The following is a 144,179-nucleotide window of genomic DNA, read 5'->3' as shown; positions in this document are numbered from 1 at the left end:
ACTACCCAGAAGCAGAGGGCCTCCTTTCATCCTGTAAAGAAGAGATTGAGGGACCTTAGCCTGATTTACAGCATGCTCTACCCTGCCAAATTGAGGGTGGTGGATAATGGGAAAGCATATTTCTTTAATAACCCTACTGAGGCCTCGGAGTGGTTGGATACACGTGGTCGCCAACGAAATAGAGTTTCTTCCAGCCGGCCATGAGTGAGTCTTATGGAGACACCACAGGATTGGGGGGCCCACAGAAGAAATGTCAGAACTTTTGATTTGGTTTTTTCCTTTTTTTTAATTTTTTTTTTTTTTTGCTTGTTTCCTCTGAGACCAATAGGGGTGCAACGGATCGTCACCGATCCGTGATCCGAACGGGCCAGGCTGTTCGGATCGGCACACCTGCGATCCGTGGTGTGCTCCGCGGCCTCGGGTTTTAGGAAAGGCCGCGGCTTCGGCCTAGCTCTGGAGCCGCAGCCATCTTGGTATACCCGGCGGCGCTCAGCTGCGTGCCCTCAACTCATGGGTCCGGCGGCTGGCTTGGCGGCTTCTCTTAACACTAAGGTAAGACTAACAGCACTGTAATGTATACAGTGGGGGGTCTGTGGATATTACATTGAGGACATGTGGACTAGCTATATTACAGTGGGGGACATGTGGCTATATTACAGTGGGGGACATGTGGACTGGCTATATTACAGTGGGGGACATGTGGCTATATTACAGTGGGGGACATGTGGCTATATTACAGTGGGGGACATGTGGCTGTATTACAGTGGGGGACATGTGGCTGTATTACAGTGGGGGACATGTGGCTATATTACAGTGGGGGACATGTGGCTGTATTACAGTGGGGGACATGTGGCTGTATTACAGTGGGGGACATGTGGCTGTATTACAGTGGGGGACATGTGGACTGGCTATATTACAGTGGGGGACATGTGGCTGTATCACAGTGGGGGACATGTGGCTGTATTACAGTGGGGGACATGTGGCTATATTACAGTGGGGGACGTTAAATGTGAAAATCAGAGGTGTTCTGTCACATTAGCAACCATGTAAGGTCAGCAGGTTTGCTGTTGCTTTTAAAATCTAACATCTAAACAGTCTGTCTGATCTACAAATACTGTATTTATGCATATAAGCTCGTTTTTGTGTTGAAAATAGCTTTTAAATCTAAAACTCCGGTGGTTGTAACAAGATTTGTGTGTTTTTTTTTTTTTTTTTGTTTTTTTTTTTGCTGATCCGAAAATGATCCGATCCGTGACTCTGATCCGAGGATCGATCTGATCCGTGAGTTTTTTGATCCGTTGCACCCCTAGAGACCAATCTACAATGATGTTCTGGTTTCTCCTACAAACCGTTTTGCATACATTGGAGGAAGGCGAAGTGCATTTGCAGTAGTTTGAGATAAAAAAAAAAAAAAAAAAAAATGTTTTTTTTGGTTTGTTTGTTCCATGCCTTATTTTCTCAGGGATGACATTGTGATGAGTTGTGCTTGATAATGCACAGTTATGGAAGATGCACTTACTTTGGCACGGATATACCAGTTTGATGATCCTCCCATGGGACACACAACCTGGGGAACTGAACGATTTTTTGTTTTATTTAATTTTCTACCATTATCTCTTAGTATTATTTTTTTTTTTGCTGATATTGGGACTGTTTATGTCAATTGCCAGCAATATATGCTAAGTCTGCAAGATGCTCTAGGCACTACATTTACCTATTATTGAACTTTGTCTATTGCTTTTACCTCTTTGTACAATAACAGGTGAACAGTTATTGAAATATACGGTTAGAGCCGGCCGCCCTTTTGGCGACTGGTCTCATGTGACAGTTTTTTGAGTCGCACCTCTGTTACCTACTCAAATTCAGGTTATGGGAATAAAGTGCTTGGCAAGTTGGGGCTGGGTGCGGGGAGGGGGGTGGGGTAAGTTGGGATGTTCTTTGGGGCAAGGGTTTTATGTTAGTGTACGGATGGGATTGTCTTTGGCTCTTTGGTTTTTGAGTATATTAAAAAATACAAACCTCACCTGATACTCCTCCAAGAGACTCATCTGCAGGGCTCCAGGCTTCTTTCCTTAAAACGGGCTCACATTGCTGGGGCTTATCATTCCAGCTATTCCTCGTATGCGAGGGGAGTCTCTACTTTGGTCACCAAGGCCATGCCCATATCCATTCAAACAGTACGAACAGATGTTAAAGGGTGGTATGTTATACTTGTTTTGAAAGTGATGAATAGGACATTAACATTCGTGAATCTGTATGTTCCTCCTCCCTTTGCGCTAACTCATCTGGATGATATGATGAAGGATACATATGAGGTAGCGGAGGGGAGGTATCTTCATATTGGGGGATTTTAATTCAGTCTCTGATTCAGTGTTGGACAGGTTGGGAGGGACGGTTGGAGCACCTGCCCCCTTGGCGGGGTGGATGTCTGCTCATGGTTTCAGAGATGTCTGGCATTTTCACCATCCTGATACTAGGGAATACTCCTGCTACTCGGAAACGCACAAGACGCTCTCCAGAATAGACGCTATCCTAACCGAGGGGGAGGGAATGACATTAGTTCAGAAGGTGTCTTACCTACCCAGAGCTCTCTCTGATCACTCCCCTATGCTGCTGGAGCTTAATCCGGGACCGAGGCCTGGGTTGCGACTCTGGCGGATGGAGGCTAGCTGGCTTCAGGAAGAATATGTTACAATTAAGTGCACAGAGGCTATGAAACATTACTGGGCTGACAATGCCGGTTCCGGGTCCTTTCTGCTTCAATGGGAAGCCTTTAAAGCCACGTTGAGGGGGGTGTTCATGGCGGAAGTAAAGGGATTTAAGAAACAGTTAGCTTCCACATTGCAGCATAAGGAAACAGAAGTATCTCTGGCGGAGGCAGAATATGTTAAGGATCCCACTGAGGATAGGCTGCTGACATTGCGGATGGCAACAAGGGAGTACAAGACAGCACTAACAGACCATACTACGAAGCTTGGCCTGGCTCAACGTAGGCGTCTGTTTGAATGTGGCGACAAGAATGGCAGATTGCTGGCATACTTGGCGAGGCCGGATTATGTTCTGGTCCATATCAAATCGGTTTTTGATGACTGTAAGCTGGAGGTCTATGACTCGGCGGATATTTTGAATACTTTTGTCATTTTTTATAAAGAATTATATAAGTCTTGTGCTCCGCTGGGGTCAGAAGCAGTGGAAACCTATGTAGCCGACATTGATCTCCCTAGATTGGCGGAGGATGACAGCACCGCTTTGGAGGCTGGCATTATGGTAGAGGAGGTGGAGGAGGCGATTGCCTCCTTCCCCCCTAGAAAATCCCCTGGGTTAGATGGTTTTCCATCAGAGTGGTATTGCACCTTTCGCTATGGATTAGCTCCCCGCTTGCTTAGAGTGTTTAATGCGGCCAGGGTGGACGGTGGGTTGCCCCCTTCTATAAGGGAAGCTTTGGTGGTCCTGATACCTAAGGGGGGGGAAGGATCCTCGGGAATGTGACTCTTACCGCCTGATCTCGCTGATGAATGTTGATACAAAGATATTGGCCAAAATAATTGCAGGTAGGCTGCAGTCAGTCATCCCTAAACTGGTGGATGCAGACCAAACAGTATTTATCCAGGGTAGGTGCACTCAAATGAATATCAGGAGGCTTTTTCTGAATCTTCAGACTGTTCGTGACAACTCCGGGATACAAAGAAGGCCTTGACTCGGTAGAGTGGCCGTATTTGTTTCAGTTGCTGAAGTCCTATGGCTTTGGCCCGGTATTCATTTCCTGGGTGCGGTTGCTGTATGCAGATCCACTGATCAGAATACGGGTCAATGGCATTATATCAGATCCCTTTCCTATATTTCGGGGCACCAGGCAGGGGTGCCCACTTTCACCCCTCCTGTTTGCCCTGGCTATAGAGCCTTTAGCGGTACAGCTGAGGTCTAGTTCACAGTTGACTGGTTTGAGGATAGGGGAATTCGAGGAGCGAGTGTCACTCTATGCAGATGACATGTTGCTCTATCTGCAGGACCCTGGACCCTCGCTCCTGGAGGCTTTCCGACTCATACAGAAGTTTGGAGATTACTCTGGATTCCGTATAAATTGGAAAAAATCTTCCCTTTTCTCTATTGATGAGGGGGTGGATGTCCCACTGGGGTCCCCCATTCCACTGTCTACATCTTTTAGATATTTGGGAATTGAGATTCAACTTCCCATTTCTAAGTTCCTAGAGGCCAATTTGTCGCCGATTGTGGGGAAGTTTCGGGAAAAAGTTCAAAGGTGGCAGAATTTGCCGATCACCTTGATGGGAAGGATAAATCTGTTTAAGATGATTTTCCTGCCAAAGTTTCTATATATCCTCTCAAACTCCCCGGTTTTTGTGACATTGCAGGTCTTTTGTAGGTTTCTTGTGGGGATCCAAAGCTCCCAGGGTCTCTTTAACGATCTTGAAACTACCAGTTACGTTGGGAGGGCTCGCCCTTCCGGATTTGCGCTCCTATTTTTTGGCACAGCTCTCTTTTTTGCACTGGCGGCTGTCTCCACAGACACCCAATGCCACTATCTTGTTGGAGGCCGCAATTGCCACTTCACAGGAGACCCTTCAGAATGTGTTATATAGAAGGGGGATTCCGGGGGAGGAAGGTGGGTTCGGTAATGGCGTTAAAGTGGAAGGTTTTTCACCTGTGTTCTCAACGACGGGGGGATGACCCCTTGTGGCTATCTCCTAACAGTCCTTTATGGTACAACCGCTCATTGGGGGAGTTTATGAAACTTTCTGATGGTCCAAAGACATGGGCAAAATATGGTATTAAATATCTACATCAAATTTGCAGGGATGGCCGTTTGTGTATGTTTACCCAGTTGCGTGAGCAATTTGGAGTGCCGAGGTCTTGGCTCTTCCGATATGCAAAACTGAGGCATGCAGCATACATTCAGTTTGGAGGGTCAGAGATTCGGGTACAGAACACAGACCTAGAAAGGGTTCTGATTGACCCGGATGTATCAAAAAGGATCTCCAGATATTACGGGGCGGTGGGCCCGGGGCAGGTAACTTTGACCTCTAGAGCTAGGGGGAGATGGGAGATGATTGTCCCGGAGTTGTCGGAGGAACTGTGGCAGGAGGTATTGGACACATTTTTGGTGTCTGTTATTTCCTCCACGGACAGAATGATTCAGTATCGATATCTGCACCAACAGTATTATACACAGACCAGATTACATCGAATGCATGGGAGGGATTCTGCTACTTGCCATAAATGTGGGAAAAAGGAGGGCACTTTTGTGGGAATGTATAAAGGTGAGACCGCTATGGTCTCAGGTCACTGAATTTATATCAGATAAGTTTGCTTTACCAAATATTTGCTCTCCTATGCGGCGTTTGCTTGGGATTTTTGATCAAGAGGAGTTAAATGCCCACACTAAATTGTTCCTAAGGATCCTGTACTTTGGTGTAAAAAAGCTCATAGCAAGGAGATGGATACATGAGGAACAATTGACGCTGGGGATGTGGATTAAAATAATAAACGCAGATTTGATGATGTATAAAATGACTTACGAGGCTAGGGGGGCTACCAAGAAGTTTAGGAAGGTTTGGTTCCGGTGAATAGACTCTGAGAATACTCTGGATGAGGGAGAGCCCTAGTCTGTTGCATGAGTGGTAAATAAAACTCTGGAGAGCTAGATATTGATTGCTTTGCTTCTTTCTCCTAGATGGGCCAGGTATGTTAGTTTTGAGACTGGGCAGTAATACTGAAATGTTGACATCCCAGGGGAAGAGGGTGGGAGGGGAGGGGGGTTGGGAGGTTTACTGTTATTTGTTTTTTTTGTTTTTTTAAATGCACGTGTATGCTAACATGAGAAAGAATCGATGATGGGAATGGCATATTCTAAGCCTGCAATATGATTGTTATGTTTATGGAATTTGTATACTGATGGAACATATGTAATATGTGTAATATGTGCGGTATGTATACTTTTGTTGTGCATAATAAAAAACTTTTTCAAAAAAAAAAAAGAAATGAACAATATATCATTACAGAGATATCTTGCACGTGTACACGCTTGCTCCTGATGAGTGACATCAAGTCACGAAACGCGTTGAGCTAACAGATGTCATGTTCAAATCGCATACTTCATCCTACCACGTCATTGTGGACTCTGTTCATGCATTATGTATTTGACTATATTCCAATCATGTGCTATCCAATTTGGGCTTTTCTATATGTATTATGTGCCATCCATTTTTTGGATTATTTATGTATTATGTATTGCTGTATGAAATAAAGTCTTTCATTTAATATCTTACTCCATACAGGTATTTAATTATATGTGTAGTATATCAATTTTCTATCGAATATGAATTATGAGACAAATGTCCAATTCCTTTACATATATTATAGATATGTCAATTATAATGCCACACAACATTTGACACTCCGCGTACTTCTTTTAAAGTCCCGCCCCCCTGTTCTATTTTGTACATTAAGATAAAAAACCTTCTGCCTTTACAACCCCTTTATGCATGGTAGCTCATAGTAAAAAAAATACAAAATTCCCTGGCACACTTACCAGCTAGCCAGCAAAATAAAACAAGTCTAAACTGTTTCAACAATTTGTATTAGGTTTACATTGTATGTATATTTGCAAATATATGTAAAGCCACACTGCCACGTCAAGGCCCCTCTGCAAAGTGCAGTCCCTAACTCTACTCTAATGTCATTTCCAAATTGAGACATTTATAGCAATAAATACATTTAGCAGCTAAACTAGTGCAAAAATGTTGATACAACAGAGGTTTTTGTTGCATATATTTGCAAACATATGTGAACGTACACAGCTTTCCCACAGCAGAGCGCGTGGATCTACTTTATGGCTTGTACTTGATCACAGTGAGATCTCGCATAATCTATTCTAAGCCTTGGGTGCTTGTAGTGATACAACGGATGGTGTTAATAAAGTTTGGAAAGTCACTAGCACTTGAAAGGATTATTTTTACCATTTATTGTGAGAGTAACGTTATAATATTCCAGTCAATATATTATTGCTGGTTTGCACACATCTAGTGCCAAATGGCAAAAAGAAAAAAAAATACTGGCCTCCAACCTCCCCTTATAGCCAGTCAACACATGCCTAAAAAAAGTACCGTCCTCCAACCTCCCCCTATAGCTGGCCCATTAAGTGCTTGAAAAAAAGTACCAACCTCTAACCTCTCCTTTTAGCTGGTCCAACACACATCTAAAAAAACACTAGCCTCCGACCTCCCCTTATACTGGCCTCCAACCTCCCCTTATAGCCAGTCCAACATACGCCTAAAAAAAGTACTGTCCTCCAACCTCCCCCTATAGCTGGCCCATTAAATGCTTTAAAAAAAGTACCAACCTCTAACCTCTCCTTTTAGCTGGTCCAACACACATCTGAAAAAAACACTAGCCTCCGACCTCCCCTTATACTGGCCTCCAACCTCCCCTTATAGCCAGTCCAACACACGCCTAAAAAAAGTACTGTCCTCCAACCTCTCCCTATAGCTGGTCCAAAACACGCCTGCAAAAAATATTACCTGTCTCCAACCTTCCTAGTTTAGCTGATCCAACACACGTTTGAAAAGAAAAAACTGGCCTTCGGCCTCCCCTATAGGTTGGTACTTTTTTTCAAGCATTTAATGGGCCAGCTATAGGGGGAGGTTGGAGGACAGCAGAGGCGGCTCTCTAATTAGGCGAAACAGGCGGTAGCCTCAGGCCTCACAGTCACAGGGGCCTCGCACAGATTGCTAGTTTACCTAATTATAGAGCCGCCTCTTCCAGCAGCAGAGATCTCCGCCATCACACAGTCCCGAGTCCCCTCGCTCTGCTACAGGGAGAGATACAGGCTGCGAGTGAGACGTGTGATCGGAGCTCACGTACATCTCCGGATCACAGACAGGGAGAGCCGCTCAGTAGAGCCTGCTCTGACAGATCTCCCCCCTCCCCCTGCTGCCAGCACAGCCAGACAGAAGAGGAGAGAGAGCTTCTGCTCCTCCTCCTCCCGCCCTCTCCTCCTGTGTCTGCCCCGCCCACTCTCCTCGGCAGTGTTCTCTGTTCTGCCTCAGAGAAGGGGATGTGTGGGCAAGAAGATTCAAGCTGAAGCCCAGCAAACAGAAAAGGACAAGGGGAGTCTGATCCATCTATCCAGTCCCTCCTGCCTCCCAGTGAGTACACTGATGTAGGGGATGCTCTTCCTTCCCTTCCTCCTCCACCCCCTAGCTTTCTTTCTATCTTTCCATTCTTTCTCTTTCTCCTTCCTTCCTTCTTTCTTTCTTTTTTTTTCCTTTCATCTCTCCTTTCTTCTTTCTTTCCTTCCTTCTTTCTCCATCCCCCTCTCTTTCTTTTCTTTCTTTTCTTTCTTTTTTCCTTTCATCTCTCCTTTCTTCTTTCTTTCCTTCCTTCTTTCTCCATCCCCCTCTCTTTCTTTTCTTTCTTTTCTCTTTCTTTTTTTCCTTTCATCTCTCCTTTCTTCTTTCTTTCCTTCCTTCTTTCTCCATCCCCCTCTCTTTCTTTCTTTTCTTTCTTTTCTCTTTCTTTTCTTCCTTCCTTCTTTCTCCATCCCCCTCTCTTTCTTTTCTTCCTTCTTTCTCCACCCCCTCTCTTTCTTTTCTTTTTCTCTTTCTTTTCTTCCTTCCTTCTTTCTCCATCCCCCTCTCTTTCTTTTCTTTCTTTTCTCTTTCTTTTCTTCCTTCCTTCTTTCTCCATCCACCTCTCTTTCTTTTCTTTCTTTTCTCTTTCTTTTCTTCCTTCCTTCTTTCTCCACCCCCCTCTCTTTCTTTTCTTCCTTCCTTCCTTTCCAGAGAAAACAGAATAAGTGTAGCACTAAAACAATCTTAAATGTCCAATATAGAGACAATGTAGTCCAAGAGATGGTGAAAACATCTTAAGTGAGACTTAGAAGAAAGTCCTCCATGTTTATAAGACGCATAATAACTGATAGTCCATAGAAATTACGTGACTTTTTGTGAGGAACAAATCAATAAGTGCGTGACATCTGGAGTGAAGACAAAAGAAGCACACAACCGACAATAAGAAGCCTTACCGGATCTATTGGACCCAAAGAGACATACGCCCAATTGGTTCAAACAGGTTTGGGTGGTGGGTGGTTGTAGGTAATCCAGAGGGGTTTGTGAAGATGGAGGTCCTGGAATGAACCGTGGACTGGTGTGTCCCTCAGGATGATGTTAGGAAGCAGATGGTAATAGTATAAGGTGGAGAGGAAAAAAGGAAGGCCACATAGTGTAAATCCATAAAACAAGTATCAAATTTATTAAAAATGAGAGATACACTCACATGTAAATCTTTCAAAATCAGCGCTGTAAATGTGTGGCGGCAGTGGGGTCCTACCCGACGCGTTTCGTCCTCTTAGACGTTGACCCCCCAGACAACGTCTAAGAGGACGAAACGAGGACTTGTTTTATGGATTTACACTATGTGGCCTTCCTTTTTTCCTCTCCACCTTATACTATTACCATCTGTTTCCTAACATCATCCTGAGGGACACACCAGTCCACGGTTCATTCCAGGATCTCCATCTTCACAAACCCCTCTGGATTACCTACAACCACCCACCACCCAAGCCTGTTTTGACCCAATTGGGCGTATGTCTCTTTGGGTCCAATAGTAAGCCTTTTTATTGTCGGTGGTGGTGTGCTTCTTTTGTCTTCACTCCAGATGTCACACACTTATTGATTTGTTCCTCACATAAAGTCACGTAATTTCTATGGACTATCAGTTATTATGCGTCTTATAAACATGGAGGACTTTCTTCTAAGTCTCACTTAAGATGTTTTCACCATCTCTTGGACTACATTGTCTCTATGTTGGACATTTAAGATTGTTTTAGCGCTACACTTATTCTGTTTTCTTTCCATATGCATATATCCTATTGGCCGTGTTAGCTGTTTATTCGTTTTGTTTTTCTAGGCAGCGCAGAATTATTTGGCATATTTCCTTCCTTTCCATTCTTTTTGTCTTTCTTTCTCCATCCCCCTCTCTTTCTTTTCTTCCTTTATTCCTTTCCATTCTTTTTCTCTTTCTTTCTTTCTCCATCCCCCTTTCTTTCTTTTCTTCCTTCCTTCATTACCATTCTTTTTGTCGTTCTTTATTTCTCCATCCCCTTCTCTTTCTTTCCTTCTTTCTTTCTTTCTTGTCTTTGCAAAATCAGCGCTGTAAATGTGTGGCGGCAGTGGGGTCCTACATGACGTGTTTCGTCCTCTTAGACGTTGGCCCCCCAGACGACGTCTAAGAGGATGAAACGCGTCGGATAGGACCCCACTGCCGCCACACATTTACAGCGCTGATTTCCTTTCTTCCTTTCTTCCTATAAAAATCTACGTTGGAGCTGATGGCACCTATGGTCTTTGTATTTCTCCCCATCTGCTGCTGGTGAAAGAGAACCCATAATAAAGCTCTTGGTCCTCTTCTGATACTTCAGCATCCAGTTCTTCTTCGTTTTCCTCAATCATCAGCTCTGTGATCTGGTCCTGTGAAGAGAAGAAACATTATTACTGAAGAATATGTACAATGATAGCCTTTCTATTTGAAATGGCTATGCACACTCAGGTGCTGGGAGAATATAGAAGGACCAATGTGTGGTTTATATACTTACTGTCTCCATGTCGAATGGTGGGCTTACTTTCCCAGCCTTCAGTTTCTCCCAGTCTACGCCGCTAAAAAATGGGTGGCTTTGTAGATCTTTAACATGCATCTCTCTTGCGTTTGGACATTTGCATAGAAGCTGTAATAATATAAAAAAAAAACAAAGGTTAACATTGGTACAAAGGCAATAACTATGCCATTCTTCTTTAATAAATATTAATAAAATAGACATTTTCTGGCTGGCTACAGATGGTGTTTACTTACTTTGTCCGCTATGAGGTCCTTGAGATCTGTGTTGAAATCCTCAGGGAAACTTGGAAAATCGTTGCAGATTGAGTCTTTGAGCACCTGATCGATGTCTGAGTCAGTGCCCAAGTCGGTGGCCCAGTCGCTGTCCGAGTCGTTGTCTGAACTGGTCTCTGAGCAGGTGTCTGAAACGGTATCTGAGTTGGAGTAGGCGAATGGATATTTTCCAGTCGCCATCTCATAGACCATAACTCCCAGGGAGAAATAGTCAGCAGCAAATCCGTGTGGCATTTTCAAATGGACCTGTAGAAATATCAAAAAAGAGTAGAATAGTCATTACTGGTTGCTTTACTGACAAGAAGAAGGGAAAAGCAAAATGATCCAATACTCACTTCTGGTGCCATGTAGAACGGAGTGCCGACATAGGACGTCAGGGCCTGGGAGGAATGCACATCCGTTTCTGATACGCCAAAATCAGCGATTCTGACATGTCCACTGCTATCCAGCAGAATGTTTTCTGGTTTGATATCCTGATGTACAATTCCCTGGTTATGAAAGGACTGCAGGCCACAAATGATCTCGGCGGTGAGGAATCTAATGGAGAGATAGAAAAGGTTTATTTATTTATTTCAGGTACTTATATAGCGCCGTCAATTTACGCAGGGCTTTACATATATATTATACATTCACATCAGTCCCTATACCCTCAAGGAGCTTACAATCTAAGGTCCCTAACTCACATTCATACCTATACTAGGGCCAATTTAGACAGAATCCAATTAACCTACCAGCATGTCTTTGGAGTGTGGGAGGAAACCGGAGTACCCGGAGGAAACCCACGCAGACACAGGGAGAACATGCAAACTCCAGGCAGGTAGTGTCGTGGTCAGGATTCGAACCAGCGACCCTTCTTACTGCTAGGTTGATATAAAGCATTTTTTTTATGGTAACTTAAGCCAGAAAATAGGAAATCATTGATTCTAACGATCCAATTATCAGGCATAGTCATGCATACTTGCAATAACTAAATTGTGTTGAAAGAAAATATTATGATACTGGCCAGTGGCAGCTGGTGGGAAGGCGGCGATCCCCCACACGTGGGAGATGGATATGCAGGTGGAGATCCCCCCCACAGTAGGCAGACGGGAAGGTGGTGATCAACCTCCCCCTCCGTGGTAGACGGATGGGAAGGAGGTGATCAGAGGCCTCCTTACCTTAGGAGGCAGATGAGGAGGATTCAGGGTAGGGCTGCTGTTCCTCGCTCCGGGGCCATTGTTTCTCCTCCCGGGCCGAACAGGAAGTGGGTCCTAAGACCCCCTATATGTATATAAAGAAGTAGGTGCCCTATATCTATACTATCCCTAAAAAGTAAATCACACTACTCTTTAGTGTGCTGAGTGTAGATGACAAAGTGAGAAAAATGTGTATAGGTGTATATCAAGGCGAAAATCAAGCTACTGTAGGTATTCAAAAAAACGCATCATAAACAAAACTCTATAGATGCAGTGTGCAATCAACATAAATAAAAAATTAAGTGTACCACACCTATTTGTGCACTGCAAGTGCAAATTAGTTCAAGTGTAAACCAATGTAATATGATAATGAACCTTGAATTATATATAGTGAAAACTTCAAAGTCCTTAAATGATTAAAACGTGCTAATGCTAAGTGTCCTTGTATGCAATATTCCAAAAGTGACTTGTGCAGATATCCAAAGTGACTGGTGCATACACTTTATCACAACTCCTGTGCAGAAAGTGAGGTGACACTCGTGCTCCCCTTCGGGTCCACGCTAACCAGATCTCTGCACCCCTGCAGGGTAAAGCACATGTAGTCAGGTCTGTTTTTGGTCTCGATATCCTGGTGGTCACATCCTCCGTGGTGTGTCAGAACGTGGGATATCCACATATGGACAATAAGAACAGGCACTCATATTGTGAATCCGAATGGGTAAATGTATTTAAAACGAATGCTAAAAACAGTGCATTCCATATGCTCAGTTAAAAATGTATGGGACCTATGGACTTGGTCCCATACATTTTTAACTGAGCATATGGAGTGCTCTGTTTTAAGCACTTGCAGTGCACCAATAGGTGTGGTACATATTAGTCATTGGGATTTTTTTGCACTTTATTTTTTATTTCTATTTATGTTGCTTGCACACTGCATCTATAGAATTTGGTTTATGATGCGGTTTTTTGAAGATCTATCTTGATTTTTGCCTTGATGCACCTATACACATTTTTTTTACTTTGTCATCTACACTCAGCACACTAAAGAGTAGTTTGATTCACTTTTTTAGGTCGGTTTAGATATAGGGCAGCGCCAACTACGTCTTTATATACATACTACTACATACTTCACTTTGTGGGGTTTTTTAGGGGAGGCAGCAGCCCTTTTCACTCCTAAGCGCAGAATCTTAACCAATTATATACTCCTAAGACCCCCTGGCCAATTGGGTCTCAGGACCAGCTTCCTGATTGGCCAGGTGGAGAATCAGGAAGACAATAGCGAATATTCATTTGCTATTGTCACACAAATGGGTGGGCTCAGGGCGCAGTGCTCTGGACCCCGAGCCCACCCTTTTTGAAGCCAATTAGAGCCTCGGGCTCTAATCAGGTGCTTAAAAAATAAATAAATAAAAACCCACATTGAAATCCATGCGTCCGGCGCCCTGCATGTAAATTAGGGGCTGAGCACATGGATTGGGGGGATGGCGCCCTGCACCCCGTATGGATGGACCGCCACTGATAATGGCAGAATTTAGCACGATACATAGAAGTGTTTTATAGGGATATTTGACATCGCTGTAAATATTTAACAAATATGCTTTGTGAAATCTCATGAATTTTTTTTTTTTTAGGATAGTAAAAGTGTTCAGATATGATTGAATGAAACTGTACAGGCTTTCCTAAAGTGTATGTAAGGCCTAAACAGAAAGCATTAAAAAAGCTTCCACGTTCCATCCAAAACTACAAAAAAAGTTTTACATTTACAAACTAACTTTATTGTCCGGAATCAGTCTCACTAGATGCTTGCTATATGTCTGGTGCCTGGGACGTCTGCTCAGTGTGTGATTGTACATGTATGGACAGAGCTTTGGTAGGACAGATGTACTGAAAATCAGACCTTCCTGCCACAATCTCGTATCTAAGACAAGCCTACACTTTAATGTCATCTATGTACAGTACTATGTTCTACCTCCATCCCTATTATGATGGTACACTATTGTCTTATCTATCTCATATCTAGAACAAGGCTACACATTGATGTGCTCTATATACAGCACTATGTTATACCCCCATTCCTATTATTTTAGTACCCCACTGCCTTACCTTATCATCTCAATAGTTAATGGTGCCCTTTTCTTTAAGAAGTTCTCCAGGTCTCCACCACTCAGGTATTCCATGACGAAGAATAAGAGATCCTGTGCAGAGGAAAGAAAGATCCAGGTTATAGAAATGATTCGCTATTTTAATCACTATGCAGCTTTGGGTAGATTGTGAGAAAGGTAGGTGTCACAGTTGTATTCTGAGAGGATAACCATTTAACAACAACCTCTTTCACAAAATAAATATAAGGTAGTCACTTACCTTTGTCTGGAAGGTACCGTATGCACGAACGCAGAATGGACTGGTACAAACTTCCTTCAGTATGCGGCTCTCCTTGAGGACTTCTTCGTAGTCTTCCCTGTTCTTAATCAGGATTTTGACAGCCAGCGGTTCATCAGTGGAGGTGTGTGATGCCAAAACCACCTGGAGGAAACAGAAGGAGAGAAATTATAGCTGACAATTAGAGATATTCATTGCCATTTAATACTTTATTTATGGGTCCACAATAATGGTAGAATTATTATAATGGCATTTTTATCATCACAGGGTCTACAATGGTGAAACAGCTGAAATTATGGGACATTCTCTCACTCCTGGCTGGAGATAAGTCAATGAAGAATCCACCAAGAAAGGTGAGATCGTCTCATTTCACTACAACTCATTCCTTCGTGAAGAAGTTGTTCTTGAAACTAAGTTTCAACACCCTGATTCCTTCTCTATGCTTAATTAAACATTGAGATGAAATCAGCTAAATACACTACAGATGCATCAAAACAAAATATGTTTAATATAAGTCTTACAATTTGTTTTAATTAAAAAGCAGCAGCAGCAACCTGAATGGAATAGAAAAGCCTGCCCCCTGTCCCCCTAAAGCAGTGACCTCTCTACAGAACTTTGGCACGTCTTTCTAAAGCAGAACCCAAAGCTCTCCAATCCGCTTGGAATGTGAGCTTTGATGATTGGAGAGCTCTAGCGCTGACTCATCAGGGGCCATGCTGAACCACTGTAGAGAGACCACTGCTTTCCAAGAGGCTCTGCTCTGTAAAATGCTGGCAAACAACAGGCTTTTATACTTAGCTGCTAAAGAAAAAAATAACTATAAACACATTTTATGTTAATGCACCTGGAATGGAATTATTTGAATAAAATGAAAGGTTTATTTTGGGCTTTAAAGTGTATGTCCAGCTCTGCAACAGCCACACAGACAGAAATAAAAATATTTTCTTTAGTAGAGTAGAGGGAGGGGATAGCTGTCTGTGTCCTTGTTGCAGATTTTCCATCACTTCCAGCCTGGTGAAACCATTGTCAGCAGGTCAGGAAGTGAGGGGAAATCCTTTCACACTATATCTGAACATTTTAAATCAGAGAAAATATCTGACCACTTACCTTTCCATAACTCCCCTTTCCGAGAAGGCTAAAAAATCTGAAGCCATCCAATGACATTGGTATTATCTCCTTAGTGCTATGGCACTGACTGTCACTTTTTGTTGGCGTCTCAATGTGAATATCACTTTTAGGTGGAGCCTCAATGTGAACTTCACATGTTGGTGGAGTCTCCATGTGGACTTCACGTGTTGGTGGAGTCTCAACGTGGACTTCACATGTTGGTGGAGTCTCAGCGTGGACTTCACATGTTGGTGGAGTCTCAGCGTGGACTTCACATGTTGGTGGAGTCTCAGCGTGGACTTCACATGTTGGTGGAGTCTCAACGTGGACTTCACATGTTGGTGGAGTCTTAGCGTGGACTTCACATGTTGGTGGAGTCTCAGCGTGGACTTCACATGTTGGTGGAGTCTCAGCGTGGACTTCACATGTTGGTGGAGTCTCAGCGTGGACTTCACATGTTGGTGGAGTCTCAGCACGGTCTTCACATGTTGGTGGAGTCTCAGCGTGGTCTTCACATGTTGGTGGAGTCTCAGCGTGGTCTTCACATGTTGGTGGAGTCTCAGCGTGGTCTTCACATGTTGGTGGAGTCTCAGCGTGGTCTTCACATGTTGGTGGAGTCTCAGCGTGGACTTCACATGTTGGTCTTTGTATTTCTCCCCATCTGCTGCTGGTGAAAGAGAATCCACAATAAAGCTCCTGGTCCTCTTCTGATACTTCAGCATCCAGTTCTTCGTTTTCCTCAATCGTCAGCTCTGTGATCTGGTTCTGTGAAGAGAAGAAACATTATTACTGAAGAATATGTACAATGATAGCCTTTCTATTTGAAATGGTTATGCACACTCAGGTGCTGGGAGAATATAGAAGGACCAATGTGTGGTTTGTATACTTACTGTCTCCATGACGAATGGTGGGCTTACTTCCCCAGCCTTCAGTTTCACCCAGTCTACGCCGCTAAAAAATGGGTGGCTTTGTAGATCCTTAACATGCATCTCTCTTACGTTTGGACATTTGCATAGAAGCTGTAATAATATAAAAAAAACAAAGGTTAACATTGGTACAAAGGCAATAACTATGCCATTCTTCTTTAATAAATATTAATAAAATAGACATTTTCTGGCTGGCTACAGATGGTGTTTACTTACTTTGTCCGCTATGAGGTCCTTGAGATCTGTGTTGAAATCCTCAGGGAAACTTGGAAAATCGTTGCAGATTGAGTCTTTGAGCACCTGATCGATGTCTGAGTCAGTGCCCAAGTCGGTGGCCCAGTCGCTGTCCGAGTCGTTGTCTGAACCGGTCTCTGAGCTGGTGTCCGAAACGGTGTCTGAGTTGGAGTAGGCGAATGGATATTTTCCAGTCGCCATCTCATAGACCATAACTCCCAGGGAGAAATAGTCAGCAGCAAATCCGTGTGGCATTTCCAAATGGACCTGTAGAAATATCAAAAAAGAGTAGAATAGTCATTACTGGTTGCTTTACTGACAAGAAGAAGGGAATAGCAAAATGATCCAATACTCACTTCTGGTGCCATGTAGAATGGAGTGCCGACATAGGACGTCAGGGCCTGGGAGGAATGCACATCCGTTTCTGACACGCCAAAATCAGCGATTCTAACATGTCCACTGCTTTCCAGCAGAATGTTTTCTGGTTTGATATCCCGATGTACAATTCCCTGGTTATGAAAGGACTGCAGGCCACAAATGATCTCGGCGGTGAGGAATCTAATGGAGAGATAGAAAAGGTTGATATAAAGCATTATTTTTATGGTAACTTAAGCCAGAAAATAGGAAATCATTGATTCTAACGATCCAATTATCAGGCATAGTCATGCATACTTGCAATAACTAAATTGTGTTGAAAGAAAATATTATGATACTGGCCAGTGGCGGCTGGTGGTCAAAATTTTGAAGGGGGCAGCAAACCAACACCACCATCCCCCCTCCCCGGCGGGAGATGGATAGGAAGGCGGCGATCCCCCACACGTGGGAGACGGATATGCAGGTGGAGATCCCCCCACAGTAGGCGGACGGGAAGACGGCGATCAACCTCCCCCTCCACGGGAGACAGATGGGAAGGAGGTGATCAGAGGCCTCATTACCTTAGGAGGCAGATGAGGAGGATTCGGGGTAGGGCTGCTGTTCCTCGCTCCGGGGCCATTGTTTCTCCTCCCGGGCCAAACAGGAAGTGGGTCCTAAGACCCCCGTATGTATATAAAGAAGTAGGTGGCGCTGCCCTATACCTATACCGTCCCTAAAAAGTGAATCACACTACTCTTTAGTGTGCTGAGTGTGGATGACAAAGTGAGAAAAATGTGTATAGGTGTATATCAAGGCGAAAATCAAGCTAGGTCTTCAAAAAAACGCATCATAAACAAAACTCTATAGATGCAGTGTGCAATCAACATAAATAAAAATAATAAAAAAATAAAGCGTACCACACCTATTTGTGCACTGCAAGTGCAAATTAGTTCAAGTGTAAATCAATGTAATATGATAATGAACCTTGAATTATATATAGTGAAAACTTAAAAGTCCTTAAATTAGTAAAACGTGCTAGTGCAAAGTGTCCTTGTATGCAATATTCCAAAAGTGACTTGTGCAGATATCCAAAGTGACTGGTGCATACACTTTATCACAACTCCTGTGCAGAAAGTGAGGTGACACTCGTGCTCCCCTTCAGGTCCACGCTAACCAGATCTCTGCACCCCTGCAGGGGTAAAGCACATGTAGTCAGGTCTGTCTTTGGTCTCGATATCGTGGTGTTCAAAGTGGTCACATCCTCCGTGGTGTGTCAGAACATGGGATATCCACATATGGACAATAAGAACAGGCACTCATAGTGTGAATCCGAATGGGTAAATGTATTTAAAACGAATGCTAAAAACAGTGCATTCCATATGCTCAGTTAAAAATGTATGGGACCTATGGACTTGGTCCCATACATTTTTAACTGAGCATATGGAGTGCTCTGTTTTAAGCACTTGCAGTGCACCAATAGGTGTGGTACATATTAGTCATTGGGATTTTTTGCACTTTATTTTTTATTTCTATTTATGTTGATTGCACACTGCATCTACAGAATTTGGTTTATGATGCGGTTTTTTGAAGATCTATCTTGATTTTCGCCTTGATGCACCTATACACATTTTTTTTACTTTGTCATCTACACTCAGCACACTAAAGAGTGTGATTCACTTTTTTGGGTCGGTTTAGATATAGGGCAGGGCCACCTACCTCTTTATATACATATAAAGGGGAGGCAGCAGCCCTTTTCACTCCAAAGCGCAGAATCTTAACAAATTATATACTCCTAAGACCCCCTGGCCAATTGGGTCTCAGGACCAGCTTCCTGATTGGCCAGGAGGAGAATCAGGAAGATAATAGCGAATATTAATTTGCTATTGTCATACAACTGGGTGGGCTCAGGGTGCAGTGCTCTGGACCCCGAGCCCACCCTTTTTGAAGCCAATTAGAGCCTCGGGCTCTAATCAGGTGCTTAAAAAAAACAAAAAACCCCACATTAAAATCCATGCGTCCGGCGCCCTGCATGTAAATTAGGGGTTGAGCGCATGGATTGGGGGGACGGCGCCCTGTGCCCTGTATGGATGGACCGCCACTGGTAATGGCAGAATTTAGCACGATACATAGAAGTGTTTTATAGGGATATTTGACATCGCTGATAAATATTTAACAAATATGCTTTGTGAAATCTCATGAATTTTTTTTTTTATGATAGTAAAAGTGTTCAGATATGATTGAATGAAATTGTACAGTCTTTCCTAAAGTGTATGTAAGGCCTAAACAAAAAGCATTAAAAAAGCTTCCACGTTCCATCCAAAACTACAAAAAAAGTTTTACATTTACAAACTAACTTTATTGTCTGGAATCAGTCTCACTAGATGCTTGCTATGATATGTCTGGTGCCTGGGACGTCTGCTGAGTGTGTGATTGTACATGTATGGACAGAGCTTTGGTAGGACAGATGTACTGAAAATCAGACCTTCCTGCCACAATCTCGTATCTAAGACAAGCCTACACTTTAATGTCATCTATGTACAGTACTATGTTCTACCTCCATCCCTATTATGATGGTACACTATTGTCTTATCTATCTCATATCTAGAACAAGGCTACACATTGATGTGCTCTATATACAGCACTATGTTATACCCCCATTCCTATTATTTTAGTACCCCACTGCCTTACCTTATCATCTCAATAGTTAATGGTGCCCTTTTCTTTAAGAAGTTCTCCAGGTCTCCACCACTCAGGTATTCCATGACGAAGAATAAGAGATCCTGTGCAGAGGAAAGAAAGATCCAGGTTATAGAAATGATTCGCTATTTTAATCACTATGCAGCTTTGGGTAGATTGTGAGAAAGGTAGGTGTCACAGTTGTATTCTGAGAGGATAACCATTTAACAACAACCTCTTTCACAAAATAAATATAAGGTAGTCACTTACCTTTGTCTGGAAGGTACCGTATGCACGAACGCAGAATGGACTGGTACAAACTTCCTTCAGTATGCGGCTCTCCTTGAGGACTTCTTCGTAGTCTTCCCTGTTCTTAATCAGGATTTTGACAGCCAGCGGTTCATCAGTGGAGGTGTGTGATGCCAAAACCACCTGGAGGAAACAGAAGGAGAGAAATTATAGCTGACAATTAGAGATATTCATTGCCATTTAATACTTTATTTATGGGTCCACAATAATGGTAGAATTATTATAATGGCATTTTTATCATCACAGGGTCTACAATGGTGAAACAGCTGAAATTATGGGACATTCTCTCACTCCTGGCTGGAGATAAGTCAATGAAGAATCCACCAAGAAAGGTGAGATCGTCTCATTTCACTACAACTCATTCCTTCGTGAAGAAGTTGTTCTTGAAACTAAGTTTCACCACCCTGATTCCTTCTCTACGTCTAATTAAACATTGAGATGAAATCAGCTAAATACACTACAGATGCATCAAAACAAAATATGTTTAATATAAGTCTTACAATTTGTTTTAATTAAAAAGCAGCAGCAGCAACCTGGATAGAATAGAAAGCCTGCCCCCTGTCCCCCTGAAGCAGTGATCTCTCTACAGAACTTTGGCACGTCTTTCTGAAGCAGAACCCAGAGCTCTCCAATCCGCTTGGAATGTGAGCTTTGATGATTGGAGAGCTCTAGCGCTGACTCATCAGGGGCTATGCTGAACCACTGTAGAGAGACCACTGCTTTCCAAGAGGCTCTGCTCTGTAAAATGCTGGCAAACAACAGGCTTTTATACTTAGCTGCTAAAGAAAAAAATAACTATAAACACATTTTATGTTAATGCACCTGGAATGGAATTATCTGAATAAAATGAAAGGTTTATTTTGGGCTTTAAAGTGTATGCCCAGCTCTGCAACAGCCACACAGACAGAAATAAAAATATTTTCTTTAGTAGAGTAGAGGGAGGCGATAGCTGTCTGTGTCCTTGTTGCAGTTTTCCATCACTTCCAGCCTGGTGAAATCATTGTCAGCAGGTCAGGAAGTGAGGGGAAATCCTTTCACACTATATCTGAACATTTTAAACCAGAGAAAATATCTGACCACTTACCTTTCCATAACTCCCCTTTCCGAGAAGGCTAAAGAATCTGAAGCCATCCAATGACATTGGGATTATCTCCTTAGTGCTGGGGCACTGACTGTCACTTTTTGTTGGCGTCTCAATGTGAATATCACTTTTAGGTGGAGCCTCAATGTGAACTTCACATGTTGGTGGAGTCTCCATGTGGACTTCACATGTTGGTGGAGTCTCCATGTGGACTTCACATGGTGGAGTCTCCATGTGGACTTCACATGTTGGTGGAGTCTCAACGTGGACATCACATGTTGGTGGAGTCTCAGCGTGGACTTCACTTGTTGGTGGAGTCTCAGCGTGGACTTCACTTGGTGGAGTCTCAGCGTGGACTTCACATGTTGGTGGAGTCTCAGCGTGGACTTCACATGTTGGTGGAGTCTCAGCATGGACTTCACATGTTGGTGGAGTCTCAACGTGGACTTCACGTGGTGGAGCCTCAATGTGGACTTCACATGTTGGTGGAGCCTCAATGTGGACTTCACATGTTGGTGGAGTCTCAACGTGGACTTCACATGTTGGTGGAGTCTCAGCGTGGACTTCACATGTTGGTGGAGTCTCAGCGTGGACTTCACATGTTGGTGGAGTCTCAGCGTGGACTTCACATGTTGGTGGAGTCTCAGCGTGGACTTCACATGTTGGTGGAGTCTCAGCGTGGACTTCACATGTTGGTGGAGTCTCAATGTGAACTTCACATGTTGGTGGAGTCTCCATGTGGACTTCACATGGTGGAGTCTCCATGTGGACTTCACATGTTGGTGGAGTCTCAATGTGGACTTCACATGTTGGTGGAGTCTCAACGTGGACTTCACATGTTGGTGGAGTCTCAGCGTGGACTTCACACATTGGTGGAGTCTCAGCGTGGACTTCACTTGTTGGTGGAGTCTCAGCATGGACTTCACATGTTGGTGGAGTCTCAGCGTGGACTTCACATGTTGGTGGAGCCTCAACGTGGTCTTCACATGTTGGTGGAGTCTCAATGTGGACTTCACTTGTTGGTGGCATCTCGATGTGGATTTCACGTTGGGTCTCGCTCACTAAGGCAGGCCTGCCGTGTGAGCTGCATCTGCGGTAAATACCGCGTACATCTGCAATAAAAAAAAATTGGATTTAAAACCTTCATCTACATTTGATACAGTTTTCTTTGTAGAACATACAATTATAGGAAGTAAAGGTCAAAACTCAATTGCCAGGGACAATTAATAAACCCACCATGACAGGGACTACTATTTTTCTTCTTCTTATAAAAATGCCGGTTGGCAAGTATCCCGGCCCACTAGATGTTATACTTTCTACAAGTCAGTGAGTCAAGAAGCCGCCAACAAGTATTTTGAGTGATGTGATAATTTAGAGTTAAATTAGAAGGCAGGTCACAAATGAAGTTGCGAAGCTGCATCAGGAAGTAGTTGTGTCACCTGCCTGGCTGTGCATTGTGGCAGGGGTTGGTAAATCATCGGACCAGCTATGAAAAATGACAAATGTGTTTTAAAAGAAAAGGAAAGGCTTTGTTAACTGATAATATTGCTCAGAAAGTGTGCATGTTATCCCTAAGATCAGACAGGAGATGGGTCACAGTAACTGTTTAAATACAGTGTGATGTGGAGTTTGGCTTCAATGTGTTGGTGTATCTAAATCTGAAAGTATATCTAACACTCCCCTCCCCCTAGACTGACAGTGCTGCTGTCTGCTGTGCCCCTGTGCTCCTTTTATCAGACTGGAGGCACTCTAGTACAGGAGATATATTACTGGCCAGATCACCATGTAAAAACAGTAGGAAGAAGGCTAAAAAAACGAATGCAGCTGCATTACATCACATTATTGGTTATGGGTGTAATACCGCTTTAATTATTTTTAAACATTGCATTGTATGTGGGGTTTCTTTCATGTCCAAGTTGCATGTTACTGGTGGCTGGTTGGCACCACCATCTTGTTGGTTGGCACTGAGGTCTTCAGCCCACCCCGTAGTAAGGGGCATGCAATGCTTGTTAAAAAATAAAGAGAGAGGTGGGGGTGAGTGGAGGGATTGAGACTTGGCTCCCTGTATACAGCTCTGATCGATGATACCCGGGACTCCAATGACACCCAACATCAGGAATTGAGTGTAATTCTCAGTGCCATATCAGACTGTCATCAGTGAGGATATAGAAATCATGGAAGACACAAATATCCACCAATGAGAGTCCAGTTATTGAGCCACCTAACTGACACCCCCCCTCCCCCACTGACAGTGACTGTTGATGTTCCGTGGTAGAGGCTTTCATTGTTAGAAATGAACAGAGACATCATTCTACAGTCCAAGGAGACCGGAGAGCTGCTAACAGTTCTAAACCTGTCCAAATGAAAAGGGCATGCTCTCATTGACTTCAATGTTTAAAAAAAGTGTTAAAAAGCTTAATATTTTAAAAAGTATAAATAGTAGAAAAAAAGTTGAAGAAGTCCCATGATAAGATGAAAGCGCTGAACATTTTAAAAGTTGAATGGTTTTAATAGCTGAAAGTATGCAGAAGTTACGCAGAGCCAAAAAACATACGGAATAAAATTAAAATGAAAAAAATGAATAAATAAAAACAAATAACAATAGTGGGACTGCTGAAGCATTCCCACTAATGATCAGTAAGCTGCAATATAATACATTTTTGGATTTGCGTTTAATACTCATTTAAATGGATAGATTTCATCCTTTTTGTTTGAAAAAGTGGCAGTTTATTGTTAGCTGAGGCCACTGAGATTTGAAAAATAACTGCCACTTGTGCTCCAGCTTGGTGCAGTGCGCCTAATATGTGTTCATTTATAATCAGAGATTTGTGTATATAGGGGGGACTCTAATCCAGGTATAAAGCGCTGATCCCAGTATGTGTATAGGAATGACAGCACCCTTATATTATATATACACTATTGATCATTATGATTTCCTGATGGGTCTTCTGTTGCTTTTTCAACCACCATTTTGGGTTTGAAAAACCTGATGTTGCGCCCAGCTGCCCTAATACCCCGCAAAATGCTGCTACCAATACCCCTTTGCCGGGCAGCTACATTGGGCTGTGTATCATGTTGTAAAGCAGGCTGGAGATCCTCGGGGGAGGAATTCCTTTTCTGCTCTGTAGATTCCTCTTTTATGACCAGAGGATGTATCTTATTTTGCTTACGAAATCACTTCATTATAATCTAATATTAAACGCTACAAATCGCAAGAGCTTCACAACTCGCTTCCTCTTTGTTCAAGAGTCAGTAGAGTTTTTTTAGGCGTTTTTCAGGCGCTTTAGCGTTAAAAAAAAGCGCCTGTAAAGCGCCTGAAAAGAAGCCTCATCTGTAATCGCAATGTGAAAGCCCGAGTGCTTTCACACTGAGACCCCTTTCACACTGGGGCATTTTTCAGGCGCTTTAGCGTTAAAAAAAGTGCCTGTAATGCTCCTGAAAGAGGCCTCATCTGCAATCCCAATTTGAAAGCCCGAGTGCTTTCACACTGGGGCGCTGCGCTGCGCTGGCAGGGCGTCAAAAAAAGTCCTGCAAGCAGCTTCTTTGCAGCGCTTTCCTGTTTTTGCCACCGGGCTGGGTGTGCCGATGGCCCGAGCCCTTTCACACTGCCAGCGCCCGAAATACGCCTGAAAAACGCCCCAGTGTGAAAAGGGTCTCAAGCGGCGCTTTACCAGCGTTTTTCAGGCGCTGGCAGTGTGAAAGGGCTCGGGCTTTCACATTGGGATTGCAGATGAGGCTTCTTTCAGGAGCTTTACAGGCGCTTTTTTTAATGCTAAAGCGCCTGAAAAACGCCCCAGTGTGAAAGGGGTCATGTAGTGCAGCTGGAGACATCACAGGGAAAAATGGTCGCCTAGCAACTGACCACCCAGGTGCAGCTGCACTGAGTGATGGTCACCTAGCAACTGACCACCCAGGTGCAGCTGCACTGAGTGATGGTCACCTAGCAACTGACCACCCAGGTGCAGCTGCCCTCTTTCAAGCGCAATTGTTTGGAAAATACACACTTTACTGAATTTAAAAAAAAAACTAAACAATAAAGTTAGCCCAATTTTTATGTATATTGTGAAAGATGATGTTGCGCAGAGTAAATAGATAGACAGAGCCATAGAGAACCTGCTGATCATCATAATGACCATGAGCACACAATGGGGAGTGTGGGGACTGAGCCTCGGCCTGTGTGATGTGTGATATATCAGTGTGGAGGGGGATTGCTTGTCTGTGGACCAGCGTCGGGATTACTCTCAGTGTCTCCTTCAGGCTGCAGCACGTCCCTTACTGAGGGAAGGGAGCCGCATTACAATTGAATCCATCCGCCGAGGAAAGCATACAATGAGTACAAAGTCCCCTCACTGATACAGAGCAGGGATTGTATGCTTCCACCCAAAAATGGAGAAAAAGTCCCTCTTCTGCTCGCACCTCCTGGGCCCCCGTCAAGAAACACTGTACCCATTTGAAATTTTTACATTTCTTTCACACAAATAGCGCTTTCTTTTGGTGGTATTTAATCCACATTGCCCAACATTACCCAGCATGCACCTCCAGATCTCGCACATGCTCAGAGCAGCACGAGCAGTGTAATAGGTTGTAGGTTGGGTTTCCATAGCAACGGCAGTGTCAGAGGTCACCCCTTAGCTATGGAAACCTCTCCTCCCCCTCCAGAGACCAGGAAGTTTATCTACATTTACAAAGATTATAAATCTAGAAATATAAAAAGCTCCTGCAAAAGGTAATTACTTTTTTAAAAGATAATATTTGTAAATGGTATCCCTTGTTTTGTGCAGATTTTATATATAAGACAGGGAGCCCACCTTGACATTGCTCCCGCTGAAACCAGGACTAAAGAGAAGGCAGTAACCCACACGAAGTTTATATATATATATATATATATATATATATATATATATATATATATATATATATATATATATATAAAATCTCTTGTTATGTGTGTGTATATATCGTGGCAAAATCGCAGCAAAAAAGAGAGGGGGAATTGCCTTAATGGGGGTACATACAGCAATGAAAATTGACAGGGGCTCTAATCCCTTTCCACTCAATCCAAAACTAAAAAAAAAAAAAAGTGTTGCGTTTAGTTATAATTTAATTAAAAAAAAAATTTGCAGATTGGTGTTTACAAGACACAACACAGCAACTCTAATGTGGACCAGGCTTGTCTTCTTCCCACCCCACCATGTGATTTACTCCCCACACTGCTTGTTCCAATGCATGTCTATCTAGGATTATGTGTGCCAATCACTGTGCCCTGTCCATGGCCATCCCTATACATATATACACATGGGAATGTCACCTGTCATCAATGGGGAAAAGTAGAAAATGAATCTATCAATATTTACAGTACTCACCATTCCAATCCTTGATCTCCTGGGTTGGGCCATAGACTTTATAGCCGAGACCAAAGCATCCAGCTGCGGCTCTAAAGCAGCCGCGCATAAAATCTCGTGCCCGCTTCATTTTTGCGGGCTTCTTCATTGGGGTATCTGCAAGCTGTTCAATGATACCTCCTTCCATAGGTGGTCTTCCAGTGGTCTGTTTATCGTTGGTGTTAATATGATAAACAGCTTTTTTACACTGAAAAAATTTCATTCTGAAGAATAATCCAAGCACGCTCTAAGCGCGGGAGAATGAAATTAAAATACAATAGAATCAAACGAAATCAGTAGAATGAAATCGCAAGCAAAAGGTCGCCAGAAACAAAACAGCACGTCTGCACCGTTCAGCAATCACTCTGGGACTGGCAGGATCCTGCTGAGAGCTGTGTTATATGTTGGCAGTTGATGACATCATCATCCCTGGCACTGAGCCAAGACTAACTGACGTTCTATTTTTAGATCTCTGGCACTGAGCCAGGAATAACTGACGTTTCTCCTGGTGTGGTAGCTTTGTGAATTCAGCCTCTAGGCTCAGTATACAGATCTCACATACCAAATGATTATTTTTTTAAATTAAAGTGACAGCTATTTTGTTCGATATTTAAAATTTACAGTCCCATTTTTCTCTGTTAAAAAAAAAATTTACAGTCCCATGGCTTAAATAAAGATCTTTATTCCTATGTTAGCACTGTGCATTGAGTCTTATCACTTCATATAAAAGCTTTCCTGTAGGTCAGATATTTTAATTTCTGTCCTGCTTTTATTTATTTAATTTTTTAAAATCATCTTTTAACCCTTTCATGCCTAAACCTTTTTCTGACATTTGTTGTTTACACGTTAAAATCAGTATTCTTTGCTAAAAACTTACTTAGAACCCTCAAACATTATATATATTTTTTAAGCAAAGACTCTGGAGAATAAAATGGTGGTAGTTGCAATATTTCATGTCACATGGTATTTGCGCAGCCCTCTTTCAAGCGCAATTGTTTGGAAAATAATACACTTTACTGAATTTAAAAAAAAAACTAAACAATAAAGTTAGCCCAATTTTTTTTTCGTATATTGTGAAAGAAGATGTTGCGCAGAGTAAATAGATACCTAACATGTCATGCTTTAAAATTGCATGCACTCGTGGAATGGCGACAAACTACGGTACTTAAACATCTCCATAGGCGATGTTTTAAAAAAATGTAACAGTTACCTGTTTAGAGTTACAGAGGAGGTCTTTTGCTAGAATTATTGCTCTTGCTCTCTCACATGTGTGATTTTACAACTGTTTACATTTGTGGGCGTGACCTATGTATGCGTTTTCTTTGGCACATGAGCCCGCGTGGATGAGGGCGCTTTAAAAAAAATTACATTTTCTTTTTTTTTTTTTCTTTTTTTTTTTTCTTTTACACTGTCCCTTAAAAAAAAATTCTGATCACTATTATCGCTGTCACAAGGGATCTAAACATCCCTTGTGACAGTAATAGGCAGTGACAGGTACTCTTTATGAAGGGATCTGGGGTCTAAAAGACTCCAAATCTTTCTCTGCAATTCGCTGTTTTTAAATAATCATTTTTTTTTTTAAATTGGCGCCGTTGGCTGCAGAGTAAATTGGAAGTGACGTTGTGACATTGCTTCCGGGTTACTACCCTGTTTCCCCGAAAATAAGACCTAGCATGATTGTCGGTGATGACTGTAATATAAGCCCTACCCCCCAAATAAGCTCTAGTTAGAGTCCTTGTAGGTCTGATTTTCAGGGTAGGGCTTATTTGGGGGGGTAGGGCTTATATTGCAGCCATCACTGACAATCACGCTAGGTCTTATTTTCGGGGAAACAGGGTATATCGGAGACCCCATCAAAGCCAATTCCGGCTTTGTTCGGGTCTCCGGCCAGCTGGTGGACACGCCTGCTAGTCGCTCGGGTCTCCCGGTGGGACGGGAGACACGGGCAGAGCGGTGGAATGCAGTGGCCGGGGGGAACGCCCCCTCCCACTGCTTGTGATAAAGGCCAAAAGGCTATTTAGCTGCATCAGTTGTTATCACAATTTATCATTATTACCAAAAATAAATTGTTTTTTTTCCTAATCCTTCCAGTAGTTCTTTAGTAGTCTCAAAACCCCGCCTCCTGACATCAGTCTGAGCTCTTTTTGAACTCTGTTAGCAGTCTAGGCCTACATTCGCACTGCGAAAACTAAACAATAAAGTTAGCCCAATTTTTATGTATATTGTGAAAAATGATGTTGCGCAGAGTAAATAGATAGACAGAGCCATAGAGAACCTGCTGATCATCATAATGACCGTGAGCACACAATGGGGAGTGTGGGGACTGAGCCCCGGCCTGTGTGATATATCAGTGTATAGGGGGATTGCTTGTCTGTGGACCAACGTCGGGATTACTCTCAGTGTCTCCTTCAGGCTGCAGCACGTCCCTTACTGAGGGAAGGGAGCCGCATTACAATTGAATCCATCCGCCGAGGAAAGCATACAGTGAGCACAAAGTCCCCTCACTGATACAGAGCAGGGATTGTATGCTTCCACCCAAAAATGGAGAAAAAGTCCCTCTTCTGCTCGCACCTCCTGGGCCCCTCTATTAACCTGATGGGCCCAGGAAGGTACTATATACTTTGCCAATCAAGTAGGTGCAGGTTAATAAAGTTCTTTAGCTAATTTGTTTGTTTTTTAGCTAGAAATCTGCTCACCCCCCCCCCCCCCCCCGGTGGCTGGGCCCGGTACAACAGGGCTGGCTGTACTGCCCTATCAGCGGCCCAGAGTCCCGCTGCTTGTGATAAAGGCCGAAAGGCTTTTTAGCTGCATCAGTTGTTATCACAATTTATCATTATTACCCAAAATAAATTGTTTTTTTTCTAATCCTTCCAGTAGTTCTTTAGTAGTCTCAAAACCCTGCCTCCTGACATCAGTCTGAGCTCTTTTTGAACTCTGTTAGCAGTCTAGGCCTACATTCACACTGCTCTGTAGCAACATTGTGTTTGTGCCACATTTCCAGTGCTTTTTTTGGTTGACTGCATCTATGAAAAATGGACATGTAACTCATGAAATGCACCAAAAATGCAAACGCAGTGCATTTTTAGTGCTTTTTTGCAGCAGTTTTCATTCAATTCAGTGGGAAGCTGCGGTTTTGAAAGCTGCACCAAAGATGCAGCATGCAGGACTTTTCAAAATGCACCGCACCCAGTGGTGTGAAGAGTCCCAAAGGGTTTAAAAGGAACCATTTTTATTGCGTTTTTCTTGCAAGGTAGAAATGCAGGAAATTTCATCAGTGTGAAAGGGCCCTAAACTTCAAACAAACCTGCAATAATTAACCAACAGTGTCTGTAATATGACACTATCAGAGCTGCAGACAGGAAAGGCTGATGATTTAATGTTGTATGAATAATTTTTCAATTTACAATTGCGCGGTCAAGAAACACTGTACCCATTTGTAATTTTTATATTTTTTTCACACAAATAGCGCTTTCTTTTGGTGGTATTTAATCCACATTGCCCAACATGGTGCACCTTGGACAGAGTCCTAGTGATGGATCAATCACCTTTTACCTCTATATCATGTCTGGTTTCAACATGACAGTAGATCCTTGCAATTTTTTTCTAGCGCCCACTGGGAGTGGTCACACCATCCCTTGTTATGGTAGCAGCTGTAGGTGGTGCCTGGGAGGTAACCACACTATTTCCACCTTCTCTGGTTGAAGGTTATCCTTCCAGCATTGAGCTTAAAGCGGAGTTCCGCCTGCAAATAAAACATTAAAAGTCAGCAGGTACAAATACTGCAGCTGCTGACTTTTAAAATAAGGACACCTATCTGTCCAGGGCGCCCGCAATGTCCTCACCCGAATCCGACCCGTCCCTCGGCTCTGGGTGGAGGCACCGGCATCTTAAGTAAGGGAATCAGGAAGTGAAGCCTTGCGGCTTCACAGCCTGTTTCCCTACTGTGCATACGCGAGTCGCTCTGCACGTTCTGACTGGTCCCTGTGTGTCTCCCAGGAGACAGCGGGTGGGACGGAGGAGGGGCCAGACATGGCGTAGATCGCAGCGGATTCTGCTGCGATCTTTCGCTGGAATTGGGAACAAATACCTGTATTAGACAGGTATCTGCTCCCCCCCCCCCCTGAAGGGGTGCCAAATGTGACACCGGAGGGGTGGGGAGGAATGTACAAGGCTCTCTGGGGAGGATGGGCCCCTATGTACAAGGCCTGGGCCATCTTAATAGCATCATGGGCCCCTGGGCAAATGAATGCTCTGGGGCCACTACAATGGAGACATGGCAAGTAAACAGACATCAAGTAGGTAGGAGGCAGACAAGCGGAGCTTCCCCTTTTGGGTGGAGCTCCGCATTAACTACATGAACAATCATTCTGTACAGCAAAGAAACAGTGGGGAAATACTACATACATAAAGTAACAAAGCTGTCCTGTACATATAATATATCTGCTAAATTGATGCCTCCCCAGCACTATGGCCCCTCTACACCCTAAATATTCCCCCTGCACTCTGACCCCTCTACACCCCAGATATCCCCCTGCACTCTGACCCCTCTACACCCCAGATATCCCCCCCAGCACTGTGACCCCTCTACACCCCAGATATCCCCCCCACCACTGTGACCCCTCTACACCACAGAAATCCCCCCCCCACTCTCTGACCCCTCTACACCCCAGATATCCCCTCAACACTGTGACCCCTCTACACCCCAGATATCCCCCCACCACTGTGACCCCTCTACACCACAGAAACCCCCCCCTACTCTCTGACCCCTCTACACCCCAGATATCCCCTCAACACTGTGACCCCTCTACACCCCAGATATCCCCCCAACACTGTGACCCCTCTACACCACAGAACCCCCCCCCCCACTCTCTGACCCCTCTACACCCCAGATATCCCCCTAGCACTCTGACCCCTCTACACCCCAGATATCCCCCTAGCATTCTGACCCCTCTACATCCCAGATATCCCCCTAGCACTCTGACCCCTCTACACCCCAGATATCCCCCCAGCACTGTGACCCCTCTACACCCCAGAAATCCCCCCCCACTCTCTGACCCCTCTACATCCCAGATATCCCCCCAGCACTCTGACCCCTTTTTACACCCCAGATATCCCCCCAACACTGTGACCACTCTACACCACAGATATCCCCCCAACACTCTGACCCCTCTAAATCCCAGATAACTCCCCAGCACTCTGACCCCTCTATATCCCAGAAATCCCCCCAGCACTCTGACCCCTCTTCACCCCAGATATCCCCCCAGCACTCTGACCCCTCTACACCCCAGATATCCCCCCAGCACTCTGACCCCTCTACACCCCAGATATCCCCCCAGCACTCTGACCCCTCTACACACCAGATATCCCCCCCCCAGCACTCTGACCCCTCTACACCCTAGATATTTGCCCAGCACTGTTACCATATACCATAAGATACCCCTTGTATTGTGACCCCACTACATCCCTGATACCCCCTACACTGTGGCCTCTCTACATCCCTGATACCTCTAGCACTATATCCACCCAAGCTACCCCAAACACTGCTACCCCCTATACACCCCAGATCCGCCCTCAGCATTTTTTTCCCCCATACACCCTTGATATCCCCCAGCACCATTATTCCATCCATGTAGTACCCCCTTTTCCAGTGGAGATACAGTGCATGTAAACTTTTGGCTATGTGCCAACCTCCAGCACTGGACTCACCTATGCCAATCAAGCAGGCAGAAGGAGGGGCGGAGGAGGGAGCATCCCTCCGGGCATTCCAAGCCCTTCGGTGAAAACAGTGCTGGACAGCTGGGCTCCCCATGACACCATCCACAATGCTACTTTGGCAGGTGGGCTCTCAGTGCTGCTGACTCAGCAGCTCCCACTCCAGCTTCTACCCCGCGGCCTCCAAGTCCCGAGCATTCAAGCTGCATGGGGTGGGGTCAGAGCATCACTGGCGCTCCGGCCCTGCTGGCTGTGAAATAATAGGTATCGTTTTGCACAGCACAGTGCACTGTTGCCAGCCTGCCCCCCCAGGTATCCATCACTCTCAGTGCCATCATGGGGCCCCCAATTTTGGGGCAGCGTGGGCTCAAGGACCAGCTGCTTTGGGGAAAGTGCAGGGGCCTCTATGCAGCTGGGGCCCCTGGGCAGTGCCCAGGTCTGCCCACTTAAAACAGCCCTGTACAAGGCTCTCTGGGGAGGACAGGTCCCTATGTACCGGACTCTCTGGGGAGGACAGGTCCCTATGTACAGGACTCTCTGGGAGGACAAGACCATATGTACAAGACTCTCTGGGAGGACAAGTCCATATGTACAAAGCTTTCTAGGGAGGACAAGTTCCTTATGTACAGGACTCTCTGGGGGGGCAGGTCCCTATGTACAGGACTCTCTCAGTGGGCAGGTCCTTATGTACAGGATTTATACAGGACAGGTCCCTATTTACAAGGCTTTCTGGGGAGGACAGATTCCTGTGTACAAGGCTTTCTGGGGAGGACAGGCCCCTATGTACAGCCATGGCCAAAAGTTTTGAGAATGACACAAATATTAATTTTCACAAAGTCTGCTGTTTCAGTGTTTTTAGATCTTTTTGTTAGATCTTACTATGGTATACTAAGGTATAATTACAAGCATTTCATAATGGATTTTTTTGACAATTACATTAAGTTTATGCAAAGAGTCAATATTTGCAGTGTTGACCCTTCTTTTTCAAGACCTCTGCAATTCTTCCTGGCATGCGGTCAATCAACTTCTGGGCCACATCCTGACTGATGGCAGCCCATTCTTGTATAATCAACGCTTGGAGTTTGTCACAATTTGTGGAGTTTTTTTGTTCACCTGCCTCTTGAGGATTGACCACAAGTTCTCAATGGGATTAAGGGGATTACGTTTCCTGGCCATGGACCCAAAATTTTGATGTTTTGTTCCCCAGGCCACTTAGTTATCACTTTTGCCTTATGGCAAGGACAAGGTTTTTTCTGGATGCCCCAAACAATCGGAAACGGGATTCATCAGAGAAAATGACTTTACTCCAGTCCTCAGCAGTCCAATCCCTGTACCTTTTGCAGAATATCAGTCTGTCCTCCCTGTTTTTCCTGGAGAGAAGTGGCTTCTTTGCTGCCCTCCTTGATATCAGGCCATCCTCCAAAAGTCTTCTCCTCACTCTGCGTGCAGATGTACTCACACCTGCCTGCTGCCATTCCTGAGCAAGCTCTGCACTGGTGGTTCCCCCAATCCGGCAGCTGAATCAACTGTAAGAGACGGTCCTGGTGCTTACTGGACTTTTTTGGGTGGCCTGAAGCCTTCGCAAATGCAGTGTAATTTTTTTTTTTTTTTACGGGATTAAGTTCATTTTCATGGCAAAGAGGGACTTTGCAATTAATTGCAATTTATCTGATCGCTCTTTATAACATTCTGGAGCATATGCAAATTGCATCATAAAAAAACTGAGGCAGCAGACTTTGTGAAAATTACTATTTGTGTCATTCTCAAAATGTTTGGCCATGGTTGTACAAGACTCAATAGGGAGGACATGTCCCTATATACAATGCTCTCTGGGGAGGACATGTCCCTATGTACAGGACTCTCTGAAGAGGACAGGTCCCTATGTACAGGACTCTCTGGGAAGAACATGTCCCTATATACAAGGCTGTCTGGGGAGGACAGGTCCCTATGTACAGGACTCTCCGGGCAGGACATGTCCCTATGTACAATGCTGTCTGGGGAGGACAGGTCCCTATGTACAGGACTCTCTGGGGTGGACATGTCCCTATGTACAAGGTTCTCTGGGGAGGACAGGTCCCTATGTACAAGGCTCTCTGGGGAGGACAGGTCCCTATGAACAAGGCTTTCTGGGGAGGACAGGTCCCTATGTACAGGGCCCTCTGGGGAGGAAAGGTCCCTATGTACAGGACTCTCTGGGGAGGACAGGTCTCTATGTACAGGGCCCTCTGGGGAGGACCGGTCCCTATGTACAGGACTCTCTGGGGAGGAAAGGTCCCTATGTACAGGACTCTCTGGGGAGGACAGGTCTCTATGTACAGGGCCCTCTGGGGAGGATCGGTCCCTATGTACAGGACTCTCTGGGGAGGACCGGTCCCTATGTACAGGACTCTCTGGGGAGGAAAGGTCCCTATGTACAAGACTCTCTAAGGAGGACAGGTTCTCATGTACAAGGCCCTCTGGGGAGGAAAGGTCCCTATGTACAGGACTCTCTAGGGAGGACAGGTTCCTATGTACAGGGCCCTCTGGGGAGGAAAGGTCCCTATGTATGAATGTATTTAATACAGTTGCCTTCTCCCTGTCAGTTGTTACCAACTTCCCATGATCATCTTTTATGGGGCCAATATGTTCTGACCTTACCATTTTACCATTAATATATTTAAAAAACTTTTGGTGATTTGTTTTACTCTCCTCCACAATGTGTGTTTTTATCATCTATTTTAGCTGCCCTGATGGCGCTCTTGCGTTTCTTATTGCGTTTTTTGTAGTTTTAGAATGCTGATGTTCACCCTTCAGTCTTATATTTTTAAAGGGAATTTTTTTCTCATTTACAATGATTTCTCGGTTCTTGAACGCTTCTGTTCACGAACAATATATATATATATATATATATATATATATATATATATATATATATATATATATATATATATATATGTTCAGAACGGATTAACCTGATGTACATTGATCCCTTTGGGAAAATTTGCTTCGGTTCACAACCAATTCGGCTTGTGACCAGAGTCGTTTCATAAAGTAAGTTCGTGAACCGAGGTACCACTGTATGTGCCTTTTTACGTTCATATTTTGCCACCCAGGTTTGACTTTTGTTCTTTTAAATTTGTTTCCAAATGTAATGCACTGACAAATGTCACCATTTAATATGTCCTTAAAGAACTCTCACTTCTCTTCAGTGTTCTTTGTTTCAAGAATTTGATCCCATTTGATGTGATGTAGTATAGAGCACAGCTTAGTAAAGTTCACTCTTTTGAAATTTAGTGTTCTTTTTCTTCCCCGTGTCTCCCTTTCATAGAATTGATAACAAATGTATTTACTCGGTGATCACTGTTTTCTAAGTTATCCCTACTTCCACATTTGTAATCTGCTCTGTTTTGCTCCAGCAGAGGATTATTTTTAGTTGTGGCTTTCACCGTTTGACTTGTTAAATTGTCTTGCGTCATGTTCGAGAAAAAAATTTGCCTTAGATGAGTTTTCAGTTCCATCTGCCCAATCAATATTGAGATCAATATCGGGATAACTGATAAGTCCCCTATGATTATAACATTGCCCTGCCTCCCTGCTGACTCTAACTGTTAAAGGAGATGAGTCTCATCCTCATCCTGAAGGTTAGGGGTCCTATAGCATACCCCCACAATTAGTTTTCCATTTGTCCCTTTTAAGTTCAAACCACAAGGACTCCATATCAACACCTGCCTACAATTCTGATCTACTGGCTTCAATACTTTGAATACCTCACTCAACCAAGTATGCAGATCAGGAGTACAGTTTTCATTCTGATTATACTTGCTACAAACTTGTCAAGGCCAGCGACAAGTAGGAGTAAAATAAGTCTCATTGATGGTTTCAGTGGGAGTAAAATAAGCCGCCCCCCCCCCCCCCCCCCCCCCGCCCGGTGTTGACAGTGTGCAGGAGACCTGCATGGCATTAACAATCTCCTGATCGCTGGTACAATGCTTTACATGCTCCTGATATAAAAAATAATAAATTCAAATTTTTTTACCTGTAAAAAGATGTGCATTTATTATTTTTTGTACAAATGTGAATTTATCCTTTAATCCCTATGTTTGCATTGTTCTTTAGTGCTTGTAAGGGTTAGGTGCCACCCTACTCCAGATTGGCTGGTTGGGGTGCCAATTAGAGGGAGAAGGTCTAGCATATAAGGGGGAATCTTTAAAAAGTGCCAGAAGGCTATATTAAAGTGGAGTTCCACCCAAAAGGGGAAACTCTGCTTGTCTGCCTCCTCCCCCTCTGCTGTCACAATTGGCACCTTTCGGGGGGATTGGGTATCTTTCGGGGGGAGAAGCGTGTGGCTCCTATGTACCTCTCACTCAGGAATGTTGCTGTAACAGAGATTCCCCTAGTATGGGCGATGCTTGAATACAAGGCCTCCATATTAATGGAGGCCAAAATTGTATTCATGGGGACCGATAGTCCCTCCAAGATAGTAAGTAGATGAATTGTATCTTTGAGATATGTCGAAAGGCTCTCCACGTGTGGTCGTAGATAATCAATGAGGGATTTGGCTTTGTATGTTAAACAGCCAATGCCTGAAATTATGGGTCTCTCGGTTGAATCTGAAAGGGATTTGTGGGTTTTTAGTAGGCCATAGAACATGGGGGTTACTGGGTGATTTACTTTTAAAAATCCTCTGGTATTTTTGGTAATAGAGTAAATAAAGTAAGCCCTGTCTATGATATTGAAAAATTCCTTTCGATAGTCTACAATTGTGGAAGCTGGTATTTTCTGGTACCATGATGGATTTTTTTTAAATTCTGTGACACATTGTCATACAGCCATCAATTGTGTGTGACAAGGTTGCCACCCTTATCTGACGGTTTTATAATTATGTCTTGCCTGGCTTTCAATTGATTGAAGGCTACTCTTTGTGTGTGTGTTTAGTTATTTTGTGTTGCATGTACTTTCTGGATATCTTGGGTTACTCTTTCCACAAATAGTTTTACATTGGAGTTGGAGAAGGAAAGAAATTTACTTGATTTGTTTTTATATTGGGGGGGGGTAAAATCAGACTCAGTTACATCCTCTGATTCAGTGAGGACTCAAAACATTTCTTGGGGGTTTTTCCAACTGATCTAGAATAGCAGTGGCCCCAAACTGTGGCCTGATGGACAGATGTGGCCCTTTGCTAGCCTTTATCCGACCGTTGGGGTACTATTCCTCCCACTGATATGGAGCACTATTCCTCCCACTGACACCAACAGGGAGGCACTATTTCTTCCACTGATACCAATGACTATACTATACAGTATAATACTATTCCTCATACTAATAGGGGCACTACTCCTCCTCCTACTGACCACGAACCCTATGGCCATAAACTTGCTGTGGGGGCACCTGAGCCGAGTCACAGCTCCATGTGTCCATTCAGACATGGAGACCCACCCCAGCCTGGACCCTCTCTCTCCTGATTGGCTAGCTGACTTTGATTGACAGCAGTGGCAGCCAATGTCTCAGCCAATCAGGGAGCGAGAATCTCGGATGGCTGAGACACTCGTGGACATCGCTGGACAGAGAGGAACCTCAGGTAAGTATTAGGGGGGTTGCTGCACACAGAAGACTTTTTATCGTAATGCATAGAATGCATTCTAACCATCATGTTCCTGCTTTGTAATTATTTCATGCTGTATTTATATTTTTTATTCTTTTTTTATGATACCATCATTTAAAAAATTTATGGCCCTTTATATACACCAAAAACAATTTTTTAATCCCCCTTTCCCCTATAGGATCCTTCAGGGTTGTGTGTGCTTGGTGGCGGTCTTGATGTGGTCTATGCTGTCCCTGTTTTGGTTTTCCTCTGATCCGGGAGCTGCGACGCGCACTGCGGGCGTTCCCTCCCTGTCTTCCTGCAGGGGGGGGGTGCACGCGTACTGCGTGTCGACATCACACTTTCTACGCCGGCATCAGTTTCTGTGGCGCTGCATTTGCCGACGATTATTCTACCTACGAGCGCTATGGGACCCGGTTTGGTGTCAAACCACCAGGCAGCTCTTCCGCATTGGTGATGGCGTCTCCCCTTCCCTTTGCTCGCATATGTGTGACGTTGATGGGACTTTCGCGGCGATGCCCCACTAGGCGCCATCTTTGGATGGTTCTAGCATTTGGCTTCTGCTTCTTCCTTTAGACACTATACACAGCCTACCTCCCTTTTTGGTTGGTAGGCTACCTTTCCCCCATATCATTCCTTCTGCATCCCACTTTTCACTTTCTGGTCCTGTTAGTCCACTTTTGTGGGTGCTCTTTTACCTCTCGCACACTCCCCTGCTTTTTATCACCCTTCTCTCTTTTTTGTGAAATTGCATGACCCTCATGCGATTTTTCACCTTTCTATTTTTTTTCCCTGTATGGTGTGTTTTCTTTCTCTTTGAACTCACCACCCCCTTTACTTTTCCAGGCAACAATTAGTGCTGGTTTCCTATCCATGATTATATATGGGAGGAGCCCAGGGAGTGTTGGGTGTTACTTATACCCCCACTGGGCAGTGGCATCTCTAGCTTTCATATTTAGGGGGGGGCACATGGGGGGACAAGGACAAAAGTAGGGGGGCCAACCATAAAAACGCAAATATATATATACACATATACACACATTTTTATTAAAAAATAAATTCAAGAATAGAATGCACCCCAGCAGAAATCACAGGAGGCCATGATGTGCAAGATAGTTGAGGTCAGGTGTATGGGGGGGAGATCGATCCTGTGGGGGGGTGTCTGTCAGGGTCTCCCACCTTGTTCGGCAGACTCAGAGCTCAGCACTGTCAGCAGGACAGGACGGGTCCTCCTCTCTCTTCCACCTTCTCCTTCCTCCTTGCATTGCTGCTTCCTCCAGTCGTGGCTCGTGGGGGTCGGTCATGGTCAGTGATGTTGCTCCTGGCTAGGGTCTCCACTCCACTCCACAGTACTCTTTACTGCAGCCACCAGGCGCGCCCAGGCCAGCCACGTGATGTGGTGTCCAGGCAATATCTGACCGCGATGAGAGTTGTTGTAGCACGCAGGCTCAGGCGGGCTGCGCTGCTCTCCTCTCCTTAGACTGACTCCACCCCCCCGGGAGCAGGAGCAGGGAGCTTGAGCACACAGCCACCGCCTCGCAGCGGACTACACTACAACTCCCATAAACAACAGCAGCGGACAGAGGCTGTCGTGCGGCGTCACCTGGGCTAATAGCTAGCCCCGCTTACTGGCTCAGAGACTGACAGCCATACTAGTGAGTCATTCAAGCGGGCGGACTGTGTGCACTCGGACAGCCGCAGGCGGCTATTCGGTTATTATGGTAACTGACATTCAGACAGTACTTAACTTGGGGGAGGAACATGGGGGGGGACACAGTAAAATTGGGGGAGTCATGGCCTCCTCAGGCCCCACCCTGGTGACGCCCATGGAGCTTGCTCAGGAATGGCAGCAGGCAGGTATGATTAGATCTACAAGCACAGTGAGGAGAAGGCTTTGAGGATGGCCTGGTGTCAAGGACAGCAAAGAAGCCGGTTTTCTCCAGGAAAAACATCAGGGACAAACTGATATTCTGTAAAAGCTACAGAGGTTGGGTTACAAATAAAACATATTGTTCGATTTTCCATGACTTTGGATATAAGACTATGTATTTTTGTATACACCATGGAAGCTTCTTTTGTTTGTTATATATGTTAAACAAAATGTAAAAGCTGTATGTACAATCGCCTCAATAAAAACTTTTATGGAAAAAAAAAAAAAAACTAGGACTGCTGAGGACTGGGGTAAAGAAATTTTCTCTGATGAATCCCCTTTCCGATTGTTTGGGGCATCCAGAAAAAACCTTGTTCGGAGAAGAAAAGGTGAGCGCTACCATCAGTCCTGTGTCATGCCAACAGTAGGGCATCCTGAGACCATTCATGTGTGAGGTTGCTTCTCAGCCAAGGGAGTGGGCTCACTCACCATTTTGTCTAAGAACACAGCCATGAATAAAAAATTGTACAAAAACATCCTCCGAAAGCAACTTCTCCCAACCATACAAGAACAGTTTGGTGATGAACAATGCCTTTTCCAGCATGATGGAGCAGCTTGCCATAAGGCAAAAGTGATAACCATGTGGCTTGGGGAACAAAACATTGACATTTTGGGTCCATGGCCAGGAAACTCCCCAGACCTTAATCCCATTGAGAACTTGTGGCCAATCTTTAAGAGGTAGATGAACAAAAAAAACAAATTCTGACAAACTTCAAGCATTGATTATACAAGAATAGGCTGCCATAAGTCAGGATGTGGCCCAGAAGTTGATTGACAACATGTCTAGGAGAATTGCAGAGGTCTTGAAAGAGATGGGTCAACACTGCAAATATTGACTCTTTGCATAAACCCTTACAGACCACTTTGACCTACAGGTAAGCCTAGATTAAGGGTTACCTGTAGGTCCAAGAAATATCTCCTAAACCTACACGGTTTAGGAGATATTTGCAAAAAGACAGGCACCGCTGTCTACGGCGCATGCGCCGTAGACAGCAGCGCGCAGGCGCACTGAGCTTGCCGCTGCTGACGGCGATATGCCGTTAGTGGCGGCTCCCGTGCGTATGCGCGGGAGTGACGTCATCGCGGCTCCGGCCAATCACAGCGCCGGAGCCACGATACCCAGAAAGAAGATGGACGCTCCGTAGCAGAGGGGACAGCGGTGACATTGCAGGCTCCTGTGTCAGGTAAGTGACACTTAATGGGCTACTATGCGATGCATAGTAGCCCATTATGCTTTACCTTTGCAGGGAAACAAAGAGGAAGTAAAGCCATCAGGGGTTTACTTCCTCTTTAATGTCATTGTCAATAAAGGCCTGACATTTATGAAATGTTTGTAATTATATTTTAGTATACCATAATAACATCTGACAAGAAGATCTTAAAACACCAAAGCAGCAGGCTTTGTGAAAAATAATATCTGTGTCATTCTCAAATCTTATGGCCACGGCTATACATATGTCCCCCCCCCCCCCCCCCTTCTTCACATATATCAAATTAAATTTTCGCTAAAAACACACTAAAATCATTATTAGTAGACACAAACACAACAAAACTCCAGCAAAAGCTCTGTATGTGAATGAGGTCTTGGGGCTGGTGCTGTGGCCTGTACAATGTGAGTCAATGTTTTTTTATGTGGCTGGAGCTGTGTGCAGGCAGCTTTTGTTACCCTATGGGGATGCAGTAGCTGTATGAACACAGCCGCAGGTCCTAATTTGACAGGTGTGTGTGTGTGTGCGGCTGTATAATCCCCAACACAGTGTGCATTCAGGGCCACCCCCACACCTGCCACCTGCTATGGTTGAGCTGCACGCACCAACCGCTACCCCCTTTAGCAACAGAGGCAGTGGCTTTGCAGCCATGGCAGAAATGATAGAGCGCAAAGGATATGTTAACGAGTCCCTAATTTTTTTTTTTATTATTTTTTAGAATTTAAATTTAAATTTTTTTTTTTTTTAGAATTTAAGTTTTTTTTTATTTGTTTATTTTACATTTTTGTAACTGCCTTGTTAGTGGGGGGTTGGCAGCAGGGGGATGGGGGCACAAATTCTAGAACTGATCCCCTTGCTGTGCAGCCAGAGGGAGAAAGAAGAAGATGATCCGGCAGCACTAATGGGGGAGGTACAAGAGGATCAGTGTCTGCAATAAGGCAGTACAGCCGGCCCTCCCACTCATAAGGTGCCTGGGTCCCCCTTTTGAACTGCTGGGGCATGGGCCTGGTACAGGAGGGCTGGCTGTACTGCCTTGTCAGCAGCCCTGCCCTTTTACCCCAACACTCTTCACCCCCTGCAACCCAAATACACCAACACTCTGCACCCCCACCTCTCTGCACCCCCAATAACCCACCTCTCTGCATCCCCAATACCCCACCTCTCTGCACCCCCAATACTTCAACATACTGCACCCCTCTGCAACCCCACCTCTCTGCACCCCCAATACTTCAACATACTGCACCCTCTGCACCCCCACCTCTCTGCATCCCCAATACCCCACCTCTCTGCACCCCCAATACTTCAACATACTGCACCCTCTGCACCCCCACCTCTCTGCACCCCCAATACTTCAACATACTGCACCCTCTGCACCCCCACCTCTCTGCATCCCCAATACCCCACCTCTCTGCATCCCCAATACTCCAACATACTGCACCCTCTGCAACCCCACCTCTCTGCACCCCCAATACTCCAACATACTGCACCCCTCTGCACCCCCACCTCTCTGCACCCCCAATACCCCACCTCTCTGCATCCCCAATACCCCACCTCTCTGCACCCTCTGCAACCCCACCTCTCTGCACCCCCAATACTCCAACATACTGCACCCCCACCTCTCTGCACCCCCAATACCCCACCTCTCTGCACCCCCAATACCCCAACATTCTGCACTCCCCAATACTCCAACATACTGCACTCCCCAATACCCCAACATTATGCACCCCCAATTCCTGCCCCCCATTTCCCCAACCTCTCTGCATCCCCAATAATCTGCACCCCCATTACCCAACCTTTCTGCACCCCAATACCCCAGCACTCTGTACCCCCATACCCAACTCTCTGCATCCCCAATACCCCAACACTCTACACCCCCTATACCCAACTGTCTGCACCCCCTATACCCCAACTCTCTGCATCCCCTATACCCTAAAACTCTGCAACCATCATACCCTAACACTCTGCACCTCCAATACCCCATCTCTGCACCCCCATATACCCAACACTCTACACCCCATATACCCAACTCTCTGCACCCCTATACCCCAACACTCTGCATTCCCAATACCCCTACTTTCTTTCCCCCTCCCAACACTCTGCACTCCCATTACCCCATCCCCCACCTCTCTGCATCCCCAATACCCCACCATTCTACACCCCAACTCCCTGCCCCCCAGCCCATTTCACCAACCTCTCTGCATCCCGGATACTCTGCACCCCCATTACCCAACTCTCTGCACCCCCAATACAACACTTTGCACACCCCACACCTCCTATTACACATCACTCCCAGAATTCCCCAATATGCTCTCTCTGTACCCATCTGTATTACATCTCACCCTGTGTCCCTCCACCCTTACCCTGCACACCCCACACTGCACCCTCATTACAGCTCACTCTGCATCCCCAATACCCCCACCACACTTCATCCTCCCTGACATAAAGCGCCCCCTGCTGGTCACATCCGGGCTGTTCCCATTTCCAGGATTTGGGAGAAAACTTCAGAAACCAAAGCGGAGTGGTCACATGACCTAGTAAGAGCAATCCGTAGAAAAGTGTGATTTGTGACCAATGGAAATGCTGGAGCGCCCGGCGGGGTGTGGTTAGGAATACGTTGGAGAGGTGAACATGACTGTAATACAGGTGAAAACCTCAGTCCCTCCCCCTCCTCCTCCCAGATACTACAACGGCGTGCACGCGCTCCGGCGCGTCTCCGTGCGTTGCCGCGCGCCCCCTACATTGAATCACTTGTGTGTGTGTGTGAGCGCGCGGGGGCGGCGAGTTCTCGCGAGAAGTGTCGGAGGATTCCGGGAGAGGTGAGGAGGAAGCGTGGGGGGGTGGGGTGTCAGAACTACTCGGGTCCCTCTTATAGAACTTGTCCATGACGTCACTGATCACAGACACCACTCAGGGCTGGCAGCATTGCTGGGACTTGTAGTGCAGTAGGAGGTGACAGGTGCAGTGTGTGGGGGCGGAATAAACTGTATGGAGAGACAAACACTTGTATGTTGTAGATTCGGATGGAGTATTTAAGGGTTAAAGTTCCTGCCGGGGTGTTCTGTACTGTCTGTATACCATAGAGGGGCTTCCCTTCACTTCCTGTCCCAGGGACACCACAGGAAGTCCCCCAGAGTGTGGGGGGAGGGGGTCCCCTCTTACACTGGTGGTGTCCCCATTGGAAGTGTTCTCACTCTCATGACAACGTTAACCACGCCTATTTTTCAAACTTGTTCACAAGGTAAAATCTTTTTTTTTTTATAGAAAATTATTAGAACCCCAAACATTATATATATATATATATATATATATATATATATATATATATATATATATATATATATATATACATATACATTTTTTTTTCAGACACCCTAGGACAGTGCTGATGAACCTTGGCACCCCAGATGCTTTTGAACTACATTTCCCATGATGCTCAACTACACTGCAGAGTGCATGAGCATGATGGGAAACGTAGTTCCAAAACATCTGGCGGTCGTTGTAATACTTTATGTCACACCGTATTCGCGCAGCGATCTCACAAGCGCAATTTACAAAAAAAATGCACTTTTTTTTTTTTCTTAAATTAACCACCTCCCGTCCGCGCTATAGCCGAAAGACGGCTGCAGCGCGGACCTACTTTGTCAGTAGGACGTCCATAGACGTTCTCCCGTGCTCAAGCAGGCCTGCGCGCCCCGCTCTGTGATCAGCGAGTCTATGAGACTCGGCTGATCGCAGATCGGAGTAAGTGGTCGATACATTACCACCTGATCAGCGGATCATGTGATGTAAACAGAGCCGATAATCGATTATTTTTTCTCCTCACGCGAGAAAAAAAAAAAAAAAAGCCGATCACCGGCGGCTGTGAGAGGGACATCAGTCCCGATCATGGAGAGCCTCTGCAGAGGCTTCTGTGCCCACCAGTGCTGCCTACCAGTGCCCACTAACGCCACCCATCAGTGTCCACAGTGCCACCTATAAATGTCACCCATCAGTGTCACTCATCAGTGCCCCTCAGTATCGCCTTATCTGTGCCCATCAGTGTCGCCTTATCGCTGCCCATCAGTGTCGCCTTATCGCTGCCCATCAGTGTCGCCTTATCGCTGCCCATCAGTGTCGCCTTATCTGTGCCCATCAGTGTCGCCTTATCTGTGCCCATCAGTGTCGCCTTATCTGTGCCCATCAGTGTCGACTTATTTGTGCCCATCAGTGTCGCCTTATCTGTGCCCATTAGTGTTGCCTTATCTGTGCCCATCAGTGTCGCCTTATTTGTGCCCATCAGTGTCGCCTTATTTGTGTCCATCAGTGTCGCCTTATCTGTGCCCATCAGTGTCGCCTTATCTGTGCCCATCAGTGTCGCCTTATCTGTGCCCATCAGTGTCGCCTTATCGCTGCCCATCAGTGTCGCCTTATCGCTGCCCATCAGTGTTGCCTTATCTGTGCCCATCAGTGTTGCCTTATCTGTGCCCATCAGTGTTGCCTTATCTGTGCCCATCAGTGTCGCCTTATCTGTGCCCATCAGTGTCGCCTTATCTGTGCCCATCAGTGTCGACTTATTTGTGCCCGTCAGTGTCGACTTATTTGTGCCCGTCAGTGTCGCCTTATCTGTGCCCGTCAGTGTCGACTTATTTGTGCCCATCAGTGTCGCCTTATCTGTGCCCATTAGTGTTGCCTTATCTGTGCCCATCAGTGTCGCCTTATTTGTGCCCATCAGTGTCGACTTATTTGTGCCCATCAGTGTCGCCTTATCTGTGCCCATCAGTGTCGCCTTATCTGTGCCCATCAGTGTCGCCTTATCTGTGCCCATCAGTGTCGCCTTATCTGTGCCCATCAGTGTCGCCTTATCGCTGCCCATCAGTGTCGCCTTATCGCTGCCCATCAGTGTCGCCTTATCTGTGCCCATCAGTGTCGCCTTATCTGTGCCCATCAGTGTTGCCTTATCTGTGCCCATCAGTGTTGCCTTATCTGTGCCCATCAGTGTTGCCTTATCTGTGCCCATCAGTGTTGCCTTATTTGTGCCCGTCAGTGTCGCCTTATCTGTGCCCGTCAGTGTCGCCTTATCTGTGCCCGTCAGTGTCGCCTTATCTGTGCCCGTCAGTGTCGCCTTATCTGTGCCCGTCAGTGTCGCCTTATCTGTGCCCGTCAGTGTCGCCTTATCTGTGCCCGTCAGTGTCGCCTTATCTGTGCCCATCAGTGTCGCCTTTTCTGTGCCTATCAGTGTCGCCTTTACTGTGCCCATCAGTGCAGCCTCATCAGCGAATATCAATGAAGGAGAAAAATTACCTGTTTGCCAAATTTTATAACAAACTATGAAACTTTTTTTTTTTTTTTTTTCTATTTCTGTTTTTTTTGTTTGTTTTGCAAAAAATAAAAACCCAAGTGGTGATTAAATACCACCAAAAGAAAGCTCCATTTGTGTGAAAAAAATGATAAAAATTTCATTCAAGTACATTGAGCATGACCGCGCAATTGTCATTCAAAGTGTAACAGCACTGAAAGCTAAAAATTGGTCTGGGCAAGGAGGGGGGTTTAAGTGCCCAGTAAGTGGTTAAAAAATAAAGCAACAGTAAAGTTAGCCCAATTTTTTTTCTATGAAAGATAATGTGAAACATTTTCTTGTGAAAGATAATTTAATAAATTGATGCCCAACATGTCACGCTTCAAAATTGCGCCCGCTCGCGGATGGCGACAAACTTTGATCCTTAAAAATCTCCATAGGCGACGTTTAAAATTTTCCACAGGTTACCAGTTTTGAGTTACAGAGGAGGTCTAGTACTAGTATTATTGCACTCGCTGTAACGATCGCGTTGATACCTCACATGTGTGGTTTTCATATGCAGGCGCGACTTACGTATGCCTTCGCTGCGGGACGGGGCGCTTTAAAAAAAACATTTTTTCTTATTTATTTTTTATTTGTACACTGTCTTTTTTTAAAAAAAAAATTTGGGTCACTTTTATTCCTATTACAAGGAATGTAAACATCCCTTGTAATAGAAATCAGCATGACAGGACCTCTTAAAGCGGAGTTCCACACAAAAATGGAACTTCCGCTTTTTGGAACCCTCCCCCCCTCCGGTGTCACATTTGCCACCTTTCAGGGGGGAGGGGGGTGCAGATACCTGTCTAAGACAGGTATTTGCACCCACTTCTGGCATACACTCCCATGGGAGTCTATGCCTCTTCCCGTCCCGACCGCGCTGTCTGCTGGGAAACACACAGCTCCCAGGAGAGAGAGCGGGGACCACTTGGGACGCGCAGCGCGACTCGCGCATGCGCAGTAGGGAACCGGGAAGTGAAGCCGCAACGCTTCACTTCCTGACTCCCTCACCTAGGATGGCGGCGGCAGCTGCCGAGAACCGAGCGGGTTCTCGGCGTCCCCCGCCAACAGCGCTGGACTCTGGGACAGGTAAGTGGCCATGTATTAAAAGTCAGCAGCTGCAGAATTTGTAGCTGCTGGCTTTTAATATTTTTTTTTTTTTAGATGATGTAGGTGGACCCCCGCTTTAAATATGAGATCTGGGGGGTCAACAAGACCTCAGATCTCATATTTACACTTAAAAGCAAAAAATAAATAAAAATTAGTTTTTTTTTTTTTTCCAATAAAAAAAATGTCCCCTTTGAGAGCATTGGGCGGAATTGACGTTTGACGTCGCTTCCGTCATCCAGTGTTATGGAGCGGAGTGGGGGTCATCTTTCCCTCCCTCGACTCTAAGTCTCTGAGGGGAAAGGACCCCTATCATCTCCGGTAAGCGTCGGAAACCACCAGGGATGGGCGGGGCACCTGTCCCATCGCCGATAAAAGTGATCTTGTGGCGAATCCCCCGCAGAGACCACTTTTATCTGTTGACGGACCGCCCGCTGTTTAAAAATATACCGCGGTTATGGCAGCTATCAAACAGCCACCATATAATGATGGCGGGCGGTCCATAAGTGGTTAAACTAGAACTAAAGGTCAACTTTTTTTATATATCATTTTGGATAGCATAAGGGAGGGTTCTAACCCCTGTCAGGTTTCTTTTTGCCATTTGTATCCCATTGGGGGGAGGGAATTTACATTCACTTCCTGTCCCAAAACCAAAACAGGAAGTGAGAGGAAATCCCTGCACAGTGAAGGGAATCCCTGGTTGTCACTGGAACTAGTGTCTTCAGTTACCCTTTATTGTCCCTTTCAGATAGGTGGTGTGTTCACTGCCCTTTGAAAGCAATCCGGAGGACCGCAACTGTGAGCCCAGCGTCTGGTCACGGTTACGGTTTGGCCCCATTGGTCTCATGGGGTGAGTGTGGCGGGTGGTGCCACCTGTCAAACTCTTTAGCCCGAGTTTAACCACTTCTGGTATGTCGCTGGGCCTTTGCTGGTTATCCCGGGATGATGCCTGCAGGTACCATATGTTTTTGTTTTGTTTTTTGTTTTTAGAGCCAGCGTTCTATCAGAATACCGCTACCCATCAGAAACGGCAACGGAAGTGACGTTCTGTGGCAGCCATCTTGGAACACCCCGCACTTGTCCACAGTAAGCCTACAGTCAGAAGGCGGCAAAGCAGACATCTTTTTACACCCACCGAAGACTTGCATCTCACACTTAATTTTAACCAGTAAATTCCGCTTTTTTAGTGGAATACAGTATTTGGAAGTCCGTGGCACTGTTTTGATGTTGAAATGTAAGTGCCGGTTCACACAGGGGCGGCACGACTTGCAGGTCGCCTCACCGAGGCGACCTGCACACGACTTCAGCGGCGACTTGCAAAACGACTTCTGTATAGAAGTCAATGCAAGTCGCCTGAAGTCGCCCCAAAAATACTACAGGAACCTTTTTCTAAGTCGGAGCGGCCTGCGTCGCTCCTATTAGAACGGTGCCGTAGTACAGAACGGGACGCGACTTGTCAGGCGGCTAGGTCGCCTGACAAGTCGCCCCTGTGTAAACCGGCACTAAAAGCATCGGCAAGCCTGCTGATCTCACAGGTTTGCTGATCTGACAGAACACCGCTGCTTTTAAAATTAAACATCAAAACAGTGTCACAGACTTCCAAATACTGTATTTCACTAAATAAGCGGGATTTACTGGTAAAAATAAGTGTGAAATGCAAGTCTTCGGGGGGTGTAAAAATATGTCCGCTTGCTGCCATCGGACTGCGGAAGAGTGCAGGGTGTACCAAGATGACCATGAGGGAACGTCACTTCGGTTGCATTTTCTGATGGGTAGTGGTTTCAGATAGAACACCGGTGTTCTTTCAGATTGGCGAACCCTTTAGATAATGTAACGGAATGGACGTTCTGTCAGCTGCGCATGCGTTCCACTGCTACCAGGTTTGCTAATCTGACAGAACACCTGCATCAGAAGAAGGCAGCGGACATCTTACTACACCCAGCTACCGCTTGAATTTCACAGTAATTTTAGCAATAAAGTGAGCGTATATAAATAAATATAGTATAATGACATCTGTGATGCCGTTTGCATGTTTAATCTTGAAAGGCTAAAGGTTTAGCACTGAGCAGGGAGCAAAAGAGTAAGTAAAACCCATCAGGATTTACTTCCTCTTTAAGGTTTGGTGGCTGTCACTTGGCAACTCGAAGTTTCAGCTCCCTCTATAAATTTTCTATAGGACTAAGGTCTGGAGACTGACTAGGCCACTCCATGACCTTGATGTGCTTCTTCTTGAGCCACTCCTTTGTTGCCTTGGCGGTATGTTTTAGGTCATCCATGACCCATCTTCGGTGTTCTGGCTGAGGGAAGAAGGTTCTCATGCAATGTTTTACAATACATGGCCCCGTCCATTGGTCTCTCAATGTGGCAAAGTCAGCCGGTATCTTTAGCGGAGAAACAGCCCCAAAGTATAATGTTTCCACCTCTGTGCCTGACTGTAGGGATGGTGTTCTTAGGGTCATAGTCAGCATTTTAATTCCTCCAAACAGGTGAGTCGAGTTAATACCAAAGAGTTCAATTTTGGTGTCATCTGACCACAGCACCTTCTCCCAATCCTTCTCTGAATCATTTAGATGTTCATTGGCAAACGTCAGACAGGCCTGTACATGGTCCTTCTTGAGGGGGAACGACCTTGCGGGTGCTGCAGGATTTCAATCCATGGCGGCATATTGTGTCACCAATGGCTTGTTTGGTGACTGTGGTCCCAACTGCTTTGATATCATTCACAAGCTCCTCCCGTGTAGTTCTGGGCTGATCCCTCACTTTTTTTCTCATGATCCTCCTTACCCCATGAGGCGAAATCTTGCATGGAGCTCCAGACCAGGGGGGCAATTGATGGTTATTTTGTATTTCTTCAATTTGCGAATAATCGCTCCAACAGTTGTCTCCTCACCAAGCTTCTTGCTGAAGGTCTTGTAGCCCATTCCAGCCTTGTGCAGGTCTACAGTCTTCTCCCTGACGTCCTTTGACAGCTCTTTGGTCTTGCCCATGATGGTGAGGTTTGAATAGAAGAAGGAGATTCTGTCTACAGGTGTCTTTTATACACATAAGGAGCTGTTGTTAGCAGCACCTTCTTGACGAATTGACAGGACTGATCTGTGTACCACATGAGCAAATACTATAGACCAGTGATGGTGAACCTTGGCACCCCAGATGTTTTTGAACTACATTTCCCATGATGCTCAACTACACTTCAGAGTGCATGAGCATCATGGGAAATGTAGTTCCAAAACATCTGGGGTGCCAAGGTTCGCCATCACTGCTATAGACAGTCTGTGGGAGCCAGCATTATTGTTGGGCGGTAGGGGATCAAATACTTATTTTACTCACTGGACTTCAATTTATAACATTTGTATCATGTGTGTTTTTTTTTTTCTGGATTTTGGTTGATATTCTGTCTCTATCATTTAAAATACACCTATGATAACAATTATAGATCCTTCATTTCTTTGTAGGTGGGCAAACTTACCAAATCTGCAGGGGGATCTAATAATTATTTCCCCCACTGTATTAACAGACCAAAAGAGGTCTTATATAATTACTGGCTTCTTGTAAGTTCATTGATCAGGTAATCAAAAGTGTTTGATGCATATATAATTATTAAAAGAAGCTGGCAACACCCTTTTTAAATATAACTTTCCAGAGCAAATGTTGTCTTGTTCAGCATCTTCTGCTTTATGTAGAACAGTGTGATCTCTATTTGGTGCAGAGAGAAGACACTAGATGAACAGAAGAAATGCTGAGTGGAGGATTACAAGAGAGGAACTGAGCTGTCCTTGTTACTTCTGGAACTGCATCACCAGGACGGTCACGGTCTCCGCAGCTGTGATGATGTCATGATCATGTGACCACACCCCACGGGGACAATCTTCTGAGCAGGCAAGCAAAGCAACACACACACACTACCAAGGTATTTTATATTTCCGTATCATACAGTATGTTGTGGATAGACCACCCGTTATGAGAGAAATATTCCTTGCTGAGCTCTCCTACTAAAAATACTGGTTGCCTGGCCTTCATGCTAACCCCCTGACTTCCATATGTAAGGCGACTAACCAAAAATAAGTTTACAATTACTTTCACACTGCCAGCGCCCGGGCGTTGTCGGTAAAGTGCCTCTATTTTTAGCTAAGTTTTTAAAGAGCTTTTCGGGCCGCCAGCAGGGGGGTTTTAACCCCCGCTAGCGGCCGAAAAAGGGTTGGGCGTTTTGGCGGCGCTGCCCATTGATTTCAATGGGCAGGGGCGCTTTTAGGATCGGTGTATTTACCGCTCCTACATCGCTGCAAAGAAGCTGCTTGCAGGACTTTTTTTGACATCCTGCCAGCTAGGGCTGGGAGATTTTCTTTAAAAAAAAAAAATAAAAAAATCTGCGATTTTCCTAAAAAAAAAAAAAAAACTCGATTCACTATTTGAATCGAGTTTTTTTTTTTTTTTTTGTCGACACAGCGTCTGTCCCGAGGAGCTGCGGGCAGAAGTTTTTAGGGGAGGCCGTGGCTTCGGCCTAGTCCACGGCGTCTGGCCTCACGGACTAGGCCAAAGCCGCGGTCTCGTCTAAAAACTCCTGCCCGCAGCTCCTCGGGACCGGCGCGTTGAAAAAAAAAAAAAAAAAAAATCGAAAAAAAACGATTTGCTTAAATTTTGAATCGATTTGACCTCTCAACTCGATTCAAGATTTAAATTGTTTTTTTTCCCCCAGCCCTACTGCCAGCGCAGCGCCCCAGTGTGAAAGCACTCGGGCTTTCACACTGGGATTGCAGCTGAGGCCTTTTTCAGGCACTTTACAGGCGCTATTTTTATCGCTAAAGCGCCTGAAAAATGCCTCCAGTGTGAAAGGGGTCTAAAGAGTAACTTTTTTTTATATAATGAGTTTTATTAAATCCTAATTCCTATCACTTTAAATAGTTTGTTTGGGCCAAGCTTATGAGAAAATTTAAAATCGCTTTTTTTTTTTTTTTTTGTGAATTCTCTTCCAGAGCTCTTCTAAGTTTTTTTTTTTTTGGTTATTTGGAGACGCAATTAGTGTTCACCTGCCCGCCACCTGCTGTTGAAATCTTGTGTTATACCATAACCATAAAATACAATGGCGTGGTAAACACTAGCCTTCTGTTCTTTACAATGGGCTGAGGGAGGTGAGGGGGGCTTTAAAACTGCAGCAATACAGAAATCCCTTTTAAAGCATATTTCCACCTCTGCAGCCAATTGTTAGAAACTCCACTTTGTTTGTTATGTGTTCTCATTCACACAGCACTACAAATGATAACTGCAAAAAATATTTCTTACCTTTTCTACTCTTTAGGCAGCTTCTGTTGTTCTGACTAACTTAAAATATGCTTATTTATAGACAGATTGGATTGAAAGTGCATTAACATACAATGTACCACCCGAGCCTTGACAACTTTAACCACTTGTTGACCGCCTTTATAGCACTTTTACTGCTACAGGGCAGCAGCTGTCCGAAAGATCACGTGTGTGTATATATACGTGATCCTACACTTCCGCCTGCAGAAAACGTGCGCTGCCGGCGGGCCACTTCTGCTGTGATAATTTACAGCAGGAACTAATCTGCGGGTCCCGGGGGCCCAATGTCCTCCAGCACCCGGCGATCATTAGGCTTACTCAGTTCTCTGTGTTCTACTATGTAAACAAGGCTTATCTCAATTCTGACATAGGGGAAGGGACGATCCTGTGTTCCTGCAAAGTAGGGAATAGAATCGATCTCTTCCCCTAGTGAAAGCAGCACACTGTGTACACAAAAACACTGGCTAGGCGCACAGTTAACCCTAGGTGTTCTACCCCTTCCCAGCCAGTGTCATTAGGACAGTGCATATTTTTAGCACTGATCACTGCATTAGTGTCACTGGTTCCCACAAAGTTTCAAAAGTGTCAGTTAGTGTCTGATAGATAGATCGACTTGGGTACAATCAGCCTGCCCATTTATGGATCGAAATTTGACCAGTCCCTGCTGAACCAGCCAAATTTCAATCCATGTATGGTTGGCTTAACACTTTTGTTAGGAAAGACACTGGAGGAGATTTACTAAACTGGAGCACTCAGAATCTGGTGCAGCTGTATATGGCAGCCAATCGGCTTCTAATGTCAGCTTTGACAATAAAACCTGAAAGCTGATTGGTTTCTATGCAGAGCTGCACCATATTTTGCACTCTCCAGTTTGGCTCGGTTCACACTAGGACGACTTGTCAGGCAACCTAGTCGCCTGACAAGTAGCGTCCCGTTCTGTACAATGTAACCGTTCTAATCGGAGCGACGCAAGAAAAAGGTTCCTGTACTTCTTTTGGGGCGACTTGAGGCGACTTGCATAGACTTCTATACAGAAGTCGATTTGCAAGTCGCCGTGGCAGTCATGTGCAGGTCGCCTCGGTGAGGCGACCTGCAAGTCGTGCCGCCCCTGTGTGAACCGAGCCTTTTAGTTAATTTTTTTTCCCCCAGTGTGTACATCTAGTGGTATAACAAATTGTGAAGATCTGGCAGCACAGTACAGACAGGGTTAATTATGGTATACTTAACTCCCCAGCCCCCTCCTTATTACATACAAGAGGAAAGATAGGTAGGATTTTGGAGTTTTCAGAAAACAGCAATTAAAAAGGTAAGCAGCAGTTTTTAAATATTTTTTTAAACGTTCTTATGCGAATAGGAACATGTAACCAGATATAACGAAGGTGTTATCCCAAATTGGCTACAAAGGTGGAAGTACACTTTGAAGCTTATATAATTTTTTTTTTTTTTTTTTTTTCTGGGAACCTGTTACCTCTATTAATAATAGGCCTATACTCAGGAACTGTGCAGAAACTCAAAGGTTTCTGGAATGATTTTGGATTAGGTGCCATACCAACCTAGACTCATAACTGCACAAAAATAATGTGACTTTTTGAGAATCTCTGGATTTGGATAGTTCTAGGACTTTGTGATTACATTTTTTATCTCTTGCTTTCAGTAGACTGATATTGCAGATGTCTTGTCCAATCTTGTTTAATGTGGAAACAGACCCACTTGCATTTACATATCATTTCTCTTGTATTGTGTAATGTGCCCTGAAAGCATTATGCAGAATTCTGCCAGAAAAACTTGTGATTGGTGAATGACTTGGTGCTCTGTTCATGTCCCAAGGATCTGCTCCTGAATAGCTGGGTTTTTATAGGCCAGGTGCGGCCCTGCATTCAGAAGGCTCCGTTATTGTGATTTTTACCTTTCTGCGGTTTTAGGTCCCAAAATGCTTGCTGGAATGGAAGAGCTGCTCCTGTTGCCTGGAGAGGTGGTAAAAGATATGGGTAAGCAAAATACCTTTCTATTTATAAATCGGGGCATGACATATGTGATGTTAAATAAAGTGCAAAATAAGTCAGTCAAAAAATGCGCAGGAATAGTACCTAAAAAGGATATGCAAAAATATTGCTTGCTGACATAAAATAAAACCTTAATGCATAATATGGATCATAAACATATCAAGTGAAAAAAAATCCTTGAAGTCACAAGACGGGTGACGAAACAGGGCGGGGCTTGGTGACGTCATTGCGCATGAACAGGAAATCACTAGCTTCACAGAGCCAAGACACGGCAATATCCAAGTGACGAATAAGGGGCTCACACACCCTGATTGTTTTAAGTGTAATGTTTTTTAAACAATTCAGCACTGTGTCAGTTTGTCTGATTTTTATGAGCACCTTATATATGAGGAATACTGCATAACGGAACGAGTGTCCCTGGAACAGGATCCCAGCTGCCAGCCATTGGAATATATACCCCTTAAAGGGGAAGGCTTACAGTGACCTGTGGAAGGTCTGTATGTGAGGTGAGCGCATAGTTTGGATGGTGAAGAGGCACTGGAGGTGATTTGTGATAAACGCCACATGCGCAGAGGAGTTTTTTTTTATTCAATGAACTTTTGGTCACGGCTGATTTATTTATATATTATATATACCATATTTATCAGCGTATAACAGGCGCCGGCGTATAACTTGCACCCCAAATTTAAGGGGGAGGTTTAAGGAAAAAAACTTACATTTAAATGCCCATCAATGCAGCCTTGTCATTGTCCATCTGCAGCCTTGTCCATCATTGCAGCCTTGCCCAGTGTCCATCTGCAGCCTTGCCCCAGTGTCTTTGCAGCATTGCCCAGCCTCATTGCAAGCTGATTATTTAAAATTGGCGCCGATCTCCGCTGACTGTGAGCGGAGAGGAACGAGCGCAGCCGACATATACAAAGCCGAGTGTACTCGGCTAAGCTCGGCTCCTCTCGCAGTCCCGCCCCTATGATGGACATAACACAGGTCCAATGGCGGGGCTGGGGGTGACTGTGAGCGGAGCCGAGTACACTCGGCTATGTGTATATCGGTGGCGCTCCGCTTCGCTCACAATCAGCAGAGATCGGCGTATAACATGCACGATTTTCCCCGGATTTTATGTATATAATTTTTTATTTATTTTGATCACATAGACTGATATTATTAGATTTTGCTTTTATATTTGATGTTTTTTATTCACTCCTGTATTTTTTCACGTTTCTATGTTTATAATCCATATTATGCATTAAGGTTTTATTCCTTGTCAGCAGGCAATATTTTTGCACATCCGATTCCCTTTTAGGTACTATTCCTGCACATTTTTTGACTTCTAAGGTTATTTGCTTATTTTGCACTTTATTTAACATGGCATATTAGAGGGGTAGAGCTTTACCATGTACTATTTGAGTTTGTGGGAACACATCTACGTGTACAGCAGCAAACCCCAACTTTGAGTTGTTTTTTTATGTATATATATTTATAGTAGCGGAGGGGATCAGGCACTAAATTAAATAATATATAACGTATAAGTCCCCTTCCACGTGGTGGGGGGACCCTGCCAGGAGTCTGCCTACTCAGCAGGGAATCTGTCTGCTGATCCCTGCTGAACAAGCAGATGGCTGGTTCATGCTTATGCAGAGCAGACACAGCCCGCTCTCCTCTATAGGCGGTCAGATGTAAACAGACTGCCTGTCCATTTACACCCGACTGCCATCCGATCTGTTAGACGAATAAGGAACAGATCCCCATCCATCTGTTTTTATCGGATCAGTTCGGATGTCGGCGGGTGTAAACAAGCACATGTCCACTTACATCCGCTGCTCCATAGAGGATAATGGAGAGACCGATTGGTCTGCCTGTGTGAAAGGGACCGAAAGTGATTAATCCTAATGATGGGCAAATGGGAGCTTCCACTGTCACCTGTAAAGCCTGTATACATAGTAGTTACTTCTTTTGTAAAGCACCCAGCTAATTATAAAAACTAAACGCTGCTTTACAGAAACAAAATGACCCGCTATTATCGTCTCTCTATCAGTCCCATCACATTCTGTAGATAATTGGGAGGCAAGTGGTTGCTTGTGTTGTGAAGACGTCATGCTTATGCTGGCTTTACCAGCTAGTTAGACACCTTGTTTCAGCAAGAATGAACAGTCTACAAAGTTGTAGAGCTGCACGATTCTGGCTAAGATGAGAATCACCATTCTTTTGCTTAGAAAAAATAAAGATCACGATTCTCACGGCGTAACATCATCTTTCACATTATACAAAAAAATTGGGCTAACTTTCCTTTATTTTTTTTTATTCATTAAAGTGTATTTTTGCTCAAAAAATTGCATTTGAAAGACCGATGAGCAAATACAATGTGACATAAAATACTGAAACAACCACCATTTTATTCTCTAAGGTCTCTGCTAAAAAATATATATATATAATGTTTAGGGGTTCTAAGTAATTTTCTACCAAAAAATCACTTTAACCACTTGAGCCCCGGACCATTATGCTGCCTAAGGACCAGAGGTCTTTTTCCAATTTGGCACTGCGTCGCTTTAACTGCTAATTGCGCGGTCATGCAATGCTGTACCCAAACGAAATTTGCGTCCTTTTCTTCCCACAAATAGAGCTTTCTTTTGATGGTATTTGATCACCTCTGCGGTTTTTATTTTTTGCGCTATAAACGGAAAAAGACCGAAAATTTTGAAAAAAAATGATATTTTCTACTTTTTGTTATAAAAAAAATCCAATAAACTAAATTTTAGTCATACATTTAGGCCAAAATGTATTCGGCCACATGTCTTTGGTAAAAAAAATGTCAATAAGCGTATATTTATTGGTTTGCGCAAAAGTTATAGCGTCTACAAACTAGGGTACATTTTCTGGAATTTACACAGCTTTTAGTTTATGACTACTTTATGTCATTTCTTGAGGTGCTAAAATGGCAGGGCAGTACAAAACCCCCCCAAATGACCCCATTTTGGAAAGTAGACACCCCAAGGAAATTGCTGAGAGGCATGTTGAACCCATTGAATATTTATTTTTTTTGTCCCAAGTGATTGAAAAATGACAAAAAAAAAAAAAAAAAAAAAATATTTACAAAAAGTCGTCACTAAATGATATATTGCTCACACAGGCCATGGGCCTATGTGGAATTGCACCCCAAAATACATTTAGCTGCTTCTCCTGAGTATGGGGATACCACATGTGTGGGACTTTTTGGGAGCCTAGCCGCGTACGGGGCCCCGAAAACCAATCACCGCCTTCAGGATTTCTAAGGGTGTAAATTTTTGCTTTCACTCTTCACTGCCTATCACAGTTTCGGAGGCCATGGAATGCCCAGGTGGCACAACCCCCCCCCAAATGACCCCATTTTGGAAAGTAGACACCCCAAGCTATTTGCTGAGAGGCATATTGAGTCCATGGAATATTTTATATTTTGACACAAGTTGCGGGAAAGTGACACTTTTTTTTTTTTTTTTTTTTTTTTTTTCATAAAGTTGTCACTAAATGATATATTGCTCACACAGGCCATGGGCATATGTGGAATTGCACCCCAAAATACATTTAGCTGCTTCTCCTGAGTATGGGGATACCACATGTGTGGGACTTTTTGGGAGCCTAGCCGCGTACTGGACCCCGAAAACCAATCACTGCCTTCCGGATTTCTAAGGGTGAAAATTTTTGATTTCACTCTTTACTGCCTATCACAGTTTCGGAGGCCATGGAATGCCCAGGTGGCACAAAACCCCCCCAAATGACCCCATTTTGGAAAGTAGACACCCCAAGCTATTTGCTGAAAGGCATGGTGAGTATTTTGCAGCTCTCATTTGTTTTTGAAAATGAAGAAAGACAAGAAAAAACTTTTTTTTTTTTCTTTTTTCAATTTTCAAAACTTTGTGACAAAAAGTGAGGTCTGCAAAATACTCACTATACCTCTCAGCAAATAGCTTGGGGTGTCTACTTTCCAAAATGGGGTCATTTGGGGGGGTTTTGTGCCACCTGGGCATTCCATGGCCTCCGAAACTGTGATAGGCAGTGAAGAGTGAAATCAAAAATTCACGCCCTTAGAAAGCCTGAAGGCGGTGCTTGGTTTTCGGGGTCCCGTACGCGGCTAGGCTCCCAAAAAGTCTCACACATGTGGTATCCCCGTACTCAGGAGAAGCAGCAGAATGTATTTTGGGGTGTAATTTCACATATTTCCATGGCATGTTTGAGCAATATATCATTTAGTGACAACTTTGTGCAAAAAAAAAAAAATTTGTCTCTTTCCCGCAACTTGTGTCGCAATATAAAATATTCCATGGACTCGACATGCCTCTCAGCAAATAGCTTGGGGTGTCTACTTTCCAAAATGGGGTCATTTGGGGGGGTTTTGAACTGTCCTGGCATTTTATGCACAACATTTAGAAGCTTATGTCACACATCACCAACTCTTCTAACCACTTGAAGACAAAGCCCTTTCTGACACTTATTGTTTACATGAAAAAGTTTTTTTTTTTTGCAAAAAAATTACTTTGAACCCCCAAACATTATATATTTTTTTAAAGCAAATGCCCTACAGATTAAAATGGTGGGTGTTTCATTTTTTTTTTTCACACAGTAATTGCGCAGCGATTTTTCAAACGCATTTTTTGGGGAAAAAACACACTTTTTTTAATTTTAATGCACTAAAACACGCTATATTGCCCAAATGTTTGATGAAATAAAAAAGATGATCTTAGGCCGAGTACATGGATACCAAACATGACATGCTTTAAAATTGCGCACAAACGTGCAGTGGCAACAAAATAAATACATGTTTAAAAGCCTTCAAAAGCCTTTACCGGTTACCACTTTAGATTTACAGAGGAGGTCTACTGGAAAAATTACTGCACTCGATCTGGCCTTCGCGGTGATACCTCACATGCATGGTGCAATTGCTGTTTATGTTTGACGACAGACCGCCGCTTGCGTTCGCCTTAGCGCGAGAGCAGGGGGCGACAGGGGTGTTTTTTTTTTTTTTTTTTTCTTTATTATTTTTTTGCTTTTTTAATCTTACTTTTAAACTGTTCCTTTCATATTTTTTTTTTTAATCATTTTTATTGTTATCTCGGGGAATGTAAATATCCCCTATGATAGCAATAGGTAGTGACAGGTACTCTTTTTTTGAAAAAATTGGGGTCTATTAGACCCTAGATCTCTCCTCTGCCCTCAAAGCATCTGACCACACCAAGATCGGTGTGATAAAATGCTTCCCCAATTTCCCAATGGCGCTATTTACATCCGGCGAAATCTAAGTCATGAAATACTCGTAGCTTCCGGTTTCTTAGGCCATAGAGATGTTTGGAGCCACTCTGGTCTCTGATCAGCTCTATGGTCAGCTGGCTGAATCACCGGCTGCATTCTCAGGTTCCCTGTTGAGACAGGAGAGCCAGAGAAAAACACGGAAGACGGTGGGGGGGGGGGGCATTCCCTCCCACGGCTTGTAAAGGCAGTCTAGAGGCTAATTAGCCGCTAGGATTGCTTTTACATGAAAGCCGACCGCTGGCTGAAAAGAATGATACCAAGATGATACCTAAACCTGCAGGCATCATTCTGGTATAACCACTCAAAGTCGTGAATGGCGTACCTGAAGACAAAAAAATGGTTAACAATGGTTAACAATAAAGCACAGTAAAGTGTAAATAATTACACACCTGAAAAACAAACATGATAAAACATAATAACAATAACAATAACAATAAAACATTGCAGAATAGAATACAGTAAAAAAGAGCAGAACAATAGAGAGAGAGAATAGAGAGAGAGAGAACAATAAAACAACAACTATTTTTTTTTATTTCATATTTTTTTTTTTTTTTACACTTTTTTTGTAACTAACTTTTATAACGGTAACCGGTTCCAGGTTCGGGTCTCTCAAAATGCGATGGCATCTTGGGAGACCCTGTGAAAGTGTGCCTAGTCTGTGCAATGCTGTACCCTACGCTAATACTCAACTAGTGAATGGTAGCGTTCAAAACATTCACCAATGCAAGACCAGGATTGTCAGGACAGGAGGGACAATAATAGCGGGTGTCACGCCTATATCCGCGCTCTTACTGCAGACACAACATCTTTTTTGGGGGTTCGTTGGGTAGGGGTACTCGGGAGGACATAAAAATGCCTCTCATGCAGCCGACTGCATTTGGTTGGGGATGTGAATGGGGGAAGTACGGGCGCTGCAGAAGCGGTGGGTTCCCAATTAGGATTGGCGAATGCAGCAGGAAGGGCATTATGGGCACGACGGGCCTGTGTTTGTCTTTTTGGTGGCAGCGGGACACTACTTGTGCTTGCCACCTCACCAGCTTCAACTGCACTTATGGGACTCGCCACGTCACCAAGTGTTACTGCAGTGCTGGTTTGACTACGACCGGGGTGTACTAGGCCGCTGGCGCTTGCCAGTTCACCAAAACGCTACCAAAAAACGTTAGCGATCGCAGGGATCAGGCCTGACTCTGCGAACGCTGCAGTTATGCGTTTAGTGTTTTGTAAGTGTCAGTGATCGATCGATACTGCACTTGGGTGGGCTGGGCCGGGCCGGGCGGAGGGGCAAAACGCAGGTGCTAGCAGGTATCTGGGCTGATCCCGCTAACACTGCGTTTTTGGGAACCCTAAACTGCTGGTGACGCTAGTATAGATCTGATCGGATCAGATATTGATCCGTTCAGATACTATACCACTAAGGGAGGTGTACGGTGCGTGCGTGGGTGTTAGCGGTACTGGCGCTAATCTGACGCTGCCTGGGGCTGGTGCTTGCCAGTTCACCAAAACGCTACAAAAAAAACTGTTAGCGATCGCAGGGATCAGGCCTGACTCTGCGAACGTTGCAGTTATGCGTTTAGTGTTTTGTAAGTGTCAGTGATCGATCGATACTGCACTTGGGTGGGCTGGGCTGGGCCGGGCAGAGGGGCAAAACGCAGGTGCTAGCAGGTATCTGGGCTGATTCCGCTAACACTGCGTTTTTGGGAACCCTAAACTGCTGGGGACGCTAGTATAGATCTGATCGGATCAGATATTGATCCGTTCAGATACTATACCACTAAGGGAGGCGTATGCTGCGTGCGTGGGTGTTAGCGGTACTGGCGCTAACCTGACGCCTGGGGCTGGTGCTTGCCAGTTCACCAAAATGCTACCAAAAAAACTGTTAGCGATTGCAGGGATCAGGCCTGACTCTGCGAACGTTGCAGTTATGCGTTTAGTGTTTTGTAAGTGTCAGTGATCGATCGATACTGCACTTGGGTGGGCTGGGCTGGGCCGGGCGGAGGGGCAAAACGCAGGTGCTAGCAGGTATCTGGGCTGATTCCGCTAACACTGCGTTTTTGGGAACCCTAAACTGCTGGGGACGCTAGTATAGATCTGATCGGATCAGATATTGATCCGTTCAGATACTATACCACTAAGGGAGGCGTATGCTGCGTGCGTGGGTGTTAGCGGTACTGGCGCTAACCTGACGCCTGGGGCTGGTGCTTGCCAGTTCACCAAAATGCTACCAATAAAACTGTTAGCGATCGCAGGGATCAGGCCTGACTCTGCGAACGCTGCAGTTATGCGTTTAGTGTTTTGTAAGTGACAGTGATCGATCGATACTGCACTTGGGTGGGCTGGGCGGAGGCACAAAACGCAGGTGCTAGCAGGTATCTGGGCTGATCCCGCTAACACTGCGTTTTTGGGAACCCTAAACTGCTGGGGACGCTAGTATAGATCTGATCGGATCAGATATTGATCCGATCAGATACTATACCACTAAGGGAGGCGTATGCTCCATGCGTGGGTGTTAGCGGTACTGGCGCTAATCTGACGCTGCCTGGGGCGACGCATATCACCGCCGGGCGATCAGGGGGCTAAACCTTTATTAGGTAATAAACGGCGGGTGCCCTGACACTATAAAAAATAAACGAACTAACCAGCGTCATCCGTAACAGTTATACGGTGATCAGTGGTGAAAGGGTTAACTAGGGGGCAATCAAGGGGTTAAAACATTTATTAGATAGTATATGGGGGTCCCTGACGCTATAAAACGCTGACGGCGAACCTAAATATTTACCTCACTAACTAGCGTCACCAGCGACACTAATACAGCGATCAGAAAAATGATCGCTTAGTGACACTGGTGACAGGGGGTGATCAAGGGGTTAAAACTTTATTAGGGGGGGTTAGGGGGGTACCCTAGACCTAAAGGGGGGTAATACTCACTGTCCCAACACTGTAACTGTCACAAACTGACACTATGCAGTAATCAGAAAAAAAAAAAAAAAAAAAAAAAACTGCTGGTGTCAGTTTGTGACAGGGGGGGGGGTGTGATTGGGGGGGGATCGGGGGGCGATCGGGGGGGGGATCGGGGTGTTTTGTGTGCCTGGCATGTTCTACTGTGTTGTGTAGTGTTGGTGCACTCACATAGATGTCTTCTCTCCTCGGGCCGGAACGGAAAATACCGACCCGAGGGGAGATGACATCACTTCCTTTGCTGCTGTTTAGCATACAGCAGCAAAGGAGTGTTCTCATTGGCCGGCGGCGATCGCGAGGGGGGGGCCACGAACGGATGGTCTCCCCCTCATCACCGATCGCCACTGGACAAAAGACGACCGCCTCGGGCACCGGGGGGGGGTCCGATCGGACCCCCCACCCGCGGAAGGCAAATCACGTACCCTGTACGTGATTTTGCCTGTCCGTGCCACTTTGCCGACGTACATCGGCGTGAGGCGGTCGTCAAGTGGTTAACTTGTAATCAACAAGTGTCAGAAAAAGGTTTAGTCTTTAAGTGGTTTAAACTTCCCTCATTTACAGACCAAAGTTCATTCCTTGGATCTAAGAACGAAATGTTACTTTGTTTATAATTATCTCCGATGTTGAGATAAACTTGGCAGGCTGCCTGGATTTTTTTTTTTTTTTGTTGGTTGTCAGAAGTGAGAAGAGAACTCTGCACTAGTTAGATAGAATCATGGAAATGCTGTTTTAAGTTCAGGAGGGGGGCAGAATTGCGATTTCGATTCTCTAACGATTAATCGTGCACTTCTACAAAGTTGTGATTCTTGTTCTGCATACTTGTTGAAGATCAGTGACTCGTTGGATCATGAAGCCAGAATCAACGTGGTGGCTTACACCCAGTTTCTTTAATAGCAAGTCCACAATGGCAAACTATATACTAATGGGTGTGCTGAGACTGCTCGAGCATGCTGTGTTCAGATATATTTAAGACCAAATTCCCCAGAGATGAAATGTAACTAGAACTTACACTTCTACTATAAGAGGAATAGGATAGAATTTTAAAGAAGAATTCTAGGTATAGATATGTTCACATAGTTACATTAGACCAGCTTGGATAAGTGTAACTTTGCACATACCATATCTGTGGGATCCCTTTAAAACAGCTATTCTCAACCAGGGGTTCAATGGAATCCTAGGGTACCTCCAGAGGTTACTAGTGGTTCCTTGAACTGTGGCTGATCGATTCTTTCTGATGGTACCTGCATAATTCCAAGTCCAACTCCACTTGGCAAGAGCCAGCAGCATGACGCAATTATATATTTAGCTGTCTGTATGGGTGGCATTCTGATCAGCACTGTAAGGGACATTCTTTCCTCTGACCCCAATTGTTTACATTTTATCTGGGGTCCCCCAAGCCCTAAAAAGGGTAAAAAGGTCAAGGAAGTCTACTCTAAAATTGGAAAATCACTGTAGTAGGCATCACTACTCCAGTGATCTCCACTTGCCCTTGCTTCACTTCAGGGTCCTCTGCTGAGCAGCTAACCTGCTGCATTCTCAAAGCCAGAGGTCACCCGCTCAGCGCAGGTGCTATTCAGAGATCACTTTGCATTTCTCAGTGAATGCAAAGTGTGCTCTGATTGGGCAAGGTATAAAAGGCAGGGCAGTGACGTCACGCTCTCTGCCTCATCCAATCAGAGGATGCTTTGCATTTACTGAGAAGTTGCAAAGCATTCTTTGAATGGCACCCATGCCCAACAGCCAACCTTTTGTGTTCCCATTGCAAGAGAGCAGCCACTTAGCACGAGACCCAGAATCTAGTGGTAATAATTTGTAGTAGGGATGCCTACTACAGTGATTTCCAGCTTCTAGAGGGATTCCACAGGTATGGTACTGTATATGCATAATTGCAAGCTGGACCAATGCAATCATTTAAACATATTGATACCTAGAATTCTTCTTTAAAAATACTTGTAGCACAACTATCAGAAATTTGACTCTATAATATCTTCCTATACTCTCCTGTACAACTGAAATTTGACTGCAAGCAGGAGATCCTGCACTGTAGGGCAGTCAGATGCTGTTGTACAATACTTCCAAATGAATATTGTTTTTAGGCACTGAGGGATACAAGGATAGATGTATAGAGGGAATGTAGAGTCAATATTTTTGGATATACTCAAAATGTATCGAATAATCAGTGAACAGTTGTAAACGGCACACTCCACTCCCAGCGCTTATGAACCAAAATACCAAAAGGAAAATACTAGAAACTACTATAATCAAAACAAAATCGTAAACAAATATGCTGAATAAATCCAACATTAGCAGCGCTCAAATTTAAATGTAATTGAAATGGATAAATCCATCCATTTCAATATAATTGTGTAAAGTCCATCCATATAATCACATATATTGGATTAATAAAATCAAAGTTAAAAGTCCATCCATATTATCCATGTGTGGTATATATCCTAAACGATTAGCCGTCACCACACCTCCTCAGATCTCTCCCCTATGGTAATGAACTCACCAGATAATCAATAGGAATGCCCTGCGAGGCCACACCTGATGAGGGAGAAGTAGCTGGGCAAGTGATCTACAGGTAGTGGCAGAGAACAGAAACAACCTTTGACACGCCAGAGGAAGATAAAGAGGTCGGGATCTCTGAACCAAGTCATCCCCCATTCATCGAGAGTGACACTTAGATGGAACGGCCGGATCGCTATTCCTTGAATCGATTTTAACACAGGCGCATTCCTATTGTTTATCCGGTGAGTTCATTACCATGGGGGAGAGATCTCAGGAGGTGTGGTGACGGCTAATCGTTTAGGATTTATACCGCACATGGATAATATGGATGGACTTTTAACTTTGATTTTATTAATCCAATATATGTGAATATATGGATGGACTTTACACAATTATATTGAAATAGATGGATTTATACATTTCAATTACATTTAGAGTGCTGCTAATGTTGGATTTATTTAGCATAATTGTTTATGATTTTTGGATATACATTTAAAAAAGCTTTGGAAATGCAGGGTAAAGAAACACTGAGGTTGATTTACTAAAGGCAAATATACTGTGCACTGCAAGTGCACTTGCTCCAGAACCAGTAAATTAGATAAATGTTCACTTTGCAAAGAATACTCAATCACATGCAAGGGGGGAAAAAAAAAAAGCGTTTTTGTTTGCACATGATTGGATTATGGAAATCAGCAGAGCATCCCTCCTGAGTCTAGATATAGAGCAACTACAATTGCAGTGCACAGTATCTCAACCTCATTGTCCGTTGTCCTAAATGGGTTAAGTGACATCGTCTGTGTTAAGCCCCTGGCGCCGGCACCTCCCGGGGTGTCCTGCCGAAAAAGGTCCCCCAGCGGATAATGCCCCCCCTGTACTGCGCAGGTGCAGCACTTGCGCAGTACGAACCACAACGGAGCCGCCTAAAATAGCCGAAGATAAACAGCTGTGAGTCAGCTGTGCACGGCTCCTGCGCAATGACAACGACATTGTGCCAGACGCTGCCGCACACTCCCGATGCTCGTGCTACTCTGCAAGGGGCGGGTATATTACTGTTATATCGTGTAAGGGGCAGATGGCTACACAAGAGGGAGAATTTTAAATTGATGGGCAGAGCTGGTAACTTAGGGGTGCTTTTAACAATAAACCACACGTCTTTGCGGGGCGTGTTTAAACAAATGAAGGGCGGGTTTTGCAATGTTGATCCCAACTTATCAGCTCTGCCCATCAATTTAAAATTCACCCTCTTGTGTAGCTATCCGCCCCTTACACGATATAATAATAATACACCTGCCCCTTGCAGAGTAGCATGAGCATCGGGAGCGTGTGGCAGCGTCGTCGTCATTGTGCAGGCGCCGTGTACAGCTGACTCACAGCTGTTCATCTTTGGCTATTTTCGGCGGCTCCGTTGTGGTTCGTACTGCACAAGCACTGCGCCTGCGCAGTACAGAGGGGGCATTATCCGCTGGGGGACCTTTCTCGGCAGAACACCGGCCCTTTAAGGTGTTTTAGATGCCGGGAGGCGGGGTTTATGATCGTGTGACTTCAAATGATTGGAAAGCTCCTGACTGCAAGCAGTGTTCGGGAGCTTTCCCTTGGCCGCCAGTAACTGTGACGGGAGCGTGCAGGGAGTGCGCTCTCGATTTCACCTTGTTTTGCAATATTGCACGCAATAATTAGGTCGCTTGGCACCAAGACGCTGCATATTTGTGTGCTGTAAGTGCCTAGGGGTTAAGCCTCCAACCAATTAACATGGATCTGGCGATTCCCACCCTGCTCCTTCCTGTGTCTCAGCCTGTGCAAAACACCAAGTATTTCTGGATATGGGGAGCATCCTACCTCTCATGATTTCAAACTACAAAATGTTCATAAAAATATCAGCATATATATTTACAACATTAAGGTCCTTGCTACAATTGCTGGGATGTATATATGAATATTCAATAAAGTCTTATGCAGTAGAAAAAGAAATAGATGCAGAACCAAAGTGGTGAAGGGATAGAAACACTCCTCAGTCCCAGTCAGGGTTCATAGGTGCACTCCACACATTTCAAAATCCCATGTGTTATCGCCATGTGTCGCCATCACCAAAAACAAAATGCCTGCTTACCAGATTATCAGACCTATAGAAAAGGTCAACTGCACCTGTGGCTGATTACCCTGCCAGGGCCTTTGGACTGCAGTAACTTTGGTACACAGTAGTCCTATGAGTGCTCCCTCTTGTCCTCTCACCTCCACTGTCCACGGATGTCCCACTCAAAAGAGAAGAAAGAGGCTCCACATAGTGTAAGATCCAACGATATTTTATTCCAAAAAGTTTAAAAATGTAAAAAGGAGAGAACATCTCTCTATCACATAAAAGAATATACCGGCCGGTACAAAAAGCATTCACCCGCCCTTTCGGGACTTCGTATGTCGCGATGACGTCAGCACGTCGTCCGTCTGACTAGTTTCGTCACAGATTGACGTCGTCCTGGGGCACGGGGGATGTGCTGCGTCATCGCCTTAAATATACAAGCAAACAAACCAAGCCTCGTTTTGAGTTCCGAGGACTCAGTACAGAAACCAAGCCTCTTATTGGCCATACAGGGCAAACCTCCCTATGAGGGTAAACTGGACACCTCTTGTGTTGTATCTTTAGCTCAACTCAGCCCCATTAACACATAACGCTATTAATGGGTGTATATATAGCACTAGAAATAGGCTAAACTAGGAAAAAAGGTGCAAAAAAAAAGCACCAAAAATGCGGACAGCATCGCAAATCAATCCAAAGATAATCCTGTGCTGCCCTCTATAGGCCACCCCACTGTTTGCACCCATAGACTACTTTGTCATTTCCACGTACAGGAAGCATTTACGTGGGAAAGCGTAAGTTTCGGGCGAAGAAACAGGCAGGAGGCACTCTGATGCTGACTCCGCATGAAGACCCACCTGACACCAAGTCAGATGGTGTACAAACACAGTAAAATATACTACTCAACAATTTAAAATTATTAAAAAAGCTCTCTTATTCACAAAAGTTTACTCTGAAAGATAAAAAATGTTGAATAAGGTATAAATATAAAAAAAATATATATATGTAAAAAAATATTATAAATATAAAATAAAATAAAAAAATTATAATATATTTCTCAGGCAATGGTCAACGATGTAATAGGTGCACTCCACACATCTGGGGTGCCAAGGCTCGCCATCACTGGCCTAGGCTAATGACCACACAAGAAACAGGAAGTGGGCTGTATAAGGTATTTAGTGGAAGAAAAAAAATGTTTTACTACCCAAAGTTAAAATTACAAGGGCAGAGGATTTAATAAATGGAAAGATGAAAAAATGACTGAAGGTCCACTTTACGTTCCTTTTGGGATTGCTTGTTCTCATTATATATTAACAAACAGGTTTTTTTTGTTTAGTTTTTTTGGTACTATTTTTGAACTTTTACTTAGCTCTTTACCATTACTTGCACAGTTTTTTGCATTTGCACTTTATTTTTATGTATTGCACAGACATTATTTTGTATGGTAAAGAATTTTTTATTCAGCAATTATATTGTTTGTTTAACATTGTGATATGTGATAATTGATTATTATGCACAGTTATTAGGTATTCACAAATATTTATTTAGTTTAATTTAATACTGGAGATCAGCGCCACACTCCACCTATCTTCATTCAACTTAGCTTTTTAGTTAATACCAAAATTGGAGGGGTAGCGATTTGTTACATAATACATTTTCTCCTCTTTCCACCCATACCCTAGGCGCTCTATATTTTTTCTTTATCATACAGATTGTATGGCTGAACGCATTGCATTCAGACCAAAGTCGTGCAGGACAATTTTTTTGGTCCGCACCAGAATCGGATCGCATGGGTGTTCACACCCATGCGATCCGATTCCTGTCTGAATTGACAGTTCACACTGCGATATGCAAACCGATCTGGGGGTGTCAAAGTACAGATACGCAGATATGCGGCACCACGGCAAAAAGCCCAGTCCAGTGAGGTCGCATTTGTGTTATGTCAGTGTGAAGGGGTTAATCTGTGTGCCATCATTGGTGGTCTGAGTTTTATGTAGTTCAGTCAGTTTCTTATGAAATGATGTTGCTCATTATAAAATGAGTTTATATTGAACATTATGTTTGTATCACAGAGGTAATTCTGTGTTTTCTTTTGTAGCTAAAGATGTCACATACATCTGTCCATTTACTGGGGCCATCCGGGGGAGCTTCACAGTTACCAACTACAGACTGTACTTTAAAAGTTTGGAGCGGGTAAGACCATTTAGTGATTTCTCTTTGATTTGTTTTTTTTTGTATTTGTGAATAGATTCCTCATTCAGCTGATATATTTAAATTGTTTGTTACCCCTACATTTCATACCTGATATGTGTCTGTTGTACCATGTATGTCTGTTAAGAATCATTTTGTTCTCTTTTGTATTGCTTCCTTTATGTGAAATACCTGGTGATCCTAGGAGGTCCCCCTGCTTTCCTTTTGCATACTGACCACACTAGGCATGAGAGCACATCCATCTCAGCGTGGTCAGTTTATTGGCTTCGCTGGGAGAACAGCCTGCATGTCCTCCACTTGTGCTGAAACACCTCCCTGCACAGCTCTTCACTGACTGGGAAGATCAGTGTATTGCTGTTTCTCGGCCTCCTGCTGACATCCCCCTGCAGTCTCCACCACCACCTCTCTGTGCAGCTGAGAACAGAGGTGATGTAAATAGAAAAAGAGAATTTATAATAAGAATATAATATAATATAATAATATACACAACTAAGGCTAAAACAACTAATCTGCATAATCGATTACGAAAATAGTTGTTAAATATTTTCATAATCGATTAGATGGCCTGCATACAGAATGCATTATTTGTTTACATATCAGAAAATACAGTTGAAGCACACATACAGCTCAGTACATCATCCATAATACATGTCAGTATACACAGTGCATCACATATACACCTCCGTACTAGGGCTGGGGAAAAAATTGATTTAAAACTTGAATCGAGTTGAGAGGTCAAATCGATTCAAAATTTAAGCAAATCGATTTTTTTTTTTTTCACCCCTATTCAGGGGGCCTAAAACGCCTCACCATCTCATCCCTTCTATGCGTACCACTATGCGGGCATGGAAGGTGGGTGAGGCACTGAGGGCACCCCAGTCAAACTCCTGGTCTCCTCACACCCCCCTGTGGCTGAACCCTAACCTATCACAATTCAATACCATCCCGGATCCACAGGCCTGGGCCAAATACAAAATACTGACCCTTGAGCTCAGTCTCAGCTCTACTGGTCCCTGCTGGTTGCTGCCGGCCCCGAGTTGTCCCCCCTCCGCAGGAAATGGGTGGGGGAAAAATTTAATAAAAAAGATTTTGCAAAAAAAAAAAAAATATAAAAAAAGTACGGAAACTTTTTGAAGACCCCATATATCTTCTATCTGTTATTCTCAGAGTGGATTAGATATTTTGTTCTCTAACCATATACAGTGAGGGAAAAAAGTATTTGATCCCCTGCTGATTTTGTACATTTGCCCACTGACAAAGAAATGATCAGTCGATAATTTTAATGGTAGGTTTATTTTAATAGTGAGAGACAGAATAACAACAAAAATATCCAGAAAACCGCATTTCAAAAAAGTTATAAATTGATTTGCATTTTAATGAGTGCAATAACTATTTGATCCCCTATCAATCAGCAAGATTTCTGGCTCTACACTTATTGCTCTGGAAAAATACATCCCCCATTGGCGAGGCAGTAATGGTAAAAGGAACATCTCATGGGCCGAGACCAGTTGGATCTTGTTTTTGGGAAATGGATTTGTTCCTAATGACAATGTTAAAGCGTAACTATGTCGTTTTAAGTGTAAGTGCACTACTATTTTTTTTTTTTAAATAAAAATTGTGAGTTATACAGTATTGCGCTATGTGGAGCTTTATGTTTTACATATACCTCGCCCATTGAGCATGCCCTTCCATGATTGTTGGTCCACCATATCTGCATACTGATTGTTTGGAGATGTTTGATGTCATCCGAGCTAAAGCGACTGGATCCAAAGCCTAAACCAAGCGCATATTGATCTCCCTGAGTAAGGGGGATCGCTGGCTCTCTGCTAGGTTACCAGTTTAGAGTTGCACAGGAGATCTGATGCTAGAATTATTGCTCTCGCTCTGATTTCGACAGTACCTCACGTGTGGTGGGAGCACTGTTTACATATGTGTGCGGGAGTACCGTATGGGTTTGCATTTGCTCGTAAGCACAGTGGGACAGGGGCACTTTAATTCTTTTTAGTATTTATTTTATACTAAAAAAAAAAATTTTACTATTTTTTTTTTTTTTTTTTAAATAACTTTATTGCTATCACAAGGGATGAACAACATTCCTTGTGACGGCATGGGCCATGACAGGTCCCCTTAATGGAGAGATCTGGGGTCTATTAGACCCCAAATTTCTCCTCTAGCCTCCCATGCAGCCAATCAGACACTGGTGGGCAGGTAAACTAAAAGGCGGAACTGGAAATGACAAACTACTCGTTACTCCCGTTTCACGGGCTTACAGAGAGATTAAGGAACAACCTCAGTTCCTCTCTGTGTAGTGCAGCAATCGCCACCAGACGCATATCGCCTGGGCTCCGCGATGAGACAGTAGAGCATGGAAAAGGTGGTGGCGGCTGTAGGAGAGGGGTGGGAAACCTTTCTGCCACCCACTGAAGTGATCAAGTGGCTAATTAGCCACTCGGATCACTTCTGCCTTACTGGGAATCGCCGGATGAAAAGATCTGTACTGGGATGATACCTGTAGGTGCAGACATCATCCCGGTATAACTACTGAAACCCGAGAACATCCTACGGACAGCAAGTAGTTAAGAAAAATGTATTGAAACAGGAAAAAATACAGTTAGCATGCCTTACTTTGTCTTGAGGGAATTGTTTTATCACTCACACTTGTGGGCCTCATGAACACTGGGGAGTTTGCCCAGCTTCTCTAAACTGGATCATAACTAAAACGTGCCTAAAGTCGCTTTTTGCAAACGCGTTTAAGTGCATCAAGGGGTATTATTTCATTCCATTGGCCAGAATATAATTTTTTTTCTGGCCATTGAAATGAATGAATGATCAAGCACTAAAAATACCTAGCAAGTGATGCGTGTTTTTTTTTTTCTGCCGCTAAATGCCTATGTGTGCACACCAGTCACTGCGTATTTATGCAGCAGCTGGTGTGAATAAGTATTAACATGAAGGGGCTTGTAGAGGCAGAATAAAAGTGAAGTGCCCATAAAAGTGGCTTTTGACACCCAGTGTGCACGAGGCCTTATTCAGTTTTCACCTATTGACCTGCCAGTAACAGACTTCCTGTCCTGGGGTGACAACACTGACAGAGTCTGTGCTTCTGCAGGAGCAGCATTGTCACTCTAAAGCCTCGTACACACGATTGGATTTTCGGCAGGGAATTTTGTGATGACAGACTGTTTTCCTAAAATCCGACCGTTCGTACGCTCCATCAGACAATTGTCCAACTTTCCCCCAACAAATGTTGGATGGCAGGCTAGTAAATTTTTGGCGGACAACGGTCTGTTGTCAGATTTTCGTATCGTGTGTACACAAGTCCGTCACACAAAAGTCCAAAGTACAAATACGCATGCTCGGAATCAATGCTCACCAAACACGACATTAGCAGAAGGTGTCCAAAGGGTGGCTCTCGAGAGCTGAAATCCCTCGTAGTATGTCACTACGTTCGTGTTTGTTGGCCGACAATTGTGTGCCGTTACTTTGCAAGACAAGTTCCTGACAAAAGTCTGATGCTCTGTTGGCCAACAATCCGATCGTGTGTACAAGGCTTAAGACACAGACTGCTGATTGTGGACTTGTGCTGGCAAGTGTGTTCAGCCATCTATATTTTAACCAGTGCAGCTCTTTGTACGATGTACATCCAAAGAGTGAACTTTTAATCACAAGCTGATGGCTGCAGTAGCAGCCATCAGCTTGTGTGTGTTTTGTTCAGCTGCCTCTCAGCTTTAAAGTGAAAATTTTACAGCAGCTCCAAAGCTGCCGATCATTTTTACAGAGCCATCAGCGCCTTTCCCTCTCCCGCCGGCGGCCCACCCTTCTCCCGTGGTTCATGGGCTCTTCTGCGCTTACTAGTGCCCGGGAACACAACTGCCGGCTAGGGGAGAGAGATTGCTGTGAGACCAAGGCACATGCATGCCTTGAGCTCACATGCAATCGATGAATCGAAAGTGGTGCCACTTCCAGTTTCAGATGCACCCTTTCCTGGCCAGCACAACCAGGAGACACATCTAACCAAGCCAATCTGTGCTTGGTTAGACGGTGTGAAGAGCCCCAATGTCTCCCTAAAGAGTACCTGTCACCTGCCCAATGCTATCACATAGGGGTTTATTAACTCCTTGTGATAGCAATCAAGTTAAAAAAAAATAATAATAAAATATATTAAAATAAAAAAAAATGCTGAAACCTTATTTATAATCTGAATATAGGGAAGTTGCAGCTGTATTTCTGGGTGTGTTTACTCATTATTTATAATGCAGATCAGTGGTCTCCAAACTGCGGGCCGGGGGGCCGAATGCCGCCCTTTGCTTGCTTTTATGTGGCTTTTTGGGCATTGTTCCCCCCACTGTCAGCAACAGTGGGGCATAGTTCCTAACGCTGACAACAGGACACTATTCATCCCACTGACACCAATGATGGGACACTATTCCTGCCACTGACACCAATGATGGGGCACTATTCCTCCCGCTGACACCAATGATGGGACACATTCCTCCCACTGACACCAATGATGGGACACTATTCCTCCCACTGATACCAATGATGGGACACTATTCCTCCCACTGACACCAATGATGGGACACTATTCCTCCCACTGATACCAATGATGGGGCACTATTCTTCCCGCTGACACCAATGATGGGGCACTTTTCCTCCCACTGACGCTATGAGGCACCGTTTACGTCCACTAACACATGACGTTTTCTACATCTGCTGGCCACAGTCCGGCCACCCTAAAGTTTGAAGAACAGTAAACTGGCCCTTTGTTTAAAAAGTTTGGAGACCCCTGATGTAGATGGTAGTTGACTTCCTGAAGGATAATTCTTAATTGGGATTAAGCACCCATATGCCTAATGTATAACAGCATCATGTACTACAAAAAAAAACAAAAGCATGTAAAATCTTTTATTCACTATAGTGTGTATGATATTGTATAACCTTTTATGTTGCTGTTCAGGGAGGATCAAAGAGAAATACTATTGAGTCCACTGGCAGGGCTTTCAGAGTCTATACAAGGGAGGGGTTCGCAAGTAAATAACATGCATAAAATACATTAAATGTACAGCTATGGCCAAAAGTTTTGAGAGTGACCCAAATATTAATTTTCACAAAGTCTGCTGCCTCAGTTTTTATGATGGCAATTTGCATATACTTCAGAATGTTACAAAGAGTGATCAGATATATTGCAATTAATTGCAAAGTCCCTCTTTGCCATGAAAATTAACCTAATTCCATAAAAAAAAAACATTTCCACTGCACTTGTGAAGAAGGCTTCAGGGCGCCCCAGAAAGTCCAGCAAGCGCCAGGATTGTCTCCTACAGTTGATTCAGCTGTGGGATCGAGGCACCATCAGTGCAGAGCTTGCTCAAGAATGGCAGCAGGCTGGTGTGAGTACATCTACAAGCACAGTGAGAAGACTTTTGGAGGATGGCCTGGTGTCAAGAAGGGCAGCAAAGAAGCCACTTCTCTTCAGAAAAAAATATCTGGAACAGACTGATATTCTGCAAAAGGTACAGGGATTGAACTGTTGAGGACTGGAGTAAAGTCATTTTCTCTCATGAATCCCCTTTCCGATTGTTTAGCGCATCCGGAAAAACCTTGTCCGGAGAAGAAAAGGTGAGCACTACCATCAGTCCTGTGTCATGCCAACAGTAAAGCATCCTGAGACCATTCATGTGTGGGGTTGCTTCTCAGCCAAGGGAGTGGGCTCACTCACAATTTTGCCTAAGAACACATCCATGAATAAAGAATGGTACAAATCATACTCCGCGAGCAACTTTTCCCAACCATCCAAGAACAGTTTGGTGACGAACAATGCCTTTTCCAGCATGATGGAGCGCCTTGCCATAAGGCAAAAGTGATAACTAAGTGGCTTGGGGAACAAAACATCAAAATTTTGGGTCCATGGCCAGGAAACTCCCCAGACCTTGATCCCATTGACAACTTGTGGTCAATGCTGAAGAGGCGGGTGAACAAAAAAAACCCCATAAATTCTGACAAACTCCAAGCATTGATTATGCAAGAATGGGCTACCATCAGTCAGGATGTGGCCCAAATGTTGACTGACAGGGCGAATTGCAGAGGTCTTGAAAAAGAAGGGTCAGCACTGCAAATATTGGCTCTTTCCATGAACTTCGTGTAGTTATGAAATGCTTGTAATTATACTTCAGTATACCATAGTAACATCTGCCAAAAAGATCTAAAAACACTGAGGGAGCAGACTTTGTGAAAATCTAATTTTTGTGTCATTCTCAAAACTTTTGGCCATGGCTATACATATAATCTTATGAAGAACTCTTTGTATAAATGCATGGGTCAACAGGGTCTCTTTAAGCAATAGGTCTCTTCCCCAATCCAAATTCTGTAGTCAAGTTACATCTGATCTGTTCTGATTGCAGAGAAAAAGGAAAGACTGACTACATTAATTAGCCTGGAGCTGGGCCAGGTAATAAAGGAACTAAAGGCATCTTGAAACTGCCTCTCATTGTAGGACTCTGAGAATTGGAAGGTTGTGATCTGGGTAGATGTAGCCTTTAAGAACGGCTGTTACTTGTTTATAAATAATGATGGTTCTAGAGCCCAGAATGATTATATTATCTTTTTGGCAGGATCACCGCTTGATATTAGATGCTCCTCTGGGAATCATAAGTCGAATTGAAAGAATTGGAGGAGCTGCAAGTCGAGGAGATAATTCATATGGGATAGAAATTGTGTGCAAGGTAAAACGATGTGTGGTTTGGATGTACTACTTGCTTTGTGTTTTTCATGTTACTTCTCCAAATAATAATGGCATTACTGCTGATTTTCCAGGACATGAGAAACATGAGATTTGCCTACAAGCAAGATGGACACCCTCGCAAAACTGTGTTTGAGAGCCTCATGTCCTATGCCTTCCCATTGAATCACAATTTGGTATGACCTGTCCCGGGGCATTGCAAAGTGCTGTATACATATACAGTGGTGCTTTAAAGTTCCGGACCCTCTTGTACATTTAATAATTCTGCAAGAATATGACCGTGTGATTTGTTTTTCATGTTCTAAAACTAAATATTGAGAACCAATTTAAGGAGTCAAAAATGCAATGCTTGTTCATTTGCTGTATAGCCGCTTGCCGAACGCTCAATAGCAGATTTACTGCTAGAGGGTGGGTGCAGGGTGCAAGTTGTCACAGCAGAAGCCAATCAGTGGGTGCCGGACGATGGATGTCTGCCGGCACCTGTCGATCGTTGAGAAAACGCACAGAATGGAGCTCTGCCTATGTAAATAAAGCAGAGTTCTGTCCTGACAGGGGAGAAGTGATAGACTTTTTTTTCCCTGCTTTGCAGAGAAAGAAAATCTATCGCTTCTCTTAGTAAAAGCATCACACATAGTACACACAAACACTGGCTAGGCACACATTTAACCCTTTGATCGCCCTTGCTGTTTGACTTCTTCCCAGCCAGTGTCATTAGTACAGTGACAGTGCATATGTTTATGTATGTTGATCACTGTATTGGTGTCCCTGGTTCTCAAAAAGTGTCTGTTTTCGAATGTCCGCTGCAATATCAAAAGTCGTTGATCGCTGTTATTACTAGTATAAAAAAATAAAATCCTGTACATATCCCATAGTTTGTGGATGCTATAGCTTTTTTCGCAAACCAATCAATATACGATTCTTGGGATTTTTTTTTTTACTAAAAATATGTAGCAGAATACATAGTAAAGTACATTTTTTTTTTTATTGTTGGTCTTTTTTTGTTTATAGTGCAAAAAATAGAAAATGCAGAGGTGATCGAATACCACAAAAAGAAAGCTCTATTTGTAGGGAAAAAAAAGTACATACGTTTTATTTGGGTACAGCATCGCATGCCTGCACAATTGTCAGTTAAAGTAACGCAGTGCCGTATAACCAAAAATGGCCTGGTCATGAAAGGGGGTTAAATCTTCCCGGAGGACAAGTGGAAAACTACTGCTGTATACATTTGTATGTAAACCTTTGCTAACTGGTGTGCCCCTCTAGGGAAGTAGTATCTGCAACCATGGACTGTTCGAATCTTGGGCGCTTCAGCATGAACTGGTCGAGATTCGAGCCATGTATGGCCAGGATAAATGTGCCAAGTTGATCAACCGATCAACTTGGGTACAACCAGCCTGCCAGATTTTACCGCGGAACCAAAGTGATTCGCACTGTGTGTGGCTGGCTTAAAGCTGACCACAGTGATGACAGAAGCATCCCCCGTTGTACCTGTTGTATTTTGACAGCTGATTATCAACTGAGAAATTTCCAGCCAAATCCTTTGGTTTTTCAGTGTATGACCAGATTAGGGTAGAACATCCCACACTCCCTCCTGATTATCATCCTATTGAAGCACCTGACCCTAATTTATCCTTCTAATATTTGAACCTAGAGGTTCAAATACTTTTCCACACACAAACTTGTATCTTTGGATCATTTTCCCCTTATAAAAGAATAAAAAGTGTAATGTTTTTTACGCTGTTTTAGGTCATATTTGTGCACAATTATGAAAAATAAAAGGGTTCGCAAAACTATAAGCACTCGTGTAACTGGTTTAAGTCTTTCAAACAGTTTGATTTTGAAATTACTAAATGTAATAAGTTTTACTAGCAAAGTAATTTTACTGCTGTTATGTATTTACAGCTTTAAAGAGCTTCAGTCAAATGTATGAAAATGAAAAGTCAGCAGCTACAAATCCTGTAGCTGCTGACTTTTAATAAACAGGGACTCTCCCAGGGACCCAGCGCTGTCCACACCCGAGCCAGCTTTTTCACCAGTCTTTAGTCCCCGGCGCTGGCATCTTAAAGTGTTTGATAAAAAACTTGATCCTGTTCCCTTAAAGCATGAATAACAGTACAGTGCTTGTGCTGTGTCATTTGGCCCCCTGTATCATGTAAAAAACCTGGCTGATCCTGTCGGGTTTTGCCCCCCTCCCCCTGGAAACTGACCACGGTTTATCATGGCTGCTGAGCCCTGGCACCGTGGTCAGTTTACGTGCCTCCATCATCCACAGCCCTCCTCTGTCCTCTCCCCATCCCCCCCCCCACCTGTCAGTTGTGTCAGTGCCTGCCCCCCCTGCAGAAATAAATGTTATTTTCTGGCACTCGCCTGTCTTCCTTAATGCTATGTTCCCAGTGTATCTGTTTCATTTAAAAAATGCTGTTCTATACTGTATTTCCAAGCGCCGCTCTGCGCTCACGTGACCGGCCGCCTCTCTCCTCTCTCTTCTCCTCCTGGCTGACGCCAGCGGGGGATTCTCGGCCCCTCCCGCTGTAGCTGTCAGATTGGGAGAGGTAGCAGCAGACGGTCAGGTGAGCGCCGAGGGGCGCTCTGAAATACAGTATAGAATAGCATTTTTTTAATAAAGCCGAAATACTGGGCACATAGCCTTAAGGAAGACAGGTGAGTGCCTGAAAATAAAACAGTGGGGTTACAACCACTTTAACTGTGGGTAGCCAGCTGTTACTCCTTGTAGCATCACAGCCGGTTGCCCACTGTGCATGCACAGTTTGTGAATGGTCCTGCAGTCTTCTGGGACCTGTGATGTGTCTCAGAAGGCTGCGGGCAGGGAGGGGGGCAGGCAACTTTGTGGGAGCGGGTAACTTTCAAAACCATGCACCCGCTCCCTCCGCCCAAAGAATATAAAATGTGCCAAATGTTGCAGGGGGGTGGAGGAGGTAGTAGAGTGGAACTTCCCCTTTTGGGTGAGGTTCCGCTTGAAAGGGTTAGTTCACCCTTGTCAAAAAAACTGCCTTTGCAAATAAGGGGTGTCTGTAGATGAAAACAAACTGTGAAGCTCTGACTAAAGTTTAATAATGCCTTTGCTATAGGTGTAGGCCATTTACATTTCTTATGAAGCCTGACTGGAATACTCCCAGGATATTACTAAGTGAGGCCTAGTCATTACTACTCACCTCCACCATCACAGGAGTGAGCTCTCAAACACTGAGCTCAGAGCTACTGCATCAGGGGAGAGAAAGCACATGTGAGGGGGTTTGAATCAGAGAAAGAGCTCACTCCTGTGATGCTGAAGGTGAGCGGTAATGACTAGGCCTCACTTAAGCCAGCCATAGATGGTTCAATGATTTGAACCATCTATGAGCAAGCTGATTGTACCCAAGCCTACAACTACAGCAAGGGCATTATTCAACTTTAGTCAGGGCTGCACAGCTTGCTTTTATCTACAAACACCCCTTATCTTCATAGGTAGTTTTTAAAAATTTTTTTTTTTCTTTTTGTAAAGGTGAACTCAGGCCAGCCTTAGACAGTTTGAGGCTGGGTTGACACTATTGCAAATTGAATGTGGCCTACACCGCATCCAATTCACAGAACATTAAAAAAAAAAGTTTTCAATGGGTATGGTTCACATATGTGCGTTGCATCCACATTGCACAAAATTTGTGTTCAATTTCTAGGTAGTGCGGTGCGAATTGCAGGCACATAATCTTCAATGGCAATGCATCTGATTTGCAGATGTGTTCTCTCCCCCTCCTCCTACACCTCCCCCCCTCTCCCAGGTCAGCTGATCCACAGCTACAACAGAGAGGAACCGATGAACAACTGCTTTTTATCTTCACAGGGAAATCTGAGCTGCAATTCACACCGGACTAGTGTGAACCCAGCCTGAATTTCGGCCGGTTCAGCAGGAACCGGCTGAGATTCGAAACCGTGTGTGGGCAGGCTGAATGTACCAAGTTGATTGATCAACTTTGGTACAGCCAGCCTGCTGGATTCACTGGCGGTCATATCTAGCAGCTGCTATAGCCACTAGCAATAATCACTCTCTTCTCCCAGCTGGAACGGCTTCCTCCCCGCCCACTGGGAGAATACAGTGTCTCAGAAGGAGGGATTCCCCTCTCAGCACTGTCTGTGGCATTTTATTTGAGGTGTAAGCCTAGCTACTTCTTATATAGCCCAGATTACTTAACATCTGTAAGGAAAGCTCTCTTAAGCTGACCAAAGGTGGTTCCATTTTTTTTTCCACAGTTCCTGTTTAAACCATCTCAATTTCAATCCATGTATGGTCAGCTTTAGTATAGTGTTCTTTTGTATTTTAGTATTTGTAGACTTGTTCAAATACATTAATTATAGTAACTGTTTGCCTTTCACAGCCTATGTTTGCCTTTGAATACAAGGAAGCCTTTGTGGAAAATGGCTGGAAGGTGTATGACCCCATACTAGAGTACAGAAGACAGGTACGTAGTATATTTAAAATTCACAATATTCTTGTCTAAAACACAAAAACAAAACAAAAAAAACTCCTAAACATGATTTGTGTCCAAAGTGGCAGCTCCAGTCATTTCTACACATTCTCCTTTCTCTTTCATGGAGCAGACTGATTATTCTGAAATTCTAAGGGGTTGATTTACTAAAACTGGAGAGTGCAAAATCTGGCACAGTTGTGCATAGTAGCCAATCAGCTTCTAACTTTCAAATGTTTCTCTTTCCAGTGTTAGTAAATTACCCCTAAGTGTCTTTGGCAGTCCTTTGCCTCCTTCTTGCCAGAGGCTGCCATTTTGCTGAAGCCCAGAGCCCCCTCGAACAGCAATAATACTTTAGGCTGTCAGCAGATCGTACTCTACAACTTGTGCACAGTGCCAAAAATAGAGAGCAACTGAGTATGAGCAGAGCAAGACACAAGACAGTGCATTACTGGATTTAAAACAGTATAGGGACTTATTTTGATCGTTTTACATAGCTATACCTGTCTTTAGCAGGACTTTTCTGACTGAAGTTCCACTTTGAAAAAAAAAAAAAAAAGCTGTTGCTATAACTGCTTAAAATTTTTAGCTGGAGTTAAACTTTAATTTGTCTCTTACTTAACGTGTGTTTGAAACTACATGGACCCACGTGCATCCTCCATCCATGCTGTCTCTGTGCAGCCGCTGCATTCCAATTGGCATCAATGGGACTGCCTGCACAGGAATACACAAAACATCTGTGCTTCCCTGTGTGGGTAAACACTGCTCTGCACAGGTGTACACCATGTGTGATCGAGGCCTAGGGCAACCCTGTGCACAGGGAGACAACACTTCTACATTTAGATCGGATGTTAATTGCAGTCTATGAACAGATTATAATTTAGGCTAGAATTTGTTGGTGAAAAAGGGAAATTGTCTTCTGCATTCAAGTGATACTCAGTGGCAGCCAGTCCATTAGGAGCGCCCGGGTGCCGCCCCCCTCGCTCCAGGTCACCCCCTATATGCAATGGATGCATGAATCTATCCATGGTCGCCGCGGCCATCCCCTATTCATGCGTTCAACCCCTTTTGCAGGTGTCGTGCTTATGAGGATAATTTTCCTGCATGGTATTTATGATTGAGTAATTTTTAAACGATAATATTTTTAAGATACAGGATCAATCAAATATGACCGCAGTCTAAAAATATGAAATTCATTCACCAGACATGTAATCATACAAAATAGTTATATATTGGTTAACAAAAACAAACGTTACATAAAATTAAAATACTGATTGTGCTACACAAAATTAAGAGTGTTGTACCTTTTGAAAGGACACAGCAATGATAAACTTCCCAGACATATAACCATACAAAATAGTTGTATATAGATTGGTTGACAAAACAAATGTTACATAAAATTAAAATAATAATTGTGTTACATAAAAGCTTTAATATCAATTGAAACACCCGCGAAATGGGAGTGTAGTACATTTTGAAAGGACACAGCAATGATAAACTTCCCTGTAGAATTAATAACCTTATAAAAATGACAATAAGACAGAATGTCTGTTTTTCACAATTTCAACTGTTGCTATACTGCAGGTAAGTAAGTGGTTAACAACGTGAAATAAAATTAGACGTTTGTTATGCCAATAAAACGGAAACTGTGCAAATGGAAAATATTGAAAATTGAATCTTTTAGTGAAAAATCTAAAAGGCGGTTACTGATTTGAGGGAAATAGTTATTCAACTGTATAATAATCAATAAGTAAATATTTAAGATAACACAAATGTATATAAGGTAAAAACCAACACGACATAATTACCCGTTCCAAAATAGCTACTGGTCTAAATTGCTGGTTACCAGAGTTTTTAGAATGGTTGCTGTGGCTTTCAAGATGGCTACTCTTAAAGAGGAATTGCTTCTTGCGACCTCCGAGTTTCAAAACATAAGGTGTTCAGGCATCTTCATGAATGTAGAGGTATGAGTTGATGAGTGGAGTGTGTGTGTCTGCATGTGTGATTGAGTGTCCTCTCATGGCATCTATCCTGCTTCTAAATACCATGTTTAGACAATAGGATCATAAAAAATATAATAGGCTCAGCCCAAAAGGTATGACTTCTTTTCCATTGGTTGGAAAAAAATCTAATGATTAACTTTTTTGTGAATTCAGGTAATATCACCTTCAACCACTAGGCATGTCTGAGGGCAGAAAAACGTGTTCTGAACTATCTGTTAAATAATATTTTCTATTTTCATAATGTGTATCTGTTTGTATATTGGTTCTGATGAATGAATATATGTATATATGTATGTGTGTATATATATATATATATATATATATATATATATATATATATATATATATATATATATATATATATATATATATATATATATATATATAATATTCAGGGACTCTGGTAACCGATACAATATACAATACACTCAGTATAATTTTTGAATAATCAATATCGCATAAAATGATTATCTATTTGGATAAACGTATAATTCTTGTATATCCTATGAATACTTATTTATCTTGGAACGACACATACTATATGTACATTTTTATGCAGATGTAGTCACGATTTATGTCTTTCATAACAATGATTGGTATCTTAAAACAATTCTTACTTCTAATTTGATCTACATCAAAATGTTATATTTTTACCTTATGGCAGAATGATCATTAGGTCAGTAGACACTAAAGTCATAATTGTATCTATGACCTGGAATATAATATATAATTTGAATGACTTATAATCATATGTATTTTAAAATATCACTGAGTAGACAGAATGCTGTCTCTCAGAAATGTTTGAAATTAACTTTGTTCAGTCTCAATGAATATTTAGATAGATTTTAGCTGTATAAACAATTCCTAGAGTCTAAACAATGGGTTCCGTTAGATATCTGCATAGATGGTATGATTTTCAATAAACAATTGCCCTAAACATATAACCAAAATGTAATAATTCCTTTTAGGCATATTAGGCACATTATGATATTCATTATAGAATGTCCATAGATATAGGTGATATATTTGGATTCCTACATAGTTTAGGATTTTAAGTAGACAAGCCTGATATCTATTAACTCTTGTCTCATTTACAATTCTTAGAAGCGTCCAGCTGGGTAAACACCCTCCACAATTTTCTTGTAAGACATTGTTTGATAGTGGCTCGTCTCACCTGGGAAAACAATGGCGTTTGCTGGGTTTCCCATGCTTTATTGTTGCTTCAAAGCTTCTCAAATGAATCTTGTTTAGAGATCATAAAATATACTTTTTGATCAGACAATCTATGTACAGATTTATAACTGAGTGATAAGAACACAGCATGTTCTACTTTTAAAAAAATTCTCACGCGACCGCCCTGGGCTTAACTTCTGTCTTGAGGCCTGACTTTGCAACCATATGTTCCCATCTTTAAACTTATGAGAGATGGTTATTTCTTCATCATAATTACAACACCGGGCACGTGAATTACAGCGGCCAGGGTTGTTTTTTTTTTTTTATTTTTTTTTACACCTGATTAGAGCCAGAGGTTCTAATAGGATTCAAAATAGGGTGGGCTCGGGTCGCAGAAAATGCGAACGGAGCCCACCTAGGTGTGTTACAACAGCAAATGAATATACTGTTGAAACACTTATCCCTAATCCGGCCAATCAGAAGCGTGTGTGAGACCCGTTTTCCGATTGTCTGAAAAGAGAAGACTCCCGATTGGCCGCCAAGGAGGAGGGAGGAAATGGAAGCCGTCGCCGTGATGACCCATGGAGAGCAGGAGAATGGGAGGCCGCCACCGCCGAGCAAGGGAAGCCGCCGGTAATGGGGTAAGTGCTACAGACCGGGAGGGGGGGTGGTGGCATACAGTTTGCCGCCCCCCCAAAAAAAAATTTCCACCGTCCACCACTGGTGATCCTTTATGGTGGGGATCCTCATTGGTTTCCATACCAAATAGGAGGGCTGAAGTATTACTTTGTCCTCACAAGAGCCCAGTAACATGTTTGCTTCTCTTGATGTCAACTGTCAAGGTAAAGTCACAGTGAACGCTTCACCTCTTTTTAATGTATTGGTTCTCCTGTATAGGTCCTCTAATCTCACATGATGGCTAATATAGTCGCTATCAATATTAAAACACAAATGCAGAATATCAGTTCAGGAGTTAAACATCACTATTGTTTAATTTCCTTTTTTTTTTAATCAGTTTGTAACAATGCCTCAATGTTATATTTTTTAGGGGGTGCCTAATGAGAGTTGGAGAATTACAAGAGTAAACGACCGATATGATCTTTGTGACACCTACCCAGCCACTCTGGTCGTCCCAGTAACTATGTCTGATGATGAACTAAGGAGGATTGCCGTATTCAGAGCAAATGGGCGTATACCAGTAAGACCAGTGTCTCTTCTGGTTAATTATACAGTACTGTTCAAATTCCCCCATAAACACAGTGTTGGGGGAATCCCTCCTGGCAGGGTTGGAGGGGGGGGGGGAATGGGGAGCCATCCCTGCTGGGAGAACACAGTGATTATTGGTAGCGGCTATAGCCACTGCTCAATAAATTGCATCTTAACAATACGACATACTGGTTGTACCCAAGATGATTGATGGATCAGCCTGCCCTTGGTTCAAAGCCATCTATGGCCGGCTTAACATGTTCCAGAGGGTGGAACCTCCCCCCCTTATCCTTTAAATAGTGCATTGTGCATCAATTACTTTATTTCTCAGTCTTGATTTCAAACACCTCTGCCTAAAGCCTAGTACACACAGGCCGAATATCCAGCGGCATCGGCCGGTTCAATGGAAATCGCCCAACATTTGGCCCGTGTTTACTAGAGTCGGTCTGTCGAAAGGTCTGCCGATCAGCGCTGACCGGAGTGTTCTCGGAGAGTTGGCGTCCTCCTCTCAGAACACAGTAGCAAAGCAGGGGAGATCACTGTACTAACACCGGATAGTTAGTACAGCGGCTTCTTCAGAGGTGTCAGTTTTTTTTTCCGTTCAACCCTACTGGGTTGAACAAAAAAAACTACTGGTGTGTACTAGGCTTAAGCCATCCTGCAATGTAATGGATCAAAGTTCAAGCTTCCCCTATGATCCAAACTAATTTCCTGCCCTGAGGACCAGACATTTTTCCCTGTTCATTATCCTCTTGGGCACTGGTCCCCTCACTGCCCGTGTGGGTTTTCCTTCCTGCCTCTGGAGCCTATGAGAGTGGACCTGGTCTTAGCAAGTGTTACCTCTATCAATAAGAGATGTCCACATTGTGCAGGTAATGTGATGTGGACAACCCAGGAAGTAAACAGAAGAAGAGAGAAGGATCATTGCAAGACTGTGGCTTCTGATAGGTAAAATGGGTATCTGGTTAGGTTTTTTTTTTTTTTTTTCATATATAATGTGGAGAACAGCGACGCTCTTCTGAGTGCAGTATATTAAAATGATTAATGATGAATTTATTAAGATAAAAAATTAAAATAAGAATTAACTCACAGGGTAAGGGTTAAAATGGCTAGTCACAAGGGGAGGCTCGCTCTGTAGTCCTGATCCAGATAGCCGTCTGTGATATAACTGAATGTGGGGAACAGGGCCAGCAGGTACCCGGTCTGAGCATGCGTGCTCCTTCTTTAGCCTGAAGAAGGAGCACGCATGCTCCGAACACGCACCTGCTGGCCCTGTGCCCCACATCCAGTGACGGGGAGACGACTGCCACCTTGACTCGAAGCCTTGGAAACCCCTGCAGCTAGCGAGACAGCAGCAGCATCCCACACCGCCGGCTATCTGGATCAGGACTACACAGCGAGCCTCCCCTTGTGACTAGCCATTTTAACCCTTACCCTGTAAGTTAATTCTTATTTAAATTTTTCCTGTTAATAAATTCATCATTAATCATTTTAATATACTGCGCTCAGAAGAGCTCTGAGTTCTCCACATTATATATCTACAGAGATGCTTCCTATTCCACAGCTGGCTGCACCTCTAGAGTGCTATATACATCTTTAACCCATCGAACTTGTTCTTAACCCATTCTAGCCTGAACTTTCTAGGGTCCAAGCTACCCCCAACAACTGGATTTTATGATCATAATCACCTTTACCTATAGTTTTGTTTCCCACCCATCCATCTCTCTCCAAGTGCCACTATACTCCCCCCCCCCCCTTTTTTTTTTTTCATACCAGCTGTTAGAGGGGATGGAAGGGGAGGTTGGGGGGTCGCTAATATCCTGGAGCTGCACTTTAAAGTGACTTGGACTCGTTCCAGGAAACATACCTGAGACATACTGAAGTCGGACAAACTATCCTATAAATGTGGGCTAGAAAAGTGTAATGCCCCGTACATACGATCGGACTTTACGACAACAAAACCGTGAAATTTTGTTCGAAGGCTGTTGGCTCCAACTTGTTTTGCATACACACGGTCACACAAATGTTGGCCAACAATTACGAACGTAGTGACATACTAGACGTACTACGTGGTTTTTCAGCTCTTTAGTTTGGTGAGTGTTGATTCGCACTTTTCTTTTTGCGTTTTTTCATTTAGCGCTATTATTATTCTTGATATCACCTGAAAAAAAAGCCTTTGAAAATTCGTTTGCAATAACTCCATCAGTATCACCAGCAAAGCAGCTTCATTATTATCCCATTAAAGAAGAAGAGAATTGTGCGCTGCATTTGGAGATTTCCTAATTTGCCACGTCACGAATGTTAAATCTCCATTACGAACGCTAGTTTACAAGACCGGCTGTATCTGCTTATGAGCATGCGCGGGCATTTGTCCGACGGACCTGTGTACACACGATCAGAAATTCCAACAACAAAAATTTGTTAGCGGAAATTTGAGAACCTGCTAGCCAACATTTGTTGGTGGAAAGTCCGACAATAAATGTTTGATGGAGCATACACACGGTCTGACTTTCCGCCAACAAGCTCACATCCAACATTTGTTTCGGCAAATCCGATCGTGTGTACGGGGCATTAGACTTAATTCTATACTATGTTCTCTCATTCAGCAACTCTGGCAGAGTCAGAGCGTCGGAATCACAGCCAGTAAACTAGCCTTCTTGCACTTCTTTTCAAACAGGTTTTGTGCTTTTGTCCCAGTGTAACTCTGGTGCTGCATTGTCCACAGTTCCTCGAGATATGAAGGGACCCCCAAATTAAATTCAATTCTAATGTGTTGGAGCGGTTTGTTATGATCTGGGTCACTAAACTGTTTTTTTTTTTTTTTTTTTTTTTTTTTACAGGTCCTCTCTTGTATTCATCCGGAAACTCAGGCTACTATCACACGATGCAGTCAGCCCACTCCAGGGGTCACTGGGAAGAGGTGTAAAGAAGATGAGAAGTACCTCCAATCCATCATGGATGCCAATGCGCAATCCCACAAAATCTTCATTTTTGATGCTAGGGCTAGTGCCAATGCTGTGGCTAATAAGGTAGTATTATTTATTTACACACAAAGTTACCCTGCCCGAGATGCATGGCTAGGCACCCTTGGTTATATTATAAGTAAATCCCCATTTTTTATTTTTTTTTAATAAATTCTATTTATTTAGATTTTCAATAAAGGAATACAAAACATAGTGACACTGTGTTATGACAGTGCCACCAAAGAGGCTGCACAGGGCCAACATAACACCTCAAAGATTGCTATCTAACAAAGACCTTCTAACACAACAACCCAAAAGTCTCACCCCCTCTCCCCCTTCCAAACACTAGCTCAACTGACAACCCAAGACGTTAGTGGTAGGATGAGGAGTGCGTCACCTATCCTTGTTTAATGTGATAACCTTTCTTATAATATGGTACAACCATTGGGACTAACGCAGGGAGATTGAGACATAAAACCTTCATATTCTAACTAAGAGGAGCAATATACCTAGACCTGGAACTTGCTCAGGAGCATAGATATATATTCCTGAACATGTGGATCACCCAATATCATGCCACACTAATTCATCCTGCATTGGAAGTTGTTGATAATCAGTTATGCCAGACATTATAAAAAAAAATTCACACCCTCTGTAAATATAGGTTGCTCTGTAAATTGGGACCATTCAGTTGACAAGATCAGAAGGCAGAGTCTCTACCACCATATTACGAAACTGAACCTGAAAGGCATGACGAAGCTGAAGGAAAAGCAAGAAATGGGAATTAGGGAGGTCATGTCTTGCTTTAAAGTGGAGGTCCGCCTGAAAAAAAAAATTAAATATCAGCAGCTACAAATACTGCAGCTGCTGACTTTTAATATAAGGACACGTACCTGTCCAGAGCGCCCGCGATATCCTCACCGAAGCCGACCCGTCCCTCGGCTCCAGGTGGAGGTGCCAGCATCTTGCGGCTTCACAGCCTGGTTCCCTACTGCGAACGCTAAATCTCGCTGTGCGTTCTGAGTGGTCCCTGTTGTCTTCTGTGACCTGTGTGTCTCCCAGAAGACAGCGGGGGGAACAGAGGAGGGGCCGGACAGGCCGTAGATTACAGCGGATTCTGCAGCGATCTTTCGCCTGAAGCGGGAGGAAATACCTGGATTAGACAGGTATCTGCTCCCCCCTGAAAGGTGTGAAATGTGACACCAGAGGGGGGGAGGAACTGGATAAACGGAAGTTCCATTTATGGATGGAACTCCGCTTTAAGGTTAAAAGCTCTCCCTCTCTGGTTATGTCCCCAATAACTTGATACCCCTTGTAGACCAAAGTGTGGCATCTGGTATGTGATAAAATTGGGGGAGGTCGAGGGTTCATCCATATAGGAGACGACGGCGAAACACCCACATGACTCGGACAAGCCAGTTTCAATGCTGCATCCCACGCCTTCAAAGTGGCCTTCGTGGTTGTCGTATGAGTAAGACTAGAGCTAGGGCCCCTGAAGACTGCCAGACGTAGGCTTTCATAGGAGCCCAAGTGTGCTGCCTCCAGTACCGTGGCCGCATCCCCATCGTCTGCCGTGAGCCAAAGACAGACAAATACCATTTGCCCGGCATAGTAATATTTTTGTCAATCGGGAAGAGCCAGATCTCCCTGAACCCAAGGTTCTTGCAAGCCTTTTATCCCTATTTGAGGGGCTAATGGGGACCAAAGGAAGGAGCTAGTGATAATATTTAACTTTTTAAAGAATGCTTTAGGTACCCAAGTCGGTGCGTGTCTCAAAAAGTACAAGATAACAGGGAGAAATTTCATTTTAAGGAGGTTTACTCTGACTATTAATGACAATGGAAGCTTTTCCAAGCCTGGACTCTGTTTACATTTTGTCACTAATGGGGCTAGATTTAGGGCCATATAGCCATGAACATTTGCTGTGATCCGAACTCCAAGGTTAGTGAGGGACGTGACCCAGCGCAACGGAAGGTCAGGGTCGGACACTTCCTGGCCCTGTCGTCCAGCGGTAAAATAGATGACTTGCCCCAATTTACCCTAAGGCCAAAAAAGGAAGCAAACTTGTTTTAAATTTTTAATGACATTTGAAGTGATGGTCCTGGGTCTTTTAGGAAATAAAATTAAGTCATCAGCATATAATGTGAGACATTCACTAATGGATGCCACTCAAATGGCCCCGGATGGTTTTGATGCTCTAAGGGCCAAAGGCTCCATAATAAGAGCAAAAAGGAAGGGGGACAATGGGCAGCCCTGTCTGGTTCCCCTTCCTATGTTAAAAAAGGGAGAAACAGCAAGATCCAGTCTAATTGCCACTCGGGAAGTACTATAAAGCAATGCGATCAAACGTCCAAAATTGGGCCCAAATCCCAGTAGCTCCAGGACCTTATGCATAAACTGCCAATTGAAGGCGAAGACTTTTTCAATATCGATTGACACTAGCACCCTGGGTGACATGCCAGCATTAGGAATTTGGAGATGGGTGAATACTCTACGCAAGTTTGTATAAGTTGACTTAACAGGCAAAAAACCCGTTTGGTCTATATCCACTAATGAGGAAATAATTTTGACTAATCGAGACGCTAAAACTTTAGTAAGGATTTGAAGGTCCATGTTTAACCATACTTGGTCGGCTCTCCTGCGCAAATCGCCGTAGCTGTACGGCGGCGCGACAATGGGCACATGGCGCTCTCTCGCTCCTGCTGCACGATGCGGGAGCGTGCCCGTGGGTTGGGCGGACTCGATCGCCTATTACACAGGCAGAACGGGGAACTGCCTTTTGTAAACAAGGCGATTCCCCGTTCTGACAGGGGACATGACAGGGATCTACTGTTCCCAGTGATCGGGAACAGTGATCTGTCATGTCCCTGGTAGCCCATCCCCCCTACAGTTAGAACACACTTAACCCCTTGATCGCCCCCTAGTGTTAACCCCTTCCCTGCCAGTGACATTTACACAGTATTCAGTGGCTAGTTATAGCACTGATCGCTGTATAAATGTCAGTGGTCCCAAAAAAGTGACCGATCTGTCTGCCGCAATGTCGCAGTCCCGCTAAAAATCACAGATCACCGCCATTACTAGTAAAAAAATAAAAATGACATAAATCTATCCCCTATTTTGTAGACGCTATAACTTTTGCGCAAACCAATCAATATACGCCTACTGTGATTTTTTTTTTTTTTTTACCAAAAATATGTAAAAGAATATATATCGGCCTAAACTGATGAATCAATCCTTTTTTATATATATATATATATATATATATATATATATATATTTTTTTTTTTTTTTGGATATGTATTATAGCAAAAATTAAAAAAAAGTGTTGCTCTTTGTTTATAGTGCAAAAAATAAATACCGCAGAGGTGATCAAATACCACCAAAAGAAAGCTCTATTAGTGGGGAAAAAAAGAACGCCAATTTTGTTTGGGTACAGCATCGCGCAATTGTCAGTTAAAGCAACGCAGTGCCGTATCGCAAAAAATGGCCTGGTCATTAAGGGGGCAAATCCTTCTGGGGCTGAAGTGGTTAATAAAGCAATTGGACGATAAGAGGAGCACTCCATGGGATCCTTGCCCAGCTTGAGAAGGAGGATCACATAAGCCTCAAGCATAGAATTTGGGAGGGTCTGTTGACCTAAGCAATACTCGAACAAGGCACAAAGTCTAGGGGCCAGTGGCTCAGCATAAGACCTATAAAAATCTGCGGAAAAGCCATCAGGGCCAGGGACCTTAATGGGGGGGAGGCAAAAATAGTTGCTTCATTCTCCAGACGTGTGATTCTAGAATCAAAGGTTTCCCTCTCCTCATCTGAGAGGATCGGGAGGGACAATTCTCCCAGCAACTGATCCAAACCTGCTGTATCGCAGGGCTAGATAGGTGCATAGAGTAGGGAAAAATACTGGATAAATTCTGCCATTATAGCTGAAGGATCTGTAACCAAGTCACCCCCTAACCTTCTAATAGTAGGAATATTTGGAGGAGGTGCATGATCCGCCACTAACATGGCCAAAAGCTTGCAATTTTTATCTCCTTGGGAAAATAAAGACTCTGCCCTATGTCCAGATTCAGTATGGGCCAGATCAGAGTAGTGTAAACAGAGAAGATCTAGTAAAAAAAGCTGCGCTAAACATAAAATTAAAGTCCATACAAATGACATCAAAGGAAAAAATTATATGTCCTTCAAGAGCATAAACTCCACCACCGTGCACCTATAGACAATAGTGCTAATCCACCGTAGTAGTTGATTCAGCTTACCAGATGGCAAGCATAAAGGGGCAAGTGGCTATAGCCCAGCCAAGGCCTTTCAGCTTGCTGCCGCTCCCGGTGTTCAAATGGCGGGGGGTAAATCTCCAAGCTCACTCACGGTGTCCACATGTTGCAATGGAAACCCAGATAGCTCAGAGGAAAGAGAGACTGGCCATAGTGTAATATCCTCCAAATATTTATTTATAAAATATGTAGTCACTTACATTAAAATTAGCAGAGTTGCGCATACGAACACCAGGAGCGGCAGCAAGCTGAAAGGCCTTGGCTGGGCTATAGCCACTTGCTCCTTTATGCTTGCCATCTGGTAAGCTGAATCAACTACTACGGTGGATTAGCACTATTGTCTATAGGTGCACGGTGGTGGTGTTTATGCTCTTGAAGGACATATAATTTTTTCCTTTGATGTCATTTGTATGGACTTTAATTTTATGTTTAGCGCAGCTTTTTTTACTAGATTTTTGATTATTGGTGTGATCGCACTGTATGCTGCCGCTTATTGTTACAAATCTGTTAGCGCGGTATTCCTACTTTTATAAAGAGAGAAGATGCTGCGCCTCCAATAAAGATGTAAATTACTCATCCGAGGGAGTCGCAGCGTGTTCCTCTGCACAATCCCTCTCCCTAGCTTGTAGTGTAGTCATCTCGGCATTATGATCCTTATGGCCGATTTGATTGAAGAAGTTAATTGCCCCCCTGACAACTGCTTTGAACGCATCCCACACCACAGGAGGCTCCACTAACCGTGTTAGTTGACCAATATGAGGCTATAGACGTTTGGAGGTGGGAGGATATCTGGTCTACTTGCAGCCAGCCTGGAGACGATCTCCAGGATCCTCTCTTTGTTCCTAAGGAGAAAGCTAATGTAATGGCCAACGGGTTGTGATCAAACAGACCCCCGGCTAAGTATTCAGCCTCTTGCAATAATGTTAATAGAGGAGCGTTACCAAAAGCAAGATCAATTCTGGCCGCTAAGCGGTGCGCTTTAGGGAGATGGGAGTAACTTTTAGTCATGTTCCCAGCGCCACAACTCGGAAAGCCCAGCTGTTGAGGCCCAGGAAAGAAGAACCCAACCTATTCGGGTTGGAGGAGTCCAAGGCAGCATCAAGAATAGTATTAAAATCCCCCATCAAAACCATAGGAAGATGTACAAAAGGAGCCAGTTTAGCAGATCAAACATTAGTTGGGGGTGAAATGGTGGAGGTAGGTATACGTTGACAACAAGTAATGTACTTTGACAGATATCCAACACTACAGCCACATACAGACCCTCTGGATCGGAAATCACCTGATGAACGTAGCATGGGACCTTCTTACTTATGAGGCTTGAGACCCCTCTGGCAAAAGTAGAGTGGGTAGCATGCAGAGCCCTCTGCAACCAAGGCCTGCGTAACGCCAACACCCTGCTACCATCCAAGTGTGTTTCCTGCAGGAGGACGATATGTGGCTTGAGCGGATTGAGATACTGAAATACAGCAGCCCTCTTATATTTGTCATTCATCCCCCATACATTCCATAAAACTATTCTAACTGCATTAGTCATTGTATAATCCCATTGAAAAATACCCAACAGGAGACAGTATACCGTCCAGAACGATTCGGAAACCCCACATTTACTCGGAAGATATGGAAGATGATGCAATAATCATATGAGAGTCGGTGAGCTAGTGGCACAAATAACCCTGCCATTATACCAGAACCTAGAAAAAAAAAACAGAAAAAAATGTCTGGCAGCTTATTCCCAAACCAAAAACCAAAAAGGAAAACCTATGAGGTCCAAACGCTGATCACGAAAGGTCAGCATCTCAAGTGAATTTTCTGTGTCACTGCGAGAAAATACGAAAAGCAGGAGTAACAGCAGTGAGGTTCCGTACCGATCAACCCACCAATGAGTCATGCGATCATCAAAATTTATCATAACTGATGTGAAAAGCCAAGATAGGGCAAAACGTGGCAGAATCAAAACATTTATATTGGGCCCCATAGCAGTCAAAAAGGCACTTCAGGTGTAACCACACACGCAACAACAGAGTGGAACAAGGCACCTTGTAAATGGCTTGTAGATGCAGTGGAGAAGCGTTCAGGGATCTCTATCTAGCCAATCACAGGCCTCCTGTGGTGTGTCAAAGAACTTGACCGATCCGTTGTGTTGAACCCGGAGCCTGCTGGGGTACAGCATGCTGTACTGGATATCTTTTGGCCCTGAGCCTCTTTCTGATATCGTTGAAGTAACAGCGTCTTATCTGAGTTTCACGTGAAAAATCAGGGAATAGCATTATTTTAGCATTTTCATTATGAAGGTCTTTGATGTTTCCTTGCTTCAGCCATGATCATATCCCTGTCTTTATAGTTTAGAAACCAGACATAAAAGGGCCTGGGTGGAGCACCTGGAGGGCAATTGCCTGTGGGGACACGGTGAGCTCTCTCAACCACATGAGTTGGGAGCAATTTTTTAAGCGATAAGTGCTGTTTAAAAAACTGCTCTGCAAACCGAACAGGTTTGGTGCCTTCAGATCCCTCCGGCAGCCCCAACACCCGCACATTATTCCGCCGCTTTCTATCCTCTGCGTCATCAGCTCTATTTTGGAGCGACCTTACCAGATACTGCAGTTCAGAGAGCTGGGAGCCATGAGTGTGAGCATCATCCTCCACCTCAAATATACGATCCTCGGCCGTTGCTAATCTGCCCTGGATTTTATCCAAGTCATGCCTGATAAGGGTGCACTCACTTGTGAGGTGACCTAGGTGGACTAGCAATTCGATTTTGCAGGCAGCCAGCTCCTCCAGGATGGGTTTAGTGATAGCTCCCACATCCTTTTCATCCACCCCAGGATCCATGGATGGCACTCCAGGGCTCTTTGCCGCCGCCCCCCTCGCTCTCCATCACTGCAGCTGATGCCTTGGCGCACGGAGAGGATGTCACAGGAAGCAAGATGGCGGAGTTGGAGCCTAAGCTCGTGGCTTGTGTATAGCTGGACTGGCACTGATCTAACTGCGCTTTCCCCTTCTGCTTGAAATAACTAGTGGGCATCTCTAGGATGTCAGGAGCACAGATCACTGCTTAGGAGATGAAATGGGCGAAGATACCCACACTAGGAATGGATATTTTACAGGAGTCAGACGGAACTCTAGGAAGACACGTCCAGCCTCGATCACAACTGGTCACGCCCCCCAATCCCCAATTATTATTAGCTATATTTAACAATATTATGCTAAATTTTTCTTTAAAAAAATGATGCTGTCTATACACAGATCGATTTTTCACACAATGAACTGTTTGATCCATTCCTCTTGAGTAATCAATATTTTTAAATGATCATTCTGTGTACCACACATGGCAATTAGGCAGTATCAATATATTAATGTTTAGTATCAAATGTTTATTGGAAAAATAATGAATTTTCAAACCCATGCAATCACTTTCATCTTCAGTTTGGTCATAGAAAATTAGTTTGTAGTAGTCTGTAGTTTGGCTTCTCTATACATTACCTGCCATTCAAATATGGGAATGAGCAATGTCCTGTGTGAACTTAGAGTGGTGTGTGTTACACGGATGACTTCTGTGTTCGCGTCATCCACTATCACCGATTTAAGCAATTTCCTTTTTGGTGTTACAGTCTAAAGGAGGAGGATTTGAAAGTGAGGATGCATACCAAAACGCAGAGCTGATCTTTCTGGACATCCACAATATTCATGTGATGAGGGAATCTCTAAGAAAACTGAAGGAGATCTCCTATCCTATCATTCAGGAATCACACTGGCTGTCTAATCTGGAGTCCACACACTGGCTGGAGCACATTAAGGTCAGTTTTATATGCTAGACATGGTTTGTGAAAATGTCAGAATGCATGTAAGTGTATATCACCTTCATACAAAAAAAGGAACCCAAGTATTCCTACCAGGATTCAAAAGATGGCTACTTCTGCAACAGAAAGTCTAGGTCAAAATTGACCTAGACTTTCTGTTGCGGAAGTAGCCATCTTTTGAATCCTGGTAGGAATACTTGGGTTCCTTTTTTGTATGCTTAGTTCCTTTAGCTACAGCAACAGCACCATATTCAGGTATTAAATATCCAAGTTTTTATAACTTAATAACCACCACTGGTTTTTGGTTCAGCAGGATTCGTTTTCTTCCCTCTTTTTTGTTGGTTAGTATATCACCTTCACCCTGTTTTTCAGTCCAATTCTAGGTTTACCTTTTTTGGAGTTGTCTTCAGTCCCCATCATGTGATGTTCTGGAGTCGTCTTCTTCTTTCTGCATCGGCTGTGGACAGTCCTGAACAATGTAGAGACTGATGCTTATATAGTAACGTGAACGATGTGCTAAGCATCGCTCTTGTGAGTCCAAGTTGTATTCTTAATGCTCTGGGCTCACAGGAAATGGAGAGGTGGCCAGAGTTTGAGCTCTGCTTAAAGGTCTTCTCTTTTTTTCTTTTTTTTGGACTCACTGGTGTTAGGTGGCTTGTGTTTATGTAGTCAGAATTAAAAATGAGCTGTTGAAAGCCATACGGTAGGCAGGGTTCAGGCAGTAGACCAAGGGTGTCAAACTCAATGTCATTATGGGCTGCTTCAGAATTATGGTTGCCCTTTAAGTGGTTGTAAACCCTGTTACAGCACTTGTACCTACAGTAAAGCCTATAATAAGGCTTACCTGTAGGTACTGTAAATATCTTCTAAACCTGCATGGTTCAGGAGATATTTACCATATATACGCTTGCGCCGACATCATTGGCGCATGCACAGTGAAGAAACGGCCCACCGTGCCGTTTCTTTACTAGCAAGTGCCGTGACTGACAGCTCCTGTGCACATGAGCGGGCGTGATGTCATGCGACTCCAGCCAGTCACAGAGCCAGAGTCTGCGGCCCCGGAAGAGGGGCGTATATGGATGCGGCCACCAGTGTGGACATTGTGGCCTTCGCTTGCAGGTAAGTGCCACATAATGGGCTAGTATGCCACACATACTAGCCCATTATGCTTTTACTTTGTAGGAGAAAAAAGAGGAAGTAAAACCCATCAGGGTTTACTTCCTCTTTAAAAGGCTGGTTGTAACTGTAAGATTTGATGTCCAAAGCACCCCCCCCCCCCTTACATCAGATGTTAATAGTCTCCCCACTATCTGAATTCAAGAGTTCCCCACCCTCCCTTACATCACAGTGCACTTACTTTGTGCTGCTGCTGGGAAGAAGCTGGGGGCATAGCTGGGAAGCAGAAAGTGCAGGGTCTGGAGGAGGGCTGGAGTCTGCTGAATGCTAAGACTGGGGAGGGGGCAGACAAGGGGGTGCTACAGCTGCACAGATTGCAGAGAGGCGCAGGATCTGTAGGAGGAGTTTTGTCATCCTTTCTGCTGAGATGGGGGGAGTAGAGACGAGCCTCTCCACGGCTGCATGGAAAAGTGCAGGATCTGGTGGAGGAGTTCTGTCCTCTTGCTGCTGACTGCTGAGACAAGGGGGGTACTGCAGCTGCAGAAGAGATGTGAGGGCCACATGAAATGGCCTGCAAGCCTTGTGTTTGACACATGTGCAGTAGAAAAAACCCTTACAACACATGTGAGTAGCTTGATTTAATCTTGCTACAGTAGATTCCAGTAAAGTTATGTTAAGGTAAGGTGAGTGGCCTTTTAGATTGTAGCAAAGTTGCAAAATTTCCTGAATGCTCTTAGTAGCTTCCTGATTTATTTCTCATCTTTCCAGGAACTGCAGCAAAGGGGTGGGAAGAGTTTAACCCCTTCCAGACCACCCCACGCATATATACTGCAGCAGGATGGCCCTTCTGTGCGAAATCGCATACCTGTACATGATTTCAAATTCAGGGTCTGGGACGCGCGCGCACGCCACCAGCGACCCACTTTTGCTGAGATTGGACACAGCGGGAGTCAATCAGCGGGTCTAACGGACCCGATGTTCACCGGCACCCCGCGATCGTTCCCGAGAGATACAGAACGGTGGACTGCCTATGTAAACAAGACAGACGGCCCTTCTGTGAGAGGGAAAGATGGAGATCTTATGTTTCTGCTAGCCAGGAACACGGATCTCTGTCTTTCCCCAGTCAAAGCATCCCTACTACAGTTAGAAAGCACTCCCTAGGAGCACATTTAACCCTTTGATCTCCCCTGATGTTAACGCATTACCTGCCAGTGTCATCAAAACGTCGTCCCCAAAACGTGTCACTTAGTGTCCGATTTGTCTGCCGCAATGTCGCAGTCCTGCTAAAAGTCGCTGATCGCCACCATTACTAGTAAAAATAACTTAAAAAAATAAAAATTCCATAAATCTATACTATAGTTTGTAGATGCTATAACTTTTGCACAAACCAATCAATATACGCTTATTGGGATTTTTTTTTACCAAAAACATGTAGCAGAATACATTTTTTTTTATTGGATATGTTTTATAACAGAAAGTAAAAAAAATATTGTTTTTTTTTTTTTTTTTTTAATTGTCGCTCTTTTTTTGTTTATAGCACAAAAAATAAAAACCGCAGAGGTGATCAAATACCTCCAAAAGAAAGCTCTATTTGTGGGATTTGTGCGATTATTTATTTTTATTATTATTATTTGAGCACAGCCTCACATGACCTCGCAATTTCGCAATTGTCAGTTAAAGTAACATAGTGTCCTATCGCAAAAAATGGCCTGGTCATGAAGGGGGTAAAAGCTTCCGGGTCTGAAGAAGTTAAACCTGTTTCAGGAGGTAGTGCTGAGACTCCATACAGTAAAAATTGTAGCTTCAAGGAGCAAAAGTATCAGACTGCTTTAGATCTCACGTCGCAATTATACAGCTATAAGACTGTAGGCACAGGAATGCCTAGCCACCCTCACATACCGGCAAGTTTGCTGCTATTTTTCAGGAGAAATTCTAGACAAAAGGCTCAGTCGCCCTTTTATACCACCCCTCCAAACTGCTTGTCTTAAGGAGACCTATTTCATGACCTATTTCGTCAGTGAGAGAGAGCTGTGTATGATGTCATAAGCCTAGGCTAATGACCAGACAGGAAACGGGAAGTGGGCTGTATAAGGTATTTACTGGCAGAAAAAAAATGTTTTACTATTCAAAGTTAAAACGACAAGGGCAAAAGATTTAATAGACTGAAAGTTGAAAAAATGACTGAAGGTCCGCTTTAAGTTCAGCCCTCCACAACAGTCCCAGTTTCTCACCCGGTCCCTTGGGAAAATTAGTTGTCCACCCCTGCCCTTATAACATGACAAATCTTGACTTTTTGATTTGAGGTTGACTTTAAATTCCTATCTCTTCTTTTAGAGAGTAAACTAAATAGAGGATAGCAGCATGTTTCAAACAGGCATCTGTACCAATCCTAAATTATCATTACACTCTTTCTTTTTCCTGTAGTCCATTCTGGCTGGTGCCTTGCGGATTGCTGACAAAGTGGAATCTGGAAAGACCTCAGCGGTTGTTCATTGCAGCGATGGCTGGGACCGCACTGCGCAGCTCACCTCTCTTGCCATGCTGATGCTGGATGGTTACTACCGCACCATTCACGGCTTCGAAGTGCTTGTAGAAAAAGAATGGCTCAGCTTTGGGCACAGGTTCTATCTTGTAAGTTTATGTTATTGCCCAGGGTAACATACATTGCACTAAGTACATGGCAAATTTAGAAACCAGCTTGTCAAGCAAAGCTCAGTAATGCCAGTAATCCTAGCCATTATGTTATTTTTTTTTATAACAGTTTGGCAAATGATATTTGTAAATATGTTCAATAGTCCCCCCCATACCTTGGCATAAAATGTGAATAATGTAAGTGCTTTGTCATTTTCCAGCTTAGGACAATGAAGGTTTAATCCTTTCACTGCCAGACATGTTTGTGGCTTTTTTTACACACGTTTAAAAAAATCATTTTAGGCCTGAAGATTAGCTAAAACCCCAAAACAATAATTTTCTGAAAGCTGAGACCCTGGAGAATAAAATAGTGGTAGGTGGGTGGTGCACTTCCAGGTGTTCGTGAAAATGATAGGGCTGCTTAGTTGCTGTCATCTGAAAGATAAGAGATATACACACACTCCAGGCTGCCACAGCACCTCTTCTACCACATGTTGGTGGCAGTAAAAGTGTTCATTTTAATCTATAGTCTGTTAAAGCCTGATGCCACCTTTTTGCTACAGTTAAAAAAATAAAATTTAATAATAAAAATAATAAAAGCAGCTTTCACTGCAAATCTCACCCTTCTCCGGGAAGCTTCAATGCTACAGGTGTCAGGGCGAATCCTCTACTAGGTTGAATGACACCCAGCAGGGGCGGACTGACAACTCATCGGGCCCTCAGGCAATAGGAGATCATAGGGACCCTCTGTGTCCCTGCCACACTCAAGCCTCACTGCCCACATTACATACGTTCACCCCTACCCCCTTTAGCTGCAGAGGCAGCAGCTCAGGATGTACACTTGCTGCAGCAGGAATTATATTCCCTGTTGCTTTTGGTGGGTGATCGCGATCCATTCAAGTAGGAGAGGGGGGTCCCCTGGGATGAGGACAGATGGGGGTCCCCTGGGATGAGGACAGATGGGGGTCCCCTGGGATGAGGACAGATGGGGGTCCCCTGGGATGAGGACAGATGGGGGTCCCCTGGGATGAGGACAGATGAGGGGGACCCCTTGGATGAGGACGGGGGGGGGGGCCTGGAATATCCATTAACTACGCACAGACCTCAGAGAGCAGAGAGATCAGCGTGGCTCTTGCAGTGTGTGATCTCTCCTCCCTGGCTCCTCCTCCTCCTGTCTGTGTACATCAGAGCCGAGGAGGAGGATCCTCAGTGAGATCTGTGTGCTGTGCAGGCTCATTTGGGAGAGAGAAGCCAGTGTGTCGGCTGCCACAGAGGGGCGATCGATGCGTGAGGCAGCCCGGGCACCCCGCAGGAGATGCGGGGAAGGTGTTTTGAGTGTCCGGCACTAGCGTGCCCCTATCTGGCCAGTTACCGGAGCTCAGTGCTGGAACTTGTTCCAGCACTGGGCTCCGGGATAAACATAGATGCCTTGGAACGGAGGTACACTCATAGGGCCCCCTACTGGCCTCGGGCAGTGCCCGAGTGCCCTAATGGTGAGTCCGCCCCTGACACCCAGCATTGTTTAACCCACTTTCTGAGAGCCAAGGTCATTAAAGACTTACCCACTTAGGCTTACAATGGTTGGTTTTTCTTCACATACATAAAATCTTAATCGAAAAAAAGAAATGTTCTGTAACTGCTTAAAGAGTATTAGGTGGAGTTGGGCTTTAGTATGTTAGTCACTTATGTACCATATATCTAAATCTACAAGTTCATCTAACGCTACCTTTTCCACAGCTTGCCAATGCGGCTATGTTTCTCTTCCATAGATACAGTGAAGGAGTTAGTGTAGCCACCTTAGGAAAGGAGGTGTGTTACTGGACTGATCACAAGGTGAAAATAAAGATAAAAAAAGCTTAAAAAAAATAAAACTAATGCAGCCACCACATCTAAGGTTTTTTAAGCTGCATTATGTTGAGGTTTCTGTTTTTGGGTTTAAATATGCTTTAATGGTGTGCACAAACCTAATGGCACGTGGAAGGAAGTCCCAGACAAAACAGAGCAAACTGGGAGAGCTCCCAAAGGCATGAATGAGAAGTGAGTAAAGTGGAAGGAAGATGTTTCAGGCTGCAATTACGTCTGAATAAAGCATTTATGCCTTTCCTTGCTGAAGAGGCTCCACATTTTGGAGATTTTTATATGTTAAAGGTAAAGGTAGGATTTAGATTAGGAACAGACCTGCAGGAGTTGGAAGAGAGCTGTATTAGTTCTGTGGCAGTATCCACAGCTGATTGGAGTGGTGAGAATTTTCGTGGGAAGCTGTTTTTTTTTTTTTCAGTACAGGTATGGACTTAGTACAGTATTCATATTATTGATCAGATCAGAATACTGTGTAGATTTATGATTTTTTTTTTTTCACTGTGGGTCATTTAAGATTGATTTCAGAGAGATTCAGTACAGTGCCCATTACTTTTTTATTTTATTTAGTATTGATAATAGTTACATCACAATCCTAAATACTTTTTTTTTTTCCTTTTCCCACTGAAGAGAGTTGGCCAATGGCCATGGTAACAAGAACCACGCAGACGCTGACAGGTCCTCGGTGTTCCTGCAGTTTATTGACTGTGTTTGGCAAATGACGAAGCAGGTAAGTTGTTCTGCTCATACAGACTCAAGTTTTAGGGTTACATGTTAAGTACCACCTGTAATGTTGGGCAATGTATACAGGGGTACCTTTTGTAGCAGTGTGGGAACAGGAAACTGACTCAGCCAAAGAATGGCAGTGTGTACATTCATCTGAATGAATGAGATATAAGAAAAAAGACTTAGCTGTGATTAAAAGATGTTTCGTACAAAGAATTAAATGAGCTTAGAAAAATATCATATCACAAGCAATTTAACTTTTTCCTTTTTTTTACTGTGGCAGAAAGATTGATTTCTATATGTTGTTTTCATTTTTATACAGGGAGTGAATGCATTTTTTTGTTTTTTTTTGCCCTTCTTTGTCCAAATTTCGGGGCATTCCAGTGGCAGTTGCTCCATACGGGGCGCAGGGGTCCCGGTCCCTAATCTACATACAGGGTGACGGACGCATGGATTTCAATGGGTTTTTTTTTTTTTAACATGATTGGAGCCTGAGGCTCTAATTGGCTTAAAAAAAGGGTGGGCTCGGGGCGCAGGGCACTGCACCCCGAGCCCACCCACTTGTGTGACATTAGCAAAATAATATTCGCTAATGTCTTCCTGCTTCTCCTCCTGGCCAATCAGGAAATGGGCTGGGAAGAGAAGCAACGCCTGTTGGAGCGGGTCCTCCCAGTCAGAAGCCCGGCAAGTGGCATCGCTGGTGGTGGTGCGAGTGAGGGAGGGGCAGGTTTGTTTGCCCCCCCCCCCCCTCCTAAATATCCAGCACCAGCCACCACTGGGACATTCCCTCTTTTATTTTGTGCAGTAGACACAGCAGGAAGTGAAAGGAAATCTCTCAAAATAGGGGAAAATTCCTTAAAGTGGGAGTAAACTCCCATGCATGACTTTTACCTATAGGTAAGCCTATAGTAAGCCTTACGTATAGGTACAGTAAATATCTCCTAAATGTGCACTGTTTAAGAGATATGTACTTTGGATTTAGCCGGTGACGTCACCCACACATGCGCTTTTGAAGGAACGGCATACTGTGCTATTCCTTCAGAGTCCTGTGCCATGAACAGCAGCTCCCGTGCGCATGCACAGTAGTGACGTCATCGCGGCTTCGACCACTCACAGAGCCGAAGTCCGCGATCCCAGAATGAAGACCGGGTGAAGATGGAAGCAGTGACAGCGCGCCTTTAGCTGACTGGCTTCGTTCGTTCTAAGGTAAGTTTCACATAATATGCTAATATGCAATGCATATTGGCACATTATGTTTTTACCTTGCAGGATTAAAAAAAAAAAAAAAAGTTTTGTTTTTAATTACATTCTAGAGCTTCAGTAATATGTAATGTTAGTAGTGTTCTGACTTTTTATTCTGTGTTTGTGGAGAGAGATCCAAAACTATGCTTTGTTGTATGGCTTTAGGGTCCATTTGATAAAACCTGAGAGACTCTAGGTCAGTGTAGCAACCTGTGAGAGATCTACATAAACAACATTAAAGAGATCAAAGTGTCAGTAACCGTTACCGACCATTTACTGTGTTCATTCAGAAAAGGAGGGGCCAGTAGTGGCCCCTTTCCTCGCTCTTCATCTGAAACGATCCCCTGCAGCAGCTGACGGGAGAGAAAAGGGGGAAAACTGGTAGTGCTATGAGAGGAGGGGATCTGGGGAGCACTTGGGGTAGGGATCCTGGACAGGAGGGGAGGTGGGGGTGGCATTTATTGGAACCAATTCCCTGTATTTTCCTCCTGCAGCAGCTGAATGCTGGCGGGAGATAGAGAAGGAGAAGCCGCCTTTCTGCAGGAGGCAATTACAGGGAATCTGTTCCAGTAAATGCCAAACCTGCTCCTGTCTAGGTCCCAGGGGTCGGCAAGGAAGGGACTTGATCTGTCCTTCATGTGCCCCACGGTCAAAGGGTTAGCACCCCTGGTATGTATGCTTGTTCTGGGTTAGAAACTCAAAATACATTAGTGTTAGAATATGCTATACTGTATATTGTTCAGTATTTCTTATATGGCATAATGACAACACATCCCCAATATTATTTTAGAAAAAAAACTCCCATGATGGATGAGGCTCTTTCTACTAAATCAGGCTGATATACAGCAGAATGCAGAAAGAGGCAAACAACTTTTTTTTTTTTTTTTTTCTATTTTAGGTGTTAGGTCTTGGTCTGCTCAATAACAGCTCTCTTATTGTAGGAAAAACGTTAAAACGTATTCCTCTGTTTCCTCTAGATTGTGGCACTTTGGTCTTTTTCTTTGTGAAGTTTATAAGTAATTTGTGCCGATATTCTCCACAGTTTCCTCATGCATTTGAATTCAATGAACATTTTCTGCTGACTATTCTGGATCACCTTTACAGCTGCTTGTTTGGAACATTCCTGCGTGACAGCGAGCAGCAAAGACTACAAGAGGTAAGTCCCCTAAGACGGTCCTCTCTGACTATAGTCATATTGATGGAATTGTTTCCTAACTTTATTAAAGTAGGTATTCGTTTATGATGGCTAAAGTTTATGTACCCACTGCTGTGATTTACTGTATCTTATGTACCTCTTCTTTAAAACGGGTATTTACATAGCCCTGACAATTTACTCAGTGCTGTACTTACTGTACATTCACATCAGTCCCTGCCCTCGAGGAGCTTACAATCTATAGTCCCTATCTCCTATACATAATAGAGCCAAATTAGACAGGAGTCAATTAACTTACCAGCATATCTTTAAAGTGTAGAAGGAAACCGGCATACCCAGAGGAAACTCACGCAGGCACAGAAACGACTTGAAAACTACATGCAGATAGTGTCCTGGCTGGGATATTATTATTTTCTAGGAAATACATTGTGCTTATAGGTAGTTAAAGTGTATCTAAACCCAAAAACAAAAACGTTCTATATTGCAGCTTAGCAGTCCTTAGATGTGGTGGCTGCAATAGTTTCCTATTCAGACCTTTTTTTAATTTTTTTTTCACCTGATGATCTTGGCAGTAACCCCCTCCCTGTCCTAGCAAGCCAACATTCAGCTCAAAAAATTTATGGCAGGATCAACAGATTCTTTTAAACTTCTCAAACAGATATAACAAAACATTTTCAATTGCATATTTAACGGGCCAAATGATAGCAAATATCAAATTTCTGGTTTTGGGTTAAGATACTGTATGCTTAAGACATTACTTCACATTACTTCCTCTGGTTGGTTTTATGTATGATTTATTGGTGAAATTATATACTCACATAATGGGGGGGGGGCTATAGTGCCCAATTAGTTTCTATCTTTTTTTTACACACAGCTTGGAAAATGAACATTTAATAGATGATTGGTTGTGCTCCAGTGGAGATAAAGTTTTTCTCAGAAATTTCCCCCAGCACAGTACTGTGCAAAAGTCTTAGGCAGGTGTGAAAAAATGTTTGACATTTTTCTGCACCCCAGTTGCTATGTTTTCATGCATAGGACATGAAAACAAGGCTAAGTGACTCAACTATGCATGAAAACATAGCAACTGGGGTGCAGAAAAATGGCAGCAGGTGCTCTGGACTGATGAGTCAAAATTTGAAATATTTGACTGTAACAGGAGGCAGTTTGTTTACCAAAGGACTGTAAAGCGGTACAATAATGAGTGTGTGTGCAGGCAACAGTCAAGCATGGTGGAGGTTCCTGGTAAGTTTGAGGCTGCATTTCTGCAAATGGAGTTGGAGATTTGGTCAGGATCAATGATGTCCTCAACGATGAGAAACACAGACAGATACTTATCCATCATGCCATACCATCAGGGAGGCGTGCAATTGGGGCAGATGTATTCTGCAACAGGACAATGACCCTAAACATACAGCCAATGTCATTATCCACTTCAGCCCCGGAAGGATTTACCCCCTTCCTGACCAGAGCACTTTTTCCAATTTGGCACTGTGTCACTTTAACTGCTAATTGCGCGATCATGCAATGCTGTACCCAAACGGAATTTGCGTCCTTTTCTTCCCACAAATAGAGCTTTCTTTTGATGGTATTTGATCACCTCTGCCGTTTTTATTTTTTGCGCTATACACGGAAAAAGACCGAAAATTTTGAAAAAAAATGATATTTTCTACTTTTTGTTCTAAAAAAAATCCAATAAACTCAATTTTAGTCATACATTTAGGTCAAAATGTATTTGGCCACATGTCTTTGGTAAAAAAAATGTCAATAAGTGTATATTTATTGGTTTGCGCAAAAGTTATAGCGCCTACAAACTAGGGTACATTTTCTGGAATTTACACAGCCTTTAATTTATGACTGCCTATGTCGTTTCTTGAGGTGCTAAAATGGCAGGGCAGTACAAAACCCCCACAAATGACCCCATTTTGGAAAGTAGACACCCCAAGGAAATTGCTGAGAGGCATTTTGAGCCCATTGAATATTCATTTTTTTTGTCCCAAGTGATTGAATAATGACAAAAAAAAAAAAAAAATTACAAAAAGTTGTCACTAAATGATATATTACTCACACAGGCCATGGGCATATGTGGAATTGCACCCCAAAATACATTTAGCTGCTTCTTCTGAGTATGGGGATACCACATGTGTGGGACTTTTTGGGAGCCTAGCCGCATACGGGGCCCCGAAAACCAATCACTGCCTTCAGGATTTCTAAGGGCGTACATTTTTGATTTTACTCCTCACTACCTATCACAGTTTTGAAGGCCATAAAATGCCCAGATGGCACAAACCCCCCCCCAAATGACCCCATTTTGGAAAGTAGACACCCCAAGCTATTTGCTGAGAGGCATGTTGAGTCCATGGAATATTTTATATTTTGACACAAGTTGCGGGAAAGTGACTATTTATTTATTTATTTATTTATTTTTTGCACAAAGTTGTCACTAAATGATATATTGCTCACACAGGTCATGGGCATATGTGGAATTGCACCCCAAAATACATTCTGCTGCTTCTCTTGAGTACGGGGATACCACATGTGTGGGACTTTTTAGGAGCCTAGCCGCGTACGGGGCCCCGAAAACCAATCACCGCCTTCAGGATTTCTAAGGGTGTACATTTTTGATTTCACTCTTCACTGCCTATCACAGTTTCGGAGGCCATTGAATGCCCAGGTGGCACAAACCCCTCCCCAAATGACCCCATTTTGGAAAGTAGACACCCCAAGCTATTTGCTGAGAGGCATGGTGAGTATTTTGCAGCTCTCATTTGTTTTTGAAAATAAAGAAAGACAAAAAAAAAATTTTTTTTTTCTTTTTTTAATTTTCAAAACTTTGTGACAAAAAGTGAGGTCTGCAAAATACTCACTATACCTCTCAGCAAATAGCTTTGGGTGTCTACTTTCCAAAATGGGGTCATTTGGGGGGGTTTTGTGCCACCTGGGCATTCCATGGCCTCCGAGACTGTGATAGGCAGTGAAGAGTGAAATCAAAAATTTACGCCCTTAGAAAGCCTGAAGGCGGTGCTTGGTTTTCGGGGTCCCATACGCGGCTAGGCTCCCAAAAAGTCTCACACGTGGTATCCCCGTACTCAGGAGAAGCAACAGAATGTATTTTGGGGTGTAATTTCACATATTCCCATGGCATGTTTGAGCAATATATCATTTAGTGACAACTTTGTGCAAAAAAAAAAAAAAAATTTGTCTCTTTCCCGCAACTTGTGTCACAATATAAAATATTCCATGGACTCGACATGCCTCTCAGCAAATAGCTTGGGGTGTCTACTTTCCAAAATGGGGTCATTTGGGGGGTTTGAACTGTCCTGGCATTTTATGCACAACATTTAGAAGCTTATGTCACACATCACCCACTCTTCTAACCACCTGAAGACAAAGCCCTTTCTGACACTTTTTGATTACATGAAAAAATTATTTTTTTTTGCAAGAAAATTACTTTGAACCCCCAAACATTATATATTTTTTTAAAGCAAATGCCCTACAGATTAAAATGGTGGGTGTTTCATTTTTTTTTTTTTTCACACAGTATTTGCGCAGCGATTTTCAAACGCATTTTTTGGGGAAAAAACACACTTTTTTACATTTTAATGCACTAAAACACACTATATTGCCCAAATGTTTGATGAAATAAAAAAGATGATCTTAGGCCGAGTACATGGATACCAAACATGACATGCTTTACAATTGCGCACAAACGTGCAGTGGCAACAAAATAAATACTTTTTTAAAAGCCTTTAAAAGCCTTTACAGGTTACTACTTTAGATTTACAGAGGAGGTCTACTGCTAAAATTACTGCCCTCGATCTGACCGTCGCGGTGATACCTCACATGCATGGTGCAATTGCTGTTTACATTTGACGCCAGACCGACGCTTGCGTTCGCCTTAGCGCGAGAGCAGGGGGGACAGGGGTGCTTTTTTTTTTTTTTCTTTTTTTTCTTTATTATTTTTTTTCTTTTTTATCTTATTTTAAAACTGTTCCTTTCATTTTTTTTTTTTTTTTTTAATCATTTTTATTGTTATCTCAGGGAATGTAAATATCCCCTATGATAGCAATAGGTAGTGACAGGTACTCTTTTTTGAAAAAATTGGGGTCTATTAGACCCTAGATTTCTCCTCTGCCCTCAAAGCATCTGACCACACCAAGATCGGTGTGATAAAATGCTTCCCCAATTTCCCAATGGCGCTATTTACATCCGGCGAAATCTAAGTCATAAAATGCTCGTAGCTTCCGGTTCCTTAGGCCATAGAGATGTTTGGAGCCACTCTGGTCTCTGATCAGCTCTATGGTCAGCTGGCTGAATCACCGGCTGCATTCTCAGGTTCCCTGTTGAGACAGGAGAGCCAGAGAAAAACACGGAAGACGGTGGGGGGGGGGTATTCTCTCCCACTGCTTGTAAAAGCAGTCTAGAGGCTATTTAGGCACTAGGATTGCTTTTACATGAAAGCCGACCGCTGGCTGAAAAGAATGATACCAAGATACCTAAACCTGCAAGCATCATTCTGGTATAACCACTCAAAGTCGTGAATGGTGTACCTGAAGACAAAAAAATGGTTAACAATAAAGCACAGTAAACGGTAAAGTATAAAAAATTGCATACCTGAAAAGCAAACATGATAAAACATAATAACAATAAAACATTGCAGAATAGAATACAGTAAAAAAGAGCAGAACAATAGAGAGAGAGAATAGAGAGAGAACAATAAAACGACAACTATTATTTTTTATTTTATATTTTTGTTTGTGTTTTTTTTTTTTTTTTTTTTTACACTTTTTTTGTAACTAACTTTTATAACTGCAACCGGTTCCAGGTTCGGGTCTCTCAAAATGCGATGGCATCTTGGGAGACCCTGTGAAAGTGTGTCCTAGTCTGTGCAATGCTGTACCCTACGCTAATACTCAACTAGTGAATGGTAGCGTTCAAAACATTGACCAATGCAAAGACCAGGATTGTCAGGACAGGAGGGACAATAATAGCGGGTGTCACACCTATATCCGCGCTTGCTGCAGACACGACATCTTTTTTGGGGGGGTTCGTTGGGTAGGGGTACTCGGGAGGACATAAAAATGCCTCTCATGCAGCCGACTGCATTTGGTTGGGGATGTGAATGGGGGAAGTACGGGCGCTGCAGAAGTGGTGGGTTCCCAATTAGGATTGGCGAATGCAGCAGGAAGGGCATTATGGGCACGACGGGCCTGTGTTTGTCTTTTTGGTGGCAGCGGGACACTATTTGTGCTTGCCACCTCACCAGCTTGAACTGCACTTATGGGACTCGCCACGTCACCAAGTGTTACTGCAGTGCTGGTTTGACAACGACCGGGGTGTACTAGGCCGCTGGCGCTTGCCAGTTCACCAAAACGCTACCAAAAAAACTGTTAACGATCGCAGGGATCAGGCCTGACTCTGCAAACGCTGCAGTTATGCGTTTAGTGTTTTGTAAGTGACAGTGATCGATCGATACTGCACTTGGGTGGGCTGGGCTAGGCCGGGCGCAGGTGCTAGCAGGTATCTGGGCTGATCCCGCTAACACTGCGTTTTTGGGAACCCTAAACTGCTGGGGACGCTAGTATAGATCTGATCGGATCAGATATTGATCCGTTCAGATACTATACCACTAAGGGAGGCGTATGCTGCGTGCGTGGGTGTTAGCGGTACTGGCGCTAATCTGACGCTGCCTGGGGCGACGCATATCACCGCCGGGCGATCGGGGGGCTAAACCTTTATTCGGTAATAAACGGCGGGTTCCCTGACACTATAAAAAATAAACGAACTAACCAGCGTCACCCGTAACGGTTATACGGTGATCAGTGGTGAAAGGGTTAACTAGGGGGCAATCAAGGGGTTAAAACATTTATTAGGTAGTATATGGGGGTCCCTGTCGCTATAAAACGCTGACGGCGAACCTAAATATTTACGTCCTTAACTAGCGTCACCAGCGACACTAATACAGCGATCAGAAAAATGATCGCTTAGCGACACTGGTGACGGGGGGTGATCAAGGGGTTAAAACTTTATTAGGGGGGGTTAGGGGGGGTATCCTAGACCTAAAGGGGGCTAATACTCACTGCCCTAACACTGTAACTGTCACTAACTGACACCAATACAGTAATCAGAAAAAAAAAAAAAAAAACCTGCTTGGTGTCAGTTGGTGACGGGGGGGGGGGGGGGGGGTGATGGGGGGGGATCGGGGTGTTTTATGTGCCTGGCATGTTCTACTGTGTGTGTGTGTGTGTGTGTGTGTGTGTGTAGTGTTGTGCACTCACATTACAGTCTTCTCTCCTCGGCCCGGAACGGAAAATACCGAGCCGAGGAGAGATGACATCATTTCCTCTGCCTCTGTGTACAATACAGAGGCAGGGAAATGATCCCATTGGCTGGGAGCGATCGCGGGGGGGGGGGGCCACGAATGGATGGCCTCCCCCTCACCACCGATCGCCGGGGGAGATTTGCCAACCGCCGCAGGCACCGGGGGGGGGGGTCCGATCGGACCCCCCACCCGCGGGCAGGCAAGGACGTACAGGTAAGCCCTTTTGCCTGCCCGTGCCGCTCTGTCGACGTACATCGTCGTGCGGCGGTCGGCAACTGGTTAAGAACTATCTTCAGTGTAAAGAAGAACAAGGAGTCCTGGAAGTGATGGTTTGACCCCCACAGAGCCCTGATTTCAACATTAACGAATCTGTCTGAAATTACATGAAGAGACAGAAGGATCTGAGGCAGCCTACATGCACAGAAGATCTGTGGTTAGTTCTCCAAGATGTTTAGAACAACCTACCTGCCGAGTTCCTTCAAAAACTGTGTGTATGTGTACCTAGAAGTAAAGGTGCACCGAAATGAAAATTCAAGATTCACTTGGCCGAGACCGAAACTGAAAATTACAGTTTTAAAATTATATATATATATTTTTATATATGATTGTATTATATTCGACTTTTTTAAAATAATATAATGAATTTAAATGAATATGAATTTAGTGACGGTCATTATCTGCACCTTTAGCGCAAGAAAAGTTCAAGAAAAATGCATCCCTTTAAATTCTATGTATGTCTTCACACTGGTCCGCGTTGCACTTCCGTTGTGGTGTTAAAAATCTTGCTTGCTGCATTTTTGGCCAGTTAAAAACGCACCAAAAATGCACCTCCTCGTTAAAATGCATTAAAAATGCAGCAAGAGGGCATCAATAACGCACCTGTGTTAGATTTGTTGCCATTTTTGAGTCACGTGACCTATAAAAACCACACTGTAAGCACGGTAAAATCGCGTGTGTTTTCGGAGCTATTATCGGCACCTTTTTCTCTATCGGCTAAATGCCAATAACTCTTTTTTCGGCTGATAATTTTCAGCGGCCGAAATTTCGGTGCATTTTTACCTAGAAGAATTGCTGCTGTTTTGAAGGCAAAGGGTGGTCACACCAAATATTGATTTGATTTGGATTTCTTTTGTGTTCATTTACTTTCCATTTTGTTAATTCATAAACATAAACTATTTCCACTTCTATTTCTGAAAGCATTCTTGATTTATAGCATTTTTTCACACCTTCCCTAAAACGTTTGCACAGTACTGTATGTACATTGGCAAATTTAAGTACCTCTTGGGTGGATTTGATTTAAATCACTAGTAAAAAGGCTTGATTTAGATCATAATTTTTAAAGAGCAACTGTCATCTCTGTCCCGCAGTGGCTCCTCCTCTGACCCGCTGTTGACTTACCGACAGTCCCATTCACTTTAATGGGACGGCTGGTGATGTGGCAGTGACACAACAAGGTGAGGTACGTGGCGGCAGCAGGTGAGTGAATGCCCGTTAACAGGCGCTGCCATGATGGATCTGAAATGACAGGTGCTCTTTAAATGCAAGGACTCGTTCTTGCTGGTAGTTTGAATCCTTAATATTTGCCAACAAAATGAAGGTTTCCTATTTAGAATAATAAGCTGTCAGGTCAGTAAAACAGCGATATAAGAACCGATTCAATTATACAGTTTGTAGTGTACATAGATTTGCAAAACAATGGGATAAAGGAATATTCCTGAACTTTGGTTTATCTCATTGTTACTGTGAAACTGTACATCAATGCAGTGCATGTTATCTCAGCTTGCAGAGCTTGGATTCATTGAATGAGTTTACCAAAAATGTAAATATTGCAGCATATACAGCCTCATGCTACACAACAAAGCTCCATTTCATGCTGAATAAACTAAATTATTAATTTATCTTAAATAGAAAACCAGATTTTTAGTTTTTCACTCCAAAAGCATTTTATTAAAATAAATTTGATACAGATCAAAAAAATCGGTCCAAATCAAAAAAATCTGTTTTTTTTTTTTTTAACTCATTGATTTATATCCACCCTGAGTGTACAGCTTGTATAACAGTGTAAATTTGCTGTCCCCTCAAAATAACTCAACACGCAGCCATTAACCACTTTACATCCCGGTTATAGTCAAATGACCTCCGCAGATGGGATCTCCCATCCTGGGCGGGCGTCATATGACGTCCTCAGCTTCCCGCAAGTATAGAGGTTGTGCGTGCGCCGCCGCATCACTGAGGAGACGATGAGCGCGCCCGGCGGCCGTAATACCCACCGGCCACCCACGATCGCTCATGACAGAGCAGGAACGGGGATCTGTGTGTGTAAACAAACCGCTGTATGGTCTTGGCCACCGTGCTGCAGCTCAGTTTCAGCGTCTTGACAATCTTCTTATAGCCTAGGCCATCTTTATGTAGAGCAACATTTTTTTTTCAGATCCTCAGAGAGTTCTTTGCCATGAGGTGCCATGTTGAACTTCCAGTGACCAGTATGAAAGAGTGAGAGCAATAACCCCAAATTTAACACACCTGCTCCCCATTCACACCGGAGACCTTGTAACACATGACATTGGGAAGGGAAAATCTTTAATTGGGCCCAATTTGGACATTTTCACTTAGGGGTGTACTCACTTTTGTTGCCAGCGGATTAGACATTAATGGCTGTGTGTTGAGTTTTTTTGAGGGGACAGAAAATTTACACTGTTATACAAGCTGTACACTCACTACTTTACATTGTAGCAAAGTGTAATTTCTTCAGTGTTGTCACATGAAAAGATATAATAAAATATTTAGGGGTGTACTCACTTTTGTAAGATACTGTACATACACATACTAGGGCCAATTTAGACAGGAGTCAATAAACTGGAGTACCCGGAGGAAACCCATGCAGGCACAGGGAAAACATGCAAACTCCAGGCAGGTAGTGACCTGGTTGGGATTCGAACTGACAACCCTAGCACTACTAGGTAGAAGTGCTAACCACTTAGCCACTGTGCTTGCCTGTACAAATCCTTTGCCAACTGAAACCATTAAACTGTATGTATTTAGCTGCTTGCCTAGAGTTCAGCGTTAAGTTAAAATGTGGACCTCACAGTTATTCATCTTAATTTTCTTTTGTTGTGTCTGAATTTAGTCCGTTCTGGAAGAGTCTGTCTCCTTGTGGTCATACATTAACAGCCAACTTGAAGACTTTACTAATCCACTGTTTGTGGATTACTCTGACCACGTCTTGTACCCGGTGACCAGCACTAGGCAGCTGCAGCTCTGGGCAGAATATTACATAAGGTGGAACCCAAGGACTAAGCCGCATGTACGTATGTACTATTTTTTTTGGTCTTATGCAAAGTTTAGAAAACGCCTGTCAAATTGCATGTTTGGGTGGTTTTGTTATCATTGAAACCATTTAACAAACAATCTAACAAAACATTTGCAGTGTTTCTTGATAAGATTAGCACAGGGTATACTATTTCCTTATCATACATCACAGAACACCGAGTTAGGCTAATATTCATTACCTACTGGGTTATACGCCATCTCTATGTGAATGGACACTGGTAGACAAAGTCTTAGACAGGAAGTCTGCCCCTATATAACCCCTCCCATACAGGAAGTACTTCAGTTTTTTTTTACCAGTGTCTGCAAGGTGGATGGGCACGTTTGTTGAACTGTCGGAGCTCCAAGACTTTAGTGCCAAAAACGGTTCTTAAATGAATCAAGGCATTGACCGATCGGATCCATTTGAAGAAAAGCTTTTATGCCTAAATGGTACCCGAGCCTTGCAAAGAAGACGCAAGGATCCTGCGAGGTTTTGCCTCTAATGCGACCCTCGGGCGCTCGACACTGTGTAGTGGAATCCTGGACACCACAGAGCTAAGGCATTCCTGCAGGGTGCTGTACAGATCCAAGGGAGTGGACCTTAAAACATGAAAGGGTACCCAGTCCTTGAAGGACCCCAAGTGACGGAACCCGCTGTGATGGGTGAAGATTGGGCTCTTCATTTCTAAGGCTGCCCTGCGCCCGGTCGGGTAAGTGAAACTCCCTTATTTACTTATGGTGGGGTGCCCCTGTGATTGTAACAATGTCAAGCTAGCTAGAGGCTGGACACCTGTGTGCGGTGACCACAGGGGGAGAGTTTGGGCTAGCTGTGGGTGTTTGCTAAGAGTACCTTTTTTCCTGTTGTCTTGGCTGTTTTCTCTTATGGCTGGTCCACGCATGAGCGTGCGCCATTGCGCATCTTGGTTCACCAAAGTGCGCGAATGTTCGTGGCTGTTTGGCGGCCATGGCGCACGCAGCTTTTCCACAGGCATTGTGCGCACATGAAGCTGCGCATGCGCCATAGCCTAATATTGGTGCGCAGATTTGCGTCCTATGCCAATACTGCCACGCCAATTTGCTGGGACCACGCATGTATGCTCAGAAGTCCCAGCGCACAGCCAGCTTATTTAAGCTGAGTATTGCAGACATGCGGTGCTTCCAGGGGACAGCTGTGGGACACAGACCAGGCTCTGAACCAGTCATTTTTCAGTGGTTCATTTCTCCTTACCCGGGTCATGTGAGTGACCAGGAGTTGCTTGGCAGGCTAAGGTGCTTAGCAGGATTGTTACATAGGGGCTTGTTGAGCTCTATTAAAGGGTCTTCCTTCTGGGGTGTGTAAATACTAAACCCAGGTACTCCCTTTTTTGTGGCTTGCAATGGCTTCAAAAAAGTGGAGCAGGACTAACACTACAGGGAAGGGCACATCTATGTCGTCAGTAGCTCCTGAGGAGCCTAGTTGAAACCCTGGTGTTGTATCCCCTGAAAGACCAGAGGCTTCCGGGCAATCTGAGCCGCTGTGCCTGTCTGGTATGGTATGGTGCCTACATTCAACGCTGCTGCTTCAGCCTTTATCACCAGGGATGACCTGTCCTCAGCCCTAGCTGGGTTAGAGGACAGGATTGCTGGCATAATTGCCTCTATCTCGCAGGATGGTAAGAACCGTGACAGATCCCCCTCCTCTGAGCCTCCTATCTTGGAGCAGGAATGGGTTAAGGATGGGGAAGAGCTAAAGGCCAAGGATTCTGTGAAGGGCCTGGCAGATGAGTCTGCTTCTGAGCAATCTGGGCCAGATGATGTCTAGTTGGTATCAGCCTCTCAGTCGCAAAGGCTTTTGATCCAGACTCTTACCGAGATGGTTCATTTTGCCTTTAAGTTGCCTCCTGCAGAGGTTTCTGATCCCCCTTGGTTCTCTTTGGGGTCCCTGAGGCCTCCTCAGGCCGCACAGGCTTTCCCCTTACACCCACTATTGGAACAGGTGGTGTATGCTGATTGGGGACATCCTGACAGGATTTTCGTTCTTCCTAAGAGGTTTTCCCTTTTATATCCCATGGAGGAATCAGGTCAGACGGCCTGACAGGCCTAACCAGGAGGATGGTCCTGCTGAAAGCAGAGAATATATACCTCAAATGTTTTGTTTTGATGTTGATGCCTTGAAGGATTCAATGCAGCAGGTTTCTCGTTTGGCTCTCCTGTCTGTACACATATGCAGACTTTTGTGGCTTAAGAACTGGTCAGCCGAGCTTCCTTGCAAGAAGTTATTGGCAGGGTTCCCCTTTCATGAGGAACGTTTGGTGATGATTTGGACAAATATGTCCAAAAGATTTCCAGAGGGATGCGCTCTCTACTTCCTGTGAAGAGAAGGACCAGACCTCCCTCGTTTAAAACCTCAGGGACCGCTTCTTCAGGTGTCTCAGCGCCAAGGCAGTTCCACTGTCAACAGGGCGCTAGAGCCGGGGGGCAAGTCACAGGGCCAGAAGAAACCCTGGGTCCAAAACTCTTCTAAACCTGGCACCAAGCCCTCCTTTTGAGGAAACGCCCCCACTCTATCGGGTGGGGGGGAAGGCTACTGCACTTTGCGGACATTTGGAGAACAATGGTTCACGACGAGTGGGTCACCTCGACAGTATCCCGCGGTTACAAGCTCCCCCTCAGAGGTTTCTGAGACCCAGCGTTCCCGCGGATCCTCCAAAGAGAAATTTATTGTTTCAGGCACTAGATCATAATGAGAGTGATTTATATAGGTTCCTGTATCCAAAAGAGACGCAGGGTTTTATTTGAACCCGTCGGCGGTTCATATCCCAGGGGTAGAGAACTGGAAGGCAGATTATCTCAGCCGCCAGCAGATCTGCAAGGGGGAATGGTCCCTACACCCGAGGGTGTTCCAGGAAATTTGCCAGCATTGGGGATGGCCAGATGTCAATCTTTTGGCATCCAGGTTCAACAACAAACTAGTTTGTGTCCCGAACAAGGGATCCCCTGGCAATCGGACCAGATGATCTGGTAGCTCCATGGAGCCATTACTCCCTGGTTTATGCTTTACCCCGATCCCTCTCCTTCCACATTTTGTTGCGCAGGATTCGGTGAGAGGGGGTTCCAGTCGTTCCTGGAGATTGTGAGATTGGCAACAGCCGGGCCATGGATGCTTCCACGCTGCCTCGATCTACTATCTCAAGGTCCTATATTCCACCCCAATTTACAGTCTCTAAATTTGATAGGCATGGTTATTGAAGCCAGGGTGCTGAAGGATCGTGTCATCTCGGGACTAGTGGTGTCTACCCTAGTGGATGCTAGGAAAGTGGTCACTAGGAACATCTATTATCTATTATAAGGTCTGGGAGGCTTAGTGTGAAGCCAGAAAATGGCATCCTCGGAAATACTTGATTGGGAGAATTCTCACTCTATTCTACAGTCGGCTGTAGAAATCAGATTTGCTTTGAGTACAATCGGAGGTCAGATTTCGGCCGTCCAAAGGCCTTTAGCATCCCATTCACTGGTCCCAACCTTTATGCATGGGGCAACTCATTTGCTACCCCCTATTAGGTCACCTATGTGTCTTTCGGACTTGAACTTGGTGCTGTCTGTGTTACAGAAACAACAATTTGAGCCTATCAAGTAAATGCTGTCACGCAAGCTAGCCTTCCTGATGGCCATCACCTCGGCTAGAAGGGTGTCGGAATTGGTGGCCCTTTCATGTAGGGAAGAAGTCACGTGATGACGTAACGCGTAGGGAGTGGCCGTAGAGACTGAGCGATACCAGGAAGTGATGTGAGAGCGGTGCTCAGACACCTTAGCAACTGTTTATGCCCATTTCTTTTTTATCATTGTAAGAGTCCATTTTAAACCTTATAATAAAATTTGTGTATTCTAACCTTACTACACTATTGGGGCTTTTTTTCTCTCTCTCTTCCACCCTTGTTTGCTGCCGTCCCCCCGTTTTGCGGAGGATACGAGGTATAAGAAGACGTTGGATGTGCAGTAATATCTGAGAGATTTGGTGGACGAAGGAGAGGACCCCCTGGTGGTGGAAATAAATATAACGGATGACATTTATATTTATGGTTATATGCTGACACTTTGGCTAATTGCAATTTCACTTATGTTGGCACGGAGGACCCCCTAGTGGTGGAAGTTGAAATAACGTCAAACAACGGACTTTAGATCACCAATATATGCAGTTTTGAACAGTGTATGAAGGTGAGGGCTCTGTGACCAATACTTGTGGGCTTTTTTCAACCCCCTTTTTTTTTTTTTTTTAACCCCTACTTGTGCATCTTATCAGACATTCAAATCCCTTCTTTATAATACTGTTTGTGGATAAAAACTTTTTATCTTTTTGATAATGTGGTCAAGAGACTGAACATACTCTAAATCACCTGCCCTGGCTTTGTTTGAATATATACTTTTTATTTTTAACACTATGTACACTAATTTAACCATTTAGTAAGCTTTGACGCTTTAATGATCTATTAATTGAATGATTATTTTATTTGATATTACACTTTTACACTGTAGCGCGGAATCACTTTTATAATCATACCTAATTCTTCACCACGACAAGGTGGTGTTGCATCCTATTTCATCCTTCTTGCCAAAGGTGGTGTCGGCCTTTCATTTAAATCAGGACATTGTTTTGCCTGGCTTTTTTCTCTCAGCCTCGTTTGGCGGAAGAGAGATAACTGCATTCCTTGGACGTCGTTCGGGCAGTCAGAGTTTATTTGTCTAGATCTGTGGAAATTTGAGGATCAGACTCCTTTTTTGTTTTACCAGAAGGGGCAGGCAACTTCCAAAGCTTCCATTGCCAATTGGGTCTGCCAGTTGGTCATTCAGGCCTTTGGTCTGAAACGTAAGGCTCCTCCCTTTAGGGTGAGAGCGCATTCTACCAGGGGTGTAGGAACCTCCTGGGCTTTTTTCGGCATCAAGTATCTGTGGCTCAGATTTGTAAGGCTGCTACCTGGTCTTCAGTGCATACGTGCACGCGATTTTATCAGGTAGATGTTAGAGCAGCCGAAGATTCGCCTTTTGGCTGTAGTGTACTACTGGCTGCCGTTTAAAGTCTGATGGCTATTTTTGTTTGGCAGGGTGTCTCCCTCCCCTCAAGGATATTGCTCTGGGATGTCCCAGTAGGTAATGAATATTAGCCTAACTCTGTGTCCCGTGATGTATGATAAAGAAAATAGTATTTTTTTCGTCATGCTTGCCAGTAAAATCCCATACATCACAGGACACAGAGGTCCCTCCCCTCTTTTGAGGATTCAGTGTTGCTACAAAACTGAAGTACTTCCTGTATGGGAGGGGTTATATAGGGGCGGACTTCCTGTCTACCAGCGTCCATTCACCTAGAGATGGCGTATAACCCAGTAGGTAATGAATATTAGCCCAACGGTGTGTATTCAAAGAAAAGGATTTTACAGGTAAGTATGACAAAAAAAAATAAATCCTATTTTCCCTAAAAGTTTGTGGATGCCTGGCCCTATGAACTTATTAAACATCCCATTCCAAAGCCACAGACATTAATATGGAGTTGGCCTCCTTTTGTACCTACAATAGCTTCCACTTTTTTGCAAATGTATTCCAGAAGATTTTGGAGTGTGTTGGCGGTCAGCAAAAAAAATATTTGTGAGGTTTGGTACTGATGAAGACCTAACTCACAATAGGCATTCCAATGCATCCCAAAGATGTCCAGTAAGGTTGAGGTTTGGAACCTGTGTAGGCCACTCGAGTTTCTCCACACCAAACCATGTCTTTATGAACCCGACTTCGTGCATTGGGGAAGTCATGCTGGAAATAAAAAAAGCTTATAGATATAGATATATCTATATGTGTGTGAGTATGTGTATATATATATATATATGTGTGTGTGTGTACATATATATATATATATATATATATATATATATATATATATATATATATATATATATATATATATATATTTACTTTTTTAATTTTTAATATATACTTTTTTTTTAACACGTGTAGGAAGATGTCAGAAATTTAGTGTTTGCTAGATATCCTGAGCCTATTTCTGAACTAGGAACATTCTGCAAAGGAAAATATTTTTAGAGCCAGAATAGAAAGACTGGTTGCTGACTTTAGGAAACATTTGGATCTTGTGCTTTCTACAATGAGGTCACTGATAAATATGGACAGGGTGCCCTCACTACAGTATTACACATGCTTCATTATATGGCTTATTTTTTCCATTATATAAAATACACCAAATAATAGTGCATTAGCCTTTGTTTTGGTTGGTTTACTGCATGTGTATATATAGGTTTTGTTATCTCCTTGTACTATATTTCTTGGAAACCCAGCCACTGAGCACCTGGTTATTTCTTGTAGGATGCTGTCAAGAGTCAGTGTAAGGACTTGCTTGTCAAGCGAGCGGAGCTACAGAAGAAATTGGAAGAGCTCAAGCAGGAGATGAGTAACCGCTCTCTGTCCTCTGACCGGGGAGGGTCTGTGCATTCTGTCACCCAGACCATCGTTTAACCTGTTCTATTCATCTGGAACTAATAATAACCTTATGTCTTAAGAGCACCTCATGCATTTGGTGGTTAGGTTGCTCACCATTGTCTGTAGGGTCCTGTGCTCCAAAATAGTTCTATATGCACTGATTAGACTTCATGTCTGGAATTGCAGTGGACTTTATCTTCTCAGTTTAACATGAAGGGTAGCAATTCAGATCTTGAAGTGATCACCCCATTATTATTGTGTACACTAATCATCAGCTATTGACTTTAATGGAAATAACTTGTTCTGTTGGCTTTAAATATGAATTACCTGGTAATCTTTAAGCTTAACTCCAGGTATAGAGTTTATTGCATAGTTATATTGGTCCAGCTTTGACTAATGAAGGTATCCATATACCATACCCGTGGGACCACTGTGAAAGCAGAAAATCACTAGTAGCCGTTTTACAGTGATCACCGCTGTTTTCCGGGTCCTGTGCTGAGTGGCTGCATAGTAAACACAGGTGGTCGCTCGCTTGTTCACAGAATGCCTTGCATTTTTCCCAATTAGTACAATGTCTTCTCTGTTGCGAATGGAGACTGTGCCAAGCAAGTGACCCGCTGTGGTTATTACGCATCAGGGCAGCCGCTCAGCATGGGACCTGGAAGACAGCAGCAACCACTACAGTGATTCCCCACTTCCACAGCAACAGTAGTCCCACAGGTATAGACTATGTATGCTTACATTAGTCCGTGCTTGACCAATATAACTATACAATAAAATCCATACCTGGGGTTCTGCTTTTTATTCCCATACATGTTACTATCTGACTGCACAGTTTCCTTTAGATTTACCTAAAGCATGTTATATGAGCACCTACCTAAACTATTCAATTTGTATCAGTCAGGCAGGCCCTTACACTACAGAGTTGTTGGTAGGTTTAAAGGAGGTTGTACAGTCAGATTGTAACATGTATTGTGAGCTTTACAGTCTACAGCTCCAGCAGTCTTTCACTAAATGATATTTCAAGATGTGCTGAAATACTTAAGTATGTCTAAAGCCCTGACTTATTTTTAATTGGATAGAGGGGTTAGAACTCTGTCAAATTTGTACTGCTGTCTGTGTCCCCACTGGGGATTCTCACCCTCCCAATTTTTCCCTATAGCCACTGTTATTGAGACCTAAAGTGAGGGAAAATTCTAAATTTTATGTTGTCAACAGAACAAGAAGGGGGGATGAGTCTTTCAATTGGGACATTTGTTGCGGTTACAACTGGCTTGCTGTTTCTAATGTGTCTATTGGAGTGAAAGGGAATCTCCCCAATGTGACACAAAAAAACGGAAAAAAAAAAAAAACCATAAGTGGTTTTACCCCTCCCTACTCCCGTCTGAACCTACAAAGAAGATATGACTTTAGATATCCTTAAATTTTCCAATCAGATTAATGCTAGTTTTGTACCTTCCTAATGTAAGTTGTTTGCAAGTTAACTAATGTTATCACTTTCAGTATTTATATCCTGTTTTACAGAGTACATGGACCATTTACTTCAGCCTTCTCTGAAAGGAGCTTACGATCGAATGTCCCTATAATAATGTACTCTGTCTATCTCTCCTCGCTCCCTTGGTTGCAGAAGGAAGACTGAGTAAACCCACACAAACATAGGAAAAACTTGCAAACAATGCTAATAGCGTGTGTGCTAAAAACTGAATTTGGGACTTCAGTGCAGCACAGTAAGTGCAAGTCTATCCTGTGCCCATTTCCTGTATGTTCTGCACTGGGCATCCTGCAGACCAGCAACTGAAATGCCCACCGTGGCTTCTGTTGCAATCCCCATGTCAGAATACAAAAACTCAGCAGGAAGATTGCTGAACTACTATCGGATTATTAGTAGAGCAAGCTCCTCAGGTTTTTTTTTTTTTTTTTTTTCGTTCAACCCAGCAGGCTGAAAAAAAAAAAAAACTGACCCATGTGCTGGGCTTGAGACAGGGAATCAGTTAATCAGTGCTTAAAGAGAGATTTTGCAGCTTCTTCCCACTGCCTACTGATTATTCTTTTTCAGACAGTGCGCCCATCAGCATCAGGTAAGAAGGAGAACCTGAGCTGCTTAAAGCTCAGCTCCATTATTTGTATTGCATACTTACTTTGGTCCATCTTGGCACATTGTAAAAATACAAATCTTATAACTGATGGACAGTTGGGGCAGCTGGAAATCATTTGTACTAGTAGGTGCTACTACAGTGATAGCTGTGGTCTTCCAGATCCTCAGGTTCTGTGCAAATGGCTTGCCTCTTCCTGCTGACCAGAGGATGTCATTCACTCAACACCAATGCTTTTAATAGAATGCCTAAAGGTAGCAGTTACTGTTATTTCTAGAACAGAGACACAAAGACCGCTGCCACATGCAACTACACTATTTTGATTGCCGACTCTCCAGTTTTGCAAGGCCTTTCGACTAAGTGCAACAGCATGAAACACGTCTAGGTATTAGGTTGCTGCTGTATGTACTGTTTAGAATGGAGCCTCCCTTTGCTCTACTCTTTTTGAAGACGTGTATACATGTACTGTTATTTCTACATGAATCACTCTATATAACACTTAACCACTTTCTTCCCAAAGCACTGTTGGTATGCAACCATTTTTTTTTTTCTCGTCCATTGAAGGACATAAGAAGTCTTAACCTTTGAATTATGCTGCCGCCTACAGAAGGGTTGGACACTGACAAACAAAAAAATGTAGTTTATCCCAGAGTATTACCCGTTCAATTACCAGCTCGCCTCAGTTTTTTGCTAGTGTCTTAGGAGGATCGGCATCCTTTCATACGCTCTGTTGTATTAAATACTTTTTTCATTTTTCTACAAATTTTTTCTTCTCTACACTGCTGCTGGAGGTTTTACCTCCAAATTTCAGCTATCCAACATGGTTGTCCTCAGCCTGGCTTTTGGACCATACTGTATACAGAGCACATTGGACTGGATGTTGTGGGGCTAGCCTAGAAATGACTTTCCGGCACTGGGTTCCATGTGGGGTGTTTTCCAGGCTGGGTAAATTAAAGAAGAACTGCAGTCTGCTCACATAATTTGTAATAAAAACATCTTTGCCATTCTGAAGCTTCCCTCCAACCACTTTGCATATTATTTCATATATACTGTGATTCTGTACTTGCTAAATATGCTTCAGAAATCTCCCTCCACTGAGTCTGGCTGCAACCTTTCCTTCTGTTAAAAAAAAAAAAAAAAAAAGTCTGGCTGCAACCATTTTAACTGTGGGCAGCTGAAGCTGCTGCCTGTTCACTTCCTGGATTTACACAGACACACCTCCAGATCTGCAGCCATCTCTCATTGCACCCTTTATGACTCATCCCCCCTCCATTCATGGCAAACTCTCAGAGAGTGAGAGCTGTGCATGATGTCATAAGCCAAGACTTTTTACCAGACAAGAAACAGGAAGTGGGCTGTATAAGGTTTTTACTGGCAGAAAAAAATGTTTTACCTTTCCAAAGTTAAAACAACAAGGGCAGAAGATTTAATAGATGGAAAGTTGAAAAAATGACTGAAGGTCCGCTTTGACTGTGGACTGCTTTCCAGACACAGAGCTGCTGGCTTTGCCTCAGGGCTTGCCCTGTGTGAGTACACTGGTTGGGCTCAGCATCAGGAGTTTCTTCATTTTCTTTGGTTGCTGGATCCTCTGCTCGTTCAACGCATGGAGCAGATTGCTGTGGAGTTAATTTCAGTTGTGATGGCTTACTGAAAGCCTCCTGGCTAATTTCTTGCATATGTCTCATGTCAGTACATATGCGTACGGACTGTGGAACTGCCTTGTAAGAAGCGTTTGAACCGTATGGCCTTCAAGGACAGTACCTCTAGTTGTAGATGTTCTCATTAAATATGTTACTGGTGGGATAAGCACTCATCTTCCCCAGTGGAAGAAGCCTCAGAAGTAGACTGTCAAATCATCTTTCTCTCTGAACATCAAGAAGCATCCCTTTAATTTCTCCACTCCTTTAACGTGGCAAGGCCGTCCAATCACCTGCAAATTTAGCATTCCAAGTTGGCCAAATCTTCAGACAAGCCTTCCTCACAAGAGAGTGTACCCCTCCCCCACCCCCACACACACTTTTCACAGTGGCGGTTAACATTTTAAGATACTTGGACAGCCTGCATTGCAGATGCCTTAGTTCAATAGGTAATGTCCCAGGGCTACAAAGTCAAGTTTTTTTCCCCTGCCCCTCCTTGTTTTCTCACTGCTAAACCCCAACCTAGAAAAAGAAGGTACTAAGACCAATCAATATTTAGTCTAAAACACCTAAATTAAATAATTCCCCATTTATTTTGTTTTTTCCAAGTTGTTAAATGTTCAAAAACCAAAAAGGGGACATCTGCCCTATCTTAGACCCTAAAGCCCCAGATATTTGCATTCAGGCCCAAAATTCCCAGTTGAAATCCACAAGCTCTCTCATTGGCCCCTTTCACAAGGGAGACTTTCTGGCTTTTTATGGACATAAAAGATGCTTACTTGCATGTACCCATCTTTCCAGAGCACCAACCTTTTCTGTGGTATGCTGCAGGGCCACTACACTACCATACTACCAGTTCATGGGTATAATCTTTGGCTTATCTACTACACCTTGTGTGTACAACAAAGTGCTGGCTCCAATTTTGTTCTCGGGATATCCCCATTGTGGGGGAACAGTCCGCAAGTGTTTTGTCGGACATTGTATCTACATATCCAGACAATGCAAAGGTTCAGGTGGATCCCGAACTTTTAAAAAATCGTTGCTAGAACTGAAACATTGCTTGGTGCAGTCCTGGACACGTCTCAGGCCACAGTGTTCCTTCTTCAGGAGTGGCTTTAGCCTTTCCCGTGTCAAGCTTGAACCCTTCAAAATCGAAGACATCCAATTCTTTGCTTTTGTATGAGAAACTGTGGACTGATAGTAGCCTTCTTCAAGGCTTTTCTCTTTGCCTAATTTCACTCTAGACATCTGCAACACCATCTTCAGCCATTGTAAAGAAATTTAGTCTGGTCCTGGACAAGCTACCCCTGGTTTCATGGCTCTGTAATCCAGCTGTGGCGTCGGGGAAGTCCTTTTTTGCATCTTTTGGAAGATTCTTATGATGGATGGATGGATGGATGCCAGCTTTTTGGGCTGGGATGGGAGTCATGGGCATCTTGTTGGTACAGGGGACTTGGTAGTCAGAGAAATCTTTTCACCAGATTAAAAATCTTGGAGCTTTGGGCTATTTGGCTGTCCCTTCAGCTTTGGACCAACCTTTTTGAAGGGCCCTCCATTGGATTCATCCGGACAGCGCTTCTACGTGGGGACAAGGTGGTGTTGCAGGCCAGAACTTCCATCTTGTCATGGTAAGTCTCTGCCTTTCACCTTAACCAGGACATTGTTGATCAGTCCTTTTGTCAGGCTCCAGTTTATCAATAGGAAATTCTGTTGTCTTGATGTGGTTCAGGCTATGCAAATCTATCTCTCAGTCACTGCTTCTTTCCGATAGACTGATTCTCATTTGTCGTTCCACATGAGCCTGGAAGGGTGCTTCTTGTTCCACCATCTCCAGGTGGCAGACAGACCATCGTTATGGTCTCAAGGATTAGTTACTGTAAAGGCTTACTTCACTAGAGCTGTGAGCACCTTTTGGACTTTTCAAGCCTCTGTTTCCCAGACCTGCAAGGCTGCCACCTGGTCTTCTGTTCACACGTTCCATAAGTTCAACCAGGTGGGCCTTTCTGCCTCATGATTTACCGACTTCAGGCATAAGGTCCTTTTAGGCAGCTGTTTAAGTTGCAGCTAGGCCCTAGTTCTTATCATTACGTTGGGCCTGTTAGAGATTGTTTGTCGTTGCTCAGCCCACACATGTGGGCTGAGCAACATGTGGACTGCTTTCGGACATCACAAAAGTTTAAAACTTTCTGTGTAAAATCCATTTCTTCAAGTCCATTAAGGGACACAGGTTCCATCCCTCCAAGATTTAAGATCATGTACTGCTTTCCTACAAAACTAAGGCATGTCAGTAGTAAAAGAGATAATACCCTGGGCTGGCCTACAGTTTTTTTTTTTTTTTTTTAGCTAATCTTCATTTGGGTGAAAGTATAACCCAAAGATTTAAGACTTTCTCTGTCCCTCAGTGGACTCTTAAGGAAAGTATTTTATGTTGAGTACTTCTATTATTTCATCCTAAAGCCTGGGTTCACACATATACAAACACAGACATCACATGCGATTCTCACCCACATTTTTGTGCTGATCACATGCGATGTCTGTGCAATGGGAGTTCAGTCATACAGTTTGTATGGCTGAACTCGCATTGGATTTGCAAAAAAAGGTACAGGGACTTTTTTTTCCCGCACTGGAATTGGATTGCATGGGTGTTCACACCCATGCGATCTGATTCCTGTCCGAATTCACAGTTCACACTGCGATCTGTGAATCGATCTGGGGGTGTCATTAACTTTGTATTGGCACCCGCAGCGGTTCGCAGACGGCAGTGTGAACTGCTTGTGGGAGAGATGCGATGTGGGAACTGGAATTGCGCTGGTTACTGCATAGCTGTATGAACCTAGGTTAAAGGAGATGTAAACAATAACTGGATGACATTTAATTTGCTCTGTGTACAGTATATCATAAACAACTGCCATGTTCTTTTATGAAATACTGTTCTCGCATATTATCCATCCTTTTTTTTTTTTCCCAATAACTTCTTGTCTATATGCATTTATTTAATCCAGCATCTGCTGCCAATCAATGCTTTGGACTGGCTTCCTGACCTATTGTAGTCTACATCAGGGGTGCATGTGACAAATGAGAAATAAAATTGAGAGACAGAATGTGCTTTAAAATGTTTTGACGTCATTGCGTGTAGTTGACATGGGCAGTATAGAGCAGGAGCTGAAAAGGCCAGACTGGGCCTTTGCTGCAACCACTTTACTGTGAGTAAATTGGAGACCTCTGTACCTGTGCAGGCTTCTATTCTATAACTTTCCTACTTCTAAATGTGCCTTTCTGAGTACAGCTGTAATGTGCTGAGGCTATCATTGCATTGACATGTATATCAAGCTAGACTGTTTCATAGTAGCACTAAGGTCTTAATGTTCAAAGGTGCTTTGTCAGTCACCTTGCATGGGATCACTTACCAGTAACATTGAGAGAAGCCTTAATTTTAGCACTAGCACAAGAGCAATAATTGTTTAGCACTGCTGCTCCTTACATATTGTGTTTTGGTTATTGGGGCTTTATCTTTAATTGCTTTGCCTCAAATGAGTGATTTTATTTTGTTACTACAAGGTTTGAACTACTTGAAGTTACTAGTTTAAAGTTACCAAAATGTTTGCTAATTTTCTGTGTGTTTTAAATTATTTTCTTTGTAATTGTAAAGGGTAACACTTAAAAAAAACAACTTCCACAAAACATATGTTTCAGTTCTAAATGATTGCTAGCAAGTTGAATCATAGGCTAGCTTCCTATGTGGCCACAAATTTGGGAACACCTTACTATTACACTTAAAGTGATACTAAAGTCTTGTTTATTATTTTTAAATGGAAAAAAGATTTTTTTTTATACTTGCCTACTCTGTGCAGTGGTTTTGCACAGAGCAGCCCAGATCCTCTTCTTCTTGGGTCCCTCTTTGGCGCATCTGGCACTTCCCCCCCTGCTGAGCGCCCCCACAGCAAGCAGCTTGCTATGGGGGCATCCGAGCTGGGCCGCTGCTCTGTGTCCATTTAGACACAGAACTGCGGCCCCGCTCCCTCTTTCCTCATTGGCTCACTGACCGAGCTCCGCTGCTGTCTCAGCCAATCAGGAGGGAGAGTGCCAGTCAGCCAAGTCTCTTGTGTAACATCGCTGGATTGGAGGAGGCTCAGGTTAGTATTAGGGGGGCTGTGGGGGGGTGCTGCATACATAAGGTTTTTTATTTTAATGCATAGAATGCATTAAGATTAAAAAAAAACTTCTGCCTTTAGAACCACTTTAATGACCTTGTTAAACCCCAACACTGCCAAAACTCTAACCATAGGCATTAATATGAAGATACCGCACTTTACCTTTGTGGCTGTAACAGCCTCCACTCCATGCTTTTATTGTGTGTCTGTGTGAATTTGTTCTCAATTTAGTACTAATTTCCTCCGAATTTTTGTCTCACAGTTGGTGTTCCTGTTCATTAGGACTGAGGTCAGGGCTCTGCTTTAGGCCACTTAAGTGCCTTCACACCAAGCTCCTCAAACCATGTCTTTATGGATCTGGCTTTGTGCAGAGGGGCACAGTCATGCTGGAACAGAAAATGACCTCCTCCCGATTGTTACCACAAGGTTGGAAATGCACGATTGTCTAAAATCTATTTGTACGCTGTATCAGTACTGTTCACGTTAAACACCTGGACTCAATCATTTTGAAAAGGTGTCCACATACTTTTGACATTCTAGTGCATCTTTCATGGACTCTTATGATTAGACAACCCTAACCTCAGGGGTGTTACTGTCCTCTGAAGGATTCTCGCTAGTGTACATAGAATAAAGCGGTTGGGAAATCCAGCTGCAGAAGAGATTCCTGCCTTTTGCAAAGATGCATAGCTTTAAACTACTGAGGTGCAATAGCAAAGGATATTAAATTGAACCTACCAGTGCCTTCTAAGACCTGAAATAACGGGTTTTAGTGAACTCTAAATTTTGTTTTCCTGGGCCTTCACTTCTTGTAGTGGGAGCAGTGAAACCATCTGTGAGACTAAAAATAATCTCAGACACATTAAGCATTTAACAGTGAATTTTCACAAGAGAGGATGAGCATCCAATTAGACACAGTCTCGTGGGGTAAAGAGAGGCAGGTGCAGGACAAAGGATGGTGCAAAAATAGAAACCTCATACACTAAGATCCTTAAATCACAGTTCATAGGATATTCCAGTTATTCCAAGTCCCATATAACATCAACACCGCATGCGACCATCACCCAAGGAAGGATGTCTGCTTACCGCTTACCAGATAGATCTGACCTGCAAAAGGTCAAAAACGCCTGTGACTGTTTTACCCCGCCAAGGCCTTTGGGATGCTCGGTAAACCAGAATCCTGCAGACACTCTCTCGTTTTCATAGACTCAGGGATATCCCACTCAGAAAAAAGATGCTCCACATAGTGTAAGATCCAACACACAGTTGTTTAAAAATGGAAGAGCGTCTTCCTTACATATAATTTTTTTCAATATTATGTTGATATGTGTATGAATAGTATGCTTCACTAAATGTCTAAGCGCGACTCTGTTTTTATACTTATTGATCCTTTAGGGATATCACACATGAGAGTTGCTGCTCTTTTTTGATCTATTGGATTTTATTTATCATATCATTTTTAATAAGCGCGTTTTTTCCCCCCTATACATTAAGCATTTACCTGAACCACTTCAGCCCCCCAGAAGGTTTACCCCAACAACCCCCCCCCCCCTTTCGTGACCAGGCCATTTTTTGCGATACGGCAGCACTGTGTTTCTTTAACTGACAATTGCGCAGTCGTGCGACGCTGTACCCAAATAAAATTGATGTCCTTTTTTTCCCCTGAAATAGAGATTTCTTTTGGTGGTATTTGATCAGTTTTTCTTTTTTGGGCTATAAACAAAAAAAAGAGCGACAATAATGGGGAAAAAAACTAGATTTTTTACTTTCTGCTATAAAACATATCCAATTAAAAAAATGTAAAAAAATCTAATTTCTTCATTAGTTTAGGCCAATATGTATTCTGCTAGATATTTTTTGGTAAAAAAAAACAAAACGCAATAAGCGTATATTGATTAGTTTGTGCAAAAGTTATAGCGTCTACAAACTAGAGGATATTTTTATGGAATTTTTATTTATTTATTTATTACTAGTAATGGCGGTGATCATCGATTTTTAGCGGGATTGTGGCGGACAGATCAGACACCTGACACTTTTTGGGGACCAGTGACACTAATGCAGTGATCAGTGCTAAATAACATACACTGTAACTGTACTAATGACACTGGCAGGGAAGGGGTTAACATTAGGGGCCATCAAAGGGTTAAGTGTGCTCCTAGATAATGCTTTCTAACTGGGGGGGGGGGGGGGAATCCTGTGACTGGAGGAACACAGAGATCCGTGTTTTTGCTTAGCAGAAACACAAGATCTCCATCTTCCTCCTTCACAAACGGCGGTCTGCCTTGTTTAAATAGGCAGAACTCCGTTCTGCCTCTTCTGTGAACGATCGCGGGTGGCCTGCTGATTGCCACCCACTGCGTCCAATCACAGCGGGAGCGTGTCGCTGGCGGTGTGCGCCCCAGACCCACTGCACGAAATCCTGTACCTATACGTGATTTCGTGCAGGAGGGCCGCCCCGCCTCAGTATATCTGGGTGGGGCGGTCCTTAAGTGGTTAAAGTGATTGCAAAGGCTAAAGGTATTTTACCTTAATGCATTCTCTGCATTTAAAACCTTTTATGTGCATCTCCCCCCTCCCTCCCCTTCCTCTTTGCCCTGATGTAAACTAACCCATCTTCATACTCGGATCTGACAGCCGTGGTTGCTGGTGTTTGTTTACATCCTGGCCACATCTGTGCATTACAGCCCCATAGACTTCTTCAGGGCTGGTTCCTTCCATCTCCCTTCATCTCCAGCCTCACAGTCCTATAGAAGTCAATGGGGCTGTAATGCGAGGCCAGGACACTGAAGACTTGTGCGACGGTTGTAAACAAACAGCGGAATTATCACTGTAAGGTTAGTAGAGTTGGTTGATTTTGGTCAGGGCAAAAAGGATAAATGCACTTTGTATTAAATTGCACTTATCCTTTAATGTTAGATGTCTTATAATTGCCAGTATGTACAGCGGTATGGTATGTTTGATAAAAGAATGAATATGCAAGGAGGTACCCATTATAGGCCTTATTTATTGGTGTATGAAAGAACAACTGTCAGTGCTGGACTAATCAACAAATTGGATTCCATTCACATTTGTTGGAAGCTGATTTGTTGTTAAGGACTTAGACAGTTCTTTCAGAATGTTAATGCCTGATAGGAAGTATGAGCTTTGTTCAGTTAGGGTCCTTTCACACGGGCGATCCGTCCAGCTGATTCTGCTTGCTCAGCGGGGGATAACTCCGCTGATCCCCCTCTGAGCAGGCAGATGACAGGTCCGTCTCCGCTCACTGTGCAGAGACGGACCTGTCAGAGCGCCGCTCTTCTCTATGGGGAGATGAGATGAATATGGACCACCTGTCCGTTTTCATTTGATCTGACAGACGGGTGGAAAATAGGGTCTCCATCCGTCTGGATTTCACAGACAGGATCAGATAGCAGCGGGTGTCAGCGGACATGTCACCGCTGACATCCAGCGCTCCATAGGAGTGAAAGGAGGCTCCGATCAGAAAAACTGACAGGCGGTCCTGATCGGAAAGCCATTGTGAAAAGGGGCCTTACTGCTCATACTTAACTGCCAGAGGGTGATGGCAAGTTTTTGATATCTGAATTAAAGAAGATACAGAAAGCTGCATGCTTTGTTTTTTTTCCCAACGTGCCTTACACTGCAAGAAAAATAATAATTATTTTGAGACCACTTTTTTATATATATATAGTGATGGAATAGGGAAGTGTTAGACCCTCTGTCAGGTCTTTTGAGTTGTCACGTAATGAAAATAAAGCGGAAAACTTCCAATGTGGACCTTTGCTTTGGGTACAACTGGTGACATTTGTTGCCAAAATACAGAAAAAAATTAGGTTTACAACCCTTCCCTACTCCATCCAAAACTTTAAAATATTTGGCCATATGTACACTGTAAATCTCTGTTGAATGCCCACAATTTGTTACTGTAATGCCCCGTACACACGGTCGGATTTTCCGACGGAAAATGTGTGATAGGACCTTGTTGTCGGAAATTCTGACCGTGTGTAGGCTCCATCACACATTTTCCATCGGATTTTCCGACACACAAAGTTTGAGAGCAGGATATAAAATTTTCCGACAACAAAATCCGTTGTCGGAATTTCCGATCGTGTGTACACAAATCCAACGCACAAAGTGCCACGCATGCTCAGAATAAATAGAGATGAAAGCTATTGGCTACTGCCCCGTTTATAGTCCCGACGTACGTGTTTTACGTCACCGCGTTCAGAATGATCGGATTTTCCGGCAACTTTGTGTGACCGTGTGTATGCAAGACAAGTTTGAGCCAACATCCGTCGGAAAAAATCCTAGGATTTTGTTGTCGGAATGTCCGATCAATGTCCGACCGTGTGTACGGGGCATAAGTCAGACAAGCTGCATATACAGTAATTATTATTTTTAAATTTTTTTTTTACTCTTTATTTAATTGGAAAGTGCCGATATTTCAATTGTCTGACCCCGGCTCTCTCACACAAAGCAGCAGCCCTGCGTTCCTGCAATCCAACAGAAGCCCCATAGCAAACCCCTCTTACTACCTGAGCAGTGTTAAATAATGCACCGTTCGGGGGGGAGGTGGGGAACATTGGATAGCAGGAGAGCTGGGCAGCCTGACTCTCCAGATTACTGCAGCATTTATGGCCTCATTAACATGGGCATACTACAGTGTACACCCGTGTGAGGGCTGTGTTTTCCCACACCTAGATGCATGCAGGCGTCCCATTCATATCAGTTGGGGTGCAGGCACTGCATAGACACATCAGCTGCTTCCAATTTAAAATCTGTGCAAATGCATGGTCCCAAAACGCAGATGTATGTTTGGTGCCATGCACCTGAACCCACATGGCTATCATATTGTAAGCAGCGGCTGTGTTCGTCCTGCAGCTGCGTCCTAATTGACCTGAATGGGATTGCCTACACTGCGTTGCATGCAACACCTGTGCATTCGCTTGTGAGTAAACACAGCCTTCACATAGGGCTACCAGTTATATAAGAGTGTAAAAAAAAAAACAGGTAAATTACAGTAATAAAAATGTTCAATTGGACTTTAAGGTAATTGTTCGGTATTTATTAAAAGCACTAAAGTGAATGTTTATGAAATATCACTGTACAATGTACTGTAGTAATTACATTAACTAAAAATACTGTAATTACTTTTATAATGTACGAATGATGATCTATTTTTAATATAGCAGAAATGTTGATTTTCTAAAATGGAAAAAACAACCAGAATAAAACCATTTACAACTGATTATTCCTAAAAAGTATATTCTTTCTGTGTTGACTGAATTATTTTTGTATGTATGTATGGGTGTACAGTATGTATGCATATAGGTTTACATATATGATGATCATGAAACTAGCTGTTCCTTGGGAAGCACTGGGCTGCGGTTTATCCAGCCTTCCTTGATGGCGATCTATAGTGGGCAGTGTTCAGTGGATGAAAGGTGAATGGTGTCAGTAGTGTGGTGCTGGCCATACACTGTTCATGTTACTGAATGCAGAGAAAAAAAAAAACCTAACTGGTTCCATCCACACAAATGAGGTGGGTGGAGGAATCCCCCCCCCCCCAGTTCTTTAGTTTTAAGAATACAGCAATCAGCGGCTGCAGCTGCTGATCAATAAAAGTTATCCAGCATGTCCATTCAACAGGAGTTGCTCAAACTATCGACTTCTGTTGAGCAGGGATGGCCACACTGATAGAAATAGAGCCAGTCTCTGCTGAACTGGTCGAATTTTCATCAGCGAATGGCCAACTTTGGACTGACCCAAATCTACATCTTAGCCTGTGATTGTCTAAATGTCCCCTTTCAGGCTGCTGATTGTTCATGCACGTCATGTAAAAGCTTTCTTGGCCTATAGGGAATCTGCATGAGCAAGAAACTACACATTGTGGACCAGAGCCATGGTGGTGAGTTAAAATGTTACTAAATCCAGGACCCTGCATTCACTATATCTTCTCTCCCACGGTACACAGAACATAGAAATGCAACAGTTTTAGTAAATATAAACTGCTAAATACCTTTTCTCATTGTCAGTTAGAGCAGTCTTGTGACTTCTATCAGTGTCTGGTTAAAGAGTAAGTAAACCCTAATGGGTTTTACTTCCTCTTTGTTCCCCTGCAAACCCTGCAAAGTAAAAGCATAATGGGCTAGTGTGCATCGCATACTAGCCCATCATGTGCCACTTACCTGCAAGCTAAGCCCGTGGTGTCCCCACTGGTGGCCGCATCCATCTTCTGGGGCTGTGAACCAGTGCCCTTACAGATTGCCTGTTTCATTGTGCTTATAGGTCTCCCTGTACTGGAACACCTTTTGTTATTGCTTATAACTTTTAATAAATACTTTTTTAAAATACTACACAATGGAAGCCCTATCTCTTTCTATGAGGCTCTAACTATGAACAGCTGACGAATCAACTTTGGGAAAAGTGACCAGGAAGACTCCCTTGGATACCCTTACTGGGTGGAGTGAGCTGCTGAGGCCCTACAGACCACAGATACCACGTGTGGACCACTAGGAGAGATACCAGGAACCATCCCATCTTTACATGCCCATTACCCCTGCAGGGGTGCAGAGAGCTGGTGAGTGGGGACCCATCAGGGGGAGCACAGAAATCACTCGATTCTCTGAACACAAGAGTCACTTGAGCACTTTGGACTTTTTTTGTTTTTCACTGGGAATTTTTGGAGCTTCACAAATCATTTTTTATATATATTTTATATCTTCATGCTGATTTTTCTATTACGGTTTATGACTACACATATGTGTCACTGGATTTTGCTGGTTTTGGGTTTTATACATTTTTGCACATAATTTATATATATTTTTTATCTTTTGGACATTAAGGTTTTTTTGATGGTACATGGATCCCATGAGGTTTATCTCTCAAGGTTATTCCTATGCACACATATACAGTGGGGACGGAAAGTATTCAGACCCCCTTACATTTTTCCGTCTTTGTTATATTCAGTTTTTCTTTTTTAATAAATCTGCAAAAATGTCAACAATTCTGTGTTTTTCTGTCAATATAGGGTGCTGTGTGTACATTGATGAGGAAAAAAAATAACTTAAATGATTTTAGCAAATGGCTGCATTTAACAAAGAGTGAAAAATGTAATGGGGTCTGAATACTTTCCGTCCCCACTGTATATGTGAGGTTTATTGGGATTCACTTAATATTTATTTTTATCTGTGTATTGCACATTTTTTAATTTTTTTGAACATTGGTATGGATGCATGGAGCCTGCATTATCGGGTAACTAACCCTTCCGTACACGCATTCACCACTGGCATCCACATTGCCACTATAATCATCCTCATAAGTTAGCCAGTAGGTAGCGCCACCAACCCCACACCTGCACATCATCACATCCATCTTCTGCCCTCCTACTTCCGCGGCTGCAGACTCCAGCTCTGGCCATAGCCTTGTGGTGTCATCCCTGCGCGCGGGAGCAGTCAGTCACAGCACATACGAGTGAAGAAACGGCACGGATGACATCATCGGTGCAGTGTACAGGAAATATCTCCTAAATGGCGTACGTTTAGGAGATATTTGCAGTACCTATAGGTAAGCCTTATTATAGGCTTACCTATAGGTAAAACCTACAAATGTGGGTTTACAACCACTTTAAAGCTTGTAGGAGGAGTTTTCATTCTCCTGACTGTCCTATGAAGCTGCAGGACCCCTGACCCTCTGGACAGTGCTGATTGGCCCTGTGCTGATCACATGCACTCTTCCAGGAAAGAAAAAACACTCTAGCAATACACAGCAAACTGAGCATGTGCAGAGTGTCTCGGAGGCTCTGTACTATCAGCTAGATCAGATGAATTGGGGACAGTGGAAGAAGGGGAGGATCAGCAAAGACAGGATCAAACAGTCTTTTTACACAATGCAGAGGATTAACCGCTTAGGTTCTACATTGAGTATAACCAGCATGCTTTACTGCATATACAGACTGATTTTACTGTTGTGGGTTTAGTAACACTTTAAGTAAGGTGATCGGATTTTCAAAAGAAAATCTGGGGACATATTTATTTTTTTATTGGCAAACAGTAAACTATTTTATAAGCAAAAGTAGAAAAAACACATATGTTAGAGTCAGTATAGCTGCACACCCCATAGAACTTGCAATATGGGATGATTCCCCCAAAGGGGTTTTTTTTAGCAGCAAAGTATTAAAGGAAAAAAAATTGTAATTTTAGTAAAATCTTTTTATTTCACAAAATAGAATTCAAAATATATGTGCTCTGGTTACAGACTTAAAAATCATTTTCCATCATACATAGCGAAAGTCATACAGTGGAGCAAATTGAACATTACAGAATTGCCATCCATATGAATACCCCATTGGTATTTGAATTCTATTTTGTGAAATAAAAAGATTTTACTAAATCACTATTTTTTTAATTTAATACTTTACTGCTAAAAAAAACCCTTGGGGGAATTGTCCCGTATTACTATTTTATAAGCATATTTTCCGCAAATTATATATATGCAGTGTATGTGTTTATGGAATGATTGTATGATACATACGGTATTTCTCAGATTTTGTCCATCAGATTAAATAAAAAAGACGATAAGATAGAGAAAAAAACTTTTCAATGTATGTCTTGTATCGGTGCCACCTCATCGGTGCCAACTTATCAGTGCAGCCTCATTAGTGCCCATCAGTGTAGTCTCATCAGTCCTACCTCATCAGCTTGAATTCATCAGTGCAGCCTATCCATGCCACCTCATCAGTGCCCATCAGTGCAGCCTATCCATGCCACCTCATCAGTGCCCAGGGTCAGGGTATTACTGCCCAAGTGCACAGAGCTGAAACTGACTCCTCTCACAGCCAACATGGCCCCCGCCAAACGGGAAACTGCCCACCCAGGCAGGGCCAGTGCAAGGATCTCTTTCCACACAGGCGAAGGTGCATTTTGCCACAACCTCCCCCCCCCCCCATTCCAACCACTACTGCCATCCTCCTGCCACCCCACTCCCCTCCTCAATGCAAACTGGGTTTATTCCCTCCCCACGTCCCCTCACTTGTCTGCAGTCGCACTGGTACCGCCTTCACGTTGCACTCATAATGTGATGGGGTGCAGCATGCAGGACGTCACACAGCATTGAAAATTTGAGCTGTACTGAACTTCCACTAAATGGCAGTGTAGAAAGGGGGGCCGGGTTATGCACTCCCTGTCTCCCCTCACTGGCTATGGGCAGCTGGCGGGTGAGGCAAACTAAAACTTCTATGCTGAGCCCGGGAAGAGAGAGGACTCGGCATTAGGAAAAGGAAGCAGTGCTGGGACAAAGTCAGCTGGTGCCCAGGGTGAAGCTGCCAAGCTGTCCCCCCCCCCTCTGCCAAAGGGAAGGGAGATGGTAGTGTTGGGGTTCAAGGGGAATGGTGGTTACAGGGAAGAGGGTATATGAGGTGGAAGGTATGTGCTATGATCTGAGGGGTGAGAGGTGAATGACATAGGGGGGCGGTAATGAAATTGGGTGGGGGGGAGATGGGTAAGAGGGAAATTCTGGAGAGTTAAAAGGTGGGTAGAATGGAGGTGGAATAAGGAGGCGATGTTTGAGTTCAGGTGCTGTGATCTCTAAGGTAAAGTAGTTGGCAGAGAGGCACCGTGGCCAGCGAGAGAGAGGTGGGTGGGAGATGCTTTAACTGGTGGAGAGAAAATAAGGTGGTACTAGCAATTAGAGCCCATTCACACCAGTGAGCACACGTTATGGTCCATTTGATGTGTGCCTGCTGTTATGTATTATAGAAGGGCAGTGCAATATCTTGTTAAAATGCATTGCACAGTTTACTTTTCTCTTTTTTTTTTTTTTTTTTTTTTTTTTTTTTTTTAAGATTCACTCAATATTACTGAAAAACAATTCATTCAGCTACATGTGCTATGGAGACATGTGTTGGACTGTGATAAAAATGGAGACATGCTGCATTTTTACATGACACCAACACTTACAGTATCTCACAAAAGTGAGTACACCCCTCACATTTTTGTAAATATTTTATTATCCCTTTCATGACTAAGCCTATGTTTGAAATTTGGTGTTTAAAAGTTAAAATCCGTATTTTTTGCTAGAACCCCCAAACATTATATATATTTTTTTTAGCAGAGAATCTAGAGAATAAAATGGAGATTGTTGCAATATTTTATATCACACCGTATTTGTGCAGCGGTGTTCACTTTCATGAATTTTAAAAAATCCAAACAGTAAAGTTACCCCATTTTTTTTGTATAATGTGAAAGATGATTTACACCGAGTAAATAGATACCAAACATGTCACGCTTTATAATTGCACGCACTCGTGGAATGGCAACAAACTACGGTACCTAAGAATTTCCATAGGTGAGTCCTTACATTTTTTTTTTTTTTACAGTTACCAGGTTAGAGTTACAGAGGAGGTCTAGTGCTAGAATTATTGCTCTCGCTCTGATGATCGTGGCGATACCTTACATGTGTGATTTGAACACCGTTTACATATGCGGGCGCGACTTCTGTATGCGTTTTCTTTGCTGCGTGAGCTCGCGTGGACGGGGGCGCTTTAAAGAAATTTTTTTTCTTATTTATTTAATTTAATTATATATTTATAAATTGTGTTTAAAAAAAAAAATTTTTTTTGATGACTTTTACTGCTGTCACAAGGAATGTAAACATCCCTTGTGACTGTAATAGGTGGTGACAGGTACTCTTTATGGCGGGATCGGGGGTCAAAGACCCCCGATCCCTCCTTTGCACTTCAAAGTATTCAGATCGCCGAAAACGGCGATTCTGAATACTGTGTATTTTTTTAAAACCGGCGCCATTGGCGCCCCGAGTAAACGGGAAGTGACGTCATGACGTTGCTTCCATGTTTACGATTAGGAGGCTGGAACGAAGGCGTGGGCCACCGGAGGCAGCCGATTGGTCACCGGGCCTCCCGATCGAACGGGAGGCCCGGTAAGAGCGGCTGGAGGCGGAGACGTCCCCTCCCGCTCCTCCGGTATAACAGCTGAGCGGCTTTTAGCCGCATCGGTTGTTATTCTTGGATAGCCGATCGCCTGCTCTAAACAACAGTACCGGGATAATGCCTGCAGCTGCGGACATCATCCCGGTATAACCCCAGAAAGCCAAGTACGCACATCTGCGTACGCTTGACGGGAAGCGGTTAAATCTTTTCATGTGACAACACTGAAGAAATTACACTTTGCTACAATGTAAAGTAGTGAGTGTACAGCTTGTATAACAGTGTAAATTTGTTGTCCCCTCAAAATAACTCAACACACAGCCATTAATGTCTAAACCGCTGGCAACAAAAGTGAGTACACCCCTAAGTGAAAATGGCAAAATTGGGCCCAAAGTGCCAATATTTTGGGTGGCCACCATTATTTTCCAGCACTGCCTTAAACCTCTTGGGCGTGGAGTTCACCAGAGCTTCACAGGTTGCCACTGGAGTCCTCTTCCACTTCTCCATGATGACATCACAGAGCTGGTGGATGTCAGAAACCTTGCGCTTCTCCACCCTCAGTTTGAGGATGCCCCACAGATGCTCAATAGCGTTTAGGTCTGGAGACATGCTTGGCCAGTCCATTACCTTTACCCTCAGCTTCTTTAGCAAGGCAGTGGTCGTCTTGGAGGTGTGTTTAGGGTCGTTATCATGTTGGAATACTGCCCTGCGGCCCAGTCTCTGAAGGGAGGGGTTCATGCTCTGCTTCAGTATGTCACAGTACATGTTGGCATTCATGGTTCCCTCAGTGAACTGTAGCTCCCCAGTGCTGGCAGCACTCATGCAGCCCCAGACCATGACACTCCCACCACCATGATCGACTGCAGGTAAGACACACTTGTCTTTGTACTCCTGACCTGGTTGTCGCCACACACGCTTGACGCCATCTGAACCAAATAAGTTTATCTTGGTCTCATCAGACCACAGGACATGGTTCCAGTAATCCATGTCCTTAGTCTTGTCTTCAGCAGACTGTTTGCAGGCTTTCTTGTGCATCATCTTTAGAAGAGGCTTCCTTCTGGGACGACAACCATGCAGACCAATTTGATGCAGTGTGCGATGTATGGTCTGAGCACTGACAGGCTGACCCCCCACCTCTTCAACCTCTGCACCAATGCTGGCAGCACTCATACGTCTATTTCCCAAAGACAACCTCTGGATATGACGCTGACCTCTTTGGTCCACAATGGCGAGGCCTGTTCTGAGTGGAACCTGTCCTGTTAAACCGCTGTATGGGCTTGGCCACGGAGCTGCAGCTCAGTTTCAGGGTCTTGGCAATCTTCTTAAAGTCTAGGCCAGTGATGGCGAACCTTGGCACCCCAGATGTTTTGTAACTACATTTCCCATGATGCTCATGCACTCTGCAGTGTAGTTGAGCATAATTGGAAATGTAATTCCAAAACATCTGGGGTGCCATGGTTCGCCATCATTATGTAAAGCAACAATTCTTTTTTCCGATCCTCAGAGAGTTCTTTGCCATGAGGTGCCATGTTGAACTTCCAGTGACCAGTATGAGAGAGTGAGAGCGATAACACCAAATTTAACACACCTGCTCCCCATTCACACCTGAGACCTTGTAACACTAAAGAGTCATATGACACCGGGGAGGGAAAGTGGCTAATTGGGCCCAATTTGGACATTTACTTAGGGGTGTACTCACTTTTGTTGCCATCAGTTTAGACATTAATGGCTGTGTGTTGAGTTATTTTGAAGGGACAACAAATTTATACTGTTATACAAGCTGTACACTCAACACTTTACATTGTAGCAAAGTGTCATTTCTTCAGTGTTGTCACATGAAAAGATATAATTATTTACAAAAATGGGAGGGGTGTACTCACTTTTGTGAGGTACTGTGTGAATAGGGAACATAGAGAACAATTGTGTACTCTGTGTTTTTGTGTTAAGCCTGGGATGATCAATGAAGATCAGCACAGCACAACACATCTGGTGTTAATGAGCCCTCAAAGTGAAAAGGAGAAAATTCACCTAAATATCCTTAAAGTGATATTAAAGTCTGTTTGTTTTGTTTTTTACATTTCAAAATAACAAACATGTTATACTTACCTGCTCTGTGGAATGGATTTGCAGAGAGCAGCCCAGATCCTCCTCTTCTCAGGTCCCTCTTCTGTGCCCCGGGTCCCTCCCTCCTGCCGAGTGCCCTCACAGCAAACAGCTTGCTATGGGGACACCGGAGCTGAGCCACTGGTCTGTGTGTCCATTCAGACACAGAGCCACGGTTTGGCCCCGCCCCCCTCTCTCTCCTCTTTGGCTCACTGACTTTGATTGGCAGCAGTGGAAACCAATGGTGCCGGGTTGCTGTCTCAGCCAATGAGGAGGGGGACTCCCGGGCAGCTGAGTCTCCCCTGCAACATTGCTCGATCAAGATGAACCTGAGGTAAGTATTAGAGAGGTTGCTGCACACAGAAGGTTTTTTATCGTAATGCATTAAGATAAAAAAAAAACTCACTTTACAACGATTTTAATCCTAAGGGCTTGTTCAGACAAACTGCACAGAAAAGCACTGCCGTCTGCAGACATGTGAGGGTGTCATTAATTCCTTAGGGCACTTCATGCATCTAGCAAAACGCAGATGCGTGTGCAGCCACCAGAAAGAAAAGTACCTTCAGTACTGTGGGGTTTGTGTGTTGAAGTTGTGGTGCAATTTTAAAATTTGTGCCTGCTGTACTCTCTTTGTGTTTGCCAGCCAATTGAAATTGGTGATCTGCTAAAAATACACAAAAAGATGCAAACTTGGATGCACCTATACAGTATATGGTATGAATCATGAGCCCTAAAATAGAATACATTGGGGTTGATTTACTAAACCCTGGAGAGTGCAAAATCTGGTGCAGCTCTGCATAGCAGCCAAACAGCTTCCAGGATATATTGTCAAAGCTTAATTGAACAAGCTGAAGTTAGAAGCTGATTGGCTACCATGTACAGCTGCACCAGATTCTGAGTGATACAGTTTAAATCTCCCCCATTGTGTGCAAATTTTGCTAAATATAGTAAGGAATGCATTACACATTAGTTTGTAGATGTTCAGATGTCACAATTTATCATGTCTTTACATGGTGCTCACTAATTCTAGCTGCCCTCACCTTTGCAGCTATCAGATGTTTGCACAAAACACATTTCCTTTAGACCCCTTTCACACTGAAAGCGCCAGCCGCTAGCGGTAAAGCGCTGCTTGTTTTAGCGGCGCTGTAGCACTGTTTAAGTGGCACATTTGCACCGCTTTTCGGCTGTTAGTGGGGTGCTTTTAACCCCAAAGAACGGGTTAAAAATGACAGTGTTCTCAGTCCGGGGATGTCTGGTCACCCTAACTTTAAGATTCAAACAAGGAAGACGCCGCTCCAGGCGAGCAGTCACTACAGTCCGAATGCGCTGGGTGCAAGCCACAGCCCGCCACCGATGATCAATAGAAAGAAATGAACGACTGCACACCACAGGAACGTTCAAACCAGAAGAAGCACTGAGGTCAGTGTGAAACGTACGCGTCACCTCCTGGGTTCGGACACTCTGTCTTTGTTGGCTGTTTATTGCTATTGTTTGGAATAAAATCATTGGAACATTCCTGTGGTGTGCAGCCGTTCTTTTCTTCCCACCCTAACTTTAAGCCTCGTACACACCACTAGTTTTTTATTTATTTTTTTTTTTCAACCCGTTCGGGAACAAAAAAAAAAAAGACTGACAGCTCAGATTGGAGCCGCTGTACTAACAATCCAATGTTTGTACAGAGGTCTCCCCTGCTGAGCTATTGTACTCTGACAGGGGGACGGCCTTGAGAGCGCTGATCAGGAGCCGGTCAACACTTTTTTTTTTTTTGGTCATGAGCCTTCAACAGAAGCTGACCCGTCTGCGACGCACACGGTCTAAATGTCGGCCAATGCGGCCCGTGTGTGTACTAGGCTTTAGAATAGCACCTTTGACCCCCCACCCAGCACAACAGTGCTCACTGGTCTTCTCCTTCAACTACTCTGGGCTTGAGTCACCAGGCGTTCTTATCAAATGAAGCTGCATGCATATCAGCTGAAAGGCCAATGTTGGACTGGAAACCCGTCAGAATACAATAGCTCAGCGGGGAGATCGCTGTACTAACATCGGATTGATGAAGCTGATGATAGAGTGCAGAAACAAAGGGGAGGATGTGCAAAGAAAGTGCATGGAGGAGTACACAAAGTGAATGGAGGGATACAA

General features: G+C 43.7%; 1 protein-coding gene across 1 annotated transcript; it reads left to right on the top strand.

Moving 5' to 3' along the window:
- Positions 1 to 43,724: 43,724 nt before the first annotated feature.
- Positions 43,725 to 134,259, top strand: LOC141126959 (phosphatidylinositol-3,5-bisphosphate 3-phosphatase MTMR2-like). The gene is made up of 15 exons (XM_073613043.1): positions 43,725 to 43,771; positions 51,083 to 51,283; positions 54,594 to 54,659; positions 69,587 to 69,681; positions 76,308 to 76,418; positions 76,510 to 76,611; positions 80,806 to 80,889; positions 85,120 to 85,269; positions 88,118 to 88,306; positions 96,123 to 96,308; positions 99,852 to 100,058; positions 102,550 to 102,645; positions 104,926 to 105,039; positions 114,483 to 114,659; positions 121,007 to 134,259. The coding sequence occupies exons 3-15, from the start codon at positions 54,602 to 54,604 to the stop codon at positions 121,154 to 121,156; spliced, it is 1,719 nt and encodes a 572-aa protein (XP_073469144.1). The 5' UTR covers positions 43,725 to 43,771; positions 51,083 to 51,283; positions 54,594 to 54,601; the 3' UTR covers positions 121,157 to 134,259.
- The last annotated feature ends 9,920 nt before the right edge of the window (positions 134,260 to 144,179 follow it).

The sequence above is a fragment of the Aquarana catesbeiana genome, linkage group LG02 (assembly GCF_042186555.1).
Source record: "Aquarana catesbeiana isolate 2022-GZ linkage group LG02, ASM4218655v1, whole genome shotgun sequence".
NCBI lineage: Eukaryota > Metazoa > Chordata > Amphibia > Anura > Ranidae > Aquarana > Aquarana catesbeiana.
This window is presented reverse-complemented; position numbering and strand designations above follow the sequence as displayed.

What these genes read in the sequence shown, in the direction of transcription:
- LOC141126959 (XM_073613043.1), top strand. Translation starts at nt 54,602, where the DNA reads ATGCTTGCTGGAATGGAAGAGCTGCTCCTGTTGCCTGGAGAGGTGGTA. An exon ending in TACTAGAGTACAGAAGACAG is followed by an intron (nt 80,890 to 85,119) that starts GTACGTAGTATA and finishes TATATTTTTTAG; the next exon opens with GGGGTGCCTAATGAGAGTTG. An exon ending in GAGCAAATGGGCGTATACCA is followed by an intron (nt 85,270 to 88,117) that starts GTAAGACCAGTG and finishes TTTTTTTTACAG; the next exon opens with GTCCTCTCTTGTATTCATCC.